Source organism: Ambystoma mexicanum, chromosome 8, assembly GCF_040938575.1.
Source record: "Ambystoma mexicanum isolate Mex_15411 chromosome 8, UKY_AmexF1_1, whole genome shotgun sequence".
NCBI lineage: Eukaryota > Metazoa > Chordata > Amphibia > Caudata > Ambystomatidae > Ambystoma > Ambystoma mexicanum.
This window is the reverse complement of record NC_090929.1, coordinates 801,026,006-801,164,456: the sequence shown is the minus strand read 5'-3', so window position 1 is coordinate 801,164,456 and position 138,451 is coordinate 801,026,006.

The window sequence follows — 138,451 nt, the reverse complement described above, 5'->3', positions numbered from 1 at the left end:
GGACATGAGTGGGGGCCTGGTGGAGGGTGCCCCTGGTGGCTGGGGGTTGGGGGTGGTGGTACACATGAGTGGGGGCCTGGTGGATGCTGCCCCTGCACTGCTGGGGGGTGGGGGTGGTGGTAGACATGAGTGGGGGCCTGGTGGAGGCTGCCCCTGGTGGCTGGGGGGTGGGGGTGATAGGGGACACGAGTGGGGGCCTGGTGGAGGCTGCCCCTGCACTGCTGGGGGTGGGGGTGGTGGTAGACATGAGTGGGGGCCTGGTGGAGGCTGCCCTGCACTGCTGGGGCGTGGGGGTGGTGGTAGACATGAGTGGGGGCCTGGTGGAGGCTGGGGTTGATAGGGGACATGAGTGGGGGCCTGGTTGAGGCTGCCCCTGGTGGTTGGGGGGTGGGGGTGCAGGGGGACATGAGTGGGGGCCTGGTGGAGGTTGCCCCTGGTGGCTGGGGGGTGGGGGTGGTGGTAGACATGAGTGGGGGCCTGGTGGAGGCTGCCCCTGGTGGCTTGGGGTGGGGGTGCAGGGAGACATGCGTGGGGGCCTGGTGGAGGGTGCCCCTGGTGGCTGGGGGGTGGGGGTGGTGGGAGACATGAGTGGGGGCCTGGTGGAGGCTGCCCCTGCACTGCTGGGGGTGGGGTGGTGGTAGACATGGGTGGGGGCATGGTGGAGGCTGCCCCTGGTGGCTGGGGGGTGGGGGTGCAGTGAGACATGAGTGGGGGCCTGGTGGAGGCTGCCCCTGCAATGCTGGGGGGTGGGGGTGGTGGTAGACATGAGTGGGGGCCTGGTGGAGGCTGCCCCTGCACTGCTGCGGGGTGGGGGTGGTGGTAGACATGAGTGGGGGCCTGGTGTAGGCTGCCCCTGCATTGCTGGGGGGTGGGGGTGATAGGGGACATGAGTGGGGGCCTGGTGGAGGCTGCCCCTGGTGGCTGGGGGGTGGGGGTGCAGGGGGATATGAGTGGGGGCCTGGTGGAGGGTGCCCCTGGTGGCTGGGGGGTGGGGGTGGTGGTAGACATGAGTGGGGGACTGGTGGAGGCTGCCCCTGGTGGCTTGGGGGTGGGGGTGCAGGGAGACATGAATGGGGGCCTGGTGGAGGCTGCCCCTGGTGGCTGGGGGGTGGGGGTGGTGGGAGACATGAGTGGGGACCTGGTGGAGGCTGCCCCTGCACTGCTGGGGGGTGGGGGTGGTGGTAGACATGGGTGGGGGCCTGGTGGAGGCTGCCCCTGGTGGCTGGGGGGTGGGGGTGCAGGGAGACATGTGTGGGGGCCTGGTGGAGGCTGCCCCTGGTGGCTGGGGGGTGGGGGTGGTGGGAGACATGAGTGGGGGCCTGGTGGAGGCTGCCCCTGGTGGCTGGGGGTGCAGGGGGACATGGAGAGGGGGCCTGGTGGAGGGTGCCCCTGGTGGCTGGGGGGTGGGGGTGGTGGTAGACATGAGTGGGGGCCTGGTGGAGGCTGCCCCTGCACTGCTGGGGGGTGGGGGTGGTGGTAGACATGAGTGGGGGCCTGGTGGAGGCTGCACCTGCACTGCTGGGGGGTGGGGGTGATAGGGGACATGAGTGGGGGCCTGGTGGAGGCTGCCCCTGCACTGCTGGGGGGTGGGGGTGGGGGTGGTGGTAGACATGAGTGGGGGCCTGGTGGAGGCTGCCCCTGGTGGCTGGGGGGTAGGGGTGATAGGGGACATGAGTGGGGGCCTGGTGGAGGCTGCCCCTGCACTGCTGGGGTGTTGGGGTGGTGGTAGACATGAGTGGGGGCCTGGTGGAGGCTGCCCCTGGACTGGGGGGTGGGGGTGATAGGGGGCATGAGTGAGGGCCTGGTGGAGGCTGCCCCTGCACTGCTGGGGGATGGGGCTGATAGGGGACATGGGTGGGGGCCTGGTGGAGGCTGACCCTGCACTGCTGGGGGGTGGGGGTGGTGGTAGACATGGGTGGGGGCCTGGTGGAGGCTGCCCCTGGTGGCTGGGGTGTGGGGGTGGTGGGAGACATGAGTGGGGGCCTGGTGGAGGCTGCCCCTGGTGGCTGGGGGGTGGGGGTGCAGGGAGCGATGAGTTGGACATGAGTGGGGGCCTGGTGGAGGCTGCCCCTGCACTGCTGGGGGGTGGTGGTAGACATGAGTGGGGGCCTGGTGGAGGCTGCCCCTGCACTACTGGGGGGTGGGGGTGACAGGGGATATGAGTGGGGGCCTGGTGGAGGCTGCCCCTGGTGGCTGGGGAGTGGGGGTGCAGGGGGACATGAGTGGGGGCCTGGTGGAGGGTGCCCCTGGTGGCTGGGAGGTGGGGGTGGTGGTAGACATAAGTGGGGGCCTGGTGGAGGCTGCCCCTGCACTGCTGGGGGGTGGGGGTGATGAGAGACATGAGTGGGGGCCTGGTGGAGGCTGCCCCTGGTGGCTGTGGGGTGGGGGTGATGAGAGACATGAGTGGGGGCCTGGTGGAGGCCGGCCCCTGGTGGCTGGGGGTGGGGGTGCAGGGAGACATGAGTTGGACATGAGTGGGGGCCTGGTGGAGGCTGCCCCTGCACTGCTGGGGGGTGGTGGTAGACATGAGTGGGGGCCTGGTGGAGGCTGCCCCTGCACTACTGGGGGTGGGGGTGATAGGGGACATGAGTGGGGGCCTGGTGGAGGCTGCCCCTGGTTGCTGGGGGGTGGGGGTGGTGGTAGACATGAGTGGGGGCCTGGTGGAGACTGCCCCTGGTGGCTGGGGGGTGGGGGTGGTGGGAGACATGAGTGGGGGCCTGGTGGAGGCTGCCCCTGGTGGCTGGGGGTGGGGGTGCAGGGGGACATGAGTGGGGGCCTGGTGGAGGCTGCCCCTGCACTGCTGGGGGGTGGGGGTGGTGGTAGACATGAGTGGGGGCCTGGTGGAGGCTGCCCCTGCACTGCTGGGGGGGTGGTAGACATGAGTGGGGGCCTGGTGGAGGCTGCCCCTGCACTGCTGGGGGGTGGGGGTGGTGGTAGAAATGAGTGGGGGCCTGGTGGAGGCTGCCCCTGCACTGCTGGGGGGTGGGGTGATAGGGGACATGAGTGGGGGCCTGGTGGAGGCTGCCCCTGCACTGCTGGGGGGTGGGGGTGGTGGTAGACATGAGTGGGGGCCTGGTGGAGGCTGCCCCTGGTGGCTGGGGGGTGGGGGTGATAGGGGACATGAGTGGGGGCCTGGTGGAGGCTGCCCCTGCACTGCTGGGGGGTGGGGGTGGTTGTAGACATGAGTGGGGGCCTGGTGGAGGCTGCCCCTGCACTTCTGGGGGGTGGGGGTGGTGGTAGACATGAGTGGGGGCCTGGTGGAGGCTGCCCCTGCACTGCTGGGGGGTGGGGCTGGTCGTAGACATGAGTGGGGGCCTGGTGGAGGCTGCCACTGCACTGCTAGGGGGTGGGGGTGGTGGTATACATGAGTGGGGGCCTGGTGGAGGCTGTCCCTGCACTGCTGGGGGGTGGGGGTGATAGGGGACATGAGTGGGGGCCTGGTGGAGGCTGCCCCTGGTGGCTGGGGGGTGGGGGTGCAGGGGGACATGAGTGGGGGCCTGGTGGAGGGTGCCCCTGGTGGCTGGGTGGTGGGGGTGGTGGTAGACATGAGTGGGGGCCTGGTGGAGGCTGCCCCTAGTGGCTTGGGGGTGGGGGTGCAGGGAAACATGAGTGGGGGCCTGGTGGTGGCTGCCCCTGGTGGCTGGGGGGTGGGGGTGGTGGGAGACATATGTGGGGGCCTGGTGGAGGCAGCCCCTGCCCTGTTCGGGGGTGGGAGGGGTGGTAGACATGGGTGGGGGCCTGATGGAGGCTGCCCCTGGTGGCTAGGGGTGGGGGTGCAGGGAGACATGAGTGGGGGCCTGGTGGAGGCTGCGCCTGCACTGCTGGGGGGTGGGGGTGGTGGGAGACATGAGTGGGGGCCTGGTGGAGGCTGCCCCTGCACTGCTGGGGGGTGGGGTGGTGGTAGACATGAGTGGGGGCCTGGTGGAGGCTCTCCCTGCACTGCTGGGGGGTGGGGGCGATAGGGGACATGAGTGGGGGCCTGGTGGAGGCTGCCCCTGCACTGCTGGGGGGTGGGGGTGGTGGTAGACATGAGTGGGGGCCTGGTGGAGGCTGCCCCTGGTGGCTGGGGGGTGGGGGTGATAGGGGACATGAGTGGGGGTCTGGTGGAGGCTGCCCCTGCACTGCTGGGGGGTGGGGGTGGTGGTAGACATGAGTGGGGGCCTGGTGGAGGCTGCCCCTGCACTGCTGGGGGGTGGGGGTGGTGGTAGACATGAGTGGGGGCCTGGTGGAGGCTGCCCCTGACTGCTGGGCGGTGGTGGTGGTGGTAGACATGAGTGGGGGCCTGGTGGAGGCTGCACCTGCACTGCTGGGGGGTGGGGGTGGTGGTAGACATGAGTGGGGGCCTGGTGGAGGCTGCCCCTGCACTGCTGGGGGGTGGGGGTGATAGGGGACATGAGTGGGGGCCTGGTGGAGGCTGCCCCTGGTGGCTTGGGGGTGGGGGTGCAGGGGGACATGAGTGGGGGCCTGGTGGAGGGTTCCCCTGCACTGCTGGGGGGTGGGGGTGGTGGTAGACATGAGTGGGGGCCTGGTGGAGACTGCACCTGCACTGCTGGGGGGTGGGGGTGATAGGGGACATGAGTGGTGGCCTGGTGGAGGCTGCCACTGCACTGCTGGGGGTGGTGGTAGACATGAATGGGGGCCTAGTGGAGGCTGCCCCTGCACTGCTGGGGGGTGGGGGTGGTGGGAGACATGGGTGGGGGCCTGGTGGAGGCTGCCCCTGGTGGCTGGGGGGTGGGGGTGGTGGGTGACATGAGTGGGGGCCTGGTGGAGGCTGCCCCTGGTGGCTGGGGGTGCAGGGGGACATGAGTGGGGGCCTGGTGGAGGCTGCCCCTGGTGGCTGGGGGTGGGGGTGCAGGGAGCGATGAGTTGGACATGAGTGGGGGCCTGGTAGAGGCTGCCCCTGCACTGCCGGGCGGTGGGGGTGTCTTGGTAGACATGAGTGGGGGCCTGGTGGAGGCTGCCCCTGCACTGCTGGGGGGTGGGGTGATAGGGGACATGAGTGGGGGCCTGGTGGAGGCTGCCCCTGCACTGCTGGGGGGTGGGGGTGGTGGTAGACATGAGTGGGGGCCTGGTGGAGGCTGCACCTGCACTGCTGGGGTGTGGGGGTGATAGGGGACATGAGTGGGGGCCTGGTGGAGGCTGCCCCTGCACTGCTGGGGGGTGGGGGCGGTTGTAGACATGAGTGGGGGCCTGGTGGAGGCTGCCCCTGCACTGCTGGGGGGTGGGGGTGGTGGTAGACATGAGTGGGGGCCTGGTGGAGGCTGCCCCTGCACTGCTGGGGGGTGGGGCTGGTCGTAGACATGAGTGGGGGCCTGGTGGAGGCTGCCACTGCACTGCTGGGGGGTGGGGGTGGTGGTATACATGAGTGGGGGCCTGGTGGAGGCTGTCCCTGCACTGCTGGGGGGTGGGGGTGATAGGGGACATGAGTGGGGGCCTGGTGGAGGCTGCCCCTGGTGGCTGGGGCTGGGGGTGCAGGGGGACATGAGTGGGGGCCTGGTGGAGGGTGCCCCTGGTGGCTGGGTGGTGGGGGTGGTGGTAGACATGAGTGGGGGCCTGGTGGAGGCTGCCCCTAGTGGCATGGGGGTGGGGGTGCAGGGAAACATGAGTGGGGGCCTGGTGGTGGCTGCCCCTGGTGGCTGGGGGGTGGGGGTGGTGGGAGACATATGTGGGGGCCTGGTGGAGGCAGCCCCTGCACTGCTGGGGGGTGGGGGTGGTGGTAGACATGGGTGGGGGCCTGATGGAGGCTGCCCCTGGTGGCTGGGGGTGGGGGTGCAGGGAGACATGAGTGGGGGCCTGGTGGAGGCTGCCCCTGCACTGCTGGGGGGTGGGGGTGGTGGGAGACATGAGTGAGGGCCTGGTGGAGGCTGCCCCTGCACTGCTGGGGGGTGGGGGTGGTGGTAGACATGAGTGGGGGCCTGGTGGAGGCTCTCCCTGCACTGCTGGGGGGTGGGGGCGATAGGGGACATGAGTGGGGGCCTGGTGGAGGCTGCCCCTGCACTGCTGGGGGGTGGGGGTGGGGGTGGTGGTAGACATGAGTGGGGGCCTGGTGGAGGCTGCCCCTGGTGGCTGGGGGGTAGGGGTGATAGGGGACATGAGTGGGGGCCTGGTGGAGGCTGCCCCTGGACTGGGGGGCGGGGGTGATAGGGGGCATGAGTGAGGGCCTGGTGGAGGCTGCCCCTGCACTGCTGGGGGATGGGGCTGATAGGGGACATGGGTGGGGGCCTGGTGGAGGCTGACCCTGCACTGCTGGGGGGTGGGGGTGGTGGTAGACATGGGTGGGGGCCTGGTGGAGGCTGCCCCTGGTGGCTGGGGTGTGGGGGTGGTGGGAGACATGAGTGGGGGCCTGGTGGAGGCTGCACCTGGTGGATGGGGGGTGGGGGTGCAGGGAGCGATGAGTTGGACATGAGTGGGGGCCTGGTGGAGGCTGCCCCTGCACTGCTGGGGGGTGGTGGTAGACATGAGTGGGGGCCTGGTGGAGGCTGCCCCTGCACTACTGGGGGGTGGGGGTGACAGGGGATATGAGTGGGGGCCTGGTGGAGGCTGCCCCTGGTGGCTGGGGAGTGGGGGTGCAGGGGGACATGAGTGGGGGCCTGGTGGAGGGTGCCCCTGGTGGCTGGGAGGTGGGGGTGGTGGTAGACATGAGTGGGGGCCTGGTGGAGGCTGCCCCTGCACTGCTGGGGGGTGGGGGTGATGAGAGACATGAGTGGGGGCCTGGTGGAGGCTGCCCCTGGTGGCTGTGGGGTGGGGGTGATGAGAGACATGAGTGGGGGCCTGGTGGAGGCTGCCCCTGGTGGCTGGGGGGTGGGGGTGCAGGGAGACATGAGTTGGACATGAGTGGGGGCCTGGTGGAGGCTGCCCCTGCACTGCTGGGGGGTGGTGGTAGACATGAGTGGGGGCCTGGTGGAGGCTGCCCCTGCACTACTGGGGGTGGGGGTGATAGGGGACATGAGTGGGGGCCTGGTGGAGGCTGCCCCTGGTTGCTGGGGGGTGGGGGTGGTGGTAGACATGAGTGGGGGCCTGGTGGAGACTGCCCCTGGTGGCTGGGGGGTGGGGGTGGTGGGAGACATGAGTGGGGGCCTGGTGGAGGCTGCCCCTGGTGGCTGGGGGTGGGGGTGCAGGGGGACATGAGTGGGGGCCTGGTGGAGGCTGCCCCTGCACTGCTGGGGGGTGGGGGTGGTGGTAGACATGAGTGGGGGCCTGGTGGAGGCTGCCCCTGCACTGCTGGGGGGGTGGTAGACATGAGTGGGGGCCTGGTGGAGGCTGCCCCTGCACTGCTGGGGGGTGGGGGTGGTGGTAGAAATGAGTGGGGGCCTGGTGGAGGCTGCCCCTGCACTGCTGGGGGGTGGGGTGATAGGGGACATGAGTGGGGGCCTGGTGGAGGCTGCCCCTGCACTGCTGGGGGGTGGGGGTGGTGGTAGACATGAGTGGGGGCCTGGTGGAGGCTGCCCCTGGTGGCTGGGGGGTGGGGGTGATAGGGGACATGAGTGGGGGCCTGGTGGAGGCTGCCCCTGCACTGCTGGGGGGTGGGGTGGTTGTAGACATGAGTGGGGGCCTGGTGGAGGCTGCCCCTGCACTGCTGGGGGGTGGGGGTGGTGGTAGACATGAGTGGGGGCCTGGTGGAGGCTGCCCCTGCACTGCTGGGGGGTGGGGCTGGTCGTAGACATGAGTGGGGGCCTGGTGGAGGCTGCCACTGCACTGCTAGGGGGTGGGGGTGGTGGTATACATGAGTGGGGGCCTGGTGGAGGCTGTCCCTGCACTGCTGGGGGGTGGGGGTGATAGGGGACATGAGTGGGGGCCTGGTGGAGGCTGCCCCTGGTGGCTGGGGGGTGGGGGTGCAGGGGGACATGAGTGGGGGCCTGGTGGAGGGTGCCCCTGGTGGCTGGGTGGTGGGGGTGGTGGTAGTCATGAGTGGGGGCCTGGTGGAGGCTGCCCCTAGTGGCTTGGGGGTGGGGGTGCAGGGAAACATGAGTGGGGGCCTGGTGGTGGCTGCCCCTGGTGGCTGGGGGGTGGGGGTGGTGGGAGACATATGTGGGGGCCTGGTGGAGGCAGCCCCTGCACTGCTGGGGGGTGGGGGTGGTGGTAGACATGGGTGGGGGCCTGATGGAGGCTGCCCCTGGTGGCTAGGGGTGGGGGTGCAGGGAGACATGAGTGGGGGCCTGGTGGAGGCTGCGCCTGCACTGCTGGGGGGTGGGGGTGGTGGGAGACATGAGTGGGGGCCTGGTGGAGGCTGCCCCTGCACTGCTGGGGGGTGGGGTGGTGGTAGACATGAGTGGGGGCCTGGTGGAGGCTCTCCCTGCACTGCTGGGGGGTGGGGGCGATAGGGGACATGAGTGGGGGCCTGGTGGAGGCTGCCCCTGCACTGCTGGGGGGTGGGGGTGGTGGTAGACATGAGTGGGGGCCTGGTGGAGGCTGCCCCTGGTGGCTGGGGGGTGGGGGGTGATAGGGGACATGAGTGGGGGTCTGGTGGAGGCTGCCCCTGCACTGCTGGGGGGTGGGGGTGGTGGTAGACATGAGTGGGGGCCTGGTGGAGGCTGCCCCTGCACTGCTGGGGGGTGGGGGTGGTGGTAGACATGAGTGGGGGCCTGGTGGAGGCTGCCCCTGACTGCTGGGCGGTGGTGGTGGTGGTAGACATGAGTGGGGGCCTGGTGGAGGCTGCACCTGCACTGCTGGGGGGTGGGGGTGGTGGTAGACATGAGTGGGGGCCTGGTGGAGGCTGCCCCTGCACTGCTGGGGGGTGGGGGTGATAGGGGACATGAGTGGGGGCCTGGTGGAGGCTGCCCCTGGTGGCTTGGGGGTGGGGGTGCAGGGGGACATGAGTGGGGGCCTGGTGGAGGGTTCCCCTGCACTGCTGGGGGGTGGGGGTGGTGGTAGACATGAGTGGGGGCCTGGTGGAGACTGCACCTGCACTGCTGGGGGGTGGGGGTGATAGGGGACATGAGTGGTGGCCTGGTGGAGGCTGCCACTGCACTGCTGGGGGTGGTGGTAGACATGAGTGGGGGCCTAGTGGAGGCTGCCCCTGCACTGCTGGGGGGTGGGGGTGGTGGGAGACATGGGTGGGGGCCTGGTGGAGGCTGCCCCTGGTGGCTGGGGGGTGGGGGTGGTGGGTGACATGAGTGGGGGCCTGGTGGAGGCTGCCCCTGGTGGCTGGGGGTGCAGGGGGACATGAGTGGGGGCCTGGTGGAGGCTGCCCCTGGTGGCTGGGGGGTGGGGGTGCAGGGAGCGATGAGTTGGACATGAGTGGGGGCCTGGTAGAGGCTGCCCCTGCACTGCCGGGGGGTGGGGGTGTCTTGGTAGACATGAGTGGGGGCCTGGTGGAGGCTGCCCCTGCACTGCTGGGGGGTGGGGTGATAGGGGACATGAGTGGGGGCCTGGTGGAGGCTGCCCCTGCACTGCTGGGGGGTGGGGGTGGTGGTAGACATGAGTGGGGGCCTGGTGGAGGCTGCCCCTGGTGGCTGGGGGGTGGGGGTGATAGGGGACATGAGTGGGGGCCTGGTGGAGGCTGCCCCTGCACTGCTGGGGGGTGGGGGCGGTTGTAGACATGAGTGGGGGCCTGGTGGAGGCTGCCCCTGCACTGCTGGGGGGTGGGGGTGGTGGTAGACATGAGTGGGGGCCTGGTGGAGGCTGCCCCTGCACTGCTGGGGGGTGGGGCTGGTCGTAGACATGAGTGGGGGCCTGGTGGAGGCTGCCACTGCACTGCTGGGGGGTGGGGGTGGTGGTATACATGAGTGGGGGCCTGGTGGAGGCTGTCCCTGCACTGCTGGGGGGTGGGGGTGATAGGGGACATGAGTGGAGGCCTGGTGGAGGCTGCCCCTGGTGGCTGGGGGCTGGGGGTGCAGGGGGACATGAGTGGGGGCCTGGTGGAGGGTGCCCCTGGTGGCTGGGTGGTGGGGGTGGTGGTAGACATGAGTGGGGGCCTGGTGGAGGCTGCCCCTAGTGGCATGGGGGTGGGGGTGCAGGGAAACATGAGTGGGGGCCTGGTGGTGGCTGCCCCTGGTGGCTGGGGGGTGGGGGTGGTGGGAGACATATGTGGGGGCCTGGTGGAGGCAGCCCCTGCACTGCTGGGGGGTGGGGGTGGTGGTAGACATGGGTGGGGGCCTGATGGAGGCTGCCCCTGGTGGCTGGGGGTGGGGGTGCAGGGAGACATGAGTGGGGGCCTGGTGGAGGCTGCCCCTGCACTGCTGGGGGGTGGGGGTGGTGGGAGACATGAGTGAGGGCCTGGTGGAGGCTGCCCCTGCACTGCTGGGGGGTGGGGGTGGTGCTGCCCCTGCACTGCTGGGGGTGGGGGTGGTGGTAGACATGAGTGGGGCCTGGTGGAGGCTCTCCCTGCACTGCTGGGGGTGGGGGCGATAGGGGACATGAGTGGGGGCCTGGTGGAGGCTGCCCCTGCACTGCTGGGGGGTGGGGGTGGGGGTGGTGGTAGACATGAGTGGGGGCTGGTGGAGGCTGCCCCCTGGTGGCTGGGGGGTAGGGGTGATAGGGACATGAGTGGGGGCCTGGTGGAGGCTGCCCCTGCACTGCTGGGGTGTTGGGGGTGGTGGTAGACATGAGTGGGGGCCTGGTGGAGGCTGCCCTGGGCCTGGGGGGTGGGGGTGATAGGGGGCATGAGTGAGGGCCTGGTGGAGGCTGCCCCTGCACTGCTGGGGGATGGGGCTGATAGGGGACATGGGTGGGGCCTGGTGGGAGGCTGACCCTGCACTGCTGGGGGGTGGGGGTGGTGGTAGACATGGGTGGGGGCCTGGTGGAGGCTGCCCTGGTGGCTGGGGTGTGGGGGTGGTGGGAGACATGAGTGGGGGCTGGTGGAGGCTGCCCCTGGTGGCTGGGGGGTGGGGTGCAGGGAGCGATGAGTTGGACATGAGTGGGGGCCTGGTGGAGGCTGCCCCTGCACTGCTGGGGGGTGGTGGTAGACATGAGTGGGGGCCTGGTGGAGGCTGCCCCTGCACTACTGGGGGGTGGGGGTGACAGGGGACATGAGTGGGGGCCTGGTGGAGGCTGCCCCTGGTGGCTGGGGGAGTGGGGGTGCAGGGGGACATGAGTGGGGGCCTGGTGGAGGGTGCCCCTGGTGGCTGGGAGGTGGGGGTGGTGGTAGACATGAGTGGGGGCCCTGGTGGAGGCTCTCCCTGCACTGCTGGAGGGTGGGGGCGATAGGGACATGAGTGGGGGCCTGGTGGAGGCTGCCCTGCACTGCTGGGGGGTGGGGGTGGTGGTACACATGAGTGGGGGCCTGGTGGAGGCTGCCCCTGGTGGCTGGGGGGTGGGGGTGATAGGGGACATGAGTGGGGGTCTGGTGGAGGCCTGCCCCTGCACTGCTGGGGGTGGGGGTGGTGGTGAGCATGAGTGGGGGCCTGGTGGAGGCTGCCCCTGCACTGCTGGGGGGTGGGGGTGGTGGGAAACATGAGTGGGGGCCTGGTGGAGGCTGCCCCTGACTGCTGGGCAGTGGGGGTGGTGGTTGACATGAGTGGGGGCCTGGTGGAGGCTGCCCCTGCACTGCTGGGGGGTGGGGTGGTGGTAGACATGAGTGGGGGCCTGGTGGAGGCTGCCCCAGCACTGCTGGGGGATGGGGGGTGATAGGGGACATGAGTGGGGGCCTGGTGGAGGCTGCCCCTGGTGGCTTTGGGGTGGGGGTGCAGGGAGACATGAGTGGGGGCCTGGTGGAGGCTGCCCCTGGTGGCTGGGGGGTGGGGGGTGGTGGGAGACATGAGTGGGGGCCTGGCGAGGCTGCCCCTGGTGGCTGGGGGTGGGGGTGCAGGGGGACATGAGTGGGGGCCTGGTGGAGGGTGCCCCTGGTGGCTGGGGGGTGGGGGTGGTGGTAGACATGAGTGGGGGCCTGGTGGAGGCTGCCCCTGCACTGCTGGGGGGTGGGGTGGTGGTAGACATGAGTGGGGGCCTGGTGGAGGCTGCACCTGCACTGCTGGGGGTGGGGGTGGTGGTAGACATGAGTGGGGGCCTGGTGGAGGCTGCACTGCACTGCTGGGGGGTGGGGGTGATAGGGACATGAGTGGTGGCCTGGTGGAGGCTGCCACTGCACTTGCTGGGGGTGGTGGTAGACATGACGTGGGGGCTAGTGGAGGCTGCCCCTGCACTGCTGGGGGGTGGGGGTGGTGGGAGACATGGGTGGGGGCCTGGTGGAGGCTGCCCCTGGTGGCTGGCGGTGGGGGTGGTGTGAGACATGAGTGGGGGCCTGGTGGAGGCTGCCCCTGGTGGCTGGGGGTGCAGGGGAACATGAGTGGGGGCCTGGTGGAGGGTGCCCCTGGTGGCTGGGGGGGTGGGGTTGATGGTAGACATGAGTGGGGGGCTGGTAGAGGCTGCCCCTGTACTGCTGGGGGTGGGGGTGGTGGTAGACATGAGTGGGGGCCTGGTGGAGGCTGCACCTGCACGGCTGGGGTGTGGGGGTGATAGGGACATGAGTGGGGCCTGGTGGAGGCTGCACCTGCACTGCTGGGGTGTGGGGGTGATAGGGGACATGAGTGGGGGCCTGGTTGAGGCTGCCCCTGCACTGTGGGGGGTGGGGGTGGTGGTAGACATGAGTGGGGGCCTGGTGGAGGCTGCCCCTGGTGGCTGGGGGGTGGGGGTGATAGGGGGACATGAGTGGGGGCCTGGTGGCGGCTGCCCCTGCACTGCTGGGGTAGGGGTGATAGGGGACATGAGTGGGGCCTGGTGGAGGCTGCCCCTGCACTGCTGGGGGTGGGGTGGTGGTAGACATGGGTGTGGGCCTGGTGGAGGCTGCCCCTGGTGGCAGGGGGGTGGGGTGGTGGGAGACATGAGTGGGGGCCCTGGTGGAGGCTGCCCCTGGTGGCTGGGGGTGGGGATGCAGGGAGACATGAGTTGGACATGAGTGGGGGCCTGGTGGAGGCTGCCCCTGCACTGCTGGGGATGGGGGTGGTGGTAGACATGAGTGGGGGCCTGGTGGAGGCTGCCCCTGCACTGCTGGGGGGTGGGGGTGATGGGGGACATGAGTGGGGGCCTGGGGAGGCTGCCCCTGGTGGATGGGGGGTGGGGGTGCAGGCGGACATGAGTGGGGGCCTGGTGGAGGGTGCCCCTGGGGCTGGGGTTGGGGTGTGTACACATGAGTGGGGGCCTGGTGGATGCTGCCCCTGCACTGCTGGGGGGTGGGGGTGGTGGTAGACATGAGTGGGGGCCTGGTGGAGGCTGCCCCTGGTGGCTGGGGGTGGGGTGATAGGGACACGAGTGGGGGCCTGGTGGAGGCTGCCCCTGCACTGCTGGGGGTGGGGGTGGTGGTAGACATGAGTGGGGGCCTGGTGGAGGCTGCCCCTGCACTGCTGGGGCGTGGGGGTGGTGGTAGACATGAGTGGGGGCCTGGTGGAGGCTGGGGTTGATAGGGGCATGAGTGGGGCCTGGTTGAGGCTGCCCTGGTGGCTGGGGGGTGGGGGTGCAGGGGGACATGAGTGGGGGCCTGGTGGAGGCTGCCCCTGGTGGCTGGGCGGTGGGGTGGTGGGAGACATGAGTGGGGGCCTGGTGGAGGCTGCCCCTGGTGGCTGGGGGTGCAGGGGAACATGAGTGGGGGCCTGGTGGAGGGTGCCCCTGGTGGCTGGGGGGGTGGGGTTGGTGGTAGACATGAGTGGGGGCTGGTAGAGGCTGCCCCTGTACTGCTGGGGGTGGGGGTGGTGGTAGACATGAGTGGGGCCTGGTGGAGGCTGCACCTGCACTGCTGGGGTGTGGGGGTGATAGGGGACATGAGTGGGGCCTGGTGGAGGCTGCACCTGCACTGCTGGGGTGTGGGGGTGATAGGGGACATGAGTGGGGGCCTGGTGGAGGCTGCCCCTGCACTGCTGGGGGGTGGGGGTGGTGGTAGACATGAGTGGGGGCCTGGTGGAGGCTGCCCCTGGTGGCTGGGGGGTGGGGGTGATAGGGGACATGAGTCGGGGCCTGGTGGCGGCTGCCCCTGCACTGCTGGGGGGTGGGGGTGATAGGGGACATGAGTGGGGGCCTGGTGGAGGCTGCCCTGCACTGCTGGGGGGTGGGGTGGTGGTAGACATGGGTGTGGGCCTGGTGGAGGCTGCCCCTGGTGGCAGGGGGGTGGGGGTGGTGGGAGACATGAGTGGGGGCCTGGTGGAGGCTGCCCCTGGTGGCTGGGGGGTGGGGGTGCAGGGAGACATGAGTTGGACATGAGTGGGGGCCTGGTGGAGGCTGCCCCTGCACTGCTGGGGTGGGGGTGGTGGTAGACATGAGTGGGGGCCTGGTGGAGGCTGCCCCTGCACTGCTGGGGGGTGGGGTGATGGGGGACATGAGTGGGGGCCTGGTGGAGTCTGCCCTGGTGGATGGGGGGTGGGGGTGCAGGCGGACATGAGTGGGGGCCTGGTGGAGGGTGCCCCTGGTGGCTGGGGGTTGGGGGTGGTGGTACACATGAGTGGGGCCTGGTGGATGCTGCCCCTGCACTGCTGGGGGTGGTGGTAGACATGAGTGGGGGCCTGGTGGAGGCTGCCCTGGTGGCTCGGGGGTGGGGGTGATAGGGGACACGAGTGGGGGCCTGGTGGAGGCTGCCCCTGCACTGCTGGGGGTGGGGGTGGTGGTAGACATGAGTGGGGGCCTGGTGGAGGCTTCCCCTGCACTGCTGGGGCGTGGGGGTGGTGGTAGACATGAGTGGGGGCCTGGTGGAGGCTGGGGTTGATAGGGGACATGAGTGGGGGCCTGGTTGAGGCTGCCCCTGGTGGTTGGGGGGTGGGGGTGCAGGGGGACATGAGTGGGGGCCTGGTGGAGGTTGCCCCTGGTGGCTGGGGGGTGGGGGTGGTGGTAGACATGAGTGGGGGCCTGGTGGAGGCTGCCCCTGGTGGCTTGGGGGTGGGGGTGCAGGGAGACATGCGTGGGGGCCTGGTGGAGGGTGCCCCTGGTGGCTGGGGGGTGGGGGTGGTGGGAGACATGAGTGGGGGCCTGGTGGAGGCTGCCCCTGCACTGCTGGGGGGTGGGGTGGTGGTAGACATGGGTGGGGGCATGGTGGAGGCTGCCCCTGGTGGCTGGGGGTGGGGGTGCAGTGAGACATGAGTGGGGGCCTGGTGGAGGCTGCCCCTGGTGGCTGGGGGGTGGGGGTGGTGGGAGACATGAGTGGGGGCCTGGTGGAGGCTGCCCCTGCACTGCTGGGGGGTGGGGGTGGTGGTAGACATGAGTGGGGGCCTGGTGGAGGCTGCCCCTGCACTGCTGGGGGGTGGGGGTGGTGGTAGACATGAGTGGGGGCCTGGTGTAGGCTGCCCCTGCATTGCTGGGGGGTGGGGGTGATAGGGGACATGAGTGGGGGCCTGGTGGAGGCTGCCCCTGGTGGCTGGGGGGTGGGGGTGCAGGGGGATATGAGTGGGGGCCTGGTGGAGGGTGCCCCTGGTGGCTGGGGGGTGGGGGTGGTGGTAGACATGAGTGGGGGACTGGTGGAGGCTGCCCCTGGTGGCTTGGGGGTGGGGGTGCAGGGAGACATGAATGGGGGCCTGGTGGAGGCTGCCCCTGGTGGCTGGGGGGTGGGGGTGGTGGGAGACATGAGTGGGGACCTGGTGGAGGCTGCCCCTGCACTGCTGGGGGGTGGGGGTGGTGGTAGACATGGGTGGGGGCCTGGTGGAGGCTGCCCCTGGTGGCTGGGGGGTGGGGGTGCAGGGAGACATGTGTGGGGGCCTGGTGGAGGCTGCCCCTGGTGGCTGGGGGGTGGGGGTGGTGGGAGACATGAGTGGGGGCCTGGTGGAGGCTGCCCCTGGTGGCTGGGGGTGCAGGGGGACATGAGAGGGGGCCTGGTGGAGGCTGCCCCTGCACTGCTGGGGGGTGGGGGGTGGTGGTAGACATGAGTGGGGGCCTGGTGGAGGCTGCACCTGCACTGCTGGGGGGTGGGGGTGATAGGGGACATGAGTGGGGGCCTGGTGGAGGCTGCCCCTGCACTGCTGGGGGGTGGGGGTGGGGGTGGTGGTAGACATGAGTGGGGGCCTGGTGGAGGCTGCCCCTGGTGGCTGGGGGGTAGGGGTGATAGGGGACATGAGTGGGGGCCTGGTGGAGGCTGCCCCTGCACTGCTGGGGTGTTGGGGTGGTGGTAGACATGAGTGGGGGCCTGGTGGAGGCTGCCCCTGGACTGGGGGGTGGGGGTGATAGGGGGCATGAGTGAGGGCCTGGTGGAGGCTGCCCCTGCACTGCTGGGGGTGGGGCTGATAGGGGACATGGGTGGGGGCCTGGTGGAGGCTGACCCTGCACTGCTGGGGGGTGGGGGTGGTGGTAGACATGGGTGGGGGCCTGGTGGAGGCTGCCCCTGGTGGCTGGGGTGTGGGGGTGGTGGGAGACATGAGTGGGGGCCTGGTGGAGGCTGCCCCTGGTGGCTGGGGGGTGGGGGTACAGGGAGCGATGAGTTGGACATGAGTGGGGGCCTGGTGGAGGCTGCCCCTGCACTGCTGGGGGGTGGTGGTAGACATGAGTGGGGGCCTGGTGGAGGCTGCCCCTGCACTACTGGGGGGGTGGGGGTGACAGGGGACATGAGTGGGGGCCTGGTGGAGGCTGCCCCTGGTGGCTGGGAGTGGGGGTGCAGGGGGACATGAGTGGGGGCCTGGTGGAGGGTGCCCCTGGTGGCTGGGAGGTGGGGGTGGTGGTAGACATGAGTGGGGGCCTGGTGGAGGCTGCCCCTGCACTGCTGGGGGGTGGGGTGATGAGAGACATGAGTGGGGGCCTGGTGGAGGCTGCCCCTGGTGGCTGTGGGGTGGGGTGATGAGAGACATGAGTGGGGGCCTGGTGGAGGCTGCCCCTGGTGGCTGGGGGGTGGGGGTGCAGGGAGACATGAGTTGGACATGAGTGGGGGCCTGGTGGAGGCTGCCCCTGCACTGCTGGGGGGTGGTGGTAGACATGAGTGGGGGCCTGGTGGAGGCTGCCCCTGCACTACTGGGGGTGGGGGTGATAGGGGACATGAGTGGGGGCCTGGTGGAGGCTGCCCTGGTGGCTGGGGGGTGGGGGTGCAGGGGGACATGAGTGGGGGCCTGGTGGAGGGTGCCCCTGGTGGCTGGGGGGTGGGGGTGGTGGTAGACATGAGTGGGGGCCTGGTGGAGACTGCCCCTGGTGGCTGGGGGGTGGGGGTGGTGGGAGACATGAGTGGGGGCCTGGTGGAGGCTGCCCCTGGTGGCTGGGGGTGGGGGTGCAGGGGGACATGAGTGGGGGCCTGGTGGAGGCTGCCCCTGCACTGCTGGGGGGTGGGGGTGGTGGTAGACATGAGTGGGGGCCTGGTGGAGGCTGCCCCTGCACTGCTGGGGGGGTGGTAGACATGAGTGGGGGCCTGGTGGAGGCTGCCCCTGCACTGCTGGGGGGTGGGGGTGGTGGTAGACATGAGTGGGGGCCTGGTGGAGGCTGCCCCTGCACTGCTGGGGGGTGGGGTGATAGGGGACATGAGTGGGGGCCTGGTGGAGGCTGCCCCTGCACTGCTGGGGGGTGGGGGTGGTGGTAGACATGAGTGGGGGCCTGGTGGAGGCTGCCCCTGGTGGCTGGGGGGTGGGGGTGATAGGGGACATGAGTGGGGGCCTGGTGGAGGCTGCCCCTGCACTGCTGGGGGGTGGGGGTGGTTGTAGACATGAGTGGGGGCCTGGTGGAGGCTGCCCCTGCACTGCTGGGGGGTGGGGGTGGTGGTAGACATGAGTGGGGGCCTGGTGGAGGCTGCCCCTGCACTGCTGGGGGGTGGGGCTGGTCGTAGACATGAGTGGGGGCCTGGTGGAGGCTGCCACTGCACTGCTGGGGGGTGGGGTGGTGGTATACATGAGTGGGGGCCTGGTGGAGGCTGTCCCTGCACTGCTGGGGGGTGGGGGTGATAGGGGACATGAGTGGGGGCCTGGTGGAGGCTGCCCCTGGTGGCTGGGGGGTGGGGTGCAGGGGGACATGAGTGGGGGCCTGGTGGAGGGTGCCCCTGGTGGCTGGGTGGTGGGGGTGGTGGTAGACATGAGTGGGGGCCTGGTGGAGGCTGCCCCTAGTGGCTTGGGGGTGGGGGTGCAGGGAAACATGAGTGGGGGCCTGGTGGTGGCTGCCCCTGGTGGCTGGGGGGTGGGGGTGGTGGGAGACATATGTGGGGGCCTGGTGGAGGCAGCCCCTGCACTGCTGGGGGGTGGGGGTGGTGGTAGACATGGGTGGGGGCCTGATGGAGGCTGCCCCTGGTGGCTAGGGGTGGGGGTGCAGGGAGACATGAGTGGGGGCCTGGTGGAGGCTGCCCCTGCAGTGCTGGGGGGTGGGGGTGGTGGGAGACATGAGTGGGGGCCTGGTGGAGGCTGCCCCTGCACTGCTGGGGGGTGGGGTGGTGGTAGACATGAGTGGGGGCCTGGTGGAGGCTCTCCCTGCACTGCTGGGGGGTGGGGGCGATAGGGGACATGAGTGGGGGCCTGGTGGAGGCTGCCCCTGCACTGCTGGGGGGTGGGGGTGGTGGTAGACATGAGTGGGGGCCTGGTGGAGGCTGCCCCTGGTGGCTGGAGGGTGGGGGTGATAGGGGACATGAGTGGGGGTCTGGTGGAGGCTGCCCCCGCACTGCTGGGGGGTGGGGGTGGTGGTAGACATGAGTGGGGGCCTGGTGGAGGCTGCCCCTGCACTGCTGGGGGGTGGGGGTGGTGGTAGACATGAGTGGGGGCCTGGTGGAGGCTGCCCCTGACTGCTGGGCGGTGGGGGTGGTGGTAGACATGAGTGGGGGCCTGGTGGAGGCTGCCCCTGCACTGCTGGGGGGTGGGGGTGGTGGTAGACATGAGTGGGGGCCTGGTGGAGGCTGCCCCTGCACTGCTGGGGGTTGGGGGTGATAGGGGACATGAGTGGGGGCCTGGTGGAGGCTGCCCCTGGTGGCTTGGGGGTGGGGGTGCAGGGGGACATGAGTGGGGGCCTGGTGGAGGGTGCCCCTGCACTGCTGGGGGGTGGGGGTGGTGGTAGACATGAGTGGGGGCCTGGTGGAGACTGCACCTGCACTGCTGGGGGGTGGGGGTGATAGGGGACATGAGTGGTGGCCTGGTGGAGGCTGCCACTGCACTGCTGGGGGTGGTGGTAGACATGAGTGGGGGCCTAGTGGAGGCTGCCCCTGCACTGCTGGGGGGTGGGGGTGGTGGGAGACATGGGTGGGGGCCTGGTGGAGGCTGCCCCTGGTGGCTGGGGGGTGGGGGTGGTGGGTGACATGAGTGGGGGCCTGGTGGAGGCTGCCCCTGGTGGCTGGGGGTGCAGGGGGACATGAGTGGGGGCCTGGTGGAGGCTGCCCCTGGTGGCTGGGGGGTGCAGGGAGCGATGAGTTGGACATGAGTGGGGGCCTGGTAGAGGCTGCCCCTGCACTGCCGGGGGGTGGGGGTGTCTTGGTAGACATGAGTGGGGGCCTGGTGGAGGCTGCCCCTGCACTGCTGGGGGGTGGGGTGATAGGGGACATGAGTGGGGGCCTGGTGGAGGCTGCCCCTGCACTGCTGGGGGGTGGGGGTGGTGGTAGACATGAGTGGGGGCCTGGTGGAGGCTGCCCCTCGTGGCTGGGGGGTGGGGGTGATAGGGGACATGAGTGGGGGCCTGGTGGAGGCTGCCCCTGCACTGCTGGGGGGTGGGGGTGGTTGTAGACATGAGTGGGGGCCTGGTGGAGGCTGCCCCTGCACTGCTGGGGGGTGGGGGTGGTGGTAGACATATGTGGGGGCCTGGTGGAGGCTGCCCCTGCACTGCTGGGGGGTGGGGCTGGACGTAGACATGAGTGGGGGCCTGGTGGAGGTTGCCACTGCACTGCTGGGGGGTGGGGGTGGTGGTATACATGAGTGGGGGCCTGGTGGAGGCTGTCCCTGCACTGCTGGGGGGTGGGGGTGATAGGGGACATGAGTGGGGGCTTGGTGGAGGCTGCCCCTGGTGGCTGGGGGGTGGGGGTGCAGGGGGACATGAGTGGGGGCCTGGTGGAGGCTGCCCCTGCACTGCTGGGGGGTGGGGTGGTGGTAGACATGAGTGGGGGCCTGGTGGAGGCTGCCCCTGCACTGCTGGGGGGTAGGGTGATAGGGGACATGAGTGGGGGCCTGGTGGAGGCTGCCCCTGCACTGCTGGGGGGTGGGGGTGGTGGTAGACATGAGTGGGGGCCTGGTGGAGGCTGCCCCTGGTGGCTGGGGGGTGGGGGTGATAGGGGACATGAGTGGGGGCCTGGTGGAGGCTGCCCCTGCACTGCTGGGGGGTGGGGGTGGTTGTAGACATGAGTGGGGGCCTGGTGGAGGCTGCCCCTGCACTGCTGGGGGGTGGGGGTGGTGGTAGACATGAGTGGGGGCCTGGTGGAGGCTGCCCCTGCACTGCTGGGGGGTGGGGCTGGTCGTAGACATGAGTGGGGGCCTGGTGGAGGCTGCCACTGCACTGCTGGGGGGTGGGGGTGGTGGTATACATGAGTGGGGGCCTGGTGGAGGCTGTCCCTGCACTGCTGGGGGGTGGGGGTGATAGGGGACATGAGTGGGGGCCTGGTGGAGGCTGCCCCTGGTGGCTGGGGGGTGGCGGTGCAGGGGGACATGAGTGGGGGCCTGGTGGAGGGTGCCCCTGGTGGCTGGGTGGTGGGGGTGGTGGTAGACATGAGTGGGGGCCTGGTGGAGGCTGCCCCTAGTGGCTTGGGGGTGGGGTGCAGGGAAACATGAGTGGGGGCCTGGTGGTGGCTGCCCCTGGTGGCTGGGGGGTGGGGGTGGTGGGAGACATATGTGGGGGCCTGGTGGAGGCAGCCCCTGCACTGCTGGGGGGTGGGGGTGGTGGTAGACATGGGTGGGGGCCTGATGGAGGCTGCCCCTGGTGGCTAGGGGTGGGGGTGCAGGGAGACATGAGTGGGGGCCTGGTGGAGGCTGCGCCTGCACTGCTGGGGGGTGGGGGTGGTGGGAGACATGAGTGGGGGCCTGGTGGAGGCTGCCCCTGCACTGCTGGGGGGTGGGGTGGTGGTAGACATGAGTGGGGGCCTGGTGGAGGCTCTCCCTGCACTGCTGGGGGGTGGGGGCGATAGGGGACATGAGTGGGGGCCTGGTGGAGGCTGCCCCTGCACTGCTGGGGGGTGGGGGTGGTGGTAGACATGAGTGGGGGCCTGGTGGAGGCTGCCCCTGGTGGCTGGGGGGTGGGGGTGATAGGGGACATGAGTGGGGGTCTGGTGGAGGCTGCCCCTGCACTGCTGGGGGGTGGGGGTGGTGGTAGACATGAGTGGGGGCCTGGTGGAGGCTGCCCCTGCACTGCTGGGGGGTGGGGGTGGTGGTAGACATGAGTGGGGGCCTGGTGGAGGCTGCCCCTGACTGCTGGGCGGTGGGGGTGGTGGTAGACATGAGTGGGGGCCTGGTGGAGGCTGCCCCTGCACTGCTGGGGGGTGGGGGTGATAGGGGACATGAGTGGGGGCCTGGTGGAGGCTGCCCCTGGTGGCTTGGGGGTGGGGGTGCAGGGGGACATGAGTGGGGGCCTGGTGGAGGGTGCCCCTGCACTGCTGGGGGGTGGGGGTGGTGGTAGACATGAGTGGGGGCCTGGTGGAGACTGCACCTGCACTGCTGGGGGGTGAGGGTGATAGGGGACATGAGTGGTGGCCTGGTGGAGGCTGCCACTGCACTGCTGGGGGTGGTGGTAGACATGAGTGGGGGCCTAGTGGAGGCTGCCCCTGCACTGCTGGGGGGTGGGGGTGGTGGGAGACATGGGTGGGGGCCTGGTGGAGGCTGCCCCTGGTGGCTGGGGGGTGGGGGTGGTGGGTGACATGAGTGGGGGCCTGGTGGAGGCTGCCCCTGGTGGCTGGGGGTGCAGGGGGACATAAGTGGGGGCCTGGTGGAGGCTGCCCCTGGTGGCTGGGGGGTGGGGGTGCAGGGAGCGATGAGTTGGACATGAGTGGGGGCCTGGTAGAGGCTGCCCCTGCACTGCCGGGGGGTGGGGGTGTCTTTGTAGACATGAGTGGGGGCCTGGTGGAGGCTGCCCCTGCACTGCTGGGGGGTGGGGTGATAGGGGACATGAGTGCGGGCCTGGTGGAGGCTGCCCCTGCACTGCTGGGGGGTGGGGGTGGTGGTAGACATGAGTGGGGGCCTGGTGGAGGCTGCCCCTGGTGGCTGGGGGGTGGGGGTGATAGGGGACATGAGTGGGGGCCTGGTGGAGGCTGCCCCTGCACTGCTGGGGGGTGGGGGTGGTTGTAGACATGAGTGGGGGCCTGGTGGAGGCTGCCCCTGCACTGCTGGGGGGTGGGGGTGGTGGTAGACATGAGTGGGGGCCTGGTGGAGGCTGCCCCTGCACTGCTGGGGGGTGGGGCTGGTCGTAGACATGAGTGGGGGCCTGGTGGAGGCTGCCACTGCACTGCTGGGGGGTGGGGGTGGTGGTATACATGAGTGGGGGCCTGTTGGAGGCTGTCCCTGCACTGCTGGGGGGTGGGGGTGATAGGGGACATGAGTGGGGGCCTGGTGAAGGCTGCCCCTGGTGGCTGGGGGGTGGGGGTGCAGGGGGACATGAGTGGGGGCCTGGTGGAGGGTGCCCCTGGTGGCTGGGTGGTGGGGGTGGTGGTAGACATGAGTGGGGGCCTGGTGGAGGCTGCCCCTAGTGGCTTGGGGGTGGGGGTGCAGGGAAACATGAGTGGGGGCCTGGTGGTGGCTGCCCCTGGTGGCTGGGGGGTGGGGGTGGTGGGAGACATATGTGGGGGCCTGGTGGAGGCAGCCCCTGCACTGCTGGGGGGTGGGGGTGGTGGTAGACATGGGTGGGGGCCTGATGGAGGCTGCCCTTGGTGGCTGGGGGTGGGGGTGCAGGGAGACATGAGTGGGGGCCTGGTGGAGGCTGCCCCTGCACTGCTGGGGGGTGGGGGTGGTGGGAGAAATGAGTGAGGGCCTGGTGGAGGCTGCCCCTGCACTGCTGGGGGGTGGGGGTGGTGGTAGACATGAGTGGGGGCCTGGTGGAGGCTCTCCCTGCACTGCTGGGGGGTGGGGGCGATAGGGGACATGAGTGGGGGCCTGGTGGAGGCTGCCCCTGCACTGCTGGGGGGTGGGGGTGGGGGTGGTGGTAGACATGAGTGGGGGCCTGGTGGAGGCTGCCCCTGGTGGCTGGGGGGTAGGGGTGATAGGGGACATGAGTGGGGGCCTGGTGGAGGCTGCCCCTGCACTGCTGGGGTGTTGGGGTGGTGGTAGACATGAGTGGGGGCCTGGTGGAGGCTGCCCCTGGACTGGGGGGTGGGGGTGATAGGGGGCATGAGTGAGGGCCTGGTGGAGGCTGCCCCTGGACTGCTGGGGGATGGGGCTGATAGGGGACATGGGTGGGGGCCTGGTGGAGGCTGGCCCTGCACTGCTGGGGGGTGGGGGTGGTGGTAGACATGGGTGGGGGCCTGGTGGAGGCTGCCCCTGGTGGCTGGGGTGTGGGGGTGGTGGGAGACATGAGTGGGGGCCTGGTGGAGGCTGCCCCTGGTGGCTGGGGGGTGGGGGTGCAGGGAGCGATGAGTTGGACATGAGTGGGGGCCTGGTGGAGGCTGCCCCTGCACTGCTGGGGGGAGGTGGTAGACATGAGTGGGGGCCTGGTGGAGGCTACCCCTGCACTACTGGGGGGGTGGGGGTGACAGGGGACATGAGTGGGGGCCTGGTGGAGGCTGCCCCTGGTGGCTGGGGAGTGGGGGTGCAGGGGGACATGAGTGGGGGCCTGGTGGAGGGTGCCCCTGGTGGCTGGGAGGTGGGGGTGGTGGTAGACATGAGTGGGGGCCTGGTGGAGGCTCTCCCTGCACTGCTGGAGGGTGGGGGCGATAGGGGACATGAGTGGGGGCCTGGTGGAGGCTGCCCCTGCACTGCTGGGGGGTGGGGGTGGTGGTACACATGAGTGGGGGCCTGGTGGAGGCTGCCCCTGGTGGCTGGGGGGTGGGGGTGATAGGGGACATGAGTGGGGGTCTGGTGGAGGCTGCCCCTGCACTGCTGGGGGGTGGGGGTGGTGGTAGACATGAGTGGGGGCCTGGTGGAGGCTGCCCCTGCACTGCTGGGGGGTGGGGGTGGTGGGAAACATGAGTGGGGGCCTGGTGGAGGCTGCCCCTGACTGCTGGGCAGTGGGGGTGGTGGTAGACATGAGTGGGGGCCTGGTGGAGGCTGCCCCTGCACTGCTGGGGGGTGGGGGTGGTGGTAGACATGAGTGGGGGCCTGGTGGAGGCTGCCCCAGCACTGCTGGGGGATGGGGGTGATAGGGGACATGAATGGGGGCCTGGTGGAGGCTGCCCCTGGTGGCTTTGGGGTGGGGGTGCAGGGAGACATGAGTGGGGGCCTGGTGGAGGCTGCCCCTGGTGGCTGGGGGGTGGGGGTGGTGGGAGACATGAGTGGGGGCCTGGCGAGGCTGCCCCTGGTGGCTGGGGGTGGGGGTGCAGGGGGACATGAGTGGGGGCCTGGTGGAGGGTGCCCCTGGTGGCTGGGGGGTGGGGGTGGTGGTAGACATGAGTGGGGGCCTGGTGGAGGCTGCCCCTGCACTGCTGGGGGGTGGGGTGGTGGTAGACATGAGTGGGGGCCTGGTGGAGGCTGCACCTGCACTGCTGGGGGGTGGGGGTGATAGGGGACATGAGTGGTGGCCTGGTGGAGGCTGCCACTGCACTGCTGGGGGTGGTGGTAGACATGAGTGGGGGCCTAGTGGAGGCTGCCCCTGCACTGCTGGGGGGTGGGGGTGGTGGGAGACATGGGTGGGGGCCTGGTGGAGGCTGCCCCTGGTGGCTGGGCGGTGGGGGTGGTGGGAGACATGAGTGGGGGCCTGGTGGAGGCTGCCCCTGGTGGCTGGGGGTGCAGGGGAACATGAGTGGGGGCCTGGTGGAGGGTGCCCCTGGTGGCTGGGGGGGTGGGGTTGGTGGTAGACATGAGTGGGGGGCTGGTAGAGGCTGCCCCTGTACTGTTGGGGGGTGGGGGTGGTGGTAGACATGAGTGGGGGCCTGGTGGAGGCTGCACCTGCACGGCTGGGGTGTGGGGGTGATAGGGGACATGAGTGGGGGCCTGGTTGAGGCTGCCCCTGCACTGCTGGGGGGTGGGGGTGGTGGTAGACATGAGTGGGGGCCTGGTGGAGGCTGCCCCTGGTGGCTGGGGGTGATAGGGGACATGAGTGGGGGCTTGGTGGCGGCTGCCCCTGCACTGCTGGGGGGTGGGGGTGATAGGGGACATGAGTGGGGGCCTGGTGGAGGCTGCCCCCGCACTGCTGGGGGGTGGGGTGGTGGTAGACATGGGTGTGGGCCTGGTGGAGGCTGCCCCTGGTGGCAGGGGGGTGGGGGTGGTGGGAGACATGAGTGGGGGCCTGGTGGAGGCTGCCCCTGGTGGCTGGGGGGTGGGGGTGCAGGGAGACATGAGTTGGACATGAGTGGGGGCCTGGTGGAGGCTGCCCCTGCACTGCTGGGGATGGGGGTGGTGGTAGACATGAGTGGGGGCCTGGTGGAGGCTGCCCCTGCACTGCTGGGGGGTGGGGGTGATGGGGGACATGAGTGGGGGCCTGGTGGAGGCTGCCCCTGGTGGATGGGGGGTGGGGGTGCAGGCGGACATGAGTGGGGGCCTGGTGGAGGGTGCCCCTGGTGGCTGGGGGTTGGGGGTGGTGGTACACATGAGTGGGGGCCTGGTGGATGCTGCCCCTGCACTGCTGGGGGGTGGGGGTGGTGGTAGACATGAGTGGGGGCCTGGTGGAGGCTGCCCCTGGTGGCTGGGGGGTGGGGGTGATAGGGGACACGAGTGGGGGCCTGGTGGAGGCTGCCCCTGCACTGCTGGGGGTGGGGGTGGTGGTAGACATGAGTGGGGGCCTGGTGGAGGCTGCCCCTGCACTGCTGGGGCGTGGGGGTGGTGGTAGACATGAGTGGGGGCCTGGTGGAGGCTGGGGTTGATAGGGGACATGAGTGGGGGCCTGGTTGAGGCTGCCCCTGGTGGCTGGGGGGTGGGGGTGCAGGGGGACATGAGTGGGGGCCTGGTGGAGGCTGCCCCTGGTGGCTGGGCGGTGGGGTGGTGGGAGACATGAGTGGGGGCCTGGTGGAGGCTGCCCCTGGTGGCTGGGGGTGCAGGGGAACATGAGTGGGGGCCTGGTGGAGGGTGCCCCTGGTGGCTGGGGGGGTGGGGTTGGTGGTAGACATGAGTGGGGGGCTGGTAGAGGCTGCCCCTGTACTGCTGGGGGGTGGGGGTGGTGGTAGACATGAGTGGGGGCCTGGTGGAGGCTGCACCTGCACTGCTGGGGTGTGGGGGTAATAGGGGACATGAGTGGGGGCCTGGTGGAGGCTGCACCTGCACTGCTGGGGTGTGGGGGTGATAGGGGACATGAGTGGGGGCCTGGTGGAGGCTGCCCCTGCACTGCTGGGGGGTGGGGGTGGTGGTAGACATGAGTGGGGGCCTGGTGGAGGCTGCCCCTGGTGGCTGGGGGGTGGGGGTGATAGGGGACATGAGTGGGGGCCTGGTGGCGGCTGCCCCTGCACTGCTGGGGGGTGGGGGTGATAGGGGACATGAGTGGGGGCCTGGTGGAGGCTGCCCCTGCACTGCTGGGGGGTGGGGTGGTGGTAGACATGGGTGTGGGCCTGGTGGAGGCTGCCCCTGGTGGCAGGGGGGTGGGGGTGGTGGGAGACATGAGTGGGGGCCTGGTGGAGGCTGCCCCTGGTGGCTGGGGGGTGGGGGTGCAGGGAGACATGAGTTGGACATGAGTGGGGGCCTGGTGGAGGCTGCCCCTGCACTGCTGGGGGTGGGGGTGGTGGTAGACATGAGTGGGGGCCTGGTGGAGGCTGCCCCTGCACTGCTGGGGGGTGGGGGTGATGGGGGACATGAGTGGGGGCCTGGTGGAGGCTGCCCCTGGTGGATGGGGGGTGGGGGTGCAGGCGGACATGAGTGGGGGCCTGGTGGAGGGTGCCCCTGGTGGCTGGGGGTTGGGGGTGGTGGTACACATGAGTGGGGGCCTGGTGGATGCTGCCCCTGCACTGCTGGGGGGTGGGGGTGGTGGTAGACATGAGTGGGGGCCTGGTGGAGGCTGCCCCTGGTGGCTCGGGGGTGGGGGTGATAGGGGACACGAGTGGGGGCCTGGTGGAGGCTGCCCCTGCACTGCTGGGGGTGGGGGTGGTGGTAGACATGAGTGGGGGCCTGGTGGAGGCTTCCCCTGCACTGCTGGGGCGTGGGGGTGGTGGTAGACATGAGTGGGGGCCTGGTGGAGGCTGGGGTTGATAGGGGACATGAGTGGGGGCCTGGTTGAGGCTGCCCCTGGTGGTTGGGGGGTGGGGGTGCAGGGGGACATGAGTGGGGGCCTGGTGGAGGTTGCCCCTGGTGGCTGGGGGGTGGGGGTGGTGGTAGACATGAGTGGGGGCCTGGTGGAGGCTGCCCCTGGTGGCTTGGGGGTGGGGGTGCAGGGAGACATGCGTGGGGGCCTGGTGGAGGGTGCCCCTGGTGGCTGGGGGGTGGGGGTGGTGGGAGACATGAGTGGGGGCCTGGTGGAGGCTGCCCCTGCACTGCTGGGGGGTGGGGTGGTGGTAGACATGGGTGGGGGCATGGTGGAGGCTGCCCCTGGTGGCTGGGGGGTGGGGGTGCAGTGAGACATGAGTGGGGGCCTGGTGGAGGCTGCCCCTGGTGGCTGGGGGGTGGGGGTGGTGGGAGACATGAGTGGGGGCCTGGTGGAGGCTGCCCCTGCACTGCTGGGGGGTGGGGGTGGTGGTAGACATGAGTGGGGGCCTGGTGGAGGCTGCCCCTGCACTGCTGGGGGGTGGTGGTAGACATGAGTGGGGGCCTGGTGTAGGCTGCCCCTGCATTGCTGGGGGGTGGGGGTGATAGGGGACATGAGTGGGGGCCTGGTGGAGGCTGCCTCTGGTGGCTGGGGGGTGGGGGTGCAGGGGGATATGAGTGGGGGCCTGGTGGAGGGTGCCCCTGGTGGCTGGGGGGTGGGGGTGGTGGTAGACATGAGTGGGGGACTGGTGGAGGCTGCCCCTGGTGGCTTGGGGGTGGGGGTGCAGGGAGACATGAATGGGGGACTGGTGGAGGCTGCCCCTGGTGGCTGGGGGGTGGGGGTGGTGGGAGACATGAGTGGGGACCTGGTGGAGGCTGCCCCTGCACTGCTGGGGGGTGGGGGTGGTGGTAGACATGGGTGGGGGCCTGGTGGAGGCTGCCCCTGGTGGCTGGGGGGTGGGGGTGCAGGGAGACATGTGTGGGGGCCTGGTGGAGGCTGCCCCTGGTGGCTGGGGGGTGGGGGTGGTGGGAGACATGAGTGGGGGCCTGGTGGAGGCTGCCCCTGGTGGCTGGGGGTGCAGGGGGACATGAGAGGGGGCCTGGTGGAGGCTGCCCCTGCACTGCTGGGGGGTGGGGGTGGTGGTAGACATGAGTGGGGGCCTGGTGGAGGCTGCACCTGCACTGCTGGGGTGTGGGGGTGATAGGGGACATGAGTGGGGGCCTGGTGGAGGCTGCCCCTGCACTGCTGGGGGGTGGGGGTGGTGGTAGACATGAGTGGGGGCCTGGTGGAGGCTGCCCCTGGTGGCTGGGGGGTAGGGGTGATAGGGGACATGAGTGGGGGCCTGGTGGAGGCTGCCCCTGCACTGCTGGGGTGTTGGGGTGGTGGTAGACATGAGTGGGGGCCTGGTGGAGGCTGCCCCTGGACTGGGGGGTGGGGGTGATAGGGGGCATGAGTGAGGGCCTGGTGGAGGCTGCCCCTGCACTGCTGGGGGGTGGGGCTGATAGGGGTCATGGGTGGGGGCCTGGTGGAGGCTGACCCTGCACTGCTGGGGGGTGGGGGTGGTGGTAGACATGGGTGGGGGCCTGGTGGAGGCTGCCCCTGGTGGCTGGGGTGTGGGGGTGGTGGGAGACATGAGTGGGGGCCTGGTGGAGGCTGCCCCTGGTGGCTGGGGGGTGGGGGTGCAGGGAGCGATGAGTTGGACATGAGTGGGGGCCTGGTGGAGGCTGCCCCTGCACTGCTGGGGGGTGGTGGTAGACATGAGTGGGGGCCTGGTGGAGGCTGCCCCTGCACTACTGGGGGGGTGGGGGTGACAGGGGACATGAGTGGGGGCCTGGTGGAGGCTGCCCCTGGTGGCTGGGGAGTGGGGGTGCAGGGGGACATGAGTGGGGGCCTGGTGGAGGGTGCCCCTGGTGGCTGGGAGGTGGGGGTGGTGGTAGACATGAGTGGGGGCCTGGTGGAGGCTGCCCCTGCACTGCTGGGGGGTGGGGGTGATGAGAGACATGAGTGGGGGCCTGGTGGAGGCTGCCCCTGGTGGCTGTGGGGTGGGGGTGATGAGAGACATGAGTGGGGGCCTGGTGGAGGCTGCCCCTGGTGGCTGGGGGGTGGGGGTGCAGGGAGACATGAGTTGGACATGAGTGGGGGCCTGGTGGAGGCTGCCCCTGCACTGCTGGGGGGTGGTGGTAGACATGAGTGGGGGCCTGGTGGAGGCTGCCCCTGCACTACTGGGGGTGGGGGTGATAGGGGACATGAGTGGGGGCCTGGTGGAGGCTGCCCCTGGTGGCTGGGGGGTGGGGGTGCAGGGGGACATGAGTGGGGGCCTGGTGGAGGGTGCCCCTGGTGGCTGGGGGGTGGGGGTGGTGGTAGACATGAGTGGGGGCCTGGTGGAGACTGCCCCTGGTGGCTGGGGGGTGGGGGTGGTGGGAGACATGAGTGGGGGCCTGGTGGAGGCTGCCCCTGGTGGCTGGGGGTGGGGGTGCAGGGGGACATGAGTGGGGGCCTGGTGGAGGCTGCCCCTGCACTGCTGGGGGGTGGGGGTGGTGGTAGACATGAGTGGGGGCCTGGTGGAGGCTGCCCCTGCACTGCTGGGGGGGTGGTAGACATGAGTGGGGGCCTGGTGGAGGCTGCCCCTGCACTGCTGGGGGGTGGGGGTGGTGGTAGACATGAGTGGGGGCCTGGTGGAGGCTGCCCCTGCACTGCTGGGGGGTGGGGTGATAGGGGACATGAGTGGGGGCCTGGTGGAGGCTGCCCCTGCACTGCTGGGGGGTGGGGGTGGTGGTAGACATGAGTGGGGGCCTGGTGGAGGCTGCCCCTGGTGGCTGGGGGGTGGGGGTGATAGGGGACATGAGTGGGGGCCTGGTGGAGGCTGCCCCTGCACTGCTGGGGGGTGGGGGTGGTTGTAGACATGAGTGGGGGCCTGGTGGAGGCTGCCCCTGCACTGCTGGGGGGTGGGGGTGGTGGTAGACATGAGTGGGGGCCTGGTGGAGGCTGCCCCTGCACTGCTGGGGGGTGGGGCTGGTCGTAGACATGAGTGGGGGCCTGGTGGAGGCTGCCACTGCACTGCTGGGGGGTGGGGGTGGTGGTATACATGAGTGGGGGCCTGGTGGAGGCTGTCCCTGCACTGCTGGGGGGTGGGGGTGATAGGGGACATGAGTGGGGGCCTGGTGGAGGCTGCCCCTGGTGGCTGGGGGGTGGGGTGCAGGGGGACATGAGTGGGGGCCTGGTGGAGGGTGCCCCTGGTGGCTGGGTGGTGGGGGTGGTGGTAGACATGAGTGGGGGCCTGGTGGAGGCTGCCCCTAGTGGCTTGGGGGTGGGGGTGCAGGGAAACATGAGTGGGGGCCTGGTGGTGGCTGCCCCTGGTGGCTGGGGGGTGGGGGTGGTGGGAGACATATGTGGGGGCCTGGTGGAGGCTGCCCCTGCACTGCTGGGGGGTGGGGGTGGTGGTAGACATGGGTGGGGGCCTGATGGAGGCTGCCCCTGGTGGCTAGGGGTGGGGTGCAGGGAGACATGAGTGGGGGCCTGGTGGAGGCTGCCCCTGCAGTGCTGGGGGGTGGGGGTGGTGGGAGACATGAGTGGGGGCCTGGTGGAGGCTGCCCCTGCACTGCTGGGGGGTGGGGTGGTGGTAGACATGAGTGGGGGCCTGGTGGAGGCTCTCCCTGCACTGCTGGGGGGTGGGGGCGATAGGGGACATGAGTGGGGGCCTGGTGGAGGCTGCCCCTGCACTGCTGGGGGGTGGGGTGGTGGTGGACATGAGTGGGGGCCTGGTGGAGGCTGCCCCTGGTGGCTGGGGGGTGGGGGTGATAGGGGACATGAGTGGGGGTCTGGTGGAGGCTGCCCCTGCACTGCTGGGGGGTGGGGGTGGTGGTAGACATGAGTGGGGGCCTGGTGGAGGCTGCCCCTGCACTGCTGGGGGGTGGGGGTGGTGGTAGACATGAGTGGGGGCCTGGTGGAGGCTGCCCCTGACTGCTGGGCGGTGGGGGTGGTGGTAGACATGAGTGGGGGCCTGGTGGAGGCTGCCCCTGCACTGCTGGGGGGTGGGGGTGGTGGTAGACATGAGTGGGGGCCTGGTGGAGGCTGCCCCTGCACTGCTGGGGGGTGGGGGTGATAGGGGACATGAGTGGGGGCCTGGTGGAGGCTGCCCCTGGTGGCTTGGGGGTGGGGGTGCAGGGGGACATGAGTGGGGGCCTGGTGGAGGGTGCCCCTGCACTGCTGGGGGGTGGGGGTGGTGGTAGACATGAGTGGGGGCCTGGTGGAGACTGCACCTGCACTGCTGGGGGGTGGGGGTGATAGGGGACATGAGTGGTGGCCTGGTGGAGGCTGCCACTGCACTGCTGGGGGTGGTGGTAGACATGAGTGGGGGCCTAGTGGAGGCTGCCCCTGCACTGCTGGGGGGTGGGGGTGGTGGGAGACATGGGTGGGGGCCTGGTGGAGGCTGCCCCTGGTGGCTGGGGGGTGGGGGTGGTGGGTGACATGAGTGGGGGCCTGGTGGAGGCTGCCCCTGGTGGCTGGGGGTGCAGGGGGACATGAGTGGGGGCCTGGTGGAGGCTGCCCCTGGTGGCTGGGGGGTGCAGGGAGCGATGAGTTGGACATGAGTGGGGGCCTGGTAGAGGCTGCCCCTGCACTGCCGGGGGGTGGGGGTGTCTTGGTAGACATGAGTGGGGGCCTGATGGAGGCTGCCCCTGCACTGCTGGGGGGTGGGGTGATAGGGGACATGAGTGGGGGCCTGGTGGAGGCTGCCTCTGCACTGCTGGGGGGTGGGGGTGGTGGTAGACATGAGTGGGGGCCTGGTGGAGGCTGCCCCTCGTGGCTGGGGGGTAGGGGTGATAGGGGACATGAGTGGGGGCCTGGTGGAGGCTGCCCCTGCACTGCTGGGGGGTGGGGGTGGTTGTAGACATGAGTGGGGGCCTGGTGGAGGCTGCCCCTGCACTGCTGTGGGGTGGGGGTGGTGGTAGACATGAGTGGGGGCCTGGTGGAGGCTGCCCCTGCACTGCTGGGGGGTGGGGCTGGTCGTAGACATGAGTGGGGGCCTGGTGGAGGCTGCCACTGCACTGCTGGGGGGTGGGGGTGGTGGTATACATGAGTGGGGGCCTGGTGGAGGCTGCCCCTGCACTGCTGGGGGGTGGGGGTGATAGGGGACATGAGTGGGGGCTTGGTGGAGGCTGCCCCTGGTGGCTGGGGGGTGGGGGTGCAGGGGGACATGAGTGGGGGCCTGGTGGAGGGTGCCCCTGGTGGCTGGGTGGTGGGGGTGGTGGTAGACATGAGTGGGGGCCTGGTGGAGGCTGCCCCTAGTGGCTTGGGGGTGGGGGTGCAGGGAAACATGAGTGGGGGCCTGGTGGTGGCTGCCCCTGGTGGCTGGGGGGTGGGGGTGGTGGGAGACATATGTGGGGGCCTGGTGGAGGCAGCCCCTGCACTGCTGGGGGGTGGGGGTGGTGGTAGACATGGGTGGGGGCCTGATGGAGGCTGCCCCTGGTGGCTGGGGGTGGGGGTGCAGGGAGACATGAGTGGGGGCCTGGTGGAGGCTGCCCCTGCACTGCTGGGGGGTGGGGGTGGTGGGAGACATGAGTGAGGGCCTGGTGGAGGCTGCCCCTGCACTGCTGGGGGGTGGGGGTGGTGGTAGACATGAGTGGGGGCCTGGTGGAGGCTCTCCCTGCACTGCTGGGGGGTGGGGGCGATAGGGGACATGAGTGGGGGCCTGGTGGAGGCAGCCCCTGCACTGCTGGGGGGTGGGGGTGGTGGTAGACATGAGTGGGGGCCTGGTGGAGGCTGCCCCTGGTGGCTGGGTGGTGGGGGTGATAGGGGACATGAGTGGGGGTCTGGTGGAGGCTGCCCCTGCACTGCTGGGGGGTGGGGGTGGTGGTAGACATGAGTGGGGGCCTGGTGGAGGCTGCCCCTACACTGCTGGGGGTGGGGGTGGTGGTAGACATGAGTGGGGGCCTGGTGGAGGCTGCCCCTGACTGCTGGGCGGTGGGGGTGGTGGTAGACGTGAGTGGGGGCCTGGTGGAGGCTGCCCCTGCACTGCTGGGGGGTGGGGGTGGTGGTAGACATGAGTGGGGGCCTGGTGGAGGCTGCACCTGCACTGCTGGGGGGTGGGGGTGATAGGGGACATGAGTGGTGGCCTGGTGGAGGCTGCCACTGCACTGCTGGGGGTGGTGGTAGACATGAGTGGGGGCCTAGTGGAGGCTGCCCCTGCACTGCTGGGGGGTGGGGGTGGTGGGAGACATGGGTGGGGGCCTGGTGGAGGCTGCCCCTGGTGGCTGGGGGGTGGGGGTGGTGGGTGACATGAGTGGGGGCCTGGTGGAGGCTGCCCCTGGTGGATGGGGGTGCAGGGGGACATGAGTGGGGGCCTCGTGGAGGCTGCCCCTGGTGGCTGGGGGGTGGGGGTGCAGGGAGCGATGAGTTGGACATGAGTGGGGGCCTGGTGGAGGCTGCCCCTGCACTGCTGGGGGGTGGTGGTAGACATGAGTGGGGGCCTGGTGGAGGCTGCCCCTGCACTGCTGGGGGGTGGGGGGTGGTGGTAGACATGAGTGGGGGCCTGGTGGAGGCTGCACCTGCACTGCTGGGTGGTGGGGTTGGTGGTAGTCATGAGTGGGGGCCTGGTGGAGGCTGCCCCTGCACTGCTGGGGGGTGGGGGTGGTGGTAGACATGAGTGGGGGCCTGGTGGAGGCTGCCCCTGGTTGCTGGGGGGTGGGGGTGGTGGGAGACATGAGTGGGGGCCTGGTGGAGGCTGCCCCTGGTGGCTGGGGGTGCAGGGGGACATGAGTGGGGGCCTGGTGGAGGGTGCCCCTGGTGGCTGGGGGGGTGGGGTTGGTGGTAGACATGAGTGGGGTCCTGGTGGAGGCTGCCCCTGCACTGCTGGGGGGTGGGGGTGGTGGTAGACATGAGTGGGGGCCTGGTGGAGGCTGCACCTGCACTGCTGGGGTGTGGGGGTGATAGGAGACATGAGTGGGGGCCTGGTGGAGGCTGCCCCTGCACTGCTGGGGGGTGGGGGTGGTGGTAGACATAAGTGGGGGCCTATGGAGGCTGCCCCTGGTGGCTGGGGGGGTGGGGGTGATAGGGGACATGAGTGGGGGCCTGGTGGCGGCTGCCCCTGCACTGCTGGGGGGTGGGGGTGATAGGGGACATGAGTGGGGGACTGGTGGAGGCTGCCCCTGCACTGCTGGGGGGTGGGGTGGTGGTAGACATGGGTGTGGGCCTGGTGGAGGCTGCCCCTGGTGGCAGGGGGGTGGGGGTGGTGGGAGACATGAGTGGGGGCCTGGTGGAGGCTGCCCCTGGTGGCTGGGGGGTGGGGGTGCAGGGAGACATGAGTTGTACATGAGTGGGGGGCTGGTGGAGGCTGCCCCTGCACTGCTGGGGGGTGGGGGTGATGGGGGACATGAGTGGGGGCCTGGTGGAGGCTGCCCCTGGTGGATGGGGGTGGGGGTGCAGGCGGACATGAGTGGGGGCCTGGTGGTGGCTGCCCCTGGTGGCTGGGGGTGGGGGTGGTGGGAGACATATGTGGGGGCCTGGTGGAGGCTGCCCCTGCACTGCTGGGGGGTGGGGGTGGTGGTAGACATGGGTGGGGGCCTGATGGAGGCTGCCCCTGGTGGCTAGGGGTGGGGTGCAGGGAGACATGAGTGGGGGCCTGGTGGAGGCTGCCCCTGCAGTGCTGGGGGGTGGGGGTGGTGGGAGACATGAGTGGGGGCCTGGTGGAGGCTGCCCCTGCACTGCTGGGGGGTGGGGTGGTGGTAGACATGAGTGGGGGCCTGGTGGAGGCTCTCCCTGCACTGCTGGGGGGTGGGGGCGATAGGGGACATGAGTGGGGGCCTGGTGGAGGCTGCCCCTGCACTGCTGGGGGGTGGGGTGGTGGTGGACATGAGTGGGGGCCTGGTGGAGGCTGCCCCTGGTGGCTGGGGGGTGGGGGTGATAGGGGACATGAGTGGGGGTCTGGTGGAGGCTGCCCCTGCACTGCTGGGGGGTGGGGGTGGTGGTAGACATGAGTGGGGGCCTGGTGGAGGCTGCCCCTGCACTGCTGGGGGGTGGGGGTGGTGGTAGACATGAGTGGGGGCCTGGTGGAGGCTGCCCCTGACTGCTGGGCGGTGGGGGTGGTGGTAGACATGAGTGGGGGCCTGGTGGAGGCTGCCCCTGCACTGCTGGGGGTGGGGGTGGTGGTAGACATGAGTGGGGGCCTGGTGGAGGCTGCCCCTGCACTGCTGGGGGGTGGGGGTGATAGGGGACATGAGTGGGGGCCTGGTGGAGGCTGCCCCTGGTGGCTTGGGGGTGGGGGTGCAGGGGGACATGAGTGGGGGCCTGGTGGAGGGTGCCCCTGCACTGCTGGGGGGTGGGGGTGGTGGTAGACATGAGTGGGGGCCTGGTGGAGACTGCACCTGCACTGCTGGGGGGTGGGGGTGATAGGGGGACATGAGTGGTGGCCTGGTGGAGGCTGCCACTGCACTGCTGGGGGTGGTGGTAGACATGAGTGGGGGCCTAGTGGAGGCTGCCCCTGCACTGCTGGGGGGTGGGGGTGGTGGGAGACATGGGTGGGGGCCTGGTGGAGGCTGCCCCTGGTGGCTGGGGGGTGGGGGTGGTGGGTGACATGAGTGGGGGCCTGGTGGAGGCTGCCCCTGGTGGCTGGGGGTGCAGGGGGACATGAGTGGGGGCCTGGTGGAGGCTGCCCCTGGTGGCTGGGGGGTGCAGGGAGCGATGAGTTGGACATGAGTGGGGGCCTGGTAGAGGCTGCCCCTGCACTGCCGGGGGGTGGGGGTGTCTTGGTAGACATGAGTGGGGGCCTGATGGAGGCTGCCCCTGCACTGCTGGGGGGTGGGGTGATAGGGGACATGAGTGGGGGCCTGGTGGAGGCTGCCTCTGCACTGCTGGGGGGTGGGGGTGGTGGTAGACATGAGTGGGGGCCTGGTGGAGGCTGCCCCTCGTGGCTGGGGGGTAGGGGTGATAGGGGACATGAGTGGGGGCCTGGTGGAGGCTGCCCCTGCACTGCTGGGGGGTGGGGGTGGTTGTAGACATGAGTGGGGGCCTGGTGGAGGCTGCCCCTGCACTGCTGTGGGGTGGGGGTGGTGGTAGACATGAGTGGGGGCCTGGTGGAGGCTGCCCCTGCACTGCTGGGGGGTGGGGCTGGTCGTAGACATGAGTGGGGGCCTGGTGGAGGCTGCCACTGCACTGCTGGGGGGTGGGGGTGGTGGTATACATGAGTGGGGGCCTGGTGGAGGCTGCCCCTGCACTGCTGGGGGGTGGGGGTGATAGGGGACATGAGTGGGGGCTTGGTGGAGGCTGCCCTGGTGGCTGGGGGGTGGGGGTGCAGGGGGACATGAGTGGGGGCCTGGTGGAGGGTGCCCCTGGTGGCTGGGTGGTGGGGGTGGTGGTAGACATGAGTGGGGGCCTGGTGGAGGCTGCCCCTAGTGGCTTGGGGGTGGGGGTGCAGGGAAACATGAGTGGGGGCCTGGTGGTGGCTGCCCCTGGTGGCTGGGGGGTGGGGGTGGTGGGAGACATATGTGGGGGCCTGGTGGAGGCAGCCCCTGCACTGCTGGGGGGTGGGGGTGGTGGTAGACATGGGTGGGGGCCTGATGGAGGCTGCCCCTGGTGGCTGGGGGTGGGGGTGCAGGGAGACATGAGTGGGGGCCTGGTGGAGGCTGCCCCTGCACTGCTGGGGGGTGGGGGTGGTGGGAGACATGAGTGAGGGCCTGGTGGAGGCTGCCCCTGCACTGCTGGGGGGTGGGGGTGGTGGTAGACATGAGTGGGGGCCTGGTGGAGGCTCTCCCTGCACTGCTGGGGGGTGGGGGCGATAGGGGACATGAGTGGGGGCCTGGTGGAGGCAGCCCCTGCACTGCTGGGGGGTGGGGGTGGTGGTAGACATGAGTGGGGGCCTGGTGGAGGCTGCCCCTGGTGGCTGGGTGGTGGGGGTGATAGGGGACATGAGTGGGGGTCTGGTGGAGGCTGCCCCTGCACTGCTGGGGGGTGGGGGTGGTGGTAGACATGAGTGGGGGCCTGGTGGAGGCTGCCCCTACACTGCTGGGGGTGGGGGTGGTGGTAGACATGAGTGGGGGCCTGGTGGAGGCTGCCCCTGACTGCTGGGCGGTGGGGGTGGTGGTAGACATGAGTGGGGGCCTGGTGGAGGCTGCCCCTGCACTGCTGGGGGGTGGGGTGGTGGTAGACATGAGTGGGGGCCTGGTGGAGGCTGCACCTGCACTGCTGGGGGGTGGGGGTGATAGGGGACATGAGTGGTGGCCTGGTGGAGGCTGCCACTGCACTGCTGGGGGTGGTGGTAGACATGAGTGGGGGCCTAGTGGAGGCTGCCCCTGCACTGCTGGGGGGTGGGGGTGGTGGGAGACATGGGTGGGGGCCTGGTGGAGGCTGCCCCTGGTGGCTGGGGGGTGGGGGTGGTGGGTGACATGAGTGGGGGCCTGGTGGAGGCTGCCCCTGGTGGATGGGGGTGCAGGGGGACATGAGTGGGGGCCTCGTGGAGGCTGCCCCTGGTGGCTGTGGGGTGGGGGTGCAGGGAGCGATGAGTTGGACATGAGTGGGGACCTGGTGGAGGCTGCCCCTGCACTGCTGGGGGGTGGTGGTAGACATGAGTGGGGGCCTGGTGGAGGCTGCCCCTGCACTGCTGGGGGGTGGGGGGTGGTGGTAGACATGAGTGGGGGCCTGGTGGAGGCTGCACCTGCACTGCTGGGTGGTGGGGTTGGTGGTAGTCATGAGTGGGGGCCTGGTGGAGGCTGCCCCTGCACTGCTGGGGGGTGGGGGTGGTGGTAGACATGAGTGGGGGCCTGGTGGAGGCTGCCCCTGGTTGCTGGGGGGTGGGGGTGGTGGGAGACATGAGTGGGGGCCTGGTGGAGGCTGCCCCTGGTGGCTGGGGGTGCAGGGGGACATGAGTGGGGGCCTGGTGGAGGGTGCCCCTGGTGGCTGGGGGGGTGGGGTTGGTGGTAGACATGAGTGGGGTCCTGGTGGAGGCTGCCCCTGCACTGCTGGGGGGTGGGGGTGGTGGTAGACATGAGTGGGGGCCTGGTGGAGGCTGCACCTGCACTGCTGGGGTGTGGGGGTGATAGGAGACATGAGTGGGGGCCTGGTGGAGGCTGCCCCTGCACTGCTGGGGGGTGGGGGTGGTGGTAGACATAAGTGGGGGCCTATGGAGGCTGCCCCTGGTGGCTGGGGGGGTGGGGGTGATAGGGGACATGAGTGGGGGCCTGGTGGCGGCTGCCCCTGCACTGCTGGGGGGTGGGGGTGATAGGGGACATGAGTGGGGGACTGGTGGAGGCTGCCCCTGCACTGCTGGGGGGTGGGGTGGTGGTAGACATGGGTGTGGGCCTGGTGGAGGCTGCCCCTGGTGGCAGGGGGGTGGGGGTGGTGGGAGACATGAGTGGGGGCCTGGTGGAGGCTGCCCCTGGTGGCTGGGGGGTGGGGGTGCAGGGAGACATGAGTTGTACATGAGTGGGGGGCTGGTGGAGGCTGCCCCTGCACTGCTGGGGGGTGGGGGTGATGGGGGACATGAGTGGGGGCCTGGTGGAGGCTGCCCCTGGTGGATGGGGGTGGGGGTGCAGGCGGACATGAGTGGGGGCCTGGTGGAGGGTGCCCCTGGTGGCTGGGGGTTGGGGGTGGTGGTACACATGAGTGGGGGCCTGGTGGATGCTGCCCCTGCACTGCTAGGGGGTGGGGGTGGTGGTAGACATGAGTGGGGGGCTGGTGGAGACTGCCCCTGGTGGCTGGGGGGTGGGGGTGATAGGGGACACGAGTGGGGGCCTGGTGGAGGCTGCCCCTGCACTGCTGGGGGTGGGGGTGGTGGTAGACATGAGTGAGGGCCTGGTGGAGGCTGCCCCTGCACTGCTGGGGGGTGGGGGTGGTGGTAGACATGAGTGGGGGCCTGGTGGAGGCTGCCCCTGCACTGCTGGGGGGTGGGGGTGGTGGTAGACATGAGTGGGGGCCTGGTGGAGGCTCTCCCTGCACTGCTGGGGGGTGGGGGCGATAGGGGACATGAGTGGGGGCCTGGTGGAGGCTGCCCCTGCACTGCTGGGGGGTGGGGGTGGTGGTAGACATGAGTGGGGGCCTGGTGGAGGCTGCCCTGGTGGCTGGGGGGTGGGGGTGATAGGGGACATGAGTGGGGGTCTGGTGGAGGCTGCCCCTGCACTGCTGGGGGGTGGGGGTGGTGGTAGACATGAGTGGGGGCCTGGTGGAGGCTGCCCCTGCACTGCTGGGGGGTGGGGGTGGTGGTAGACATGAGTGGGGGCCTGGTGGAGGCTGCCCCTGACTGCTGGGCGGTGGGGGTGGTGGTAGACATGAGTGGGGGCCTGGTGGAGGCTGCCCCTGCACTGCTGGGGGGTGGGGGTGGTGGTAGACATGAGTGGGGGCCTGGTGGAGGCTGCCCCAGCACTGCTGGGGGGTGGGGGTGATAGGGGACATGAGTGGGGGCCTGGTGGAGGCTGCCCCTGGTGGCTTGGGGTGGGGGTGCAGGGAGACATGAGTGAGGGCCTGGTGGAGGCTGCCCCTGGTGGCTGGGGGGTGGGGGTGGTGGGAGACATGAGTGGGGGCCTGGCGAGGCTGCCCCTGGTGGCTGGGGGGTGGGGATGCAGGGGGGCATGAGTGGGGGCCTGGTGGAGGGTGCCCCTGGTGGCTGGGGGGTGGGGGTGGTGGTAGACATGAGTGGGGGCCTGGTGGAGGCTGCCCCTGCACTGCTGGGGGGTGGGGGTGGTGGTAGACATGAGTGGGGGCCTGGTGGAGGCTGCACCTGCACTGCTGGGGGGTGGGGTGATAGGGGACATGAGTGGTGGCCTGGTGGAGGCTGCCACTGCACTGCTGGGGGTGGTGGTAGACATGAGTGGGGGCCTAGTGGAGACTGCCCCTGCACTGCTGGGGGGTGGGGGTGGTGGGAGACATGGGTGGGGGCCTGGTGGAGGCTGCCCCTGGTGGCTGGGGGGTGGGGGTGGTGGGAGACATGAGTGGGGGCCTGGTGGAGGCTGCCCTGGTGGCTGGGGGTGCAGGGGAACATGAGTGGGGGCCTGGTGGAGGGTGCCCCTGGTGGCTGGGGGGGTGGGGTTGGTGGTAGACATGAGTGGGGGGCTGGTAGAGGCTGCCCCTGTACTGCTGGGGGGTGGGGGTGGTGGTAGACATGAGTGGGGGCCTGGTGGAGGCTGCACCTGCACTGCTGGGGTGTGGGGGTGATAGGGGACATGAGTGGGGGCCGGGTGGAGGCTGTACCTGCACTGCTGGGGTGTGGGGGTGATAGGGGACATGAGTGGGGGCCTGGTGGAGGCTGCCCCTGCACTGCTGGGGGGTGGGGGTGATGGTAGACATGAGTGGGGGCCTGGTGGAGGCTGCCCCTGGTGGCTGGGGGGTGGGGGTGATAGGGGACATGAGTGGGGGCCTGGTGGCGGCTGCCCCTGCACTGCTGGGGGGTGGGGGTGATAGGGGACATGAGTGGGGGCCTGGTGGAGGCTGCCCCTGCACTGCTGGGGGGTGGGGTGGTGATAGACATGGGTGTGGGCCTGGTGGAGGCTTCCCCTGGTGGCAGGGGGTGGGGGTGGTGGGAGACATGAGTGGGGGCCTGGTGGAGGCTGCCCCTGGTGGCTGGGGGGTGGGGGTGCAGGGAGACATGAGTTGGACATGAGTGGGGGCCTGGTGGAGGCTGCCCCTGCACTGCTGGGGGTGGGGTGGTGGTAGACATGAGTGGGGGCCTGGTGGAGGCTGCCCCTGCACTGCTGGGGGTGGGGGTGATGGGGGACATGAGTGGGGGCCTGGTGGAGGCTGCCCCTGGTGGATGGGGGGTGGGGGTGCAGGCGGACATGAGTGGGGGCCTGGTGGAGGGTGCCCCTGGTGGCTGGGGGTTGGGGGTGGTGGTACACATGAGTGGGGGCCTGGTGGATGCTGCCCCTGCACTGCTGGGGGGTGGGGGTGGTGGGAGACATGGGTGGGGGCCTGGTGGAGGCTGCCCCTGGTGGCTGGGGGGTGGGGGTGGTGGGAGACATGAGTGGGGGCCTGGTGGAGGCTGCCCCTGGTGGCTGGGGGTGCAGGGGAACATGAGTGGGGCCTGGTGGAGGGTGCCCCTGGTGGCTGGGGGGGTGGGGTTGGTGGTAGACATGAGTGGGGGGCTGGTAGAGGCTGCCCCTGTACTGCTGGGGGGTGGGGGTGGTGGTAGACATGAGTGGGGGCCTGGTGGAGGCTGCCCCTGCACTGCTGGGGGGTGGGGTGGTGATAGACATGGGTGTGGGCCTGGTGGAGGCTTCCCCTGGTGGCAGGGGGTGGGGGTGGTGGGAGACATGAGTGGGGGCCTGGTGGAGGCTGCCCCTGGTGGCTGGGGGGTGGGGGTGCAGGGAGACATGAGTTGGACATGAGTGGGGGCCTGGTGGAGGCTGCCCCTGCACTGCTGGGGGTGGGGTGGTGGTAGACATGAGTGGGGGCCTGGTGGAGGCTGCCCCTGCACTGCTGGGGGGTGGGGGTGATGGGGGACATGAGTGGGGGCCTGGTGGAGGCTGCCCCTGGTGGATGGGGGGTGGGGGTGCAGGCGGACATGAGTGGGGGCCTGGTGGAGGGTGCCCCTGGTGGCTGGGGGTTGGGGGTGGTGGTACACATGAGTGGGGGCCTGGTGGATGCTGCCCCTGCACTGCTGGGGGGTGGGGGTGGTGGGAGACATGGGTGGGGGCCTGGTGGAGGCTGCCCCTGGTGGCTGGGGGGTGGGGGTGGTGGGAGACATGAGTGGGGGCCTGGTGGAGGCTGCCCCTGGTGGCTGGGGGTGCAGGGGAACATGAGTGGGGGCCTGGTGGAGGGTGCCCCTGGTGGCTGGGGGGGTGGGGTTGGTGGTAGACATGAGTGGGGGGCTGGTAGAGGCTGCCCCTGTACTGCTGGGGGGTGGGGGTGGTGGTAGACATGAGTGGGGGCCTGGTGGAGGCTGCACCTGCACTGCTGGGGTGTGGGGGTGATAGGGGACATGAGTGGGGGCCGGGTGGAGGCTGCACCTGCACTGCTGGGGTGTGGGGGTGATAGGGGACATGAGTGGGGGCCTGGTGGAGGCTGCCCCTGCACTGCTGGGGGGTGGGGGTGATGGTAGACATGAGTGGGGGCCTGGTGGCGGCTGCCCCTGCACTGCTGGGGGGTGGGGGTGATAGGGGACATGAGTGGGGGCCTGGTGGAGGCTGCCCCTGCACTGCTGGGGGGTGGGGTGGTGGTAGACATGGGTGTGGGCCTGGTGGAGGCTGCCCCTGGTGGCAGGGGGTGGGGGTGGTGGAAGACATGAGTGGGGGCCTAGTGGAGACTGCCCCTGCACTGCTGGGGGGTGGGGGTGATGGGGGACATGAGTGGGGGCCTGGTGGAGGCTGCCCCTGGTGGATGGGGGGTGGGGGTGCAGGCGGACATGAGTGGGGGCCTGGTGGAGGGTGCCCCTGGTGGCTGGGGGTTGGGGGTGGTGGTACACATGAGTGGGGGCCTGGTGGATGCTGCCCCTGCACTGCTGGGGGCTGGGGGTCGTGGTAGACATGAGTGGGGGCCTGGTGGAGGCTGCCCCTGGTGGCTGGGGGGTGGGGGTGATAGGGGACACGAGTGGGGGCCTGGTGGAGGCTGCCCCTGCACTGCTGGGGGTGGGGGTGGTGGTAGACATGAGTGGGGGCCTGGTGGAGGCTGCCCCTGCACTGCTGGGGCGTGGGGGTGGTGGTAGACATGAGTGGGGGCCTGGTGGAGGCTGGGGTTGATAGGGGACATGAGTGGGGGCCTGGTGGAGGCTGCCCCTGGTGGCTGGGGGGTGGGGGTGCAGGGGGACATGAGTGGGGGCCTGGTGGAGGGCGCCCCTGGTGGCTGGGGGGTGGGGGTGGTGGTAGACATGAGTGGGGGCCTGGTGGAGGCTGCCCCTGGTGGCTTGGGGGTGGGGGTGCAGGGAGACATGCGTGGGGGCCTGGTGGAGGGTGCCCCTGGTGGCTGGGGGGTGGGGGTGGTGGGAGACATGAGTGGGGGCCTGCTGGAGGCTGCCCCTGCACTGCTGGGGGGTGGGGTGGTGGTAGACATGGGTGGGGGCATGGTGGAGGCTGCCCCTGGTGGCTGGGGGGTGGGGGTGCAGTGAGACATGAGTGGGGGCCTGGTGGAGGCTGCCCCTGGTGGCTGGGGGGTGGGGGTGGTGGGAGACATGAGTGGGGGCCTGGTGGAGGCTGCCCCTGCACTGCTGGGGGGTGGGGGTGGTGGGAGACATGAGTGGGGACCTGGTGGAGGCTGCCCCTGCACTGCTGGGGGGTGGGGGTGGTGGTAGACATGGGTGGGGGCCTGGTGGAGGCTGCCCCTGGTGGCTGGGGGGTGGGGGTGCAGGGAGACATGTGTGGGGGCCTGGTGGAGGCTGCCCCTGGTGGCTGGGGGGTGGGGGTGGTGGGAGACATGAGTGGGGGCCTGGTGGAGGCTGCCCCTGGTGGCGGGGGGTGCAGGGGGACATGAGAGGGGGCCTGGTGGAGGGTGCCCCTGGTGGCTGGGGGGTGGGGGTGGTGGTAGACATGAGTGGGGGCCTGGTGGAGGCTGCCCCTGCACTGCTGGGGGTGGGGGTGGTGGTAGACATGAGTGGGGGCCTGGTGGAGGCTGCACCTGCACTGCTGGGGGGTGGGGGTGATAGGGGGCATGAGTGGGGGCCTGGTGGAGGCTGCCCCTGCACTGCTGGGGGGTGGGGGTGGTGGTAGACATGAGTGGGGGCCTGGTGGAGGCTGCCCCTGGTGGCTGGGGGGTAGGGGTGATAGGGGACATGAGTGGGGGCCTGGTGGAGGCTGCCCCTGCACTGCTGGGGTGTTGGGGTGGTGGTAGACATGAGTGGGGGCCTGGTGGAGGCTGCCCCTGGACTGGGGGGTGGGGGTGATAGGGGACATGAGTGAGGGCCTGGTGGAGGCTGCCCCTGCACTGCTGGGGGATGGGGCTGATAGGGGACATGGGTGGGGGCCTGGTGGAGGCTGCCCCTGGTGGCTGGGGGGTGGGGGTGCAGGGAGCGATGAGTTGGACATGAGTGGGGGCCTGGTGGAGGCTGCCCCTGCACTGCTGGGGGGTGGTGGTAGACATGAGTGGGGGCCTGGTGGAGGCTGCCCCTGCACTACTGGGGGGTGGGGGTGACAGGGGACATGAGTGGGGGCCTGGTGGAGGCTGCCCCTGGTGGCTGGGGAGTGGGGGTGCAGGGGGACATGAGGTGGGGCCTGGTGGAGGGTGCCCCTGGTGGCTGGGAGGTGGGGGTGGTGGTAGACATGAGTGGGGGCCTGGTGGAGGCTGCCCCTGCACTGCTGGGGGGTGGGGGTGATGAGAGACATGAGTGGGGGCCTGGTGGAGGCTGCCCCTGGTGGCTGGGGGGTGGGGGTGATGAGAGACATGAGTGGGGGCCTGGTGGAGGCTGCCCCTGGTGGCTGGGGGGTGGGGGGGCAGGGAGACATGAGTTGGACATGAGTGTGGGCCTGGTGGAGGCTGCCCCTGCACTGCTGGGGGGTGGTGGTAGACATGAGTGGGGGCCTGGTGGAGGCTGCCCCTGCACTACTGGGGGTGGGGGTGATAGGGGACATGAGTGGGGGCCTGGTGGAGGCTGCCCCTGGTGGCTGGGGGGTGGGGGTGCAGGGGGACATGAGTGGGGGCCTGGTGGAGGGTGCCCCTGGTGGCTGGGGGGTGGGGGTGGTGGTAGACATGAGTGGGGGCCTGGTGGAGGCTGCCCCTGGACTGGGGGGTGGGGGTGATAGGGGACATGAGTGAGGGCCTGGTGGAGGCTGCCCCTGCACTGCTGGGGGATGGGGCTGATAGGGGACATGGGTGGGGGCCTGGTGGAGGCTGCCCCTGGTGGCTGGGGGGTGGGGGTGCAGGGAGCGATGAGTTGGACATGAGTGGGGGCCTGGTGGAGGCTGCCCCTGCACTGCTGGGGGGTGGTGGTAGACATGAGTGGGGGCCTGGTGGAGGCTGCCCCTGCACTACTGGGGGTGGGGGTGATAGGGGACATGAGTGGGGGCCTGGTGGAGGCTGCCCCTGGTGGCTGGGGGGTGGGGGTGCAGGGGGACATGAGTGGGGGCCTGGTGGAGGGTGCCCCTGGTGGCTGGGGGGTGGGGGTGGTGGTAGACATGAGTGGGGGCCTGGTGGAGGCTGCCCCTGGTGGCTGGGGGGTGGGGGTGGTGGGAGACATGAGTGGGGGCCTGGTGGAGGCTGCCCCTGCACTGCTGGGGGGTGGTAGACATGAGTGGGGGCCTGGTGGAGGCTGCCCCTGCACTGCTGGGGGGTGGGGGTGGTGGTAGACATGAGTGGGGGCCTGGTGGAGGCTGCCCCTGCACTGCTGGGGGGTGGGGTGATAGGGGACATGAGTGGGGGCCTGGTGGAGGCTGCCCCTGCACTGCTGGGGGGTGGGGGTGGTGGTAGACATGAGTGGGGGCCTGGTGGAGGCTGCCCCTGGTGGCTGGGGGGTGGGGGTGATAGGGGACATGAGTGGGGGCCTGGTGGAGGCTGCCCCTGCACTGCTGGGGGGTGGGGGTGGTTGTAGACATGAGTGGGGGCCTGGTGGAGGCTGCCCCTGCACTGCTGGGGGGTGGGGGTGGTGGTAGACATGAGTGGGGGCCTGGTGGAGGCCCCCTGCACTGCTGGGGGGTGGGGCTGGTCGTAGACATGAGTGGGGGCCTGGTGGAGGCTGCCACTGCACTGCTGGGGGGTGGGGGTGGTGGTATACATGAGTGGGGGCCTGGTGGAGGCTGTCCCTGCACTGCTGGGGGGTGGGGGTGATAGGGGACATGAGTGGGGGCCTGGTGGAGGCTGCCCCTGGTGGCTGGGGGGTGGGGGTGCAGGGGGACATGAGTGGGGGCCTGGTGGAGGGTGCCCCTGGTGGCTGGGTGGTGGGGGTGGTGGTAGACATGAGTGGGGGCCTAGTGGAGGCTGCCCCTAGTGGCTTGGGGGTGGGGGTGCAGGGAAACATGAGTGGGGGCCTGGTGGTGGCTGCCCCTGGTGGCTGGGGGGTGGGGGTGGTGGGAGACATATGTGGGGGCCTGGTGGAGGCAGCCCCTGCACTGCTGGGGGGTGGGGGTGGTGGTAGACATGGGTGGGGGCCTGATGGAGGCTGCCCCTGGTGGCTGGGGGTGGGGGTGCAGGGAGACATGAGTGGGGGCCTGGTGGAGGCTGCCCCTGCACTGCTGGGGGGTGGGGGTGGTGGGAGACATGAGTGGGGGCCTGGTGGAGGCTGCCCCTGCACTGCTGGGGGGTGGGGTGGTGGTAGACATGAGTGGGGGCCTGGTGGAGGCTGCCCCTGCACTGCTGGGGGGTGGGGGTGGTGGTAGACATGAGTGGGGGCCTGGTGGAGGCTGCCCCTGGTGGCTGGGGGGTGGGGGTGATAGGGGACACGAGTGGGGGCCTGGTGGAGGCTGCCCCTGCACTGCTGGGGGTGGTGGTAGACATGAGTGGGGGCCTGGTGGAGGCTGCCCCTGGTGGCTGGGGGTGCAGGGGGACATGAGTGGGGGCCTGGTGGAGGGTGCCCCTGGTGGCTGGGGGGGTGGTGTTGGTGGTAGACATGAGTGGGGGCCTGGTGGAGGCTGCCCCTGCACTGCTGGGGGTGGGGGTGGTGGTAGACATGAGTGGGGGCCTGGTGGAGGCTGCCCCTGGTGGATGGGGGGTGGGGGTGCAGGCGGACATGAGTGGGGGCCTGGTGGAGGGTGCCCCTGGTGGCTGGGGGTTGGGGGTGGTGGTACACATGAGTGGGGGCCTGGTGGATGCTGCCCCTGCACTGCTGGGGGGTGGGGGTGGTGGTAGACATGAGTGGGGGCCTGGTGGAGGCTGCCCCTGGTGGCTGGGGGGTGGGGGTGATAGGGGACACGAGTGGGGGCCTGGTGGAGGCTGCCCCTGCACTGCTGGGGGTGGGGGTGGTGGTAGACATGAGTGGGGGCCTGGTGGAGGCTGCCCCTGCACTGCTGGGGGTGGGGGTGGTGGTAGACATGAGTGGGGGCCTGGGGGAGGCTGGGGTTGATAGGGGACATGAGTGGGGGCCTGGTGGAGGCTGCCCCTGGTGGCTGGGGGGTGGGGGTGCAGGGGGACATGAGTGGGGGCCTGGTGGAGGGTGCCCCTGGTGGCTGGGGGGTGGGGGTGGTAGTAGACATGAGTGGGGGCCTGGTGGAGGCTGCCCCTGGTGGCTTGGGGGTGGGGGTGCAGGGAGACATGCGTGGGGGCCTGGTGGAGGGTGCCCCTGGTGGCTGGGGGGTGGGGGTGGTGGGAGACATGAGTGGGGGCCTGGTGGAGGCTGCCCCTGCACTGCTGGGGGGTGGGGTGGTGGTAGACATGGGTGGGGGCATGGTGGAGGCTGCCCCTGGTGGCTGGGGGGTGGGGGTGCAGTGAGACATGAGTGGGGGCCTGGTGGAGGCTGCCCCTGGTGGCTGGGGGTGGGGGTGGTGGGAGACATGAGTGGGGGCCTGGTGGAGGCTGCCCCTGCACTGCTGGGGGGTGGGGGTGGTGGTAGACATGAGTGGGGGCCTGGTGGAGGCTGCCCCTGCACTGCTGGGGGGTGGGGGTGGTGGTAGACATGAGTGGGGGCCTGGTGTAGGCTGCCCCTGCATTGCTGGGGGGTGGGGGTGATAGGGGACATGAGTGGGGGCCTGGTGGAGGCTGCCCCTGGTGGCTGGGGGGTGGGGGTGCAGGGGGACATGAGTGGGGGCCTGGTGGAGGGTGCCCCTGGTGGCTGGGCGGTGGGGGTGGTGGTAGACATGAGTGGGGGCCTGGTGGAGGCTGCCCCTGGTGGCTTGGGGGTGGGGGTGCAGGGAGACATGAATGGGGGCCTGGTGGAGGCTGCCCCTGGTGGCTGGGGGGTGGGGGTGGTGGGAGACATGAGTGGGGGCCTGGTGGAGGCTGCCCCTGCACTGCTGGGGGTTGGGGGTGGTGGTAGACATGGGTGGGGGCCTGGTGGAGGCTGCCCCTGGTGGCTGGGGGGTGGGGGTGCAGGGAGACATGTGTTGGGGCCTGGTGGAGGCTGCCCCTGGTGGCTGGGGGGTGGGGGTGGTGGGAGACATGAGTGGGGGCCTGGTGGAGGCTGCCCCTGGTGGCTGGGGGTGCAGGGGGACATGAGAGGGGGCCTGGTGGAGTGTGCCCCTGGTGGCTGGGGGTTGGGGGTGGTGGTAGACATGAGTGGGGGCCTGGTGGAGGCTGCCCCTGCACTGCTGGGGGGTGGGGGTGGTGGTAGACATGAGTGGGGGCCTGGTGGAGGCTGCACCTGCACTGCTGGGGGGTGGGGGTGGTGGTAGACATGAGTGGGGGCCTGGTGGAGGCTGCCCCTGGTGGCTGGGGGGTAGGGGTGATAGGGGACATGAGTGGGGGCCTGGTGGAGGCTGCCCCTGCACTGCTGGGGTGTGGGGGTGGTGGTAGACATGAGTGGGGGCCTGGTGGAGGCTGCCCCTGGACTGGGGGGTGGGGGTGATAGGGGACATGAGTGAGGGCCTGGTGGAGGCTGCCCCTGCACTGCTGGGGGATGGGGCTGATAGGGGACATGGGTGGGGGCCTGGTGGAGGCTGACCCTGGTGGCTGGGGTGTGGGGGTTGTGGGAGACATGAGTGGGGGCCTGGTGGAGGCTGCCCCTGGTGGCTGGGGGGTGGGGGTGCAGGGAGCGATGAGTTGGACATGAGTGGGGGCCTGGTGGAGGCTGCCCCTGCACTGCTGGGGGGTGGTGGTAGACATGAGTGGGGGCCTGGTGGAGGCTGCCCCTGCACTACTGGGGGGTGGGGGTGATAGGGGACATGAGGGGGGGCCTGGTGGAGGCTGCCCCTGGTGGCTGGGGAGTGGGGGTGCAGGGGGACATGAGTGGGGGCCTGGTGGAGGGTGCCCCTGGTGGCTGGGAGGTGGGGGTGGTGGTAGACATGAGTGGGGGTCTGGTGGAGGCTGCCCCTGGTGGCTGGGGGGTGGGGGTGGTGGGAGACATGAGTGGGGGCCTGGTGGAGGCTGCCCCTGGTGGCTGGGGGGTGGGGGTGCAGGGGGACATGAGTGGGGGCTTGGTGGAGGCTGCCCCTGCACTGCTGGGGGGTGGGGGTAGTGGTAGACATCAGTGGGGGCCTGGTGGAGGCTGCCCCTGCACTGCTGGGGGGTGGGGGTGGTGGTAGACATGAGTGGGGGCCTGGTGGAGGCTGCCCCTGCACTGCTGGGGGGTGGGGGTGGTGGTAGACATGAGTGGGGGCCTGGTGGAGGCTGCCCCTGCACTGCTGGGGGGTGGGGGTGGTGGTAGACATGAGTGGGGGCCTGGTGGAGGCTGCCCCTGCACTGCTGGGGGGTGGGGGTGATAGGGGACATGAGTGGGGGCCTGGTGGAGGCTGCCCCTGCACTGCTGGGGGGTGGGGGTGGTGGTAGACATGAGTGGGGGCCTGGTGGAGGCTGTCCCTGGTGGCTGGGGGGTGGGGGTGATAGGGGACATGAGTGGGGGCCTGGTGGAGGCTGCCCCTGCACTGCTGGGGGGTGGGGGTGGTGGTAGACATGAGTGGGGGCCTGGTGGAGGCTGCCCCTGCACTGCTGGGGGGTGGGGGTGGTGGTAGACATGAGTGGGGGCCTTGTGGAGGCTCTCCCTGCACTGCTGGGGGGTGGGGGCGATAGGGGACATGAGTGGGGGCCTGGTGGAGGCTGCCCCTGCACTGCTGGGGGGTGGGGGTGGTGGTAGACATGAGTGGGGGCCTGGTGGAGGCTGCCCCTGGTGGCTGGGGGGTGGGGGTGATAGGGGACATGAGTGGGGGTCTGGTGGAGGCTGCCCCTGCACTGCTGGGGGGGTGGGGGTGGTGGTAGACATGAGTGGGGGCCTGGTGGAGGCTGCCCCTGCACTGTTGGGGGGTGGGGGTGGTGGTAGATATGAGTGGGGGCCTGGTGGAGGCTGCCCCTGACTGCTGGGCGGTGGGGGTGGTGGTAGACATGAGTGGGGGCCTGGTGGAGGCTGCCCCTGCACTGCTGGGGGGTGGGGGTGTTGGTAGACATGAGTGGGGGCCTGGTGGAGGCTGCCCCTGCACTGCTGGGGGGTGGGGGTGATAGGGGACATGAGTGGGGGCCTGGTGGAGGCTGCCCCTGGTGGCTTGGGGGTGGGGGTGCAGGGAGACATGAGTGGGGGCCTGGTGGAGGCTGCCCCTGGTGGCTGGGGGGTGGGGGTGGTGGTAGACATGAGTGGGGGCCTGGTGGAGGCTGCCCCTGCACTGCTGGGGGGTGGGGGTGGTGGTAGACATGAGTGGGGGCCTGGTGGAGGCTGCACCTGCACTGCTGGGGGGTGGGGGTGATAGGGGACCTGAGTGGTGGCCTGGTGGAGGCTGCCACTGCACTGCTGGGGGTGGTGGTAGACATGAGTGGGGGCCTAGTGGAGGCTGCTCCTGCACTGTAGGGGGGTAGGGGGTGGTGGGAGACATGGGTGGGGGCCTGGTGGAGGCTGCCCCTGGTGGCTGGGGGGTGGGGGTGGTGGGAGACTGAGTGGGGGCCTGGTGGAGGCTGCCCCTGGTGGCTGGGGGTGCAGGGGGACATGAGTGGGGGCCTGGTGGGGGGTGCCCCTGGTGGCTGGGGGGGTGGGGTTGGTGGTAGACATGAGTGGGTGCCTGGTGGAGGCTGCCCCTGCACTGCTGGGGGGTGGGGGGGGTGGTAGACATGAGTGGGGGCCTGGTGGAGGCTGCACCTGCACTGCTGGGGTGTGGGGGTGATAGGGGACATGAGTGGGGGCCTGGTGGAGGCTGCACCTGCACTGCTGGGGTGTGGGGGTGATAGGGGACATGAATGGGGGCCTGGTGGAGGCTGCCCCTGGTGGCTGGGGGGTGGGGGTGGTGGGAGACTGAGTGGGGGCCTGGTGGAGGCTGCCCCTGGTGGCTGGGGGTGCAGGGGGACATGAGTGGGGGCCTGGTGGAGGGTGCCCCTGGTGGCTGGGGGGGGTGGGGTTGGTGGTAGACATGAGTGGGGGCCTGGTGGAGGCTGCCCCTGCACTGCTGGGGGGTGGGGGGGTGGTAGACATGAGTGGGGGCCTGGTGGAGGCTGCACCTGCACTGCTGGGGTGTGGGGGTGATAGGGGACATGAGTGGGGGCCTGGTGGAGGCTGCACCTGCACTGCTGGGGTGTGGGGGTGATAGGGGACATGAATGGGGGCCTGGTGGAGGCTGCCCCTGCACTGCTGGGGGGTGGGGGTGGTGGTAGACATGAGTGGGGGCCTGGTGGAGGCTGCCCCTGGTGGCTGGGGGGTGGGGCTGATATGGGACATGAGTGGGGGCCTGGTGGCGGCTGCCCCTGCACTGCTGGGGTGTGGGGGTGATAGGGGACATGAGTGGGGGACTGGTGGAGGCTGCCCCTGCACTGCTGGGGGGTGGGGTGGTGGTAGACATGAGTGGGGGCCTGGTGGAGGCTGCCCCTGGACTGGGGGGTGGGGGTGATAGGGGACATGAGTGAGGGCCTGGTGGAGGCTGCCCCTGCACTGCTGGGGGATGGGGCTGATAGGGGACATGGGTGGGGGCCTGGTGGAGGCTGACCCTGGTGGCTGGGGTGTGGGGGTTGTGGGAGACATGAGTGGGGGCCTGGTGGAGGCTGCCCCTGGTGGCTGGGGGTGGGGGTGCAGGGAGCGATGAGTTGGACATGAGTGGGGGCCTGGTGGAGGCTGTGCCTGCACTGCTGGGGGGTGGTGGTAGACATGAGTGGGGGCCTGGTGGAGGCTGCACCTGCACTGCTGGGGTGTGGGGGTGATAGGGGACATGAGTGGGGGCCTGGTGGAGGCTGCACCTGCACTGCTGGGGTGTGGGGGTGATAGGGGACATGAATGGGGGCCTGGTGGAGGCTGCCCCTGCACTGCTGGGGGGTGGGGGTGGTGGTAGACATGAGTGGGGGCCTGGTGGAGGCTGCCCCTGGTGGCTGGGGGGTGGGGCTGATATGGGACATGAGTGGGGGCCTGGTGGCGGCTGCCCCTGCACTGCTGGGGTGTGGGGGTGATAGGGGACATGAGTGGGGGACTGGTGGAGGCTGCCCCTGCACTGCTGGGGGGTGGGGTGGTGGTAGACATGGGTGTGGGCCTGGTGGAGGCTGCCCCTGGTGGCAGGGGGGTGGGGGTGGTGGGAGACATGAGTGGGGGCCTGGTGGAGGCTGCCCCTGGTGGCTGGGGGGTGGGGGTGCAGGGAGACATGAGTTGGACATGAGTGGGGGCCTGGTGGAGGCTGCCCCTGCACTGCTGGGGGTGGGGGTGGTGGTAGACATGAGTGGGGGCCTGGTGGAGGCTGCCCCTGCACTGCTGGGGGGTGGGGGTGATGGGGGACATGAGTGGGGGCCTGGTGGAGGCTGCCCCTGGTGGATGGGGGGTGGGGGTGCAGGCGGACATGAGTGGGGGCCTGGTGGAGGGTGCCCCTGGTGGCTGGGGGTTGGGGGTGGTGGTACACATGAGTGGGGGCCTGGTGGATGCTGCCCCTGCACTGCTGGGGGGTGGGGGTGGTGGTAGACATGAGTGGGGGCCTGGTGGAGGCTGCTCCTGGGGGGTGGGGGTGATAGGGGACACGAGTGGGGGCCTGGTGGAGGCTGCCCCTGCACTGCTGAGGGTGGGGGTGGTGGTAGACATGAGTGAGGGCCTGGTGGAGGCTGCCCCTGCACTGCTGGGGGTGGGGGTGGTGGTAGACATGAGTGGGGGCCTGGTGGAGGCTGCCCCTGCACTGCTGGGGGGTGGGGGTGGTGGTAGACATGAGTGGGGGCCTGGTGGAGGCTCTCCCTGCACTGCTGGGGGGTGGGGGCGATAGGGGACATGAGTGGGGGCCTGGTGGAGGCTGCCCCTGCACTGCTGGGGTGTGGGGGTGGTGGTACACATGAGTGGGGGCCTGGTGGAGGCTGCCCCTGGTGGCTGGGGGGTGGGGGTGATAGGGGACATGAGTGGGGGTCTGGTGGAGGCTGCCCCTGCACTGCTGGGGGGTGGGGGTGGTGGTAGACATGAGTGGGGGCCTGGTGGAGGCTGCCCCTGCACTGCTGGGGGGTGGGGGTGGTGGTAGACATGGGTGGGGGCCTGGTGGAGGCTGCCCCTGGTGGCTGGGGTGTGGGGGTGGTGGGAGACATGAGTGGGGGCCTGGTGGAGGCTGCCCCTGGTGGCTGGGGGGTGGGGGTGCAGGGAGCGATGAGTTGGACATGAGTGGGGGCCTGGTGGAGGCTGCCCCTGCACTGCTGGGGGTGGGGGTGGTGGTAGACATGAGTGGGGGCCTGGTGGAGGCTGCCCCTGCACTGCTGGGGGGTGGGGGTGATGGGGGACATGAGTGGGGGCCTGGTGGAGGCTGCCCCTGGTGGATGGGGGGTGGGGGTGCAGGCGGACATGAGTGGGGGCCTGGTGGAGGGTGCCCCTGGTGGCTGGGGGTTGGGGGTGGTGGTACACATGAGTGGGGGCCTGGTGGATGCTGCCCCTGCACTGCTGGGGGGTGGGGGTGGTGGTAGACATGAGTGGGGGCCTGGTGGAGGCTGCACCTGCACTGCTGGGGTGTGGGGGTGATAGGGGACATGAGTGGGGGCCGGGTGGAGGCTGCACCTGCACTGCTGGGGTGTGGGGGTGATAGGGGACATGAGTGGGGGCCTGGTGGAGGCTGCCCCTGCACTGCTGGGGGGTGGGGGTGATGGTAGACATGAGTGGGGGCCTGGTGGAGGCTGCCCCTGGTGGCTGGGGGGTGGGGGTGATAGGGGACATGAGTGGGGGCCTGGTGGCGGCTGCCCCTGCACTGCTGGGGGGTGGGGGTGATAGGGGACATGAGTGGGGGCCTGGTGGAGGCTGCCCCTGCACTGCTGGGGGGTGGGGTGGTGATAGACATGGGTGTGGGCCTGGTGGAGGCTGCCCCTGGTGGCAGGGGGTGGGGGTGGTGGGAGACATGAGTGGGGGCCTGGTGGAGGCTGCCCCTGGTGGCTGGGGGGTGGGGGTGCAGGGAGACATGAGTTGGACATGAGTGGGGGCCTGGTGGAGGCTGCCCCTGCACTGCTGGGGGTGGGGTGGTGGTAGACATGAGTGGGGGCCTGGTGGAGGCTGCCCCTGCACTGCTGGGGGGTGGGGGTGATGGGGGACATGAGTGGGGGCCTGGTGGAGGCTGCCCCTGGTGGATGGGGGGTGGGGGTGCAGGCGGACATGAGTGGGGGCCTGGTGGAGGGTGCCCCTGGTGGCTGGGGGTTGGGGGTGGTGGTACACATGAGTGGGGGCCTGGTGGATGCTGCCCCTGCACTGCTGGGGGGTGGGGGTGGTGGGAGACATGGGTGGGGGCCTTGTGGAGGCTGCCCCTGGTGGCTGGGGGGTGGGGGTGGTGGGAGACATGAGTGGGGGCCTGGTGGAGGCTGCCCCTGGTGGCTGGGGGTGCAGGGGAACATGAGTGGGGGCCTGGTGGAGGGTGCCCCTGGTGGCTGGGGGGGTGGGGTTGGTGGTAGACATGAGTGGGGGGCTGGTAGAGGCTGCCCCTGTACTGCTGGGGGGTGGGGGTGGTGGTAGACATGAGTGGGGGCCTGGTGGAGGCTGCACCTGCACTGCTGGGGTGTGGGGGTGATAGGGGACATGAGTGGGGGCCGGGTGGAGGCTGCACCTGCACTGCTGGGGTGTGGGGGTGATAGGGGACATGAGTGGGGGCCTGGTGGAGGCTGCCCCTGCACTGCTGGGGGGTGGGGGTGATGGTAGACATGAGTGGGGGCCTGGTGGAGGCTGCCCCTGGTGGCTGGGGGTGATAGGGGACATGAGTGGGGGCCTGGTGGCGGCTGCCCCTGCACTGCTGGGGGGTGGGGGTGATAGGGGACATGAGTGGGGGCCTGGTGGAGGCTGCCCCTGCACTGCTGGGGGGTGGGGTGGTGGTAGACATGGGTGTGGGCCTGGTGGAGGCTGCCCCTGGTGGCAGGGGGTGGGGGTGGTGGAAGACATGAGTGGGGGCCTAGTGGAGACTGCCCCTGCACTGCTGGGGGGTGGGGGTGATGGGGGACATGAGTGGGGGCCTGGTGGAGGCTGCCCCTGGTGGATGGGGGGTGGGGGTGCAGGCGGACATGAGTGGGGGCCTGGTGGAGGGTGCCCCTGGTGGCTGGGGGTTGGGGGTGGTGGTACACATGAGTGGGGGCCTGGTGGATGCTGCCCCTGCACTGCTGGGGGCTGGGGGTCGTGGTAGACATGAGTGGGGGCCTGGTGGAGGCTGCCCCTGGTGGCTGGGGGGTGGGGGTGATAGGGGACACGAGTGGGGGCCTGGTGGAGGCTGCCCCTGCACTGCTGGGGGTGGGGGTGGTGGTAGACATGAGTGGGGGCCTGGTGGAGGCTGCCCCTGCACTGCTGGGGCATGGGGGTGGTGGTAGACATGAGTGGGGGCCTGGTGGAGGCTGGGGTTGATAGGGGACATGAGTGGGGGCCTGGTGGAGGCTGCCCCTGGTGGCTGGGGGGTGGGGGTGCAGGGGGACATGAGTGGGGGCCTGGTGGAGGGCGCCCCTGGTGGCTGGGGGGTGGGGGTGGTGGTAGACATGAGTGGGGGCCTGGTGGAGGCTGCCCCTGGTGGCTTGGGGGTGGGGGTGCAGGGAGACATGCGTGGGGGCCTGGTGGAGGGTGCCCCTGGTGGCTGGGGGGTGGGGGTGGTGGGAGACATGAGTGGGGGCCTGCTGGAGGCTGCCCCTGCACTGCTGGGGGGTGGGGTGGTGGTAGACATGGGTGGGGGCATGGTGGAGGCTGCCCCTGGTGGCTGGGGGGTGGGGGTGCAGTGAGACATGAGTGGGGGCCTGGTGGAGGCTGCCCCTGGTGGCTGGGGGGTGGGGGTGGTGGGAGACATGAGTGGGGGCCTGGTGGAGGCTGCCCCTGCACTGCTGGGGGGTGGGGGTGGTGGGAGACATGAGTGGGGACCTGGTGGAGGCTGCCCCTGCACTGCTGGGGGGTGGGGGTGGTGGTAGACATGGGTGGGGGCCTGGTGGAGGCTGCCCCTGGTGGCTGGGGGGTGGGGGTGCAGGGAGACATGTGTGGGGGCCTGGTGGAGGCTGCCCCTGGTGGCTGGGGGGTGGGGGTGGTGGGAGACATGAGTGGGGGCCTGGTGGAGGCTGCCCCTGGTGGCGGGGGGTGCAGGGGGACATGAGAGGGGGCCTGGTGGAGGGTGCCCCTGGTGGCTGGGGGGTGGGGGTGGTGGTAGACATGAGTGGGGGCCTGGTGGAGGCTGCCCCTGCACTGCTGGGGGGTGGGGGTGGTGGTAGACATGAGTGGGGGCCTGGTGGAGGCTGCACCTGCACTGCTGGGGGGTGGGGGTGATAGGGGGCATGAGTGGGGGCCTGGTGGAGGCTGCCCCTGCACTGCTGGGGGGTGGGGGTGGTGGTAGACATGAGTGGGGGCCTGGTGGAGGCTGCCCCTGGTGGCTGGGGAGTAGGGGTGATAGGGGACATGAGTGGGGGCCTGGTGGAGGCTGCCCCTGCACTGCTGGGGTGTTGGGGTGGTGGTAGACATGAGTGGGGGCCTGGTGGAGGCTGCCCCTGGACTGGGGGGTGGGGGTGATAGGGGACATGAGTGAGGGCCTGGTGGAGGCTGCCCCTGCACTGCTGGGGGATGGGGCTGATAGGGGACATGGGTGGGGGCCTGGTGGAGGCTGCCCCTGGTGGCTGGGGGGTGGGGGTGCAGGGAGCGATGAGTTGGACATGAGTGGGGGCCTGGTGGAGGCTGCCCCTGCACTGCTGGGGGGTGGTGGTAGACATGAGTGGGGGCCTGGTGGAGGCTGCCCCTGCACTACTGGGGGGTGGGGGTGACAGGGGACATGAGTGGGGGCCTGGTGGAGGCTGCCCCTGGTGGCTGGGGAGTGGGGGTGCAGGGGGACATGAGGTGGGGCCTGGTGGAGGGTGCCCCTGGTGGCTGGGAGGTGGGGGTGGTGGTAGACATGAGTGGGGGCCTGGTGGAGGCTGCCCCTGCACTGCTGGGGGGTGGGGGTGATGAGAGACATGAGTGGGGGCCTGGTGGAGGCTGCCCCTGGTGGCTGGGGGGTGGGGGTGATGAGAGACATGAGTGGGGGCCTGGTGGAGGCTGCCCCTGGTGGCTGGGGGGTGGGGGGGCAGGGAGACATGAGTTGGACATGAGTGGGGGCCTGGTGGAGGCTGCCCCTGCACTGCTGGGGGGTGGTGGTAGACATGAGTGGGGGCCTGGTGGAGGCTGCCCCTGCACTACTGGGGGTGGGGGTGATAGGGGACATGAGTGGGGGCCTGGTGGAGGCTGCCCCTGGTGGCTGGGGGGTGGGGGTGCAGGGGGACATGAGTGGGGGCCTGGTGGAGGGTGCCCCTGGTGGCTGGGGGGTGGGGGTGGTGGTAGACATGAGTGGGGGCCTGGTGGAGGCTGCCCCTGGACTGGGGGGTGGGGGTGATAGGGGACATGAGTGAGGGCCTGGTGGAGGCTGCCCCTGCACTGCTGGGGGATGGGGCTGATAGGGGACATGGGTGGGGGCCTGGTGGAGGCTGCCCCTGGTGGCTGGGGGGTGGGGGTGCAGGGAGCGATGAGTTGGACATGAGTGGGGGCCTGGTGGAGGCTGCCCCTGCACTGCTGGGGGGTGGTGGTAGACATGAGTGGGGGCCTGGTGGAGGCTGCCCCTGCACTACTGGGGGTGGGGGTGATAGGGGACATGAGTGGGGGCCTGGTGGAGGCTGCCCCTGGTGGCTGGGGGGTGGGGGTGCAGGGGGACATGAGTGGGGGCCTGGTGGAGGGTGCCCCTGGTGGCTGGGGGGTGGGGGTGGTGGTAGACATGAGTGGGGGCCTGGTGGAGGCTGCCCCTGGTGACTGGGGGGTGGGGGTGGTGGGAGACATGAGTGGGGGCCTGGTGGAGGCTGCCCCTGCACTGCTGGGGGGGTGGTAGACATGAGTGGGGGCCTGGTGGAGGCTGCCCCTGCACTGCTGGGGGGTGGGGGTGGTGGTAGACATGAGTGGGGGCCTGGTGGAGGCTGCCCCTGCACTGCTGGGGGGTGGGGTGATAGGGGACATGAGTGGGGGCCTGGTGGAGGCTGCCCCTGCACTGCTGGGGGGTGGGGGTGGTGGTAGACATGAGTGGGGGCCTGGTGGAGGCTGCCCCTGGTGGCTGGGGGGTGGGGGTGATAGGGGACATGAGTGGGGGCCTGGTGGAGGCTGCCCCTGCACTGCTGGGGGGTGGGGGTGGTTGTAGACATGAGTGGGGGCCTGGTGGAGGCTGCCCCTGCACTGCTGGGGGGTGGGGGTGGTGGTAGACATGAGTGGGGGCCTGGTGGAGGCCCCCTGCACTGCTGGGGGGTGGGGCTGGTCGTAGACATGAGTGGGGGCCTGGTGGAGGCTGCCACTGCACTGCTGGGGGGTGGGGGTGGTGGTATACATGAGTGGGGGCCTGGTGGAGGCTGTCCCTGCACTGCTGGGGGGTGGGGGTGATAGGGGACATGAGTGGGGGCCTGGTGGAGGCTGCCCCTGGTGGCTGGGGGGTGGGGGTGCAGGGGGACATGAGTGGGGGCCTGGTGGAGGGTGCCCCTGGTGGCTGGGTGGTGGGGGCGGTGGTAGACATGAGTGGGGGCCTAGTGGAGGCTGCCCCTAGTGGCTTGGGGGTGGGGGTGCAGGGAAACATGAGTGGGGGCCTGGTGGTGGCTGCCCCTGGTGGCTGGGGGGTGGGGGTGGTGGGAGACATATGTGGGGGCCTGGTGGAGGCAGCCCCTGCACTGCTGGGGGGTGGGGGTGGTGGTAGACATGGGTGGGGGCCTGATGGAGGCTGCCCCTGGTGGCTGGGGGTGGGGGTGCAGGGAGACATGAGTGGGGGCCTGGTGGAGGCTGCCCCTGCACTGCTGGGGGGTGGGGGTGGTGGGAGACATGAGTGGGGGCCTGGTGGAGGCTGCCCCTGCACTGCTGGGGGGTGGGGTGGTGGTAGACATGAGTGGGGGCCTGGTGGAGGCTGCCCCTGCACTGCTGGGGGGTGGGGGTGGTGGTAGACATGAGTGGGGGCCTGGTGGAGGCTGCCCCTGGTGGCTGGGGGGTGGGGGTGATAGGGGACACGAGTGGGGGCCTGGTGGAGGCTGCCCCTGCACTGCTGGGGGTGGTGGTAGACATGAGTGGGGGCCTGGTGGAGGCTGCCCCTGGTGGCTGGGGGTGCAGGGGGACATGAGTGGGGGCCTGGTGGAGGGTGCCCCTGGTGGCTGGGGGGGTGGTGTTGGTGGTAGACATGAGTGGGGGCCTGGTGGAGGCTGCCCCTGCACTGCTGGGGGTGGGGGTGGTGGTAGACATGAGTGGGGGCCTGGTGGAGGCTGCCCCTGCACTGCTGGGGGGTGGGGGTGATGGGGGACATGAGTGGGGGCCTGGTGGAGGCTGCCCCTGGTGGATGGGGGGTGGGGGTGCAGGCGGACATGAGTGGGGGCCTGGTGGAGGGTGCCCCTGGTGGCTGGGGGTTGGGGGTGGTGGTACACATGAGTGGGGGCCTGGTGGATGCTGCCCCTGCACTGCTGGGGGGTGGGGGTGGTGGTAGACATGAGTGGGGGCCTGGTGGAGGCTGCCCCTGGTGGCTGGGGGGTGGGGGTGATAGGGGACACGAGTGGGGGCCTGGTGGAGGCTGCCCCTGCACTGCTGGGGGTGGGGGTGGTGGTAGACATGAGTGGGGGCCTGGTGGAGGCTGCCCCTGCACTGCTGGGGCGTGGGGGTGGTGGTAGACATGAGTGGGGGCCTGGGGGAGGCTGGGGTTGATAGGGGACATGAGTGGGGGCCTGGTGGAGGCTGCCCCTGGTGGCTGGGGGGTGGGGGTGCAGGGGGACATGAGTGGGGGCCTGGTGGAGGGTGCCCCTGGTGGCTGGGGGGTGGGGGTGGTAGTAGACATGAGTGGGGGCCTGGTGGAGGCTGCCCCTGGTGGCTTGGGGGTGGGGGTGCAGGGAGACATGCGTGGGGGCCTGGTGGAGGGTGCCCCTGGTGGCTGGGGGGTGGGGGTGGTGGGAGACATGAGTGGGGGCCTGGTGGAGGCTGCCCCTGCACTGCTGGGGGGTGGGGTGGTGGTAGACATGGGTGGGGGCATGGTGGAGGCTGCCCCTGGTGGCTGGGGGGTGGGGGTGCAGTGAGACATGAGTGGGGGCCTGGTGGAGGCTGCCCCTGGTGGCTGGGGGTGGGGGTGGTGGGAGACATGAGTGGGGGCCTGGTGGAGGCTGCCCCTGCACTGCTGGGGGGTGGGGGTGGTGGTAGACATGAGTGGGGGCCTGGTGGAGGCTGCCCCTGCACTGCTGGGGGGTGGGGGTGGTGGTAGACATGAGTGGGGGCCTGGTGTAGGCTGCCCCTGCATTGCTGGGGGGTGGGGGTGATAGGGGACATGAGTGGGGGCCTGGTGGAGGCTGCCCCTGGTGGCTGGGGGGTGGGGGTGCAGGGGGACATGAGTGGGGGCCTGGTGGAGGGTGCCCCTGGTGGCTGGGGGGTGGGGGTGGTGGTAGACATGAGTGGGGGCCTGGTGGAGGCTGCCCCTGGTGGCTTGGGGGTGGGGGTGCAGGGAGACATGAATGGGGGCCTGGTGGAGGCTGCCCCTGGTGGCTGGGGGGTGGGGGTGGTGGGAGACATGAGTGGGGGCCTGGTGGAGGCTGCCCCTGCACTGCTGGGGGTTGGGGGTGGTGGTAGACATGGGTGGGGGCCTGGTGGAGGCTGCCCCTGGTGGCTGGGGGGTGGGGGTGCAGGGAGACATGTGTTGGGGCCTGGTGGAGGCTGCCCCTGGTGGCTGGGGGGTGGGGGTGGTGGGAGACATGAGTGGGGGCCTGGTGGAGGCTGCCCCTGGTGGCTGGGGGTGCAGGGGGACATGAGAGGGGGCCTGGTGGAGTGTGCCCCTGGTGGCTGGGGGTTGGGGGTGGTGGTAGACATGAGTGGGGGCCTGGTGGAGGCTGCCCCTGCACTGCTGGGGGGTGGGGGTGGTGGTAGACATGAGTGGGGGCCTGGTGGAGGCTGCACCTGCACTGCTGGGGGGTGGGGTGGTGGTAGACATGAGTGGGGGCCTGGTGGAGGCTGCCCCTGGTGGCTGGGGGGTAGGGGTGATAGGGGACATGAGTGGGGGCCTGGTGGAGGCTGCCCCTGCACTGCTGGGGTGTGGGGGTGGTGGTAGACATGAGTGGGGGCCTGGTGGAGGCTGCCCCTGGACTGGGGGGTGGGGGTGATAGGGGACATGAGTGAGGGCCTGGTGGAGGCTGCCCCTGCACTGCTGGGGGATGGGGCTGATAGGGGACATGGGTGGGGGCCTGGTGGAGGCTGACCCTGGTGGCTGGGGTGTGGGGGTTGTGGGAGACATGAGTGGGGGCCTGGTGGAGGCTGCCCCTGGTGGCTGGGGGGTGGGGGTGCAGGGAGCGATGAGTTGGACATGAGTGGGGGCCTGGTGGAGGCTGCCCCTGCACTGCTGGGGGGTGGTGGTAGACATGAGTGGGGGCCTGGTGGAGGCTGCCCCTGCACTACTGGGGGGTGGGGGTGATAGGGGACATGAGGGGGGGCCTGGTGGAGGCTGCCCCTGGTGGCTGGGGAGTGGGGGTGCAGGGGGACATGAGTGGGGGCCTGGTGGAGGGTGCCCCTGGTGGCTGGGAGGTGGGGGTGGTGGTAGACATGAGTGGGGGTCTGGTGGAGGCTGCCCCTGGTGGCTGGGGGGTGGGGGTGGTGGGAGACATGAGTGGGGGCCTGGTGGAGGCTGCCCCTGGTGGCTGGGGGGTGGGGGTGCAGGGGGACATGAGTGGGGGCTTGGTGGAGGCTGCCCCTGCACTGCTGGGGGGTGGGGGTAGTGGTAGACATGAGTGGGGGCCTGGTGGAGGCTGCCCCTGCACTGCTGGGGGGTGGGGGTGGTGGTAGACATGAGTGGGGGCCTGGTGGAGGCTGCCCCTGCACTGCTGGGGGGTGGGGGTGGTGGTAGACATGAGTGGGGGCCTGGTGGAGGCTGCCCCTGCACTGCTGGGGGGTGGGGGTGGTGGTAGACATGAGTGGGGGCCTGGTGGAGGCTGCCCCTGCACTGCTGGGGGGTGGGGGTGATAGGGGACATGAGTGGGGGCCTGGTGGAGGCTGCCCCTGCACTGCTGGGGGGTGGGGGTGGTGGTAGACATGAGTGGGGGCCTGGTGGAGGCTGTCCCTGGTGGCTGGGGGGTGGGGGTGATAGGGGACATGAGTGGGGGCCTGGTGGAGGCTGCCCCTGCACTGCTGGGGGGTGGGAGTGGTGGTAGACATGAGTGGGGGCCTGGTGGAGGCTGCCCCTGCACTGCTGGGGGGTGGGGGTGGTGGTAGACATGAGTGGGGGCCTTGTGGAGGCTCTCCCTGCACTGCTGGGGGGTGGGGGCGATAGGGGACATGAGTGGGGGCCTGGTGGAGGCTGCCCCTGCACTGCTGGGGGGTGGGGGTGGTGGTAGACATGAGTGGGGGACTGGTGGAGGCTGCCCCTGGTGGCTGGGGGGTGGGGGTGATAGGGGACATGAGTGGGGGTCTGGTGGAGGCTGCCCCTGCACTGCTGGGGGGGTGGGGGTGGTGGTAGACATGAGTGGGGGCCTGGTGGAGGCTGCCCCTGCACTGCTGGGGGGTGGGGGTGGTGGTAGATATGAGTGGGGGCCTGGTGGAGGCTGCCCCTGACTGCTGGGCGGTGGGGGTGGTGGTAGACATGAGTGGGGGCCTGGTGGAGGCTGCCCCTGCACTGCTGGGGGGTGGGGGTGTTGGTAGACATGAGTGGGGGCCTGGTGGAGGCTGCCCCTGCACTGCTGGGGGGTGGGGGTGATAGGGGACATGAGTGGGGGCCTGGTGGAGGCTGCCCCTGGTGGCTTGGGGGTGGGGGTGCAGGGAGACATGAGTGGGGGCCTGGTGGAGGCTGCCCCTGGTGGCTGGGGGGTGGGGGTGGTGGTAGACATGAGTGGGGGCCTGGTGGAGGCTGCCCCTGCACTGCTGGGGGGTGGGGGTGGTGGTAGACATGAGTGGGGGCCTGGTGGAGGCTGCACCTGCACTGCTGGGGGGTGGGGGTGATAGGGGACCTGAGTGGTGGCCTGGTGGAGGCTGCCACTGCACTGCTGGGGGTGGTGGTAGACATGAGTGGGGGCCTAGTGGAGGCTGCTCCTGCACTGTAGGGGGGTAGGGGGTGGTGGGAGACATGGGTGGGGGCCTGGTGGAGGCTGCCCCTGGTGGCTGGGGGGTGGGGGTGGTGGGAGACTGAGTGGGGGCCTGGTGGAGGCTGCCCCTGGTGGCTGGGGGTGCAGGGGGACATGAGTGGGGGCCTGGTGGAGGGTGCCCCTGGTGGCTGGGGGGGTGGGGTTGGTGGTAGACATGAGTGGGGGCCTGGTGGAGGCTGCCCCTGCACTGCTGGGGGGTGGGGGGGGGTGGTAGACAGGAGTGGGGGCCTGGTGGAGGCTGCACCTGCACTGCTGGGGTGTGGGGGTGATAGGGGACATGAGTGGGGGCCTGGTGGAGGTTGCTCCTGCACTGCTGGGGTGTGGGGGTGATAGGGGACATGAATGGGGGCCTGGTGGAGGCTGCCCCTGGTGGCTGGGGGGTGGGGGTGGTGGGAGACTGAGTGGGGGCCTGGTGGAGGCTGCCCCTGGTGGCTGGGGGTGCAGGGGGACATGAGTGGGGGCCTGGTGGAGGGTGCCCCTGGTGGCTGGGGGGGGTGGGGTTGGTGGTAGACATGAGTGGGGGCCTGGTGGAGGCTGCCCCTGCACTGCTGGGGGGTGGGGGGGTGGTAGACATGAGTGGGGGCCTGGTGGAGGCTGCACCTGCACAGCTGGGGTGTGGGGGTGATAGGGGACATGAGTGGGGGCCTGGTGGAGGCTGCACCTGCACTGCTGGGGTGTGGGGGTGATAGGGGACATGAATGGGGGCCTGGTGGAGGCTGCCCCTGCACTGCTGGGGGGTGGGGGTGGTGGTAGACATGAGTGGGGGCCTGGTGGAGGCTGCCCCTGGTGGCTGGGGGGTGGGGCTGATATGGGACATGAGTGGGGGCCTGGTGGCGGCTGCCCCTGCACTGCTGGGGTGTGGGGGTGATAGGGGACATGAGTGGGGGACTGGTGGAGGCTGCCCCTGCACTGCTGGGGGGTGGGGTGGTGGTAGACATGAGTGGGGGCCTGGTGGAGGCTGCCCCTGGACTGGGGGGTGGGGGTGATAGGGGACATGAGTGAGGGCCTGGTGGAGGCTGCCCCTGCACTGCTGGGGGATGGGGCTGATAGGGGACATGGGTGGGGGCCTGGTGGAGGCTGACCCTGGTGGCTGGGGTGTGGGGGTTGTGGGAGACATGAGTGGGGGCCTGGTGGAGGCTGCCCCTGGTGGCTGGGGGTGGGGGTGCAGGGAGCGATGAGTTGGACATGAGTGGGGGCCTGGTGGAGGCTGTGCCTGCACTGCTGGGGGGTGGTGGTAGACATGAGTGGGGGCCTGGTGGAGGCTGCACCTGCACTGCTGGGGTGTGGGGGTGATAGGGGACATGAGTGGGGGCCTGGTGGAGGCTGCACCTGCACTGCTGGGGTGTGGGGGTGATAGGGGACATGAATGGGGGCCTGGTGGAGGCTGCCCCTGCACTGCTGGGGGGTGGGGGTGGTGGTAGACATGAGTGGGGGCCTGGTGGAGGCTGCTCCTGGGGGGTGGGGGTGATAGGGGACACGAGTGGGGGCCTGGTGGAGGCTGCCCCTGCACTGCTGAGGGTGGGGGTGGTGGTAGACATGAGTGAGGGCCTGGTGGAGGCTGCCCCTGCACTGCTGGGGGTGGGGGTGGTGGTAGACATGAGTGGGGGCCTGGTGGAGGCTGCCCCTGCACTGCTGGGGGGTGGGGGTGGTGGTAGACATGAGTGGGGGCCTTGTGGAGGCTCTCCCTGCACTGCTGGGGGGTGGGGGCGATAGGGGACATGAGTGGGGGCCTGGTGGAGGCTGCCCCTGCACTGCTGGGGGGTGGGGGTGGTGGTAGACATGAGTGGGGGACTGGTGGAGGCTGCCCCTGGTGGCTGGGGGGTGGGGGTGATAGGGGACATGAGTGGGGGTCTGGTGGAGGCTGCCCCTGCACTGCTGGGGGGGTGGGGGTGGTGGTAGACATGAGTGGGGGCCTGGTGGAGGCTGCCCCTGCACTGCTGGGGGGTGGGGGTGGTGGTAGATATGAGTGGGGGCCTGGTGGAGGCTGCCCCTGACTGCTGGGCGGTGGGGGTGGTGGTAGACATGAGTGGGGGCCTGGTGGAGGCTGCCCCTGCACTGCTGGGGGGTGGGGGTGTTGGTAGACATGAGTGGGGGCCTGGTGGAGGCTGCCCCTGCACTGCTGGGGGGTGGGGGTGATAGGGGACATGAGTGGGGGCCTGGTGGAGGCTGCCCCTGGTGGCTTGGGGGTGGGGGTGCAGGGAGACATGAGTGGGGGCCTGGTGGAGGCTGCCCCTGGTGGCTGGGGGGTGGGGGTGGTGGTAGACATGAGTGGGGGCCTGGTGGAGGCTGCCCCTGCACTGCTGGGGGGTGGGGGTGGTGGTAGACATGAGTGGGGGCCTGGTGGAGGCTGCACCTGCACTGCTGGGGGGTGGGGGTGATAGGGGACCTGAGTGGTGGCCTGGTGGAGGCTGCCACTGCACTGCTGGGGGTGGTGGTAGACATGAGTGGGGGCCTAGTGGAGGCTGCTCCTGCACTGTAGGGGGGTAGGGGGTGGTGGGAGACATGGGTGGGGGCCTGGTGGAGGCTGCCCCTGGTGGCTGGGGGGTGGGGGTGGTGGGAGACTGAGTGGGGGCCTGGTGGAGGCTGCCCCTGGTGGCTGGGGGTGCAGGGGGACATGAGTGGGGGCCTGGTGGAGGGTGCCCCTGGTGGCTGGGGGGGTGGGGTTGGTGGTAGACATGAGTGGGGGCCTGGTGGAGGCTGCCCCTGCACTGCTGGGGGGTGGGGGGGGTGGTAGACAGGAGTGGGGGCCTGGTGGAGGCTGCACCTGCACTGCTGGGGTGTGGGGGTGATAGGGGACATGAGTGGGGGCCTGGTGGAGGTTGCTCCTGCACTGCTGGGGTGTGGGGGTGATAGGGGACATGAATGGGGGCCTGGTGGAGGCTGCCCCTGGTGGCTGGGGGGTGGGGGTGGTGGGAGACTGAGTGGGGGCCTGGTGGAGGCTGCCCCTGGTGGCTGGGGGTGCAGGGGGACATGAGTGGGGGCCTGGTGGAGGGTGCCCCTGGTGGCTGGGGGGGGTGGGGTTGGTGGTAGACATGAGTGGGGGCCTGGTGGAGGCTGCCCCTGCACTGCTGGGGGGTGGGGGGGTGGTAGACATGAGTGGGGGCCTGGTGGAGGCTGCACCTGCACAGCTGGGGTGTGGGGGTGATAGGGGACATGAGTGGGGGCCTGGTGGAGGCTGCACCTGCACTGCTGGGGTGTGGGGGTGATAGGGGACATGAATGGGGGCCTGGTGGAGGCTGCCCCTGCACTGCTGGGGGGTGGGGGTGGTGGTAGACATGAGTGGGGGCCTGGTGGAGGCTGCCCCTGGTGGCTGGGGGGTGGGGCTGATATGGGACATGAGTGGGGGCCTGGTGGCGGCTGCCCCTGCACTGCTGGGGTGTGGGGGTGATAGGGGACATGAGTGGGGGACTGGTGGAGGCTGCCCCTGCACTGCTGGGGGGTGGGGTGGTGGTAGACATGAGTGGGGGCCTGGTGGAGGCTGCCCCTGGACTGGGGGGTGGGGGTGATAGGGGACATGAGTGAGGGCCTGGTGGAGGCTGCCCCTGCACTGCTGGGGGATGGGGCTGATAGGGGACATGGGTGGGGGCCTGGTGGAGGCTGACCCTGGTGGCTGGGGTGTGGGGGTTGTGGGAGACATGAGTGGGGGCCTGGTGGAGGCTGCCCCTGGTGGCTGGGGGTGGGGGTGCAGGGAGCGATGAGTTGGACATGAGTGGGGGCCTGGTGGAGGCTGTGCCTGCACTGCTGGGGGGTGGTGGTAGACATGAGTGGGGGCCTGGTGGAGGCTGCACCTGCACTGCTGGGGTGTGGGGGTGATAGGGGACATGAGTGGGGGCCTGGTGGAGGCTGCACCTGCACTGCTGGGGTGTGGGGGTGATAGGGGACATGAATGGGGGCCTGGTGGAGGCTGCCCCTGCACTGCTGGGGGGTGGGGGTGGTGGTAGACATGAGTGGGGGCCTGGTGGAGGCTGCCCCTGGTGGCTGGGGGGTGGGGCTGATATGGGACATGAGTGGGGGCCTGGTGGCGGCTGCCCCTGCACTGCTGGGGTGTGGGGGTGATAGGGGACATGAGTGGGGGACTGGTGGAGGCTGCCCCTGCACTGCTGGGGGGTGGGGTGGTGGTAGACATGGGTGTGGGCCTGGTGGAGGCTGCCCCTGGTGGCAGGGGGGTGGGGGTGGTGGGAGACATGAGTGGGGGCCTGGTGGAGGCTGCCCCTGGTGGCTGGGGGGTGGGGGTGCAGGGAGACATGAGTTGGACATGAGTGGGGGCCTGGTGGAGGCTGCCCCTGCACTGCTGGGGGTGGGGGTGGTGGTAGACATGAGTGGGGGCCTGGTGGAGGCTGCCCCTGCACTGCTGGGGGGTGGGGGTGATGGGGGACATGAGTGGGGGCCTGGTGGAGGCTGCCCCTGGTGGATGGGGGGTGGGGGTGCAGGCGGACATGAGTGGGGGCCTGGTGGAGGGTGCCCCTGGTGGCTGGGGGTTGGGGGTGGTGGTACACATGAGTGGGGGCCTGGTGGATGCTGCCCCTGCACTGCTGGGGGGTGGGGGTGGTGGTAGACATGAGTGGGGGCCTGGTGGAGGCTGCTCCTGGGGGGTGGGGGTGATAGGGGACACGAGTGGGGGCCTGGTGGAGGCTGCCCCTGCACTGCTGAGGGTGGGGGTGGTGGTAGACATGAGTGAGGGCCTGGTGGAGGCTGCCCCTGCACTGCTGGGGGTGGGGGTGGTGGTAGACATGAGTGGGGGCCTGGTGGAGGCTGCCCCTGCACTGCTGGGGGGTGGGGGTGGTGGTAGACATGAGTGGGGGCCTGGTGGAGGCTCTCCCTGCACTGCTGGGGGGTGGGGGCGATAGGGGACATGAGTGGGGGCCTGGTGGAGGCTGCCCCTGCACTGCTGGGGTGTGGGGGTGGTGGTACACATGAGTGGGGGCCTGGTGGAGGCTGCCCCTGGTGGCTGGGGGGTGGGGGTGATAGGGGACATGAGTGGGGGTCTGGTGGAGGCTGCCCCTGCACTGCTGGGGGGTGGGGGTGGTGGTAGACATGAGTGGGGGCCTGGTGGAGGCTGCCCCTGCACTGCTGGGGGGTGGGGGTGGTGGTAGACATGGGTGGGGGCCTGGTGGAGGCTGCCCCTGGTGGCTGGGGTGTGGGGGTGGTGGGAGACATGAGTGGGGGCCTGGTGGAGGCTGCCCCTGGGGGGTGGGGGTGCAGGGAGCGATGAGTTGGACATGAGTGGGGACCTGGTGGAGGCTGCCCCTGCACTGCTGGGGGTGGGGGTGGTGGTAGACATGAGTGGGGGCCTGGTGGAGGCTGCCCCTGCACTGCTGGGGGGTGGGGGTGATGGGGGACATGAGTGGGGGCCTGGTGGAGGCTGCCCCTGGTGGATGGGGGGTGGGGGTGCAGGCGGACATGAGTGGGGGCCTGGTGGAGGGTGCCCCTGGTGGCTGGGGGTTGGGGGTGGTGGTACACATGAGTGGGGGCCTGGTGGATGCTGCCCCTGCACTGCTGGGGGGTGGGGGTGGTGGTAGACATGAGTGGGGGCCTGGTGGAGGCTGCTCCTGGGGGGTGGGGGTGATAGGGGACACGAATGGGGGCCTGGTGGAGGCTGCCCCTGCACTGCTGAGGGTGGGGGTGGTGGTAGACATGAGTGAGGGCCTGGTGGAGGCTGCCCCTGCACTGCTGGGGGTGGGGGTGGTGGTAGACATGAGTGGGGGCCTGGTGGAGGCTGCCCCTGCACTGCTGGGGGGTGGGGGTGGTGGTAGACATGAGTGGGGGCCTGGTGGAGGCTCTCCCTGCACTGCTGGGGGGTGGGGGCGATAGGGGACATGAGTGGGGGCCTGGTGGAGGCTGCCCCTGCACTGCTGGGGTGTGGGGGTGGTGGTACACATGAGTGGGGGCCTGGTGGAGGCTGCCCCTGGTGGCTGGGGGTGGGGGTGATAGGGGACATGAGTGGGGGTCTGGTGGAGGCTGCCCCTGCACTGCTGGGGGGTGGGGGTGGTGGTAGACATGAGTGGGGGCCTGGTGGAGGCTGCCCCTGCACTGCTGGGGGGTGGGGGTGGTGGTAGACATGAGTGGGGGCCTGGTGGAGGCTGCCCCTGACTGCTGGGCGGTGGGGGTGGTGGTAGGCATGAGTGGGGGCCTGGTGGAGGCTGCCCCTGCACTGCTGGGGGGTGGGGGTGGTGGTAGACATGAGTGGGGGCCTGGTGGAGGCTGCCCCAGCACTGTTGGGGGGTGGGGGTGATAGGGGACATGAGTGGGGGCCTGGTGGAGGCTGCCCCTGGTGGCTTGGGGGTGGGGGTGCAGGGAGACATGAGTGGGGGCCTGGTGGAGGCTGCCCCTGGTGGCTGGGGGGTGGGGGTGGTGGGAGACATGAGTGGGGGCCTGGCGAGGCTGCCCCTGGTGGCTGGGGGGTGGGGGTGCAGGGGGACATGAGTGGGGGCCTGGTGGAGGGTGCCCCTGGTGGCTGGGGGGTGGGGGTGGTGGTAGACATGAGTGGGGGCCTGGTGGAGGCTGCCCCTGCACTGCTGGGGGGTGGGGGTGGTGGTAGACATGAGTGGGGGCCTGGTGGAGGCTGCACCTGCACTGCTGGGGGGTGGGGGTGATAGGGGACATGAGTGGTGGCCTGGTGGAGGCTGCCACTGCACTGCTGGGGGTGGTGGTAGACATGAGTGGGGGCCTAGTGGAGGCTGCCCCTGCACTGCTGGGGGGTGGGGGTGGTGGGAGACATGGGTGGGGGCCTGGTGGAGGCTGCCCCTGGTGGCTGAGGGGTGGGGGTGGTGGGAGACATGAGTGGGGGCCTGGTGGAGGCTGCCCCTGGTGGCAGGGGGTGCAGGGGAACATGAGTGGGGTCCTGGTGGAGGGTGCCCCTGGTGGCTGGGGGGGTGGGGTTGGTGGTAGACATGAGTGGGGGCCTGGTGGAGGCTTCCCCTGCACTGCTGGGGGGTGGGGGTGGTGGTAGACATGAGTGGGGGCCTGGTGGAGGCTGCACCTGCACTGCTGGGGTGTGGGGGTGATAGGGGACATGAGTGGGGGCCTGGTGGAGGCTGCACCTGCACTGCTGGGGTGTGGGGGTGATAGGGGACATGAGTGGGGGCCTGGTGGAGGCTGCCCCTGCACTGCTGGGGGGTGGGGGTGGTGGTAGACATGAGTGGGGGCCTGGTGGAGGCTGCCCCTGGTGGCTGGGGGGTGGGGGTGATAGGGGACATGGGTGGGGGCCTGGTGGCGGCTGCCCCTGCACTGCTGGGGGGTGGGGGTGATAGGGGACATGAGTGGGGGCCTGGTGGAGGCTGCCCCTGCACTGCTGGGGGGTGGGGTGGTGGTAGACATGGGTGTGGGCCTGGTGGAGGCTGCCCCTGGTGGCAGGGGGGTGGGGGTGGTGGGAGACATGAGTGGGGGCCTGGTGGAGGCTGCCCCTGGTGGCTGGGGGGTGGGGGTGCAGGGAGACATGAGTTGGACATGAGTGGGGGCCTGGTGGAGGTTGCCCCTGCACTGCTGGGGGTGGGGGTGGTGGTAGACATGAGTGGGGGCCTGGTGGAGGCTGCCCCTGCACTGCTGGGGGGTGGGGGTGATGGGGGACATGAGTGGGGGCCTGGTGGAGGCTGCCCCTGGTGGATGGGGGGTGGGGGTGCAGGCGGACATGAGTGGGGGCCTGGTGGAGGGTGCCCCTGGTGGCTGGGGGTTGGGGGTGGTGGTACACATGAGTGGGGGCCTGGTGGATGCTGCCCCTGCACTGCTGGGGGGTGGGGGTGGTGGTAGACATGAGTGGGGGCCTGGTGGAGGCTGCCCCTGGTGGCTGGGGGGTGGGGGTGATAGGGGACACGAGTGGGGGCCTGGTGGAGGCTGCCCCTGCACTGCTGGGGGTGGGGGTGGTGGTAGACATGAGTGGGGGCCTGGTGGAGGCTGCCCCTGCACTGCTGGGGCGTGGGGGTGGTGGTAGACATGAGTGGGGGCCTGGTGGAGGCTGGGGTTGATAGGGGACATGAGTGGGGGCCTGGTGGAGGCTTGCCCTGGTGGCTGGGGGGTGGGGGTGCAGGGGGACATGAGTGGGGGCCTGGTGGAGGGTGCCCCTGGTGGCTGGGGGGTGGGGGTGGTGGTAGACATGAGTGGGGGCCTGGTGGAGGCTGCCCCTGGTGGCTTGGGGGTGGGGGTGCAGGGAGACATGCGTGGGGGCCTGGTGGAGGGTGCCCCTGGTGGCTGGGGGGTGGGGGTGGTGGGAGACATGAGTGGGGGCCTGGTGGAGGCTGCCCCTGCACTGCTGGGGGGTGGGGTGGTGGTAGACATGGGTGGGGGCATGGTGGAGGCTGCCCCTGGTGGCTGGGGGGTGGGGGTGCAGTGAGACATGAGTGGGGGCCTGGTGGAGGCTGCCCCTGGTGGCTGGGGGGTGGGGGTGGTGGGAGACATGAGTGGGGGCCTGGTGGAGGCTGCCCCTGCACTGCTGGGGGGTGGGGGTGGTGGTAGACATGAGTGGGGGCCTGGTGGAGGCTGCCTCTGGTGGCTTGGGGGTGGGGGTGCAGGGAGACATGAATGGGGGCCTGGTGGAGGCTGCCCCTGGTGGCTGGGGGGTGGGGGTGGTGGGAGACATGAGTGGGGACCTGGTGGAGGCTGCCCCTGCACTGCTGGGGGGTGGGGGTGGTGGTAGACATGGGTGGGGGCCTGGTGGAGGCTGCCCCTGGTGGCTGGGGGGTGGGGGTGCAGGGAGACATGTGTGGGGGCCTGGTGGAGGCTGCCCCTGGTGGCTGGGGGGTGGGGGTGGTGGGAGACATGAGTGGGGGCTTGGTGGAGGCTGCCCCTGGTGGCTGGGGGTGCAGGGGGACATGAGAGGGGGCCTGGTGGAGAGTGCCCCTGGTGGCTGGGGGGTGGGGGTGGTGGTAGACATGAGTGGGGGCCTGGTGGAGGCTGCCCCTGCACTGCTGGGGGGTGGGGGTGGTGGTAGACATGAGTGGGGGCCTGGTGGAGGCTGCCCCTGCACTGCTGGGGGGTGGGGGTGGTGGTAGACATGAGTGGGGGCCTGGTGGAGGCTGCACCTGCACTGCTGGGGGGTGGGGGTGGTGGTAGACATGAGTGGGGGCCTGGTGGAGGCTGCCCCTGGTGGCTGGGGGGTAGGGGTGATAGGGGACATGAGTGGGGGCCTGGTGGAGGCTGCCCCTGCACTGCTGGGGTGTGGGGGTGGTGGTAGACATGAGTGGGGGCCTGGTGGAGGCTGCCCCTGGACTGGGGGGTGGGGGTGATAGGGGACATGAGTGAGGGCCTGGTGGAGGCTGCCCCTGCACTGCTGGGGGATGGGGCTGATAGGGGACATGGGTGGGGTCCTGGTGGAGGCTGACCCTGCACTGCTGGGGGGTGTGGGTGGTGGTAGACATGGGTGGGGGCCTGGTGGAGGCTGCCCCTGGTGGCTGGGGTGTGGGGGTGGTGGGAGACATGAGTGGGGGCCTGGTGGAGGCTGCCCCTGGTGGCTGGGGGGTGGGGGTGCAGGGAGCGATGAGTTGGACATGAGTGGGGGCCTGGTGGAGGCTGCCCCTGCACTGCTGGGGGGTGGTGGTAGACATGAGTGGGGGCCTGGTGGAGGCTGCCCCTGTACTACTGGGGGGTGGGGGTGACAGGGGACATGAGTGGGGGCCTGGTGGAGGCTGCCCCTGGTGGCTGGGGAGTGGGGGTGCAGGGGGACATGAGTGGGGGCCTGGTGGAGGGTGCCCCTGGTGGCTGGGAGGTGGGGGTGGTGGTAGACATGAGTGGGGGCCTGGTGGAGGCTGCCCCTGCACTGCTGGGGGGTGGGGGTGGTGGTAGACATGAGTGGGGGCCTGGTGGAGGCTGCACCTGCACTGCTGGGGGGTGGGGGTGATAGGGGACATGAGTGGTGGCCTGGTGGAGGCTGCCACTGCACTGCTGGGGGTGGTGGTAGACATGAGTGGGGGCCTAGTGGAGGCTGCCCCTGCACTGCTGGGGGGTGGGGGTGGTGGGAGACATGGGTGGGGGCCTGGTGGAGGCTGCCCCTGGTGGCTGGGGGGTGGGGGTGGTGGGAGACATGAGTGGGGGCCTGGTGGAGGCTGCCCCTGGTGGCTGGGGGTGCAGGGGGACATGAGTGGGGGCCTGGTGGAGGGTGCCCCTGGTGGCTGGGGGGGTGGGGTTGGTGGTAGACATGAGTGGGGGCCTGGTGGAGGCTGCCCCTGCACTGCTGGGGGGTGGGGGTGGTGGTAGACATGAGTGGGGGCCTGGTGGAGGCTGCACCTGCACTGCTGGGGTGTGGGGGTGATAGGGGACATGAGTGGGGGCCTGGTGGAGGCTGCACCTGCACTGCTGGGGTGTGGGGGTGATAGGGGACATGAGTGGGGGCCTGGTGGAGGCTGCCCCTGGTGGCTGGGGGGTGGGGGTGATAGGGGACATGAGTGGGGGCCTGGTGGCGGCTACCCCTGCACTGCTGGGGGGTGGGGGTGTTAGGGGACATGAGTGGGGGCCTGGTGGAGGCTGCCCCTGCACTGCTGGGGGGTGGGGTGGTGGTAGACATGGGTGTGGGCCTGGTGGAGGCTGCCCCTGGTGGCAGGGGGGTGGGGGTGGTGGGAGACATGAGTGGGGGCCTGGTGGAGGCTGCCCCTGGTGGCTGGGGGGTGGGGGTGCAGGGAGACATGAGTTGGACATGAGTGGGGGCCTGGTGGAGGCTGCCCCTGCACTGCTGGGGGTGGGGGTGGTGGTAGACATGAGTGGGGGCCTGGTGGAGGCTGCCCCTGCACTGCTGGGTGGTGGGGGTGATGGGGGACATGAGTGGGGGCCTGGTGGAGGCTGCCCCTGGTGGCTGGGGGTTGGGGGTGGTGGTACACATGAGTGGGGGCCTGGTGGATGCTGCCCCTGCACTGCTGGGGGGTGGGGGTGGTGGTAGACATGAGTGGGGGCCTGGTGGAGGCTGCCCCTGGTGGCTGGGGGGTGGGGGTGATAGGGGACACGAGTGGGGGCCTGGTGGAGGCTGCCCCTGGTGGCTGGGGGGTGGGGGTGCAGGGAGCGATGAGTTGGACATGAGTGGGGGCCTGGTGGAGGCTGCCCCTGCACTGCTGGGGGGTGGTGGTAGACATGAGTGGGGGCCTGGTGGAGGCTGCCCCTGCACTACTGGGGGTGGGGGTGATAGGGGACATGAGTGGGGGCCTGGTGGAGGCTGCCCCTGGTGGCTGGGGGGTGGGGGTGCAGGGGGACATGAGTGGGGGCCTGGTGGAGGGTGCCCCTGGTGGCTGGGGGGTGGGGGTGGTGGTAGACATGAGTGGGGGCCTGGTGGAGGCTGCCCCTGGTGGCTGGGGGGTGGGGGTGGTGGGAGACATGAGTGGGGGCCTGGTGGAGGCTGCCCCTGCACTGCTGGGGGGGTGGTAGACATGAGTGGGGGCCTGGTGGAGGCTGCCCCTGCACTGCTGGGGGGTGGGGGTGGTGGTAGACATGAGTGGGGGCCTGGTGGAGGCTGCCCCTGCACTGCTGGGGGGTGGGGTGATAGGGGACATGAGTGGGGGCCTGGTGGAGGCTGCCCCTGCACTGCTGGGGGGTGGGGGTGGTGGTAGACATGAGTGGGGGCCTGGTGGAGGCTGCCCCTGGTGGCTGGGGGGTGGGGGTGATAGGGGACATGAGTGGGGGCCTGGTGGAGGCTGCCCCTGCACTGCTGGGGGGTGGGGGTGGTTGTAGACATGAGTGGGGGCCTGGTGGAGGCTGCCCCTGCACTGCTGGGGGGTGGGGGTGGTGGTAGACATGAGTGGGGGCCTGGTGGAGGCCCCCTGCACTGCTGGGGGGTGGGGCTGGTCGTAGACATGAGTGGGGGCCTGGTGGAGGCTGCCACTGCACTGCTGGGGGGTGGGGGTGGTGGTATACATGAGTGGGGGCCTGGTGGAGGCTGTCCCTGCACTGCTGGGGGGTGGGGGTGATAGGGGACATGAGTGGGGGCCTGGTGGAGGCTGCCCCTGGTGGCTGGGGGGTGGGGGTGCAGGGGGACATGAGTGGGGGCCTGGTGGAGGGTGCCCCTGGTGGCTGGGTGGTGGGGGCGGTGGTAGACATGAGTGGGGGCCTAGTGGAGGCTGCCCCTAGTGGCTTGGGGGTGGGGGTGCAGGGAAACATGAGTGGGGGCCTGGTGGTGGCTGCCCCTGGTGGCTGGGGGGTGGGGGTGGTGGGAGACATATGTGGGGGCCTGGTGGAGGCAGCCCCTGCACTGCTGGGGGGTGGGGGTGGTGGTAGACATGGGTGGGGGCCTGATGGAGGCTGCCCCTGGTGGCTGGGGGTGGGGGTGCAGGGAGACATGAGTGGGGGCCTGGTGGAGGCTGCCCCTGCACTGCTGGGGGGTGGGGGTGGTGGGAGACATGAGTGGGGGCCTGGTGGAGGCTGCCCCTGCACTGCTGGGGGGTGGGGTGGTGGTAGACATGAGTGGGGGCCTGGTGGAGGCTGCCCCTGCACTGCTGGGGGGTGGGGGTGGTGGTAGACATGAGTGGGGGCCTGGCGGAGGCTGCCCCTGGTGGCTGGGGGGTGGGGGTGATAGGGGACACGAGTGGGGGCCTGGTGGAGGCTGCCCCTGCACTGCTGGGGGTGGTGGTAGACATGAGTGGGGGCCTGGTGGAGGCTGCCCCTGGTGGCTGGGGGTGCAGGGGGACATGAGTGGGGGCCTGGTGGAGGGTGCCCCTGGTGGCTGGGGGGGTGGTGTTGGTGGTAGACATGAGTGGGGGCCTGGTGGAGGCTGCCCCTGCACTGCTGGGGGTGGGGGTGGTGGTAGACATGAGTGGGGGCCTGGTGGAGGCTGCCCCTGCACTGCTGGGGGGTGGGGGTGATGGGGGACATGAGTGGGGGCCTGGTGGAGGCTGCCCCTGGTGGATGGGGGGTGGGGGTGCAGGCGGACATGAGTGGGGGCCTGGTGGAGGGTGCCCCTGGTGGCTGGGGGTTGGGGGTGGTGGTACACATGAGTGGGGGCCTGGTGGATGCTGCCCCTGCACTGCTGGTGGGTGGGGGTGGTGGTAGACATGAGTGGGGGCCTGGTGGAGGCTGCCCCTGGTGGCTGGGGGGTGGGGGTGATAGGGGACACGAGTGGGGGCCTGGTGGAGGCTGCCCCTGCACTGCTGGGGGTGGGGGTGGTGGTAGACATGAGTGGGGGCCTGGTGGAGGCTGCCCCTGCACTGCTGGGGCGTGGGGGTGGTGGTAGACATGAGTGGGGGCCTGGGGGAGGCTGGGGTTGATAGGGGACATGAGTGGGGGCCTGGTGGAGGCTGCCCCTGGTGGCTGGGGGGTGGGGGTGCAGGGGGACATGAGTGGGGGCCTGGTGGAGGGTGCCCCTGGTGGCTGGGGGGTGGGGGTGGTAGTAGACATGAGTGGGGGCCTGGTGGAGGCTGCCCCTGGTGGCTTGGGGGTGGGGGTGCAGGGAGACATGCGTGGGGGCCTGGTGGAGGGTGCCCCTGGTGGCTGGGGGGTGGGGGTGGTGGGAGACATGAGTGGGGGCCTGGTGGAGGCTGCCCCTGCACTGCTGGGGGGTGGGGTGGTGGTAGACATGGGTGGGGGCATGGTGGAGGCTGCCCCTGGTGGCTGGGGGGTGGGGGTGCAGTGAGACATGAGTGGGGGCCTGGTGGAGGCTGCCCCTGGTGGCTGGGGGTGGGGGTGGTGGGAGACATGAGTGGGGGCCTGGTGGAGGCTGCCCCTGCACTGCTGGGGGGTGGGGGTGGTGGTAGACATGAGTGGGGGCCTGGTGGAGGCTGCCCCTGCACTGCTGGGGGGTGGGGGTGGTGGTAGACATGAGTGGGGGCCTGGTGTAGGCTGCCCCTGCATTGCTGGGGGGTGGGGGTGATAGGGGACATGAGTGGGGGCCTGGTGGAGGCTGCCCCTGGTGGCTGGGGGGTGGGGGTGCAGGGGGACATGAGTGGGGGCCTGGTGGAGGGTGCCCCTGGTGGCTGGGGGGTGGGGGTGGTGGTAGACATGAGTGGGGGCCTGGTGGAGGCTGCCCCTGGTGGCTTGGGGGTGGGGGTGCAGGGAGACATGAATGGGGGCCTGGTGGAGGCTGCCCCTGGTGGCTGGGGGGTGGGGGTGGTGGGAGACATGAGTGGGGGCCTGGTGGAGGCTGCCCCTGCACTGCTGGGGGTTGGGGGTGGTGGTAGACATGGGTGGGGGCCTGGTGGAGGCTGCCCCTGGTGGCTGGGGGGTGGGGGTGCAGGGAGACATGTGTTGGGGCCTGGTGGAGGCTGCCCCTGGTGGCTGGGGGGTGGGGGTGGTGGGAGACATGAGTGGGGGCCTGGTGGAGGCTGCCCCTGGTGGCTGGGGGTGCAGGGGGACATGAGAGGGGGCCTGGTGGAGTGTGCCCCTGGTGGCTGGGGGTTGGGGGTGGTGGTAGACATGAGTGGGGGCCTGGTGGAGGCTGCCCCTGCACTGCTGGGGGGTGGGGGTGGTGGTAGACATGAGTGGGGGCCTGGTGGAGGCTGCACCTGCACTGCTGGGGGGTGGGGGTGGTGGTAGACATGAGTGGGGGCCTGGTGGAGGCTGCCCCTGGTGGCTGGGGGGTAGGGGTGATAGGGGACATGAGTGGGGGCCTGGTGGAGGCTGCCCCTGCACTGCTGGGGTGTGGGGGTGGTGGTAGACATGAGTGGGGGCCTGGTGGAGGCTGCCCCTGGACTGGGGGGTGGGGGTGATAGGGGACATGAGTGAGGGCCTGGTGGAGGCTGCCCCTGCACTGCTGGGGGATGGGGCTGATAGGGGACATGGGTGGGGGCCTGGTGGAGGCTGACCCTGGTGGCTGGGGTGTGGGGGTTGTGGGAGACATGAGTGGGGGCCTGGTGGAGGCTGCCCCTGGTGGCTGGGGGGTGGGGGTGCAGGGAGCGATGAGTTGGACATGAGTGGGGGCCTGGTGGAGGCTGCCCCTGCACTGCTGGGGGGTGGTGGTAGACATGAGTGGGGGCCTGGTGGAGGCTGCCCCTGCACTACTGGGGGGTGGGGGTGATAGGGGACATGAGGGGGGGCCTGGTGGAGGCTGCCCCTGGTGGCTGGGGAGTGGGGGTGCAGGGGGACATGAGTGGGGGCCTGGTGGAGGGTGCCCCTGGTGGCTGGGAGGTGGGGGTGGTGGTAGACATGAGTGGGGGTCTGGTGGAGGCTGCCCCTGGTGGCTGGGGGGTGGGGGTGGTGGGAGACATGAGTGGGGGCCTGGTGGAGGCTGCCCCTGGTGGCTGGGGGGTGGGGGTGCAGGGGGACATGAGTGGGGGCTTGGTGGAGGCTGCCCCTGCACTGCTGGGGGGTGGGGGTAGTGGTAGACATGAGTGGGGGCCTGGTGGAGGCTGCCCCTGGTGGCTGGGGGGTGGGGGTGCAGGGGGACATGAGTGGGGGCTTGGTGGAGGCTGCCCCTGCACTGCTGGGGGGTGGGGGTAGTGGTAGACATGAGTGGGGGCCTGGTGGAGGCTGCCCCTGGTGGCTGGGGGTGCAGGGGGACATGAGAGGGGGCCTGGTGGAGTGTGCCCTTGGTGGCTGGGGGTTGGGGGTGGTGGTAGACATGAGTGGGGGCCTGGTGGAGGCTGCCCCTGCACTGCTGGGGGGTGGGGGTGGTGGTAGACATGAGTGGGGGCCTGGTGGAGGCTGCACCTGCACTGCTGGGGGGTGGGGGTGGTGGTAGACATGAGTGGGGGCCTGGTGGAGGCTGCCCCTGGTGGCTGGGGGGTAGGGGTGATAGGGGACATGAGTGGGGGCCTGGTGGAGGCTGCCCCTGCACTGCTGGGGTGTGGGGGTGGTGGTAGACATGAGTGGGGGCCTGGTGGAGGCTGCCCCTGGACTGGGGGGTGGGGGTGATAGGGGACATGAGTGAGGGCCTGGTGGAGGCTGCCCCTGCACTGCTGGGGGATGGGGCTGATAGGGGACATGGGTGGGGGCCTGGTGGAGGCTGACCCTGGTGGCTGGGGTGTGGGGGTTGTGGGAGACATGAGTGGGGGCCTGGTGGAGGCTGCCCCTGGTGGCTGGGGGGTGGGGGTGCAGGGAGCGATGAGTTGGACATGAGTGGGGGCCTGGTGGAGGCTGCCCCTGCACTGCTGGGGGGTGGTGGTAGACATGAGTGGGGGCCTGGTGGAGGCTGCCCCTGCACTACTGGGGGGTGGGGGTGATAGGGGACATGAGGGGGGGCCTGGTGGAGGCTGCCCCTGGTGGCTGGGGAGTGGGGGTGCAGGGGGACATGAGTGGGGGCCTGGTGGAGGGTGCCCCTGGTGGCTGGGAGGTGGGGGTGGTGGTAGACATGAGTGGGGGTCTGGTGGAGGCTGCCCCTGGTGGCTGGGGGGTGGGGGTGGTGGGAGACATGAGTGGGGGCCTGGTGGAGGCTGCCCCTGGTGGCTGGGGGGTGGGGGTGCAGGGGGACATGAGTGGGGGCTTGGTGGAGGCTGCCCCTGCACTGCTGGGGGGTGGGGGTAGTGGTAGACATGAGTGGGGGCCTGGTGGAGGCTGCCCCTGCACTGCTGGGGGGTGGGGGTGGTGGTAGACATGAGTGGGGGCCTGGTGGAGGCTGCCCCTGCACTGCTGGGGGGTGGGGGTGGTGGTAGACATGAGTGGGGGCCTGGTGGAGGCTGCCCCTGCACTGCTGGGGGGTGGGGGTGGTGGTAGACATGAGTGGGGGCCTGGTGGAGGCTGCCCCTGCACTGCTGGGGGGTGGGGGTGATAGGGGACATGAGTGGGGGCCTGGTGGAGGCTGCCCCTGCACTGCTGGGGGGTGGGGGTGGTGGTAGACATGAGTGGGGGCCTGGTGGAGGCTGTCCCTGGTGGCTGGGGGGTGGGGGTGATAGGGGACATGAGTGGGGGCCTGGTGGAGGCTGCCCCTGCACTGCTGGGGGGTGGGGGTGGTGGTAGACATGAGTGGGGGCCTGGTGGAGGCTGCCCCTGCACTGCTGGGGGGTGGGGGTGGTGGTAGACATGAGTGGGGGCCTTGTGGAGGCTCTCCCTGCACTGCTGGGGGGTGGGGGCGATAGGGGACATGAGTGGGGGCCTGGTGGAGGCTGCCCCTGCACTGCTGGGGGGTGGGGGTGGTGGTAGACATGAGTGGGGGCCTGGTGGAGGCTGCCCCTGGTGGCTGGGGGGTGGGGGTGATAGGGGACATGAGTGGGGGTCTGGTGGAGGCTGCCCCTGCACTGCTGGGGGGGTGGGGGTGGTGGTAGACATGAGTGGGGGCCTGGTGGAGGCTGCCCCTGCACTGCTGGGGGGTGGGGGTGGTGGTAGATATGAGTGGGGGCCTGGTGGAGGCTGCCCCTGACTGCTGGGCGGTGGGGGTGGTGGTAGACATGAGTGGGGGCCTGGTGGAGGCTGCCCCTGCACTGCTGGGGGGTGGGGGTGTTGGTAGACATGAGTGGGGGCCTGGTGGAGGCTGCCCCTGCACTGCTGGGGGGTGGGGGTGATAGGGGACATGAGTGGGGGCCTGGTGGAGGCTGCCCCTGGTGGCTTGGGGGTGGGGGTGCAGGGAGACATGAGTGGGGGCCTGGTGGAGGCTGCCCCTGGTGGCTGGGGGGTGGGGGTGGTGGTAGACATGAGTGGGGGCCTGGTGGAGGCTGCCCCTGCACTGCTGGGGGGTGGGGGTGGTGGTAGACATGAGTGGGGGCCTGGTGGAGGCTGCACCTGCACTGCTGGGGGGTGGGGGTGATAGGGGACCTGAGTGGTGGCCTGGTGGAGGCTGCCACTGCACTGCTGGGGGTGGTGGTAGACATGAGTGGGGGCCTAGTGGAGGCTGCTCCTGCACTGTAGGGGGGTAGGGGGTGGTGGGAGACATGGGTGGGGGCCTGGTGGAGGCTGCCCCTGGTGGCTGGGGGGTGGGGGTGGTGGGAGACTGAGTGGGGGCCTGGTGGAGGCTGCCCCTGGTGGCTGGGGGTGCAGGGGGACATGAGTGGGGGCCTGGTGGAGGGTGCCCCTGGTGGCTGGGGGGGTGGGGTTGGTGGTAGACATGAGTGGGGGCCTGGTGGAGGCTGCCCCTGCACTGCTGGGGGGTGGGGGGGGGTGGTAGACATGATTGGGGGCCTGGTGGAGGCTGCACCTGCACTGCTGGGGTGTGGGGGTGATAGGGGACATGAATGGGGGCCTGGTGGAGGCTGCACCTGCACTGCTGGGGTGTGGGGGTGATAGGGGACATGAATGGGGGCCTGGTGGAGGCTGCCCCTGGTGGCTGGGGGGTGGGGGTGGTGGGAGACTGAGTGGGGGCCTGGTGGAGGCTGCCCCTGGTGGCTGGGGGTGCAGGGGGACATGAGTGGGGGCCTGGTGGAGGGTGCCCCTGGTGGCTGGGGGGGGTGGGGTTGGTGGTAGACATGAGTGGGGGCCTGGTGGAGGCTGCCCCTGCACTGCTGGGGGGTGGGGGGGTGGTAGACATGAGTGGGGGCCTGGTGGAGGCTGCACCTGCACTGCTGGGGTGTGGGGGTGATAGGGGACATGAGTGGGGGCCTGGTGGAGGCTGCACCTGCACTGCTGGGGTGTGGGGGTGATAGGGGACATTAATGGGGGCCTGGTGGAGGCTGCCCCTGCACTGCTGGGGGGTGGGGGTGGTGGTAGACATGAGTGGGGGCCTGGTGGAGGCTGCCCCTGGTGGCTGGGGGGTGGGGCTGATATGGGACATGAGTGGGGGCCTGGTGGCGGCTGCCCCTGCACTGCTGGGGTGTGGGGGTGATAGGGGACATGAGTGGGGGACTGGTGGAGGCTGCCCCTGCACTGCTGGGGGGTGGGGTGGTGGTAGACATGAGTGGGGGCCTGGTGGAGGCTGCCCCTGGACTGGGGGGTGGGGGTGATAGGGGACATGAGTGAGGGCCTGGTGGAGGCTGCCCCTGCACTGCTGGGGGATGGGGCTGATAGGGGACATGGGTGGGGGCCTGGTGGAGGCTGACCCTGGTGGCTGGGGTGTGGGGGTTGTGGGAGACATGAGTGGGGGCCTGGTGGAGGCTGCCCCTGGTGGCTGGGGGTGGGGGTGCAGGGAGCGATGAGTTGGACATGAGTGGGGGCCTGGTGGAGGCTGTGCCTGCACTGCTGGGGGGTGGTGGTAGACATGAGTGGGGGCCTGGTGGAGGCTGCACCTGCACTGCTGGGGTGTGGGGGTGATAGGGGACATGAGTGGGGGCCTGGTGGAGGCTGCACCTGCACTGCTGGGGTGTGGGGGTGATAGGGGACATGAATGGGGGCCTGGTGGAGGCTGCCCCTGCACTGCTGGGGGGTGGGGGTGGTGGTAGACATGAGTGGGGGCCTGGTGGAGGCTGCCCCTGGTGGCTGGGGGGTGGGGCTGATATGGGACATGAGTGGGGGCCTGGTGGCGGCTGCCCCTGCACTGCTGGGGTGTGGGGGTGATAGGGGACATGAGTGGGGGACTGGTGGAGGCTGCCCCTGCACTGCTGGGGGGTGGGGTGGTGGTAGACATGGGTGTGGGCCTGGTGGAGGCTGCCCCTGGTGGCAGGGGGGTGGGGGTGGTGGGAGACATGAGTGGGGGCCTGGTGGAGGCTGCCCCTGGTGGCTGGGGGGTGGGGGTGCAGGGAGACATGAGTTGGACATGAGTGGGGGCCTGGTGGAGGCTGCCCCTGCACTGCTGGGGGTGGGGGTGGTGGTAGACATGAGTGGGGGCCTGGTGGAGGCTGCCCCTGCACTGCTGGGGGGTGGGGGTGATGGGGGACATGAGTGGGGGCCTGGTGGAGGCTGCCCCTGGTGGATGGGGGGTGGGGGTGCAGGCGGACATGAGTGGGGGCCTGGTGGAGGGTGCCCCTGGTGGCTGGGGGTTGGGGGTGGTGGTACACATGAGTGGGGGCCTGGTGGATGCTGCCCCTGCACTGCTGGGGGGTGGGGGTGGTGGTAGACATGAGTGGGGGCCTGGTGGAGGCTGCTCCTGGGGGGTGGGGGTGATAGGGGACACGAGTGGGGGCCTGGTGGAGGCTGCCCCTGCACTGCTGAGGGTGGGGGTGGTGGTAGACATGAGTGAGGGCCTGGTGGAGGCTGCCCCTGCACTGCTGGGGGTGGGGGTGGTGGTAGACATGAGTGGGGGCCTGGTGGAGGCTGCCCCTGCACTGCTGGGGGGTGGGGGTGGTGGTAGACATGAGTGGGGGCCTGGTGGAGGCTCTCCCTGCACTGCTGGGGGGTGGGGGTGATAGGGGACATGAGTGGGGGCCTGGTGGAGGCTGCCCCTGCACTGCTGGGGTGTGGGGGTGGTGGTACACATGAGTGGGGGCCTGGTGGAGGCTGCCCCTGGTGGCTGGGGGGTGGGGGTGATAGGGGACATGAGTGGGGGTCTGGTGGAGGCTGCCCCTGCACTGCTGGGGGGTGGGGGTGGTGGTAGACATGAGTGGGGGCCTGGTGGAGGCTGCCCCTGCACTGCTGGGGGGTGGGGGTGGTGGTAGACATGGGTGGGGGCCTGGTGGAGGCTGCCCCTGGTGGCTGGGGTGTGGGGGTGGTGGGAGACATGAGTGGGGGCCTGGTGGAGGCTGCCCCTGGTGGCTGGGGGGTGGGGGTGCAGGGAGCGATGAGTTGGACATGAGTGGGGGCCTGGTGGAGGCTGCCCCTGCACTGCTGGGGGTGGGGGTGGTGGTAGACATGAGTGGGGGCCTGGTGGAGGCTGCCCCTGCACTGCTGGGGGGTGGGGGTGATGGGGGACATGAGTGGGGGCCTGGTGGAGGCTGCCCCTGGTGGATGGGGGGTGGGGGTGCAGGCGGACATGAGTGGGGGCCTGGTGGAGGGTGCCCCTGGTGGCTGGGGGTTGGGGGTGGTGGTACACATGAGTGGGGGCCTGGTGGATGCTGCCCCTGCACTGCTGGGGGGTGGGGGTGGTGGTAGACATGAGTGGGGGCCTGGTGGAGGCTGCTCCTGGGGGGTGGGGGTGATAGGGGACACGAATGGGGGCCTGGTGGAGGCTGCCCCTGCACTGCTGAGGGTGGGGGTGGTGGTAGACATGAGTGAGGGCCTGGTGGAGGCTGCCCCTGCACTGCTGGGGGTGGGGGTGGTGGTAGACATGAGTGGGGGCCTGGTGGAGGCTGCCCCTGCACTGCTGGGGGGTGGGGGTGGTGGTAGACATGAGTGGGGGCCTGGTGGAGGCTCTCCCTGCACTGCTGGGGGGTGGGGGCGATAGGGGACATGAGTGGGGGCCTGGTGGAGGCTGCCCCTGCACAGCTGGGGTGTGGGGGTGGTGGTACACATGAGTGGGGGCCTGGTGGAGGCTGCCCCTGGTGGCTGGGGGGTGGGGGTGATAGGGGACATGAGTGGGGGTCTGGTGGAGGCTGCCCCTGCACTGCTGGGGGGTGGGGGTGGTGGTAGACATGAGTGGGGGCCTGGTGGAGGCTGCCCCTGCACTGCTGGGGGGTGGGGGTGGTGGTAGACATGAGTGGGGGCCTGGTGGAGGCTGCCCCTGACTGCTGGGCGGTGGGGGTGGTGGTAGGCATGAGTGGGGGCCTGGTGGAGGCTGCCCCTGCACTGCTGGGGGGTGGGGGTGGTGGTAGACATGAGTGGGGGCCTGGTGGAGGCTGCCCCAGCACTGTTGGGGGGTGGGGGTGATAGGGGACATGAGTGGAGGCCTGGTGGAGGCTGCCCCTGGTGGCTTGGGGGTGGGGGTGCAGGGAGACATGAGTGGGGGCCTGGTGGAGGCTGCCCCTGGTGGCTGGGGGGTGGGGGTGGTGGGAGACATGAGTGGGGGCCTGGCGAGGCTGCCCCTGGTGGCTGGGGGGTGGGGGTGCAGGGGGACATGAGTGGGGGCCTGGTGGAGGGTGCCCCTGGTGGCTGGGGGGTGGGGGTGGTGGTAGACATGAGTGGGGGCCTGGTGGAGGCTGCCCCTGCACTGCTGGGGGGTGGGGGTGGTGGTAGACATGAGTGGGGGCCTGGTGGAGGCTGCACCTGCACTGCTGGGGGGTGGGGGTGATAGGGGACATGAGTGGTGGCCTGGTGGAGGCTGCCACTGCACTGCTGGGGGTGGTGGTAGACATGAGTGGGGGCCTAGTGGAGGCTGCCCCTGCACTGCTGGGGGGTGGGGGTGGTGGTAGACATGAGTGGGGGCCTGGTGGAGGCTTCCCCTGCACTGCTGGGGGGTGGGGGTGGTGGTAGACATGAGTGGGGGCCTGGTGGAGGCTGCACCTGCACTGCTGGGGTGTGGGGGTGATAGGGGACATGAGTGGGGGCCTGGTGGAGGCTGCACCTGCACTGCTGGGGTGTGGGGGTGATAGGGGACATGAGTGGGGGCCTGGTGGAGGCTGCCCCTGCACTGCTGGGGGGTGGGGGTGGTGGTAGACATGAGTGGGGGCCTGGTGGAGGCTGCCCCTGGTGGCTGGGGGGTGGGGGTGATAGGGGACATGAGTGGGGGCCTGGTGGCGGCTGCCCCTGCACTGCTGGGGGGTGGGGGTGATAGGGGACATGAGTGGGGGCCTGGTGGAGGCTGCCCCTGCACTGCTGGGGGGTGGGGTGGTGGTAGACATGGGTGTGGGCCTGGTGGAGGCTGCCCCTGGTGGCAGGGGGGTGGGGGTGGTGGGAGACATGAGTGGGGGCCTGGTGGAGGCTGCCCCTGGTGGCTGGGGGGTGGGGGTGCAGGGAGACATGAGTTGGACATGAGTGGGGGCCTGGTGGAGGTTGCCCCTGCACTGCTGGGGGTGGGGGTGGTGGTAGACATGAGTGGGGGCCTGGTGGAGGCTGCCCCTGCACTGCTGGGGGGTGGGGGTGATGGGGGACATGAGTGGGGGCCTGGTGGAGGCTGCCCCTGGTGGATGGGGGGTGGGGGTGCAGGCGGACATGAGTGGGGGCCTGGTGGAGGGTGCCCCTGGTGGCTGGGGGTTGGGGGTGGTGGTACACATGAGTGGGGGCCTGGTGGATGCTGCCCCTGCACTGCTGGGGGGTGGGGGTGGTGGTAGACATGAGTGGGGGCCTGGTGGAGGCTGCCCCTGGTGGCTGGGGGGTGGGGGTGATAGGGGACACGAGTGGGGGCCTGGTGGAGGCTGCCCCTGCACTGCTGGGGGTGGGGGTGGTGGTAGACATGAGTGGGGGCCTGGTGGAGGCTGCCCCTGCACTGCTGGGGCGTGGGGGTGGTGGTAGACATGAGTGGGGGCCTGGTGGAGGCTGGGGTTGATAGGGGACATGAGTGGGGGCCTGGTGGAGGCTTGCCCTGGTGGCTGGGGGGTGGGGGTGCAGGGGGACATGAGTGGGGGCCTGGTGGAGGGTGCCCCTGGTGGCTGGGGGGTGGGGGTGGTGGTAGACATGAGTGGGGGCCTGGTGGAGGCTGCCCCTGGTGGCTTGGGGGTGGGGGTGCAGGGAGACATGCGTGGGGGCCTGGTGGAGGGTGCCCCTGGTGGCTGGGGGGTGGGGGTGGTGGGAGACATGAGTGGGGGCCTGGTGGAGGCTGCCCCTGCACTGCTGGGGGGTGGGGTGGTGGTAGACATGGGTGGGGGCATGGTGGAGGCTGCCCCTGGTGGCTGGGGGGTGGGGGTGCAGTGAGACATGAGTGGGGGCCTGGTGGAGGCTGCCCCTGGTGGCTGGGGGGTGGGGGTGGTGGGAGACATGAGTGGGGGCCTGGTGGAGGCTGCCCCTGCACTGCTGGGGGGTGGGGGTGGTGGTAGACATGAGTGGGGGCCTGGTGGAGGCTGCCTCTGGTGGCTTGGGGGTGGGGGTGCAGGGAGACATGAATGGGGGCCTGGTGGAGGCTGCCCCTGGTGGCTGGGGGGTAGGGGTGGTGGGAGACATGAGTGGGGACCTGGTGGAGGCTGCCCCTGCACTGCTGGGGGGTGGGGGTGGTGGTAGACATGGGTGGGGGCCTGGTGGAGGCTGCCCCTGGTGGCTGGGGGGTGGGGGTGCAGGGAGACATGTGTGGGGGCCTGGTGGAGGCTGCCCCTGGTGGCTGGGGGGTGGGGGTGGTGGGAGACATGAGTGGGGGCTTGGTGGAGGCTGCCCCTGGTGGCTGGGGGTGCAGGGGGACATGAGAGGGGGCCTGGTGGAGAGTGCCCCTGGTGGCTGGGGGGTGGGGGTGGTGGTAGACATGAGTGGGGGCCTGGTGGAGGCTGCCCCTGCACTGCTGGGGGGTGGGGGTGGTGGTAGACATGAGTGGGGGCCTGGTGGAGGCTGCCCCTGCACTGCTGGGGGGTGGGGGTGGTGGTAGACATGAGTGGGGGCCTGGTGGAGGCTGCACCTGCACTGCTGGGGGGTGGGGGTGGTGGTAGACATGAGTGGGGGCCTGGTGGAGGCTGCACCTGGTGGCTGGGGGGTAGGGGTGATAGGGGACATGAGTGGGGGCCTGGTGGAGGCTGCCCCTGCACTGCTGGGGTGTGGGGGTGGTGGTAGACATGAGTGGGGGCCTGGTGGAGGCTGCCCCTGGACTGGGGGGTGGGGGTGATAGGGGACATGAGTGAGGGCCTGGTGGAGGCTGCCCCTGCACTGCTGGGGGATGGGGCTGATAGGGGACATGGGTGGGGTCCTGGTGGAGGCTGACCCTGCACTGCTGGGGGGTGTGGGTGGTGGTAGACATGGGTGGGGGCCTGGTGGAGGCTGCCCCTGGTGGCTGGGGTGTGGGGGTGGTGGGAGACATGAGTGGGGGCCTGGTGGAGGCTGCCCCTGGTGGCTGGGGGGTGGGGGTGCAGGGAGCGATGAGTTGGACATGAGTGGGGGCCTGGTGGAGGCTGCCCCTGCACTGCTGGGGGGTGGTGGTAGACATGAGTGGGGGCCTGGTGGAGGCTGCCCCTGCACTACTGGGGGGTGGGGGTGACAGGGGACATGAGTGGGGGCCTGGTGGAGGCTGCCCCTGGTGGCTGGGGAGTGGGGGTGCAGGGGGACATGAGTGGGGGCCTGGTGGAGGGTGCCCCTGGTGGCTGGGAGGTGGGGGTGGTGGTAGACATGAGTGGGGGCCTGGTGGAGGCTGCCCCTGCACTGCTGGGGGGTGGGGGTGGTGGTAGACATGAGTGGGGGCCTGGTGGAGGCTGCACCTGCACTGCTGGGGGGTGGGGGTGATAGGGGACATGAGTGGTGGCCTGGTGGAGGCTGCCACTGCACTGCTGGGGGTGGTGGTAGACATGAGTGGGGGCCTAGTGGAGGCTGCCCCTGCACTGCTGGGGGGTGGGGGTGGTGGGAGACATGGGTGGGGGCCTGGTGGAGGCTGCCCCTGGTGGCTGGGGGGTGGGGGTGGTGGGAGACATGAGTGGGGGCCTGGTGGAGGCTGCCCCTGGTGGCTGGGGGTGCAGGGGGACATGAGTGGGGGCCTGGTGGAGGGTGCCCCTGGTGGCTGGGGGGGTGGGGTTGGTGGTAGACATGAGTGGGGGCCTGGTGGAGGCTGCCCCTGCACTGCTGGGGGGTGGGGGTGGTGGTAGACATGAGTGGGGGCCTGGTGGAGGCTGCACCTGCACTGCTGGGGTGTGGGGGTGATAGGGGACATGAGTGGCGGCCTGGTGGAGGCTGCACCTGCACTGCTGGGGTGTGGGGGTGATAGGGGACATGAGTGGGGGCCTGGTGGAGGCTGCCCCTGGTGGCTGGGGGGTGGGGGTGATAGGGGACATGAGTGGGGGCCTGGTGGCGGCTACCCCTGCACTGCTGGGGGGTGGGGGTGTTAGGGGACATGAGTGGGGGCCTGGTGGAGGCTGCCCCTGCACTGCTGGGGGGTGGGGTGGTGGTAGACATGGGTGTGGGCCTGGTGGAGGCTGCCCCTGGTGGCAGGGGGGTGGGGGTGGTGGGAGACATGAGTGGGGGCCTGGTGGAGGCTGCCCCTGGTGGCTGGGGGGTGGGGGTGCAGGGAGACATGAGTTGGACATGAGTGGGGGCCTGGTGGAGGCTGCCCCTGCACTGCTGGGGGTGGGGGTGGTGGTAGACATGAGTGGGGGCCTGGTGGAGGCTGCCCCTGCACTGCTGGGTGGTGGGGGTGATGGGGGACATGAGTGGGGGCCTGGTGGAGGCTGCCCCTGGTGGCTGGGGGTTGGGGGTGGTGGTACACATGAGTGGGGGCCTGGTGGATGCTGCCCCTGCACTGCTGGGGGGTGGGGGTGGTGGTAGACATGAGTGGGGGCCTGGTGGAGGCTGCCCCTGGTGGCTGGGGGGTGGGGGTGATAGGGGACACGAGTGGGGGCCTGGTGGAGGCTGCCCCTGCACTGCTGGGGGTGGGGGTGGTGGTAGACATGAGTGGGGGCCTGGTGGAGGCTGCCCCTGCACTGCTGGGGCGTGGGGGTGGTGGTAGACATGAGTGGGGGCCTGATGGAGGCTGGGGTTGATAGGGGACATGAGTGGGGGCCTGGTGGAGGGTGCCCCTGGTGGCTGGGGGGTGGGGGTGCAGGGGGACATGAGTGGGGGCCTGGTGGAGGGTGCCCCTGGTGGCTGGGGGGTGGGGGTGGTGGTAGACATGAGTGGGGGCCTGGTGGAGGCTGCCCCTGGTGGCTTGGGGGTGGGGGTGCAGGGAGACATGCGTGGGGGCCTGGTGGAGGGTGCCCCTGGTGGCTGGGGGGTGGGGGTGGTGGGAGACATGAGTGGGGGCCTGGTGGAGGCTGCCCCTGCACTGCTGGGGGGTGGGGTGGTGGTAGACATGGGTGGGGGCATGGTGGAGGCTGCCCCTGGTGGCTGGGGGGTGGGGGTGGTGGTAGACATGAGTGGGGGCCTGGTGGAGGCTGCCCCTGCACTGCTGGGGGGTGGGGGTGGTGGTAGACATGAGTGGGGGCCTGGTGTAGGCTGCCCCTGCATTGCTGGGGGGTGGGGGTGATAGGGGACATGAGTGGGGGCCTGGTGGAGGCTGCCCCTGGTGGCTGGGGGGTGGGGGTGCAGGGGGACATGAGTGGGGGCCTGGTGGAGGGTGCCCCTGGTGGCTGGGGGGTGGGGGTGGTGGTAGACATGAGTGGGGGCCTGGTGGAGGCTGCCCCTGGTGGCTTGGGGATGGGGGTGCAGGGAGACATGAATGGGGGCCTGGTGGAGGCTGCCCCTGGTGGCTGGGGGGTGAGGGTGGTGGGAGACATGAGTGGGGGCCTGGTGGAGGCTGCCCCTGCACTGCTGGGGGGTGGGGGTGGTGGTAGACATGGGTGGGGGCCTGGTGGAGGCTGCCCCTGGTGGCTGGGGGGTGGGGATGCAGGGAGACATGTGTGGGGGCCTGGTGGAGGCTGCCCCTGGTGGCTGGGGGGTGGGGGTGGTGGTAGACATGAGTGGGGGCCTGGTGGAGGCTGCCCCTGCACTACTGGGGGGTGGGGGTGATAGGGGACATGAGAGGGGGCCTGGTGGAGGGTGCCCCTGGTGGCTGGGGGGTGGGGGTGGTGGTAGACATGAATGGGGGCCTGGTGGAGGCTGCCCCTGCACTGCTGGGGGGTGGGGGTGGTGGTAGACATGAGTGGGGCCTGGTGGAGGCTGCACCTGCACTGCTGGGGGATGGGGGTGATAGGGGACATGAGTGGGGGCCTGGTGGAGGCTGCCCCTGCACTGCTGGGGGGTGGGGGAGGTGGTAGACATGAGTGGGGGCCTGGTGGAGGCTGCCCCTGGTGGCTGGGGGGTAGGGGTGATAGGGGACAGGAGTGGGGGCCTGGTGGAGGCTGCCCCTGCACTGCTGGGGTGTGGGGGTGGTGGTAGACATGAGTGGGGGCCTGGTGGAGGCTGCCCCTGGACTGGGGGGTGGGGGTGATAGGGGACATGAGTGAGGGCCTGGTGGAGGCTGCCCCTGCACTGCTGGGGGATGGGGCTGATAGGGGACATGGGTGGGGGCCTGGTGGAGGCTGACCTGCACTGCTGGGGGGTGGGGGTGGTGGTAGACATGGGCGGGGGCCTGGTGGAGGCTGCCCCTGGTGGCTGGGGTGTGGGGGTGGTGGGAGACATGAGTGGGGGCCTGGTGGAGGCTGCCCCTGGTGGCTGGGGGGTGGGGGTGCAGGGAGCGATGAGTTGGACATGAGTGGGGGCCTGGTGGAGGCTGCCCCTGCACTGCTGGGGGGTGGTGGTAGACATGAGTGGGGGCCTGGTGGAGGCTGCCCCTGCACTACTGGTGGGTGGGGGTGATAGGGGACATGAGTGGGGGCCTGGTGGAGGCTGCCCCTGGTGGCTGGGGAGTGGGGGTGCAGGGGGACATGAGTGGGGGCCTGGTGGAGGGTGCCCCTCGTGGCTGGGAGGTGGGGGTGGTGGTAGACATGAGTGGGGGTCTGGTGGAGGCTGCCCCTGGTGGCTGGGGGGTGGGGGTGGTGGGAGACATGAGTGGGGGCCTGGTGGAGGCTGCCCCTGGTGGCTGGGGGGTGGGGGTGCAGGGGGACATGAGTGGGGGCCTGGTGGAGGCTGCCCCTGCACTGCTGGGGGGTGGGGGTAGTGGTAGACATGAGTGGGGGCCTGGTGGTGGCTGCCCCTGCACTGCTGGGGGGTGGGGGTGGTGGTAGACATGAGTGGGGGCCTGGTGGAGGCTGCCCCTGCACTGCTGGGGGGTGGGGGTGGTGTTAGACATGAGTGGGGGCCTGGTGGAGGCTGCCCCTGCACTGCTGGGGGGTGGGGGTGGTGGTAGACATGAGTGGGGGCCTGGTGGAGGCTGCCCCTGCACTGCTGGGGGGTGCGGGTGATAGGGGACATGAGTGGGGGCCTGGTGGAGGCTGCCCCTGCACTGCTGGGGGGTGGGGGTGGTGGTAGACATGAGTGGGGGCCTGTTGGAGGCTGCCCCTGGTGGCTGGGGGGTGGGGGTGATAGGGGACATGAGTGGGGGCCTGGTGGAGGCTGCCCCTGCACTGCTGGGGGGTGAAGGTGGTGGTAGACATGAGTGGGGGCCTGGTGGAGGCTGCCCCTGCACTGCTGGGGGGTGGGGGTGGTCGTAGACATGAGTGGAGGCCTGGTGGAGGCTGCCCCTGCACTGCTGGGGGGTGGGGGTGGTGGTAGACATGAGTGGGGGCCTGGTGGAGGCTGCCCCTACACTGCTGGGGGTGGGGGTGTTAGGGGAAATGAGTGGGGGCCTGGTGGAGGCTGCCCCTGGTGGCTGGGGGGTGGGGGTGCAGGGGGACATGAGTGGGGGCCTGGTGGAAGGTGCCCCTGGTGGCTGGGGGGTGGGGGTGGTGGTAGACATGAGTGGGGGCCTGGTGGAGGCTACCCCTGGTGGCTTGGGGGTGGGGGTGCAGGGAGACATGAGTGGGGGCCTGGTGGAGGCTGCCCCTGGTGGCTGGGGGGTGGGGGTGGTGGGAGACATGAGTGGGGGCCCGGTGGAGGCTGCCCCTGCACTGCTGGGGGGTGGGGGTGGTGGTAGACATGGGTGGGGGCCTGGTGGAGGCTGCCCCTGGTGGCTGGGGGTGGGGGTGCAGGGAGACATGAGTGGGGGCCTGGTGGAGGCTGCCCCTGCACTGCTGGGGGGTGGGGGTGGTGGGAGACATGAGTGGGGGCCTGGTGGAGGCTGCCCCTGCACTGCTGGGGGGTGGGGGTGGTGGTAGACATGAGTGGGGGCCTGGTGGAGGCTGCCCCTGCACTGCTGGGGGGTGGGGGTGGTCGTAGACATGAGTGGGGGCCTGGTGGAGGCTGCCCCTGCACTGCTGGGGGGTGGGGGTGGTGGTAGACATGAGTGGGGGCCTGGTGGAGGCTGCCCCTGCACTGCTGGGGGGTGGGGGTGGGGGTGGTGGTAGACATGAGTGGGGGCCTGGTGGAGGCTGCCCTGCACTGCTGGGGCGTGGGGGTGAAAGGGGACATGAGTGGGGGCCTGGTGGAGGCTGCCCCTGGTGGCTGGGGGGTGGGGGTGCAGGGGGACATGAGTGGGGGCCTGGTGGAGGGTGCCCCTGGTGGCTGGGGGGTGGGGGTGGTGGTAGACATGAGTGGGGGCCTGGTGGAGGCTGCCCCTAGTGGCTGGGGGGTGGGGGTGCAGGGGGACATGAGTGGGGGCCTGGTGGAGGGTGCCCCTGGTTGCTGGGGGGTGGGGGTGGTGGTAGACATCAGTGGGGGCCTGGTGGAGGCTGCCCCTGGTGGCTTGGGGTGGGGGTGCAGGGAGACATGAATGGGGGCCTGGTGGAGGCTGCCCCTGGTGGCTGGGGGGTGGGGTGGTGGGAGACATGAGTGGGGGCCTGGTGGAGGCTGCCCCTGCACTGCTGGGGGGTGGGGGTGGTGGTAGACATGGGTGGGGGCCTGGTGGAGGCTGCCCCTGGTGGCAGGGGGGTGGGGGTGCAGGGAGACATGTGTGGGGGCCTGGTGGAGGCTGCCCCTGGTGGCTGGGGGGTGGGGGTGTTGGGAGACATGAGTGGGGGCCTGGTGGAGGCTGCCCCTGGTGGCTTGGGGGTGGGGGTGCAGGGGGACATGAGAGGGGGCCTGATGGAGGGTGCCCCTGGTGGCTGGGGGGTGGGGGTGGTGGTAGACATGAGTGGGGGCCTGGTGGAGGCTGCACCTGCACTGCTGGGGGGTGGGGGTGGTGGTAGACATGAGTGGGGGCCTGGTGGAGGCTGCACCTGCACTGCTGGGGGGTGGGGGTGATAGGGGACATGAGTGGGGGCCTGGTGGAGGCTGCCCCTGCACTGCTGGGGGGTGGGGGTGGTGGTAGACATGAGTGGGGGCCTGGTGGAGGCTGCCCCTGGTGGCTGGGGGGTAGGGGTGATAGGGGACATGAGTGGGGGCCTGGTGGAGGCTGCCCCTGCACTGCTGGGGTGTGGGGGTGGTGGTAGACATGAGTGGGGGTCTGGTGGAGGCTGCCCCTGGACTGGGAGGTGGGGGTGATAGGGGACATGAGTGAGGGCCTGGTGGAGGCTGCCCCTGCACTGCTGGGGGATGGGGCTGATAGGGGATATGGGTGGGGGCCTGGTGGAGGCTGACCCTGCACTGCTGGGGGGTGGGGGTGGTGGTAGACATGGGTGGGGGCCTGGTGGAGGCTGCCCCTGGTGGCTGGGGTGTGGGGGTGGTGGGAGACATGAGTGGGGGCCTGGTGGAGGCTGCCCCTGGTGGCTGGGGGGTGGGGGTGCAGGGAGCGATGAGTTGGACATGAGTGGGGGCCTGGTGGAGGCTGCCCCTGCACTGCTGGGGGGTGGTGGTAGACATGAGTGGGGGCCTGTTTGAGGCTGCCCCTGCACTACTGGGGGGTGGGGGTGATAGGGGACATGAGTGGGGGCCTGGTGGAGGCTGCCCCTGGTGGCTGGGGAGTGGGGGTGCAGGGGGACATGAGTGGGGGCCTGGTGGAGGGTGCCCCTGGTGGCTGGGGGGTGGGGGTGGTGGTAGACATGAGTGGGGGTCTGGTGGAGGCTGCCCCTGGTGGCTGGGGGGTGGGGGTGGTGGGAGACATGAGTGGGGGCCTGGTGGAGGCTGCCCCTGGTGGCTTGGGGGTGGGGGTGCAGGGGGACATGAGTGGGGGCCTGGTGGAGGCTGCCCCTGCACTGCTGGGGGGTGGGGGTGATAGGGGACATGAGTGAGGGCCTGGTGGAGGCTGCCCCTGCACTGCTGGGGGATGGAGCTGATAGGGGACATGGGTGGGGGCCTGGTGGAGGCTGAGCCTGCACTGCTGGGGGGTGGGGGTGGTGGTAGACATGGGTGGGGGCCTGGTGGAGGCTGCCCCTGGTGGCTGGGGTGTGGGGGTGGTGGGAGACATGAGTGGGGGCCTGGAGGAGGCTGCCCCTGGTGGCTGGGGGGTGGGGGTGCAGGGAGCGATGAGTTGGACATGAGTGGGGGCCTGGTGGAGGCTGCCCCTGCACTGCTGGGGGGTGGTGGTAGACATGAGTGGGGGCCTGGTGGAGGCTGCCCCTGCACTACTGGGGGGTGGGGGTGATAGGGGACATGAGTGGGGGCCTGGTGGAGGCTGCCCCTGGTGGCTGGGGAGTGGGGGTGCAGGGGGACATGAGTGGGGGCCTGGTGGAGGGTGCCCCTGGTGGCTGGGAGGTGGGGGTGGTGGTAGACATGAGTGGGGGTCTGGTGGAGACTGCCCCTGGTGGCTGGTGGGTGGGGGTGGTGGGAGACATGAGTGGGGGCCTGGTGGAGGCTGCCCCTGGTGGCTGGGGGGTGGGGTGCAGGGGGACATGAGTAGGGGCCTGGTGGAGGCTGCCCCTGCACTGCTGGGGGGTGGGGGTAGTGGTAGACATGAGTGGGGGCCTGGTAGAGGCTGCCCCTGCACTGCTGAGGGGTGGGGGTGGTGGTAGACATGAGTGGGGGCCTGGTGGAGGCTGCCACTGCACTGCTGGGGGGTGGGGGTGGTGGTAGACATGAGTGGGGGCCTGGTGGAGGCTGCCCCTGCACTGCTGGGGGGTGGGGGTGGTGGTAGACATGAGTGGGGGCCTGGTGGAGGCTGCCCCTGCACTGCTGGGGGGGGGTGATAGGGGACATGAGTGGGGGCCTGGTGGAGGCTGCCCCTGCACTGCTGGGGGGTGGGGGTGGTGGTAGACATGAGTGGGGGCCTGGTGGAGGCTGCCCCTGGTGGCTGGGGGGTGGGGGTGATAGGGGACATGAGTGGGGGCCTGGTGGAGGCTGCCCCTGCACTGCTGGGGGGTGGGGGTGGTGGTAGACATGAGTGGGGGCCTGGTGGAGGCTGCCCCTGCACTGCTGGGGGGTAGGGGTGGTCGTAGACATGAGTGGAGGCCTGGTGGAGGCTGCCCCTGCACTGCTGGGGGGTGGGGGTAGACATGAGTGGGGGCCTGGTGGAGGCTGCCCCTACACTGCTGGGGGGTGGGGGTGTTAGGGGACATGAGTGGGGGCCTGGTGGAGGCTGACCCTGGTGGCTGGGGGGTGGGGGTGCAGGGGGACATGAGTGGGGGCCTGGTGGAGGGTGCCCCTGGTGGCTGGGGGGTGGGGGTGGTGGTAGACATGAGTGGGGGCCTGGTGGAGGCTACCCCTGGTGGCTTGGGGGTGGGGGTGCAGGGAGACATGAGTGGGGGCCTGGTGGAGGCTGCCCCTGGTGGCTGGCGGGTGGGGGTGGTGGGAGACATGAGTGGGGGCCTGGTGGAGGCTGCCCCTGTACTGCTGGGGGGTGGGGGTGGTGGTAGACATGGGTGGGGGCCTGGTGGAGGCTGCCCCTGGTGGCTGGGGGCGGGGGTGCAGGGAGACATGAGTGGGGGCCTGGTGGAGGCTGCCCGTGCACTGCTGGGGGGTGGGGGTGGTGGGAGACATGAGTGGGGGCCTGGTGGAGGGTGCCCCTGCACTGCTGGGGGGTGGGGGTGGTGGTAGACATGAGTGGGGGCCTGGTGGAGGCTGCCCCTGCACTGCTGGGGGGTGGGGGTGGTCGTAGACATGAGTGGGGGCCTGGTGGAGGCTGCCCCTGCACTGCTGGGGGGTGGGGGTGGTGGTAGACATGAGTGGGGGCCTGGTGGAGGCTGCCCCTGCACTGCTGGGGGGTGGGGGTGGTTGTAGACATGAGTGGGGGCCTGGTGGAGGCTGCCCCTGCACTGCTGGGGCGTGGGGGTGAAAGGGGACATGAGTGGGGGCTTGGTGGAGGCTGCCCCTGGTGGCTGGGGGGTGGGGGTGCAGGGGGACATGAGTGGGGGCCTGGTGGAGGGTGCCCCTGGTGGCTGGGGGGTGGGGTGGTCGTAGACATGAGTGGGGGCCTGGTGGAGGCTGCCCCTGGTGGCTGGGGGGTGGGGGTGCAGGGGGACATGAGTGGGGGCCTGGTGGAGGGTGCCCCTGGTGGCTGGGGGGTGGGGGTGGTGGTAGACATGAGTGGGGGCCTGGTGGAGGCTGCCCCTGGTGGCTTGGGGGTGGGGGTGCAGGGAGACATGAATGGGGGCCTGGTGGAGGCTGCCCCTGGTGGCTGGGGGGTGGGGGTGGTGGGAGACATGAGTGGGGGCCTGGTGGAGGCTGCCCCTGCACTGCTGGGGGGTGGGGGTGGTGGTAGACATGGGTGGGGGCCTGGTGGAGGCTGCCCCTGGTGGCTGGGGGGTGGGGGTGCAGGGAGACATGTGTGGGGGCCTGGTGGAGGCTGCCCCTGGTGGCTGGGGGGTGGGGGTGGTGGGAGACATGAGTGGGGGCCTGGTGGAGGCTGCCCCTGGTGGCTGGGGGGTGGGGGTGCAGGGGGACATGAGAGGGGGCCTGGTGGAGGGTGCCCCTGGTGGCTGGGGGGTGGGGGTGGTGGTAGACATGAGTGGGGGCCTGGTGGAGGCTGCACCTGCACTGCTGGGGTATGGGGGTGGTGGTAGACATGAGTGGGGGCCTGGTGGAGGCTGCACCTACACTGCTGGGGGGTGGGGGTGATAGGGGACATGAGTGGGGGCCTGGTGGAGGCTGCCCATGCACTGCTGGGGGGTGGGGGTGGTGGTAGACATGAGTGGGGGCCTGGTGGAGGCTGCCCCTGGTGGCTGGGGGGTAGGGGTGATAGGGGACATGAGTGGGGGCCTGGTGGAGGCTGCCCCTGCACTGCTGGGGTGTGGGGGTGGTGGTAGACATGAGTGGGGGCCTGGTGGAGGCTGCCCCTGGACTGGGGGGTGGGGGTGATAGGGGACATGAGTGAGGGCCTGGTGGAGGCTGCCCCTGCACTGCTGGGGGATGGGGCTGATAGGGGATATGGGTGGGGGCCTGGTGGAGGCTGACCCTGCACTGCTGGGGGGTGGGGGTGGTGGTAGACATGGGTGGGGGCCTGGTGGAGGCTGCCCCTGGTGGCTGGGGTGTGGGGTGGTGGGAGACATGAGTGGGGGCCTGGTGGAGGCTGCCCCTGGTGGCTGGGGGGTGGGGGTGCAGGGAGCGATGAGTTGGAAATGAGTGGGGGCCTGGTGGAGGCTGCCCCTGCACTGCTGGGGGGTGGTGGTAGACATGAGTGGGGGCCTGGTGGAGGCTGCCCCTGCACTACTGGGGGGTGGGGGTGATAGGGGACATGAGTGGGGGCCTGGTGGAGGCTGCCCCTGGTGGCCGGGGAGTGGGGGTGCAGGGGGACATGAGTGGGGGCCTGGTGGAGGGTGCCCCTGGTGGCTGGGGGGTGGGGGTGGTGGTAGACATGAGTGGGGGTCTGGTGGAGGCTGCCCCTGGTGGCTGGGGGGTGGGGGTGGTGGGAGACATGAGTGGGGGCCTGGTGGAGGCTGCCCCTGGTGGCTGGGGGGTGGGGGTGCAGGGGGACATGAGTGGGGGCCTGGTGGAGGCTGCCCCTGCACTGCTGGGGGGTGGGGGTGGTGGTAGACATGAGTGGGGGCCTGGTGGAGGCTGCCCCTGCACTGCTGGGGGGTGGGGGTGGTGGTAGACATGAGTGGGGGCCTGGTGGAGGCTGCCCCTGCACTGCTGGGGGGTGGGGGTGGTGGTAGACATGAGTGGGGGCCTGGTGGAGGCTGCCCCTGCACTGCTGGGGGGTGGGGGTGATAGGGGACATGAGTGGGGGCCTGGTGGAGGCTGCCCCTGCACTGCTGGGGGGTGGGGGTGGTGGTAGACATGAGTGGGGGCCTGGTGGAGGCTGCCCCTGGTGGCTGGGGGGTGGGGGTGATAGGGGACATGAGTGGGGGCCTGGTGGAGGCTGCCCCTGCACTGCTGGGGGTGGGGGTGGTGGTAGACATGAGTGGGGGCCTGGTGGAGGCTGCCCCTGCACTGCTGGGGGGTGGGGGTGGTCGTAGACATGAGTGGAGGCCTGGTGGAGGCTGCCCCTGCACTGCTGGGGGGTGGGGGTGGTGGTAGACATGAGTGATGGCCTGGTGGAGGCTGCCCCTACACTGCTGGGGGGTGGGGGTGATAAGGGACATGAGTGGGGGCCTGGTGGAGGGTGCCCCTGGTGGCTGGGGGGTGGGGGTGGTGGTAGACATGAGTGGGGGCCTGGTGGAGGCTGCCCCTGGTGGCTGGGGGGTGGGGGTGCAGGGGGACATGAGTGGGGGCCTGGTGGAGGGTGCCCCTGGTGGCTGGGGGGTGGGGGTGGTGGTAGACATGAGTGGGGGCCTGGTGGAGGCTGCCCCTGGTGGCTTGGGGGTGGGGGTGCAGGGAGACATGAATGGGGGCCTGGTGGAGGCTGCCCCTGGTGGCTGGGCGGTGGGGGTGGTGGGAGACATGAGTGGGGGCCTGGTGGAGGCTGCCCCTGCACTGCTGGGGGGTGGGGGTGGTGGTAGACATGGGTGGGGGCCTGGTGGAGGCTGCCCCTGGTGGCTGGGGGGTGGGGGTGCAGGGAGACATGTGTGGGGGCCTGGTGGAGGCTGCCCCTGGTGGCTGGGGGGTGGGGGTGGTGGGAGACATGAGTGGGGGCCTGGTGGAGGCTGCCCCTGGTGGCTGGGGGGTGGGGGTGCAGGGGGACATGAGAGGGGGCCTGGTGGAGGGTGTCCCTGGTGGCTGGGGGGTGGGGGTGGTGGTAGACATGAGTGGGGGCCTGGTGGAGGCTGCCCCTGGTGGCTTGGGGGTGGGGGTGCAGGGAGACATGAATGGGGGCCTGGTGGAGGCTGCCCCTGGTGGCTGGGGGGTGGGGGTGGTGGGAGACATGAGTGGGGGCCTGGTGGAGGCTGCCCCTGCACTGCTGGGGGGTGGGGGTGGTGGTAGACATGGGTGGGGGCCTGGTGGAGGCTGCCCCTGGTGGCTGGGGGGTGGGGGTGCAGGGAGACATGTGTGGGGGCCTGGTGGAGGCTGCCCCTGGTGGCTGGGGGGTGGGGGTGGTGGGAGACATGAGTGGGGGCCTGGTGGAGGCTGCCCCTGGTGGCTGGGGGGTGGGGGTGCAGGGGGACATGAGAGGGGGCCTGGTGGAGGGTGCCCCTGGTGGCTGGGGGGTGGGGGTGGTGGTAGACATGAGTGGGGGCCTGGTGGAGGCTGCACCTGCACTGCTGGGGTATGGGGGTGGTGGTAGACATGAGTGGGGGCCTGGTGGAGGCTGCACCTGCACTGCTGGGGGGTGGGGGTGATAGGGGACATGAGTGGGGGCCTGGTGGAGGCTGCCCATGCACTGCTGGGGGGTGGGGGTGGTGGTAGACATGAGTGGGGGCCTGGTGGAGGCTGCCCCTGGTGGCTGGGGGGTAGGGGTGATAGGGGACATGAGTGGGGGCCTGGTGGAGGCTGCCCCTGCACTGCTGGGGTGTGGGGGTGGTGGTAGACATGAGTGGGGGCCTGGTGGAGGCTGCCCCTGGACTGGGGGGTGGGGGTGATAGGGGACATGAGTGAGGGCCTGGTGGAGGCTGCCCCTGCACTGCTGGGGGATGGGGCTGATAGGGGATATGGGTGGGGGCCTGGTGGAGGCTGACCCTGCACTGCTGGGGGGTGGGGGTGGTGGTAGACATGGGTGGGGGCCTGGTGGAGGCTGCCCCTGGTGGCTGGGGTGTGGGGGTGGTGGGAGACATGAGTGGGGGCCTGGTGGAGGCTGCCCCTGGTGGCTGGGGGGTGGGGGTGCAGGGAGCGATGAGTTGGAAATGAGTGGGGGCCTGGTGGAGGCTGCCCCTGCACTGCTGGGGGGTGGTGGTAGACATGAGTGGGGGCCTGGTGGAGGCTGCCCCTGCACTACTGGGGGGTGGGGGTGATAGGGGACATGAGTGGGGGCCTGGTGGAGGCTGCCCCTGGTGGCCGGGGAGTGGGGGTGCAGGGGGACATGAGTGGGGGCCTGGTGGAGGGTGCCCCTGGTGGCTGGGGGGTGGGGGTGGTGGTAGACATGAGTGGGGGTCTGGTGGAGGCTGCCCCTGGTGGCTGGGGGGTGGGGGTGGTGGGAGACATGAGTGGGGGCCTGGTGGAGGCTGCCCCTGGTGGCTGGGGGGTGGGGGTGCAGGGGGACATGAGTGGGGGCCTGGTGGAGGCTGCCCCTGCACTGCTGGGGGGTGGGGGTGGTGGTAGACATGAGTGGGGGCCTGGTGGAGGCTGCCCCTGCACTGCTGGGGGGTGGGGGTGGTGGTAGACATGAGTGGGGGCCTGGTGGAGGCTGCCCCTGCACTGCTGGGGGGTGGGGGTGGTGGTAGACATGAGTGGGGGCCTGGTGGAGGCTGCCCCTGCACTGCTGGGGGGTGGGGGTGATAGGGGACATGAGTGGGGGCCTGGTGGAGGCTGCCCCTGCACTGCTGGGGGGTGGGGGTGGTGGTAGACATGAGTGGGGGCCTGGTGGAGGCTGCCCCTGGTGGCTGGGGGGTGGGGGTGATAGGGGACATGAGTGGGGGCCTGGTGGAGGCTGCCCCTGCACTGCTGGGGGTGGGGGTGGTGGTAGACATGAGTGGGGGCCTGGTGGAGGCTTCCCCTGCACTGCTGGGGGGTGGGGGTGGTCGTAGACATGAGTGGAGGCCTGGTGGAGGCTGCCCCTGCACTGCTGGGGGGTGGGGGTGGTGGTAGACATGAGTGATGGCCTGGTGGAGGCTGCCCCTACACTGCTGGGGGGTGGGGGTGATAAGGGACATGAGTGGGGGCCTGGTGGAGGGTGCCCCTGGTGGCTGGGGGGTGGGGGTGGTGGTAGACATGAGTGGGGGCCTGGTGGAGGCTGCCCCTGGTGGCTGGGGGGTGGGGGTGCAGGGGGACATGAGTGGGGGCCTGGTGGAGGGTGCCCCTGGTGGCTGGGGGGTGGGGGTGGTGGTAGACATGAGTGGGGGCCTGGTGGAGGCTGCCCCTGGTGGCTTGGGGGTGGGGGTGCAGGGAGACATGAATGGGGGCCTGGTGGAGGCTGCCCCTGGTGGCTGGGCGGTGGGGGTGGTGGGAGACATGAGTGGGGGCCTGGTGGAGGCTGCCCCTGCACTGCTGGGGGGTGGGGGTGGTGGTAGACATGGGTGGGGGCCTGGTGGAGGCTGCCCCTGGTGGCTGGGGGGTGGGGGTGCAGGGAGACATGTGTGGGGGCCTGGTGGAGGCTGCCCCTGGTGGCTGGGGGGTGGGGGTGGTGGGAGACATGAGTGGGGGCCTGGTGGAGGCTGCCCCTGGTGGCTGGGGGTGGGGGTGCAGGGGGACATGAGAGGGGGCCTGGTGGAGGGTGTCCCTGGTGGCTGGGGGGTGGGGGTGGTGGTAGACATGAGCGGGGGCCTGGTGGAGGCTGCCCCTGCACTGCTGGGGGGTGGGGGTGGTGGTAGACATGAGTGGGGGCCTGGTGGAGGCTGCACCTGCACTGCTGGGGGGTGGGGGTGATAGGGGACATGAGTGGGGGCCTGGTGGAGGCTGCCCCTGCACTGCTGGGGGGTGGGGGGGTGGTAGACATGAGTGGGGGCCTGGTGGAGGCTGCCCCTGCACTGCTGGGGGGTGGGGGTGATAGTAGACATGAGTGGAGGCCTGGTGGAGGCTGCCCCTGCACTGCTGGGGGGTGGGGGTGGTGGTAGACATGAGTGATGGCCTGGTGGAGGCTGCCCCTACACTGCTGGGGGGTGGGGGTGATAAGGGACATGAGTGGGGGCCTGGTGGAGGGTGCCCCTGGTGGCTGGGGGGTGGGGGTGGTGGTAGACATGAGTGGGGGCCTGGTGGAGGCTGCCCCTGGTGGCTGGGGGGTGGGGGTGCAGGGGGACATGAGTGGGGGCCTGGTGGAGGGTGCCCCTGGTGGCTGGGGGGTGGGGGTGGTGGTAGACATGAGTGGGGGCCTGGTGGAGGCTGCCCCTGGTGGCTTGGGGGTGGGGGTGCATGGAGACATGAATGGGGGCCTGGTGGAGGCTGCCCCTGGTGGCTGGGCGGTGGGGGTGGTGGTAGACATGAGTGGGGGCCTGGTGGAGGCTGCCCCTGCACTGCTGGGGGGTGGGGGTGGTGGTAGACATGGGTGGGGGCCTGGTGGAGGCTGCCCCTGGTGGCTGGGGGGTGGGGGTGCAGGGAGACATGTGTGGGGGCCTGGTGGAGGCTGCCCCTGGTGGCTGGGGGGTGGGGGTGGTGGGAGACATGAGTGGGGGCCTGGTGGAGGCTGCCCCTGGTGGCTGGGGGGTGGGGGTGCAGGGGGACATGAGAGGGGGCCTGGTGGAGGGTGTCCCTGGTGGCTGGGGGGTGGGGGTGGTGGTAGACATGAGTGGGGGCCTGGTGGAGGCTGCCCCTGCACTGCTGGGGGGTGGGGGTGGTGGTAGACATGAGTGGGGGCCTGGTGGAGGCTGCACTTGCACTGCTGGGGGGTGGGGGTGATAGGGGACATGAGTGGGGGCCTGGTGGAGGCTGCCCCTGCACTGCTGGGGGGTGGGGGGGTGGTAGACATGAGTGGGGGCCTGGTGGAGGCTGCCCCTGGTGGCTAGGGGGTAGGGGTGATAGGGGACATGAGTGGGGGCCTGGTGGAGGCTGCCCCTGCACTGCTGGGGTGTGGGGGTGGTGGTAGACATGAGTGGGGGCCTGGTGGAGGCTGCCCCTGGTGGCTGGGGGGTGGGGGTGATAGGGGACATGAGTGAGGGCCTGGTGGAGGCTGCCCCTGCACTGCTGGGGGGTGGGGGTGATAGGGGACATGGGTGGGGGCCTGGTGGAGGCTGCCCCTGCACTGCTGGGGGGTGGGGGTGGTGGTAGACATGAGTGGGGGTCTGGTGGAGGCTGCCCCTGGTGGCTGGGGGGTGGGGGTGGTGGGAGACATGAGTGGGGGCCTGGTGGAGGCTGCCCCTGGTGGCTGGGGGGTGGGGGTGCAGGGGGACATGAGTGGGGGCCTGGTGGAGGCTGCCCCTGCACTGCTGGGGGGTGGGGGTGGTGGTAGACATGAGTGGGGGCCTGGTGGAGGCTGCCCCTGCACTGCTGGGGGGTGGGGGTGATGGTAGACATGAGTGGGGGCCTGGTGGAGGCTGCCCCTGCACTGCTGGGGGGTGGGGGGGGTGGTAGACATGAGTGGGGGCCTGGTGGAGGCTGCCCCTGCACTGCTGGGGGTCGGGGGTGGTGGTAGACATGAGTGGGGGCCTGGTGGAGGCTGCCCCTGCACTGCTGGGGGGTGGGGGTGATAGGGGACATGAGTGGGGGCCTGGTGGAGGCTGCCCCTGCACTGCTGGGGGGTGGGGGTGGTGGTATACATGAGTGGGGGCCTGGTGGAGGCTGCCCCTGGTGGCTGGGGGGTGGGGGTGATAGGGGACATGAGTGGGGGCCTGGTGGAGGCTGCCCCTGCACTGCTGGGGGGTGGGGGTGGTGGTAGACATGAGTGGGGGCCTGATGGAGGCTGCCCCTGCACTGCTGGGGGGTGGGGGTGGTGGTAGACATGAGTGGGGGCCTGGTGGAGGCTGCCCCTGCACTGCTGGGGGGTGGGGGTGGTCGTAGACATGAGTGGGGGCCTGGTGGAGGCTGCCCCTGCACTGCTGGGGGGTGGGGGTGGTGGTAGACATGAGTGGGGGCCTGGTGGAGGCTGCCCCTGCACTGCTGGGCGGTGGGGGTGATAGGGGACATGAGTGGGGGCCTGGTGGAGGCTGCCCCTGGTGGCTGGGGGGTGGGGGTGCAGGGGGACATGAGTGGGGGCCTGGTGGAGGGTGCCCCTGGTGGCTGGGGGGTGGTGGTAGAAATGAGTGGGGGCCTGGTGGAGGCTGCCCCTGGTGGCTTGGGGGTGGGGGTGCAGGGAGACATGAGTGGGGGCCTGGTGGAGGCTGCCCCTGGTGGCTGGGGGGTGGGGGTGGTGGGAGACATGAGTGGGGGCCTGATGGAGGCTGCCCCTGCACTGCTGGGGGGTGGGGGTGGTGGTAGACATGGGTGGGGGCCTGGTGGAGGCTGCCCCTGGTGGCTGGGGGTGGGGGTGCAGGGAGACATGAGTGGGGGCCTGGTGGAGGCTGCCCCTGCACTGCTGGGGGGTGGGGGTGGTGGGAGACATGAGTGGGGGCCTGGTGGAGGCTGCCCCTGCACTGCTGGGGGGTGGGGGTGGTGGTAGACATGAGTGGGGGCCTGGTGGAGTCTGCCCCTGCACTGCTGGGGGGTGGGGGTGGTCGTAGACATGAGTGGGGGCCTGGTGGAGGCTGCTCCTGCACTGCTGGGGGGTGGGGGTGGTGTTAGACATGAGTGGGGGCCTGATGGAGGCTGCCCCTGCACTGCTGGGGGGTGGGGGTGATAGGGGACATGAGTGGGGGCCTGGTGGAGGCTGCCCCTGGTGGCTGGGGGGTGGGGGTGCAGGGGGACATGAGTGGGGGCCTGGTGGAGGGTGCCCCTGGTGGCTGGGGGGTGGGTGTGGTGGTAGACATGAGTGGGGGCCTGGTGGAGGCTGCCCCTGGTGGCTTGGGGGTAGGGGTGCAGGGAGACATGAGTGGGGGCCTGGTGGAGGCTGCCCTTGGTGGCTGGGGGGTGGGGGTGGTGCGAGACATGAGTGGGGGCCTGGTGGAGGCTGCCCCTGCACTGCTGGGGGGTGGGGGTGGTGGTAGACATGGGTGGGGGCCTGGTGGAGGCTGCCCCTGGTGGCTGGGGGTGGGGGTGCAGGGAGACATGAGTGGGGGCCTGGTGGAGGCTGCCCCTTCACTGCTGGGGGGTGGGGGTGGTGGGAGACATGAGTGGGGGCCTGGTGGAGGCTGCCCCTGCACTGCTGGGGGCTGGGGGTGGTGGTAGACATGGGTGGGGGCCTGGTGGAGGTTGCCCCTGGTGGCTGGGGGGTGGGGGTGGTGGGAGACATGAGTGGGGGCCTGGTGGAGGCTGCCCCTGCACTGCTGGGGGGTGGGGGTGGTGGTAGACATGGGTGGGGGCCTGGTGGAGGCTGCCCCTGGTGGCTGGGGGGTGGGGGTGATAGGGAACATGAGTGGGGGCCTGGTGGAGGCTGCCCCTGCACTGCTGGGGGGTGGGGTGGTGGTAGACATGAGTGGGGGCCTGGTGGAGGCTGCCCCTGCACTGCTGGGGGGTGGGGGTGGTGGGAGACATGGGTGGGGGCCTGGTGGAGGCTGCCCCTGCACTGCTGGGAGGTGGGGGTGGTGGTAGACATGGGTGGGGGCCTGGTGGAGGCTGCCCCTGGTGGCTGGGGGGTAGGGGTGATAGGGGACATGAGTGGGGGCCTGGTGGAGGCTGCCCCTGGTGGCTGGGGGGTGGGGGTGATAGGGGACATGAGTGGGGGCCTGGTGGAGGCTGCCCCTGCACTGCTGGGGGGTGGGGGTGGTGGTAGACATTGGTGGGGGCCTGATGGAGGCTGCCCCTGGTGGCTGGGGGGTGGGGGTGGTGGGAGACATGAGTGGGGGCCTGGTGGAGGCTGCCCCTGCACTGCTGGGGGGTGGGGGTGGTGGTAGACATGGGTGGGGGCCTGGTGGAGGCTGCCCCTGGTGGCTGGGGGGTGGGGGTGATGGGAGACATGAGTGAGGGCATGGTGGAGGCTGCCCCTTGTGGCTGGCGGGTGGGGGTGATGGGAGACATGGGTGGGGGCCTGGTGGAGGCTGCCCCTGGTGGCTGGGGGTGCAGGGGGACATGCGTTGGTGGGCAGTAGTGCAAGGTGACATGTGGGTTGGCTGGGGGGCATGGCCATGGTGGATGGGATGCCTGCAGGACATGTGCAGGGTAGGCCCCTGTGGTGTGGGCCACCTGCAGGGGCCGTGGAGGGTGTAGAGGGAACACCTGGGAGGACCCATACGTGCAATTCACGTGTGGTGCTCCCCGCGCACCCCTGTAATACACGTACCCTGATGGAATCGCGTGTGATACTTCCCGCGCACCCCTGAAATACACGTACCCTGCTGATTTTGCATGTGATACTTCCCGCGCACCCCTGAAATACACGTACCCTGCTGCTTTTGCGTATGATACTTCCCGTGCACCCCTGGAATACACGTACCCTGCTGTTTTTGCGTGTGATACTTCCCGCGCACCCCTGGAATACACGTACCCTGATGGAATCGCGTGTGATACTTCCCGCGCATCCCTGAAATACACATACCCTGCTGCTTTTGCGTGTGTTACTTCCCACGCACCCCTGATTCACACGTACACAGGACAATCGCGTGTGGAACTTCCCGCGAACCACTGAAATACACGTTCCCCGCTTGGCGTTTGCTGTTTGCCAGCCCTGTGAACTGGTCCAGGGTAGCACAGCCCTTTGCGATTATTTGGGGATTTTGAAGGCTTTTCCTTGCGCGAGGGCGTTCTTGGGAGCGTAACTGGCGCTGCTGCAGGGTTGCTGCGCCACGGCTGGTTTTGGATGCGGAAATCCATGAATACGCTGTGCGCAGAAATCGATTTTAGCGCACGCGGCTGGCGCAGACATTCGCACGGGCACGCTGTGCGCCAGCCGCGTGCGCCACTTTTGTGCGAATTTCTATGAATTACCCTGATAATGTGTTTATGTGCTGCTTTTTGAACTTGTGCAGTGATTATATGGCATGATAGAACAATACAAGATACCCCCTGAGTTTTTGGGTAGTGTTGATGATGTCCGCGTCCTATCGCGGACATACGCACAGTCCGCGGAAATCAAAATGATTAGCAGAAGGTTCAGTATGTTCTATGTTACATGTATATAAAGTAAGGGAATCCTAGTAAACATATATCAAACTCACACTGTGAAAATGTATATTCAGTAAAAAAACTTTGATAAAGGGAAGTTATGGTTAAGTTGCGCTACTAAAAACCTATGAAATTCAGTAAAAAAAACTTTGTTAAAGGGACGTTATGGTTAAGTTGCGCTACTAAAAACCTAGGAAATTCAGTAAAAAAACTTTGTTAAAGGGACGTTATGGTTCCAAGTAACACTGAAAAACCCCTGAAATTCTCCAGTTATGGTAAGCTAAGCAACCATAACTCGCGCCACCACCGTGCACTGCTAAGACTAACACCCAGGACATCAAAGATGACATCACAAATGTCATTGATGACATCACTGATGACATCATATGTGTATTTACTTTTCATAAAAAGTCTGTACAAGGGATTCTTATTATAACGTTGACAAAAAAGTGTCAAGGATCATTGGAATAAATATCATGAGCTAATTAGTGCATTAAGCAATGCATTGATATAAATAGCATTCTATTATGAAGTTCTATCCAGTATACTAAGCTACTCATGCAGAAACATAGGCATTGGGCGCAGCATACATGATGAAGGTGCAATATTCATAATCTTGACATGTTGAATAATGAAATGATAACTGCTTTCTTATTAGAGTTTTGCGTACTGTGAAACATGTAATAAGTAGCTAATAAAACCTAGTTACTACATAATTGCATTATTACAGACAAAACACAAAGAGACAACAACACATACAAATATGGGTATATACAGGGAAAGTGAAGTAAGCAAAAAAGCAGAAGAAGTAGCAGAAACAGTTCATAACCTAACTGATTATCTGTATACAGAGAAATTATTGCTCTGTTTCAAAGCTGCTACTTACCCTATGTATGTGTATCACATGATGTGACTAGACCCTAAGGAAAGTAGTGTGAGTACAATGCATACAAATATGAGCATATACAGGGAAAGTATAGTAATAAAAAGAAAACGATCAGAAAGTGCTGATAACCCTACTGATTATCTTCATGCAGAGAAAGGATTGCTGTCGTTTAAGCCTGTGTCTTCCCCTATGTATATGTTTCATATGATGTGACTTGACCCTAAGGGAATTACTGTAAGAACATACTTGAAGGATACGTCTACAAATATAGTACCTTTTATAATTTTTAGTTCCTGACTGTTACTGAACAAAACCATGTGGCATAGATATGTCAGTAAAGGAAAAAAGTGGGGGCCAGAAATGTGATGTCATCAGTGATGTCATCAATGACATTTGTGATGTCATCTTTGATGTCCTGGGTGTTAGTCTTAGCAGTGCACGGTGGTGGCGCGAGTTATGGTTGCTTAGCTTACCATAACTGGCGAATTTCAGGGGGTTTTCGGTTTTACTTGGAACCATTAACGTCCCTTTAACAAAGTTTCTTTACTGAATTGCATAGGTTTTTAGTAGCGCAACTTAACCATAACGTCCCTTTAACAAAGTTTTTTTACTGAATATATATATGAATAACACCCCTATTAACGCATTCATTATTTTATTACATCTATGTCGCCCCCAAACGCACCAATTTATGCGCCATAACTATTACCCATGTCTGATATATGTCTACCATTCTCTGGCATCTCTCAATAAACAGCATTATTCAGGACACTTGAACAGCGTACAGGTAAGGGCAACTTTCATGGCTGCGATTCTTATGTAAGGGTCACATGTATGGCCATGTGTTTCCACAACCCCACATTCAATGGTCTTCACATTTCAGCTTTACCCCATGTGGTAAACATAATGTCTCTGTTATATTGTGGCGCAGCATGTTCCTAAAGACACTATGAAGCAGCCTTGACTATTTTTATTCTACATTTAGCATTTTACAATTCATGCAGAGCACAAATTGTAAGTGATAAAACTGGCTCATGCTTTGATTTCATGCACATAAGTGTAAAAACAGTTGATAGATCCTGTCTTTGAATGTTTAGAAACTCCCAGTCAAAATATTTGGCATTGATCAGCACCCTCAAATTAAGAAATCAGCAAAGTGTTGTAATTATCAGACGTATAGCACCGTAAGCCAATGGGTTAATGAGCAATATATCCTCTGTATTAATTGTGAGAAGATTGAGTTTTGGTAAAGATAAAATCCATATTATTAAAAGGAAACTATTGAGTCAATGGGCCTCATTACAACCCTGGCGTTGGACCATGGTGCTATTAGCACCATGGTCCATGCCGGATTCCGCCATGGTGGATGGCGGATTTAGTGCCCCATTCCAAGGTTGGCAGGGCGGTAAATCCCCATTCACCATGGCCCCTTCCCCATTCCCATTTTTGGCCCATAGGGCTCAATGGGAATGGGGAAGGCGCTAATTACGGCACCGTAAATTACGGTGCCGTAATTAGCACCAAGGTCCCTTAGCGGGTTGGACTTTAACGCCTGCAAAAAACAGGCGTTAAAGTGTGAATCGGGCGTTAAGGGTTTAACGGCGCCGCAGCCTTTTACGGCGCTGTTAACCCCTTAACGCCAGGGTTGTAATGAGGCCCAATACCTGTTACAAAGTGGATACCTTTCAGTAGCAGTTTCTTCAGAGTTATCTCTGAAAATAAAGAAACTTTCACACCTTTCAGCAGGCTTACGTCATGATTTGTACATGTTTTTTTCAAATGCTGTTTTAAAAGCCATCTAATGTGGGCTCTCTGATCAAACTTTATTTTCAATGTACTTTACTATATCCTTTCTTAACATCTAAATAGCCAAACAAATAAGTTAAACATATCTATTTAAGGTTTAAAGTGCCGACGTGCTATCCATAATTAACATCCAATCAAATCTAGTACTAGTCATTAAAGCTATAGTCCGTAATTTTTCATATTTTTTATCACGCTATATAACTTAAATGTTTTTATTTATTCATATAGCTCTGCTTTGTCATCCTATATTTTAACTTGTTTCATGGCACTCCGTATCTGGACATGCCTGGGCATGTCCGCCCCGGCTCAACCCATTGTAAAAACATTTTTGTATTCCCATTTATTCAGCTTTTATTCGGTTTAAAATGCCAAAACTCTTGCAGACCTATTTATAGCTCAAGCCTCTCCTTTACATTTTAAAAATATGATGGTGTGCCTTAAAAAACACAACCTCCTTTTTATGTTAAATCTATATAAAATGATGACGTCAGCCACTCTACCTAGCTTTATATTACATATACTGTTATCAACATACGCCCACTTTATATACAAATAATATAAATATATAAAGTTTATTTACAATTATTAACATTCTTATCAAATGTGCGCAAGATTTATATATAAAAAATATAAAATATATATAACATTTACATACAAATTAAGGATCTTATCAAATGTACTCCAACTTTATATAAATCTGTAATAAAATGATGACGTCAGGCCTTAAAAGGCCAAACCCATCTATTAAAGCTGTTATTAACATACACCCAGCTTTATATTCCATCTCTAATAAATCTATAGAAAATCATAATGTCAGGCCTTAAAGGCCAAACCCACTCCTGTCTCATCATCCTGTCACCACCACCTAACACTTGCAGTCTATGTCCACACAACTCACTTCAACCTCAACTAGACAACAGTGCACACACGCGCTCTGCCAGCCACATTTTTTATACATTTTATGTTAAAATCATTTTAATATAAAGTTTAGATTCACTTAATAGCCTTTCTCATTTCAAAGTACAAAAACACTTTGGGCCTCATTACGACCCAGGCGGTAAGTTACCGCCTGGGTCGTACCTTTACCACCATGGCGTAAACTACGTTTACGCCATGGTGGTTGGTGGATTTACCGCCCCATTCCGAGGTGAGTGGGGCGGTAAGTCCCCATTAACCCATTTACCCTTCCCCATTCTCATTTTTGCCCCATAGGGCATAATGGGAGTGGGGAAGGCGTTAATTACGCCACCGTAAATTACGGTGGCGTAATTAACAACAAGGTCCCTTAGCGCCATGGATTTTAACACCTGCTAAAAGCAGGTGTTAAGTCCTCCATGGCGCTAAGGGACCTCGGAATCAGGCGGTAAGGGTCGGCGCTGTTTACGCCGCCGTAAACCCCTTACCGCCTGGGTCCTAATGAGGCCCTTTATATTTAAAAATATATTTTCGATATAATATTGATATCAACTTTGATATCATTTTTATAATAAATGTATATCAAATCCAAATTGAACCACATCAAAATACCGGAAGCAGGGGGCGTTCCCACCTGTCAAAATGTCATTGCTTTAAAAAGGGGGCCCCATGTACTACTTTACTTTATTGTTAATGATTGCGATCTCAAGTTGGTGGCATAGGGGCTGATTATGGTATACATTATGGACCAGTATTCCTCTGGTTTCTCTCAAAGGTGTCACTATTGTGTACGATCAGCATTTTCCCAAGCTTTTCCTACATTGGGTCAGAGCATCTGCTGTTCTCCCTTTCTAGTGGTGTCTGTTTGTATTTTGGGGATTTTGGTCACTATGTGCAGTGAGTGGCCGTTTGTGGCAGGTTTGTATGTTACAACTTGATATTTTGTTTCCCCTGAATATGTGGGTTGTGCATTTACACACTTCCTTACAGTTCGGTTGAGCCCGATTTGAACATTACTTTATATATGAGTACTGTCTGTCTGAGTTTATTGTTGGCACCCTGCAATGGAACAATGGTGTGGACTGTGTTTAGAGCTATGTTTTTGAATTTGTGGCTGCTTTATTTCCACGCCTGGGATTTGAGCTTTTCGGGATGTTATATCACAGAGTGATCAGTTGGTTCCCATATTCTACCTTTCTTATGATTATTGGCAAAACAGCCATATCTATTTGGTTTTCGTATAGGGTCTCTATCCTTCTCCTCCGATCTGGTCTTGGTCTGTATAGATATGGCACGGTTGTTGCACTGTGATTTTGTAGACCTCATTTTGCAGAATGATGGCATGATTGCCCGTTTTCCCCTCATATGATGCTCTGTGCTCTAAAGTTTCGGTTTGTTGAATGCATTTTTGGGGCCCTGGGTATGGACATCTTTGGGGCCCCCTCCACCAAACCAAAGGAATTAAGTGATCAAGAGTATCTGGTGGCACCTCCCAACCACCACCGTGATCATAACGTATAGGTTGATTTGCTGCCTCGCAATATTCAAAATAAGAATGTTTACTCCCTTTAAGATCCCTTACCCTCTCCATACTTGCTCTAATCAGAATGATAAACAAGGAGCATTTGAAGGCCAACATTGGCAATCTCCGAAGAGGTTACTTCTCTTCTAGAATAGAAACAGGATACTTTTTATCAATAGCATCCAGGAAGGTATGCAGCCTCTGGTATTAATGTGGGACTGTATGTAAAAGGTACATGTAACCCATAATAGGCAGAGAACTCACATCAGCTGCCTCAGAGAATGCAAAAGTGCTCAAGCATGGATAGAGTAGACCAATTGTAAGGAAGGAGAAATCTACACATAGCATAGCATGGATAGTGAGTGCAGATTAGAAGCTACCAGGAAGGTGTCTCTATCCAGACAGACCGAGATTAGAAGTGGGACGTGGTTTTCAAATAGTGTTTCCATTAGAGATCAAGGGAACAAGTGCTTGTGGTGTGCAGTATATCAATGCTCACTATTATAGTGCAAGCAACCTTACAGCCAGTGAAACCATGAGTGAGGCTTTTATGAAGATCATAACCTGAGAAGGAAATCACTCTAAAGGGCTGACAATTTTGAAAGGTTTAGGGACTGGCAATTCTGAGAGGTTAGGCAATAAAAGATTAAATGAGATGCCGAGGATCACACATTGCTTAAGGGGTGAAGCTGGGATGTGTGCTAACTATCTCATTTCATAAAACTGACTTGCAAAGTAAACAAATCACATTTCCAAATCTGACCATTTTTAAAACTAAAATATTACAGAAGGGTGTTACGCAAAATGGGAATGATTCTAGCTTCATTCGCTCCATCATCAAGGGAAGTATATAAGTACCAGCATACCAATCGATGTGATTTAACAGATTTAATCTAGATATGTCTTTTTTACTTTTAAGCTTTAAATACTTCCAAAACAATGGCTTGTGAAATTGTCATTCATAAACGTGCAGAAAAACTTTTGACTTTTATACAAAAAGCAAAACAGTTTTTGTGTCAATTTAGCAGAACTTAAAATATGCTTGCATAAGTCCTACAACATTTGGTCTGCTCTCTCCCGTCTACCACCCCTTCCACTCAAATGGCCTACATAAGAAGAAATATAAAGTAATGAGCTAAACAATGCCACCAGTATGCCAGACGACAGCACAGTAATGCAAGAGAGATTATATGAATTGACCAGGATCACTGTATCGTCGGCTGGCAAAGCCAGGATACAAGCATGAACACTTTGGTTCCATAGTCTTGAATTTGGATACTTATTCACTTCTTGGACTAATAGTTAATGCTCATCTTTGGTGGGGATTGCCTAGGTTTTAGAACGCCCCATCTGAACAAACCAATTTGTAGATCTTCACCATATGAATGACATGTTAGTTTTTATAGCAACCCCTATCTGGTGCAGGAACATTGCTGATAATAGCACCTCTTATGCTGCAAAACCAAGTACGTATGCAGGCAGGTTTATAAACTTCAGACATAGGAAAGGTTCAGCCAGCCTTGCTGGAATGTGCTCTTCTAATCTTTCATATTAACACATATCTCTGCAATGATTGCTTAACACACTGAGCTAACTTCTGAACCATTGTGGCACTCAATTTATCAATATGGATTTCAACTTTGGCTATTGCACATGATCAACATAAGTCACACAGGAAGGAAACAATGCTACAGAAGTTGAGCAGTACGGAACACACAAACTATGTATTCCACAGTGAACACATCACGGCAGAATGAACAGAGGTTTAGCGCCTCAGCAAAATGTCATGAAATCTCATGGTGTGTGCTATTTAAGTCTGGTGAACAATGGAATCTTACGTTAGATCAAGCAGCCTTGAGGGGGCACCCTCCAAGGTGGGGCCCTGGGAAAGTGCCCCTTTTGCCCTCCCATAAAGACGTCTCTGGTTGAATGCCCTTATTTACTGCACAACATACTGTCTAAGCAGATAGTTGGACATTTGAGCCAGTCAGTCTCTTGGCTTGCTTACATTCCAGCTGTTGGCATAGTTGCAATAGTCTGTGTCCTGCAGGCTAACTACCGCTGATTATAGTTAGCGTTGGCCATAGTGTGATGTTGAGGTGCAGTAAGGCGTTACTCCGCCTTGGCTGGAGTAATAGTTCTCTTCCCGATGGCCCTTAGCGGTTGTGATGCCCAATGTCATTGTCTGTTTTTTTTATATCTGCCTGGTACACTGTCTTTCCGGACTATGGCCATCCTGGTCGACTCATGGTCGGCTTGTTACAGTGCCTTTGAATCCTCTACGAAAAATAGTGGGCAATTGTTTTTCTTTTTGTGATACTGAAGGGTATCCCTTGGTGGTCAGCTGTAGGGCAGACATGGAGGCTTATCCAACTAGGTGAACTTGTTGCAGGTTTGTCATTCAGTAGCTGGCTAGGAGTTCTCTTTTTTGTGGTTAGCGGCTCTTGGGAGTAGCAGGGGTTTAATTTGCTATAGCTAGGGCTGGAGTAGTTGTGTGTGGCATCAATCAAGTGACTGTTCTCTTAATTCATGTGAAGCTTGCCACATCCTCATTATGTATAGACTGGGACAAGAAAGATGGGATGAGGAGGTAATGCCCTGAATACTTACCAGTAATCTTCATAACTCCAAGTCCACATCTTCCCCATTCTCCCTCCCTACCCGGATCCTTGTGCCTTAAACTATTATCAGGCTTGACACATGGAGGATAAGGAGGGAGGCGGGTTGGTATACATAACCCCTCTTCAGGTGAGGGCGGAGCTACATAGTAGAAAAGAAAAACAGTTTGTTTTATTAAGTTGTTAAACTAGGGACTGTCTAGAGCAGATACCCTCATACTTATAGAGTGACCCTCATACTTATAGAGTGGGACGAGGAAGTTTAGGATTTGGAGTAAAGAAGATTACCGATAAGTAATCAGGGCATTATCCCCCTTGTATGCAAGACCATTTGGCCAACTGGCCATGATTTTCTTTGTCCATTTATTCAGTCACCTCACTCAGTGTTTTATGACAAATGCAAATATGACCTATTCTTTTCAGCTCCCTCATCACTGATAATTCAGAAATCCACTGCCTGCGTGTGCTTTGTGTGTTTTGTGTGCTTTTGCCGCCCTTGCCGGGCGGGCCTCTTCCGTGCAACTTTACCATCTGCAAATGGCTGCCCTCATCCTTGGCATGGGGTTTCCTAAAGATAGCTCCTGATTGGGCCTTCAGCCCCATATCCTGGTCTATCGGGAGCTGGCAGGCTGAAAAGCCGGGCCAACACGAAGTCCCAGCACAAAGGCCCTCAGTCTGGCACAGGTAGGCGCAGCCCACGCTGCCGCTACAATCTGTCTCCCATGACCCGAACTTCCCTCTGTGCCCTGCACCCTGGAGCTGGATCCACACACCGCCAACATGCGCCGGTAAGCAATTCGGTTTCACCGGCACTTTCTGCCTGTCTGCTGTCTACTCTTCACTGCTTTGACCTGCTGCCTCACCCTAAAGGTACTTTTGACAGTGTGCTCTACCATCTGTGCATTCCTCCAATTGTACTGATTTTGAGTGCTTCTGGCAAATTCGATTCTATTTGTGCGTTCTCCATCTTGCATTCCCCCAATTGTACTGATTTTGAGTGCTTCTGTCAAATTCGAATCTAGGTGTGTGTTCTTCATCTTGCAGTCCCCCAATTATGCTGATTTTGAGTGCTTCTGTCAAATTCAAATCTAGGCGTGCGTTCTCCATCTTGCATTACCCCAATTGTACTGATTTTGAGTGCTTCTGGTCTAGGTGTGTCGTACAGCACTGCATGTTCTGGTGAACCTGATATGTAGACTTCTCATCATCCTGTACACATTTTGCCTTCTCTGCCTGTCCCTCCTCTCCAGATCATCATTTTGTCTGGCCCTTCCCTTCGCTCCTCCCCTCCCTCTTTCCACTTTCATGTCATATGTCTTACACTCTTTGAAATGCCATAAGGCCTAGTGCGACAATTCTGTTCTATGTTCTTGTGTCTACTTACTTTCTGCCCCCTGTATTGTTCTATTTTGTACCTTACTTGAAGCGCTTTGAAACACTGTTTTTCTGTGTATAAGTGCTTTATAAATGACCAATAAAATAAAATAAAATATATTTCTCCGAAAACTTTTGAGAGCATTTTCTTTTTCATAATACCTATTTCATAACACTGTTCTTTCTATTGTACGGATTCTAATCTATTATACTAATTCTAAGATGCCCAGCTCTCCCAACATTTTCCTCACGGACTTTATTTTTGCTGATTGTCTTGCTTAGTCACTTACAATACAGATGCTTTATGGACTGAATTTAGTTCAGCTCCATTATGCAGAAAAAATAGGCACCTTGTTAAAGGAATACATGATAACAGAGTAGTGCATTGTTTAGAATTGTTCTAACCTTTGACTTAGCCTTCCGAACTCGACGAGAGATGGTGGGTGAGCCAGGCGAGCCGGGTGAGTCAGAAATCGATGTATGCCTTTTGCGTTTCTTGAGTACCTCGGATATCATTTTAAAACTATGTTTACTTGACACTGTAATAAAGGAAAGGACACGGATGAACTATGCATATGAAAAGTTCTAACTTTTCATCTCTGATGTAAGCTTTTGTTTTCTTGTTTGTAATACATATTCGAAAAAAACCTATTATGACATTTTTGTATTATACATGCAAGGTATTTCGGCCTTTTGTGTTTTCAGGATGACGCTATGTCTGACCTGCTAAAATATCAGGAGTTCAACAGCAACCTGTAGGTAAGCATGAGTAGGACACACCTTACCGTAAACATGCACTTTTCAGAGTTCCCGGGAGGTCATGCCCACTGTTCCCAATTGTTCTAAGTGTAGTGCCTCCACCGGGAGTGAATGAGGGGCATACTCTAGGTGTTCCACTTCGATCCTGTAATAAAGAACAACCCCTGCACAAATTCCCACCAGGATGGGTTAGTCAGACTGAACAAATGAAGAAGAAAAATATGCTCTTGGGACACTGATCATTGTGCAAACCCCTTTAGTGCAACCATTATGGGTTTTAGATTAATAGTGTGTAGATGAATGCTGTGGAGTCCATTATGTAATAAAAGGTATTTCATTTATACCTCAAAACGCAGTTCTACTGCGCGTTAAATAAATAATACATTATTAACATATCAAACACAGAATTATTTGCGTCAGCCCCCACCCGACCCGCAGTATTATCGTTGGATCACGGGTTGGGCACTAAACATTACTCCCCATTCCCCATATGTCCATTGGACCCAATGGGGAATTTTCTGCCCAATTACCGCACTGTAATAAAGCCACCAGTAATTGCACCGGAACTGGGTATTTTCCCGGCGTGTTTACCCCCAGCTTTGAGCTGGGGCTAAACAGGCTGGACTCGAGATTGGGAGGAGCGGTAAATGCGGCGGTAACCCTGTTACCGCCGCATTTAAAGGCTACCGCCCAACTTGTAATGAGCCGTAGTGCCTCAATTCATTAACTAACCGTTCATTCATCTGCATAAAGTGCACTTCTAATTAGCATAATCTACAAATAACTCCCACCCCCCAAACACAGGGTCTCAACAAATTACCTAACAGTTCATTTATGAGCACCCGGAGAAACAAAACATGTATACCACTTAATCCAACTTAGAGTACATCTGCGTTGCTTCACTATTCATAGTTCATGAGTACCCTTTCTATGCCCTTCTTTACCAAATCCATGGCTGAGTGTGCGCAGAACAGTGTGCCCTATGCTTAATGAAAGATAACACCCTATCACACACATAGGGCCTCATTACGAGTTTGGAGGTAGCCATGGAGCTATTATCTCCATGGCTGCCTCCCAACCGGGCTCCTTTACTGGGTTCCTGCAATGGGGACTTACCGGGTCATTCCGACATAGGAGGACCCGGTAAATCCTCCTTTCAGGAACCATTCCCCATTCCCATCTGAGCCCCCATAGGGCTCAATGGGAACGGGGATGGAGGTAACAACAGGCACATTACAAGTGTCCCGTTGTTACCTCCCTCTTCCCCTCACGGGACCCGGGAAAAGACATCTGGTTTTACCAGACAACTGATCCGGGTCCCGCAAAGAGAACCTCGTAATACGTGCTCCCGCAATGAAGGGGGCCGGTCCCGTACCGGCCCCCTTCATTCCGGGAGCGCAAGGGTCCTAATGAGGCCCATACAGTCTCCTGGGGTAAGATCTCTTTGAAAATAAAGTGTTCCACCAGGGTTGTCAACTTTTGTAAACCTTAGATTAGTCCTCCTGTTAATGACTTGTGCATTTCTCCACTTTTAGAGGGTCAGGTAGCTGAAGTCTACCGAAAAAATATGTAACTTGAAAAGAAACCATCTGTTAAGACGGATTTCTGAACTCTGTCCTGGTGGCGCAGAAGTTCAGAGGGCCAACCTAATTACTTGGAACAGGGTAACCTCTGGACGAGCCAGACCAATCAAGGTAGCGATCGCGGCTGTCAAGACTAGGTCTCAGGAGGGGTGAGGGTGACTGAAAGCCCGCAATGAGCACACAAAACAAGATCACTTACAAACTACTCCAAACAGGTGTTATATAAAAATATATACACATTTATTTTAAGGCCTTTAAAACAATGACCGCAGCGAGAAAATCACAATATCACAATATTAAACCAACACATACCATATCCACACAATATATATACAAATACGACAGTCGCAAGCGTTATATGCACGAAATGTGTAATCCACCTGAAAGGGAAGGAAAACAGGCAGTGCGATACAATGCTTTAGACTCAGTTCGCCTTCAGCGGCACCTAACTAGATGGAAGTCCGAGCCCTGCGAAGAGTGGAGCCTTGTGCTCAAAGTACCTGCACGCGCTGGTGCCAACGGGCAAAAGGAGAAGCTCTTCGAAGGAAGTCAGGCAGTTCAGATTAGTGCACTAAAGAAGAAGAACAGGTTCCGCGACTCAAGCGCAGCCTCCACAGTGGGCAGAAGCAGAGCGCGAGTACGGACAAAAGGGTGTTGTTTTACACAGCGGGGAAAAGCAATGGGCTCCTGCAGGAGGGCGACCAGATCCTAGCTATGCTACTCACCGGTCCACGATGCAAGCAGGCCCAGGCTTCTCCGCGTCAGTTTCAGCAGCTGGCAGGTTCAGAAGAGCAGGGAACGCCTCGTCGTCGTGTTGAGTAAAAAGACATCCCAATCGAAGAAACCCGCTCAGTTTGTTACTCCAGCAGAGCAACTGAGCGGCCGTGTGTATCTGAGCCCAATGTACACTACTCACTTCAGACCTGGGAACGCCAAGTGTACGAAGCGTGTGAGAGTGACAAAGACTCGAGAAACTACACAACCTGGCGGCGGTTACAGAGCAAGACTCCCGTGTAAGCTGGTCAGTCAACTGGATGGCCCAGAGACGCTTCCGAAGGCTTACTGGCAGGAGATGGTGAAGATGCCGAGAATAGCTGTTCCCGCTATTCCAAGGGGTCGAAGTACCAGTACAGGCCTTCTGGTTCGATCAAAGGTGAAAAGGGTTTCACAAGGCGACAGCGGTGCAGAGGAGGAGTCCTTCAGCGGGTCACCAGCGATTCCTCAGTCCAGCCTCTTGGTTGCAGGATACTTGGCTCCTGTATTCCTTCGTTCGTGAGAACTCAGGAGATCGACATGGTAGTGGTGTTTCCAGCCCCCTCTTATCCACGGTTCCCTTCGCGCCAAAACGGAGGGGACCCAATGGGAGATCCGCTCATCAACACTCACACCATTCGTGGACCAATCACGGACCACGGTGGTCCCAGGCATTCACACCACCCTAGACTCTCTGGCACCCAGGATGTGTATTGGGACCAGACATCCCAGCCCACACCCTGGAGGCACACATACGACATGTAGAAGCCCGCGAAAGCATCCGTGTTTCGCGGGAAAGTACATGCCCAAATAAGGAAGGCCCCGGGTCGGCTCGACCTGGGGAAGGTGAAGGGAGCAAGACGGTCAGTAGACAGGACAAAGGAGCCTCGTGGTCTGGCCATTTTGGGAGCCAGGCCACCATTTTGGGTTCAGCGCGAAAAACGCGCTTAGAACGCCAAAAGGAGCTCAAAATACACAAAACGATCGCTGCCACCATTCCAGTCCCTGAATGACTTGCACCGATCAAATACAATCCTAAACGAGTATCTAGGGCCTGTAGAAGGCTAGAGACCCAAGAGAGCTGTAACTTAGCTTACAGTGCCCTCTTGTGTCATGTTGCACTAAAGCCGCAACATGGTAAAAGAAACTACGGGAAACAGCGTTCCCCGGTACTGACTGTCTTAAGGGCATGTCAGTTTCCCCGTAAGAAAGGAGCGAAAGCCCAGAGGAGTGCGGCAGAAGGCTGCACTTCTCTGGCAAAGTCAAGAACAAGGTGAAAAACAACAGCAAAAAGTTTAGGGGTTGCCACATGGAAGGAAAATTACCTACAATTACGAAATCTTTCCTAACACCATCTCACTCTCTCTCCCTCCAAATTGAGGAACAAAACTTTACTGGGACAAATCACACCTTAAACCGACGTCTTGCTAAGCTTTTGTCTCATCCCTGGGCAGTGCAGGAACCTCCCGACGTCCTCCTTCTTGTCCCCACGACTGAAGCCCAGGAACTGCAAGATCTGCTCGAACTGCCAGGAACAACTGCCTCAGCTTCAACCTTTCTTCACGAAAAAGGTACTGTGCAAACGCGGTCCGGAAATCTTTTCGGCCACAGAGAAAGCTTGTGAAAGTTTCCAGACTTCGAAGGCTTGTCCTTCCCTAAACATTCGTCTAACTTTCGCCTAGCCAAATTCTTCGAAAAACCGTGGCAAAGACTTAACCGTTTACTACCAGTACTGTGATATCCGATACTAACACTCTGAACCATTGACTTTGTCCCAGGTCTATGAGATGAATTGCTGGTTTTAGTTTACTGAAACCTTTTGCCCTGCCTATGAATGCATTTGTGCTATTAATTCCTATAACCTTGGGCCTCATTCCAAGTTGAGCGGTAAGGGATACCGGGCACCAGTAAGGAGACCGGTGCCGGTAAACCCTTACCGCCCAATACCGAGGTACCTTAGCGTGAACCGTAAAGGACGTGTGGTGTGACCACACGTCCTTTACGGGTCCCGCTAAAGGACTAGGGCGTTAATAACGGGCCTGCTATTCTCCTATGGGGGCTCAAATGGGAATGGGGAATGGTTGGTGGAATGGGGACTTACCGGGTCCTCCAGGGTCGGAATGACCCAGTAAGTCCCCATTCAACCAGACCGGAACCAGACCCGGTTTGGGAGGCAGCCATCTGCCCAACTCGGAATGAGGTCCCTTGTCTTTTTACCCCTATTTTAAGTATCTGAAGTGCCATTTTGCTCCCACTTCAGTGGAGCTAAACTTGTTCATTTACTTACCGGTTGTGTATTTGTGGTTTATTAGTGTGTGATATTGAGCTGCTCTTGCTAGTGTAATGTTTTCAAACTGACTGTGTAAATACATGTATATTCTTTTACCAAGAAGCCTTGAGTAAGTGTTTGTTTGAACCACTGTATTAGTTGGTCCTTTGTGTAACTTGTTCTATTGCTCACTCAACTCTTGAGACAAGCCTGGCTGCTCAGCCATCGCTACCACTTTACTGTGTAGAACAGGCGTGTACCAAAGGTGAAATTGTACTTACACCTGTAGTCTTAATTGCATGTAGTGTTCCCAAAGGGTACTGCATGTGATTCTGCCTAACACTGGTGTACAGTGGTGAGGATAAAGTATACATGTTACATTTAGAGTGCTACTTTTACCTTTGTTCAAATAATCCTCACAAGACTATGCAACACCAGAGAAGCAATTGTTTTATCATGACTGATATTGAAAGCTACAGACAGGAGACCCTAGTCACTTTAACAGTTGATCAATGGAGAGATATGTTTAAAGCTAGGAATCTCACTGTAAAAGGCAAAAAGGTTGAACTGATAGAAACGTTGTTAGAATACCAAAGTTGGAGGAGTGGGTTTGAAACCCCCACCCCTGCAGCAAATGTGGAAAATGTTGATGGGGATGATGATGTTTCTGAGCCCAGCTCAAATGTTATGGATGAGTTAGATGAGGCAGTAGAGTCTCACAATGAAAGCCCTGTTTTACCTCTACCTGCTCATAGGCCTCAACCGTTGACCACAAGGACCACATCAGGTCCCACACTAAGTCCTGAATTTGTCTCTTTGGAAAGAATGAGACTTGAGTTAGAATTTAAAAGAATCCAAGCTCAATCTGAAAGTAAACACCAAGAACTTAAACTCAGAGAAATGGAGTTGAATCATGCACTTGAAATGAAAAAGTTATCTCTTGAAACTGGTTCTCTCCCAGAGTCTTCTAGGTCTTCCAGTCCTAAGAGGCCTTGCATGCCCAAAGATGCAGTAAGTATGTATGAGGTTACGCTTGATATTTTGGATTGGTTAGCTGCTTTTGAATATAACCATGGGATTCATGACATTACAGGGAATCAGCTGATTCATTGTCTTTTTTCTAGACTACCCCCTGTTGCAACTGATGTGGTAATGGAGTTGGGGGATATATAGGAGTATCAAACTGTGAAGCTAGGTTTGATAGCTAGATTTGGGAAGACCCCTTCTCAGTATCTTAAGAGGTTGAGGACCCTCAAAAAGCATGATGGTACCCCTTGGGCTACCTGGGTGACTGAATGTTTGAAAAACTTAAAAGGATGGGTTAAGGGTTACAGAGTGAACACTTATGAAGGTATGAGAAATCTGTGTATGTTGAAATCTATTTATGATGCCTGCTCTCTTGAGCTTAGACAGCACTTGGCTGCCTCTAAGGAAAATCATCCAAAGAAGTTAGCAAGCGCTGCTAACTTGTGGGTTGGCAACAGGGGTTCTCACAAGGATTCTGGGGTAACTCAGAAGAAGGATGAGGGAAAGCAGTACAAGAAAGATACCAAAGAGAATTAGAATACCTCCACTCCATAAAAGGGGCACAAACATAACAAGGGTAAGCACCCTGGGAAACCGAATCAGGCTAGTGTACCTCCTGGTGCCAAACCAGAAGGAGGTCAGAACAAACCCCCATTCATAAAGACATTTGGAAAATGTTATTCTTGTGGCTCAACTGACCATGTGAAACGGGATTCCAGATGTAAGGGTAAGCCTTCAGTGATCCACACTGTCTCCTTAGCTTTCTCCCCATAGGATGAAGTACCAATGGCAAGTGGAAACTTTCACTTACTGGCTGAGGAACCCATGAAAGGCTCAGCCAGTGTTTATTTAGTATCCATGGGTCTGTGGGAACAACAGAACTTAGATGTCTATAATTCTATTCCAGACAATACTAAAGAGTATTACAAAGACAGTGTTCTTGTGAATGGTCAGGAGACCCCTGCCATCAGAGACACTGCGGCCGGCATAACTGTAGTTGATGAATCATTTTTCAAGGTAGAGGATGTTGCTAAGGCACTTTAATACCTAACTAAGCTTGCTAGAGGCCCTGTCCAAATGTGTCCACAATTACCAGCTATCATTCAGTGCAATGACATGACTGTCAAGATACCTGTAAGTGTGCAGAGTGAAGTACCTGGGAGAGTCCTTTTGGGGAATGACTTAAAAACTCTTGGAGTTGTATTAATGTTAAGAACTGAAACACAATGGATACAGGAGAATGATTCAAAGGTTCTCGTAAAAGGATACAGGCTGGTAGCAACAAAGGATACACTTGAAGTCTTCTTCCAACGGAAGATGTCAGAGGTAAGGCGTAGTGTATCAAAAGAGAACCTTCTAACTAATGTCACTCTCTGACTAGTAAAACCCACAGTCAGATAGAGCTATTAGTGGGAAGGGCGTGAGTGGACCAAGATTCACCAGGCTGTTGATAAAGAGGGAACTGATTTAGAATGATGATTGATATGAAGGACAATAAGAACCTATGTTGAACACACTAACCTGGATGTGTAGCCAAGGAAGTCTCAAGAAGTCCGAAGAATCCAAGGAAACAACAGCAAGGAAAGGGTAGTGAGGGATCTAACCCGAGCGGAACGAGGGCCGCACTAGAGACGGGTTGGTGCACACACAGGAAAGCGTCCAGAGTCCAGTGCACGTGTAGAAGGAGAGTAGGAGAATCTTGATCCAGGAAGTACAAGTCCTTAAAGCAGTAGAAGATCGATGAGTGCAGGATCTTGGTAGATGGAGGCAGAGCAGGACTCTGCAGGGTGTTGGTGCTGCCTGCTAGACAGCCGGAGGCAGAGCGGGACTCTGCACGGTGCTGGTGCTGCCTGGTAGACAGCCGGAGGCAGAGCGGGACTCTGCAGGGTGTTGGTGCTGCCTGGTTGACAGCCGAAGTCTCTATACATCAATAGGAAGCTGCGGTGTGGAGCAGCAATGCAGCAAGCTTCCAATATAAATAACAGGAAATGCCGCGTGTAAATGGTGGGACTCCGTTTGAACGAGGAGTGAAGAACCGCGTACGAGCGCAGAAAAAACAGGCAGCTCAGGGAAAGCTGGAAGTTGCCGGGAGCTGCGTCGGAACGCGGGAAGGCAACCGTACCTTAGGAAGTAGGAAACGTCTGCGAAAGGCAGAAGTAAGCTCCGGAACGCGAAGTGAGTAACAACGATCAGAAGCGCAGTTGCAAGGCTTCCGCTTTGTTAAATGGAGTCAGCTGACGTGCGTAGGACAAACGTGAACGTAAACTTCATCGCGTTTGTCATGTGATCCATGCATTTGGATTAGCGCCTCCCGGATAACTTCCATTGAGTGTAGAACGGTCTAGCCGTTCTCAAGGCTGAGGAAGCCGGAAAACAGGGACGTTTGGGTTTCACAACGGAGCTGGGTGGAGAGGGCGGAGAGGTAGGCATGACAATTAAGCACACCCAGGCCTCCCAGCAAAAGGAAACAGGAGCAGACTAGGAGCCAGGGAAGCATAGGTTGTACTGGGAAGAGAGCCTCTTCTACAGTGAACCGACTGAGTCTATCCCAGGGGACTACAGAAGACTTGTAGGGCCTCTTAAAGCAGACTCCAGTTCTTACAGTTAGCCCATGAGATACCTTTGGCTGGTCACTTAAGTTTTAAGAAAACCAAGGAAAGGCTCTCTTTATATTTCTACTGGCCTAAGTTGGGGTCTGATGTAGATACATTCTGTGGCAGCTGTCACACTTGCCAAACTGTGGCAAGAGTGGAGCCAAGAATGTGGCACCCTTGGTGCATCTCCCAGTGGTGGGAGTCCCTTTTGAGGGGGTAGGAATCAACATTGTTGGTCCCTTAGACCCTCCCACATCTTCAGGCAACAGGATTATCCTGGTTGTAGTAGACCATGCTACTAGGTATCCTGAAGCAATACCTATGAGGACTGTTACAGCTCAGGCTGTTGCTACGGCCCTACTTGGTATTTATACCAGGGTAGGTTTTCCTAAGGTAGTTATCTCTGACAGGGGATCCAATTATATGGTCCACTACATGCAGGCCATGTGGAAAAACTGTGGAGTAATTTACAGGTTCTCAACTGCCTACCATCCTCAGACAAATGGATTGGTAGAGAGGTTCAACTGTACAATGAAGAGCATGATAGGTACTTTAGAGAAACCTCTTAGAAGAAAGTGGGAACTTCTACTGCCATGCCTTCTATTTGCCTATAGAGAAGTTCCTCAGGAGGGAGTTAGATTTAGCCCCTTTGAACTTCTCTATGGCCATCCAGTTAGAGGCCCCTTGGCACTAACTAAGGAGGGGTTGGACAGTGCTCCTTCCCCCAAGCCAGTGAGAGTCACTGACTATGTGATAGGTCTCCGGAGGAGAATGTCACACATGATGGCAGAGCATCAGATAACTTGAAAGCAGGTCAGGCTCTGGTGAAGCATTGGCATGACCAGAAGGCCAACATGGTTGAGTTTATTCAAGACCAGCTAGGTCTAGTTATGGTACTGTTAGGGAGAATTCTCTGTTTAGGCTGAATTTCCTAACCTAGTGAGTCCCCCAGCAGCTTTGCTGGATTTCTGGAGTTTGTTTTTTCCATCCTGCCAAGAGTGAGACTCTTTTCCTCCCACTCTTGGGCATGAATGTGTGTAATTTCTTTGAATGTCAATGTTTAGTTTAGTTTATTTATTTGTACCGCGCACCGAACCCTGGGGTAGCTGGGCGCCGGAGACTTAAAAACAGTTACAGCATGGCAAAAATATACAGTACAGATTGTGAAAAAACAACAACGGCTTAGTAGACCGGGTGTTTTATGGGCTATGGGGTCTATGGGGTCTTTTACTCCATAGGGTCTCATATGTTTTTCTATGTGTGTTACACCGCACCCTACGTGCCGTAACACTGGGGCATCCTAGCGGACCTCCACCATAGACTCCATACCCGGGGACTGACTACTGTCTCCCCGGGCATGTAAAGTCACCATTGGCTTTACTAGACCTAAATTTACTAACAGAACTAGTACCAACCATCTTATTGTGGATGTGCTAGTAGGGGTAATTCGATTACTCCTGGGTCTGTTACTCGAGGGGGCACTGTCCCGACCCCCCTCGTTGAGTTTTGGCTGGTGGCAGTGGAAACTACTTGTTATGTTCGACCCCGGACATAACCCTATGGGATTCGTCCCATTGTTGGAGATTGATACTTTTCCTCGTTAATCTCTAACGTACCACCGGTCTACTTATCTTAAATAAGTTTATCGGATGGTATTTTCTGCCAGAACTCGGTTTTTAAAATGGCGTCTGTGTTCGTCTCTGTGACTCCTAAACCAAAGGTTGAGCCCTTTGTTCCACTTTTGGCGGGCCTCTGTACAGAGACCCTCCAAAGTGGTGCCATTCTGTCTGGGTTACCACAAGGGTGTGGGAGGGGGTTTAGGCACCCTGGACCGAGTTGCCTTGCCAACTCCAGTCTCACTCTGGAGTGATTGGCCCAAGTGGTGAGCCTCCCCGCTCACCACTTAGCGAGTATTGATTGACAGCTAGGCTGAATGAATGGGGGTTTTCTGCATAAAAGCAGGGCTTTTGGGACTGGATCTTCAGAAGTCGCCACAGGACCTAAGAATCCGACGAGGGTAACGCTGAGCCGACCTGCAATGACGACACCTCCGGTGGAGCCCTGCTGAACCGACTCACCACTTCCCGACGACAGAGGAGATCTCCCTGCCGGAGAGTCTCTTCCCCTGACTGGTGGGAACAACCAGTCCCCTTTGCCTTTTCTTCGCCTCAGGACGCGGTGGTCGAATTGCCCGTGCAGAGCACCCCGGCAACCGGATAGCCACTACCCCTGTACCGCGACCAAAAGGTGGTGCCTTGTGACGGAGCACTCCGCGGCTGGTCTCTTCCCTGGTGGTGCACCGGACTTCACTTTTCTTCGACGACGAGATCATCTCTACTCTTGGCAAAGACCTGACGTGCATCCACCACCAGGAACAACTGCCCCCGCCGGAGCTGTCTCTCCACAACAAGGTACCGTGTCCGCCTGGCTTCCCTTTCGATCGGTTCGAGTGAGGTGTCTTAATCCTCGCCTTTCCGTTGGGTCGCCTCCAAGCTTTTTCTAGCGTGTTGTTCTGAACTGGTTCAATCTGCCGATAACAATTTGCTACAAAGACTCGAACGCATTTCCACTAGAGACTTTTTGGGACATATCGCCTTGCCTCTCTCCGAGTGGGCCTGGCCTCTGAACTTTATGATCTATTGTGGTTCTTGCCTTCTTGCCTTGCATTTTACCCGTGAAGTATTGAACTGTGTTGATTTCGTAACCTGCCTATTTTTCTCTCCCGTCCTAACTAATATTAGAGTGCCATCTAGGTTGAGGCATACACCTCTGTCTGTAAATAAGTGATGCCGGTAGAACCTAGACTTGTCGAAATATTGTTAGGGGGTTTGATCGTTTCTTCTTCGTAGAGTAATTGTAATTGAAGTGTTTGCCGTGATAGTGCCATAGTGTTTTCTATAGATGTTCCGTTATAAATAAATACCTTAATATATTTACACTGAAGCCTTGTTGCGTGTTTGCTTGTCTTACTGTGAAGAATTGTCCTATATTGTATACTCCACATACTGCTTAACTCTTCTTGAGAGAAGTCTGACTGCTCAGCCACAGCTACCAAGTGAATCTGTGTGGTACAGACTGCTACCAAGTGGGTTTACTGCCAAACACATGTAGTCCTAAATCTTTTGCAGTGGTCCCAGAGGGAACTGCACAGGTTTCCGCCTAACACTGGTGTACAGCGGTGGGATTTGTATCGAGTATACAGTTTAGAGTGCTTTTCGACACTTTAGGATAACTAACCACAAAGCTTAGCACTAAAAAGCAACTTTCATAAACATGTCTACGATGGAAACTTACAGTCAAGAATCCTTGTCAGGTGAAAATACTGAGAGTTTGCGAGCTCTCTGTAGGCAAGAGAATCTTTCTGTAAGAGGCAAGAAGTTAGAACTAATAGAGAGATTGCTGGCGAACCAAAGTCTGGGTACTGGTTCAGAGGAACCAATTTTTCCAGCAAATGTAGATAACAGTGATGGTGTTGATCTAAATCGTAATTCTGATGATAGCGATGAAGAGGCTGACGAGGACGGAGAGGCTAACAAAACTGTCTCCCCTGCTCCTCTACCTGCCTTACCAGCTGTACCTACGGGGCCCATACCAGGTCCCACAAGTAACCCTGCTTATTTTGAACTTGAAAAAATGAAGCTCGAATTAGAATACAAACGGTTCTTGGCTCAATCCGAACAAAACCAAGAGCTCGAGTTCAGACGGATGAATGCCCAGGCTGAGCAGAAGCAAGCTGAGTGAAGACTCAGGGAAATAGAACTTAATCACAAGTTAGAAATGAAAAAGTTGTCTATGGAAAATGCTTCTCTCTCCTCTGGTTCCTCTAGGAGCTCCAGTCCCAAAAGACCCCGGATGTCGAAGGAATTAGTGGGTATGTATGAACCGAGATTGGATGTGTTGGATTGGTTAAAACTGTTTGAGTACAATCATGGGCTCGAGGACATCACCGGGAATGATTTACTTCCCTGGTTGTTCTCTAGGCTCCCTCCTGTTGCGGCTGATGTGGTAATGGAGTTGGGGGAGGCGGATAAGAGGGATTACGAAAGTATGAAACTAGCGTTGATAGCTAGATTTGGGAAGACCCCTTCCCAGTATCTTAAGAGGTTTAGAACCCTCAAAAAGCATGATGGTACCCCTTGGGCTACCTGGGTGAATGAAGGGTTGAAAAACTTAGAGGGATGGATTAAGGGTTACAAAGTGAACACTTATGAGGGTATGAAGAATCTTTTTATGTTGGAGTCGATTTATGATGCCTGTTCTCCTGAGCTCAGACAGCACTTGGCTGATTCGAAGGAATTGGATTCCCGGACGCTAGCTAAGGCCGCTGACTTGTGGGTTGCCAACAGGGCTACTCATAAGGATTCTGGGGCTACTCAGAAAAAGGATGAGGGAAAACAGCCTAAAAAAGACTCAAAAGAGAATTCGAATAACTCAAATTCCAAAGAGGGCCCCAAACAAAACCAGAAGGGTAAGCCACCGGGAAAACCACAGCAGAATAGTGTGTCTTCTGGTGCCAAACCGGAAGGAGGTCAGAACAAGCCACCATTCCAAAAAGCGTTCGGTAAATGCTTTGTTTGTGGCTCGGCTGACCACGTGAAAGGAGATCCCAGATGTAAGGGTAAACCTTTAGGGGTCCCGCTTGTCTCCTTATCCTTCGCTCCAGAGGAGGAAGTCCAAATGGCAAGTGGAAACTTTCTACTTCTAGCTGACGAACCCATTGGAGTCTCAGCCAGCGTTTCTTTAGTATCCCTGGGGTTGTGGGAACAACAGAATTTAGATGTCTATAATTCTATCCCCGATAATACTAAAGAGTATTATAAGGACAGTGTCCAGGTGAATGGCCAGGAGACTCCTGCCATTAAGGACACTGGGGCCAGCATAACTGTGGTGGATAAATCGTTTTTTCAGGCTGAGGATGTTGCTAAGGCACCCAAACGCCTCACCAAGTTAGCTGGAGGGCCTGTGCAGATGCTTCCACAATTACCAGTTCTCATCCAGTGTAACGACATGACTGTAAAGATACCTGTCAGCATACAGAGTGAGGTACCAGGACGCGTACTGTTGGGTAACGATTTGAAAACTCTCGGAGTTGTATCGCATACTCCCAGTCCTCCTAGTAAACGGTTACAGGAGCTAACCAGACCCGCAAGAGAGAGGACCATGCGCGGTACTCTCCAGGAGATGATGAAGACAGAAATCACTCCTGCTCCACTAGAATTGTCGGCAGCTGTCTCCAAGAAATCAGAAGCGAAAGGGAAACCTAAGACTTCTATAACGAAACCAGCAGCCAGCATTTCAGTACAGCCAACAAGGACTTCCCCGCGGTTGTCCAAAGTTACACCCGTAACTCCACCTCCAGCTGCGGCTGAGAGGGAGGTACAACCCTGTGTGGTAGAATTAGACTCTGAAGAGGAGCTAATGGAAGGCCAGGAACTCATTGGAGATCTGGATCCTGTTGACCATCCTGAGCTGCAGTCTTTACTGGCAGAAGGTGGACCCAGCAGGGCAGACTTTAGTAAGGGACAGAGAGAATGTCCAACTCTGGAAGGTCTTCGCCGCCAGGCAGAAACTCAGGCTGAAGGGCAAGAGCCTGGGAAATACAGGTTGCACTGGGAAGATGGCCTCTTCTACAGTGAACCGACCGAGTCTGCACCTGGAGACTACAAACGACTTGTAGTACCCCAAGAGAACAGACCACAGTTCTTGCAGTTAGCCCACGAGATTCCTTTGGCTGGTCACTTGAGTTTCAAGAAGACTAAGGAAAGGCTCTCTCTCTACTTCTATTGGCCAAAGATGGGGGCCGAAGTAGAAAAACACTGCAGGAGCTGCCACACCTGCCAGACCTCTGGTAAGGTTGGCTCCAAGAATGTGGCACCTTTAGTGCCTCTCCCAGTTGTGGGAGTCCCATTTGAGAGAGTAGGGATTGACATTGTTGGTCCCCTTGATCCTCCAACCTCCTCAGGCAACAGGTTTATACAACAGGCGTTGTAGTAGACCATGCTACTAGGTATCCTGAGGCAATTCCTATGAGGACTGTTACAGCTCCGGCTGTGGCTAAGGCCCTCCTTGGTATTTTTACTAGGGTCGGGTTTCCTAAGGAAGTAATCTCTGACAGGCGGTCAAACTTTATGTCCCACTACATGAAAGCCATGTGGAAAACCTGTGGAGTTACTTACAAGTTCTCAACAGCTTACCACCCCCAAACCAATGGGTTGGTAGAACGGTTCAACTGAACCATGAAGAGCATGATAGGTGCTTTAGAAGAACCCCTTAAGCGTAAGTGGGACCTTCTACTGCCATGCCTTCTCTTTGCTTATAGAGAAGTCCCTCAGGAGGGAGTAGGTTACTCTCCCTTCGAACTTCTCTATGGTCATCCCGTCAGAGGTCCATTGGCCCTGATTAAGGAGGGGTTGGAGAGTGATCCTTCCCCCAAGCCAGTCAGAGTGACTGACTACGTGATAGGTCTCCGGAGGAGAATGTCGCACATGATGACGGAAACAAGCGATAACTTGAAAGCTGGACAAGCATTGGTCAAGCACTGGCACGATCAAAAGGCTAACATGGTTGAGTTCGCTCAAGACCAGCTCGTTCTCGTTATGATCCCAACAAGGCAGAGGGCCTTGCAAGATAAATGGATGGGACCCTTCAGAGTTGTGGGTAAACTCAGAGAGGTTAACTATCTGGTGGACTTGGGCAATCCCAAGGAGGCTCCGACCGTCTTCCACACCAACCGCCTCAAAGCGTATGTCTCACGACCTGATGTAGGAGCGTTGCTTCTAGCATCATCCGAGGAAGAAGAAGAGAGTGAAGCTCTTCCGGATCTCCTCAGAGGCTTACCTTTAGACGAACAAATTGAAGGAGTAAATCTCTCCTCCAATCTGACACCTGAGCAACAAGAAGAGTGCAAATCCATGTTGAATCAGTTTGCCTCCCTGTTCTCACTTTCACCAGGCTTGACCCCTTGGGGCCAGCATGACATACTCACTGGTGACTGTCTGCAGTCAAAAGCAGAGGATACAAAATGTCAGGAAACGTACGAACCCACATCAAAGGTGAGGTCAGCAAGATGCTTGATCTCGGGGTAATAGAGCCCTCTACTAGTCCATGGTCTAGCCCAGTTGTGTTAGTACCAAAGGCCGGATCTAAAGAGCTTAGATTCTCCGTGGATTATAGAGCTCTTAATGCAGTCACCAAGAATGATGCCCACCCTTTGCCAAGAACAGATGAGTTGGTGGATAAACTTGGCGCCGCCAAGTTCCTCAGCACATTTGACTTCACGTCAGGCTATTGGCAAATAGCCCTGACAGACCATGCCAAGGAGAAAACTGCATTTTCTACCCCCGTTGGCTTATACCAGTTTAAGGTAATGCCTTTCGGATTGAAGAATGCACCTGCTACGTTTCAACGGATGGTAAACCAGGTTCTGAATGGGATGGAGGACTTCTGCATGGCATACTTGGATGACATCGCAGTGTTCAGCAATTCCTGGGAAGAACATGTAACCCACCTAAGAGATGTTTTGCAGGCTCTTGGACGAGCCAATCTGACCATAAAGGCGAGTAAATGCCAAATTGGACAGAGTAAGGTAGTCTATCTTGGACATGAGGTAGGAGGTGGAGAAATAAGGCCTTTGCTCAGTAAGATTGAAGCTGTGCAACATTGGACAACACCTACTACTCAAACCCAAGTGAGAGCCTTCCTAGGCCTCACTGGGTACTACAGGAATTTCATAGAGAACTATGGGACCATAGCTTCTCCACTGAATGTCATCTCCTCGCCCAAATTTCCTAAAAAGGTTAAATGGAACAAGGAGTGCAATCAGGCTTTTGAAAACCTGAAAAAGGCTCTTTGCCAAGCCCCAGTACTCAGAGCTCCTGATTACCGCCAACACTTCATTGTGCAGACAGATGCTTCCAATGTAGGGATAGGTGCCGTACTCAGTCAACTGGATGGGAAGGGTAGGGAGCACCCCGTTTGCTTCATCAGCCGCAAGCTGAAGGATCCTGAAACAAGGTGGGCAACAATCGAAAGAGGGTGCTTTGCTATCGTGTGGGATCTGAAGAAGTTTAGGCCGTACTTGTATGGTTCTACTTTTGTCATTCAGACTGACCACCAACCCTTGAGATGGTTAATGCAAATGAAAGGGGAAAACCCAAAACTATTGAGATGGTCGATCTGCCTGCAAGGGTTTGATTTCACCATTGAGCACAGGTCAGGATGTCACCACCAAAATGCTGATGGTCTCTATAGGATGTATGTCATCAACTAGAGGTATGAGATTCATCCAGGAGTGGATTAAATCCTCCTGTCCCTTAGTCTGGGGGGGGGCGAGTGTTAGGGAGAATTCTCTGTTTAGGCTGAATTGCCTAACCTAGTGAGTCCCCCAGCAGCTTTGCTGGATTTCTGGAGTTTGTTTTTTCCATCCTGCCAAGAGTAAGACTCTTTTCCTCCCACTCTTGGACATGAATGTGTGTAATTCCTTTGAATGTCAATGTGTTCTATGGGCTATGGCGTCTTTTACTCCATAGGGTCTCATATGTTTTTCTATGTGTGTTACACCGCACCCTACGTGCCGTAACACTGGGGCGTCCTAGCAGACCTCCACCATAGACTCCATACCCGGGGACTGACTACTGTCTTCCCGGGCATGTAAAGTCCCCATTGGCTTTACTAGACCTAAATTTACTAACAGAACTAGTACCAACCATCTTATTGTGGACGTGCTAGTAGGGGTAATTCGATTACTCCTGGGTCTGTTACTCAAGGGGGCACTGTCCCGTCCCCCCTCGTCGAGTTTTGGCTGGTGGCAGTGGAAACTACTTGTTATGTTCGACCCCGGACATAACCCTATGGGATTCGTCCCATTGTTGGAGATTGATACTTTTCCTCGTTAATCTCTAACGTACCACCGGTCTACTTATCTTAAATAAGTTTATCGGATGGTATTTTCTGCCAGAACTCGGTTTTTAAAATGGCGTCTGTGTTCGTCTCTGTGACTCCTAAACCAAAGGTTGAGCTCTTTGTTCCACTTTTGGCGGGCCTCTGTACAGAGACCCTCCAAAGTGGTGCCATTCTGTCTGGGTTACCACAGGGGTGTGGGAGGGGGTTTAGGCACCCTGGACCGAGTTGCCTTGCCAACTCTGGTCGCACTCTGGAGTGATTGGCCCAAGTGGTGAGCCTCCCCGCTCACCACTTAGCGAGTATTGATTGACAGCTAGGCTGAATGAATGGGGGTTTTCTGCATAAAAGCAGGGCTTTTGGGACTGGATCTTCAGAAGTCGCCACAGGACATAAGAATCCGACGAGGGTAACGCTGAGCCGACCTGCAACGACGACACCTCCGGTGGAGCCCTGCTGAACCGACTCACCACTTCCCGACGACAGAGGAGATCTCCCTGCCGGAGAGTCTCTTCCCCTGACTGGTGGGAACAACCAGTCCCCTTTGCTTTTTCTTCGCCTCAGGACGCGGTGGTCGAATTGCCCGTGCAGAGCACCCCGGCAACCGGAAAGCCACTACCCCTGTACCGCGACCAAAAGGTGGTGCCTTGTGACGGAGCACTCCGCGGCTGGTCTCTTCCCTGGTGGTGCACCGGACTTCACTTTTCTTCGACGACGAGATCATCTCTACTCTTGGCAAAGACCCGACGTGCATCCACCACCAGGAACAACTGCCCCCGCCGGAGCTGTCTCTCCACAACAAGGTACCGTGTCCGCCTGGCTTCCCTTTCGATCGGTTCGAGTGAGGTGTCTTAATCCTCGCCTTTCCGTTGGGTCGCCTCCAAGCTTTTTCTAGCGTGTTGTTCTGAACTGGTTCAATCTGCCGATAACAATTTGCTACAAAGACTCGAACGCATTTCCACTAGAGACTTTTTGGGACATATAGCCTTGCCTCTCTCCGAGTGGGCCTGGCCTCTGAACTTTATGATCTATTGTGGTTCTTGCCTTCTTGCCTTGCATTTTACCCGTGAAGTATTGAACTGTGTTGATTTCGTAACCTGCCTATTTTTCTCTCCCGTCCTAACTAATATTAGAGTGCCATCTAGGTTGAGGCATACACCTCTGTCTGTAAATAAGTGATGCCGGTAGAACCTAGACTTGTCGAAATATTGTTAGGGGGTTTGATCGTTTCTTCTTCGTAGAGTAATTGTAATTGAAGTGTTTGCCGTGATAGTGCAATAGTGTTTTCTATAGATGTTCCGTTATAAATAAATACCTTAATATCTTTACACTGAAGCCTTGTTGCGTGTTTGCTTGTCTTACTGTGAAGAATTGTCCTATATTGTATACTCCACATACTGCTTAACTCTTCTTGAGAGAAGTCTGACTGCTCAGCCACAGCTACCAAGTGAATCTGTGTGGTACAGACTGCTACCAAGTGGGTTTACTGCCAAACACCTGTAGTCCTAAATCTTTTGCAGTGGTCCCAGAGGGAACTGCACAGGTTTCCGCCTAACAGGTACCTACAAGGCAGAGGGCCTTACAGGACAAATGGATAGAACCCTTCAAGGTTGTGGGAGAACTTGGAGAGGTCAACTATCTGGTGGACTTAGGCAATCCTAAGGAGGCTCCGGGAGTCTTTCACACCAACTGTCTAAAAGATTATGTCTCAAGACCAGAAGTGGGAGCTTTGCTTCTAGCTTCAGCCCAAGAGGAGGAGGAGAGTGAACATCTACCTGACCTACTCAGAGGCCAGCCTTTAGATGAGAAAATAGAAGGAGTTAATCCCTCTTCTCATTTGACACCTGAACAACAGGAGGAGTGCATGTTTCTGTTAAATCAGTTTGCCTCCCTGTTTTCACTATCACCAGGCTTGAACCCTTGGGGCCAGATTGATATTCTCATTGGCGACTGTTTACCTGTTAAAAGCAGAGGTTACAGGATGTCAGATCATGTAAGAACCCACATAAAGGAGGAGGTCAACAAGATGCTTGATCTTGGGGTAATAGAGCCCTCTACCAGTCCATGGTCTAGTCCAGTTGTTTTAGTATCAAAGGCAGGATCCAAGGAGTTGAGATTCTGTGTGGAGTATAGAGCTCTTAATGCAGTCACCAAGACTGATGCCCACCCTTTACCAAGGACAGATGAAATGGTGGATAAACTTGGTTCAGCCAAGTACCTCAGTACATTTGATCTCACTTCAGGCTATTGTCAAATAGCCCTGACAGACCATGCTAAGGAGAAAACTGCATTTTCGACCACAGCAGGCCCCTACCAGTTTAAGGTAATGCCTTTTGGACTAAAGAAAGCACCTGCTGCATTCCAAAGGATGGTTAATCAAGATCTGAATGGGATTGAGGACTTCTGCATGGCATACTTAGATGACATTGCAGTGTTAAGCCCTACTTAGAAAGAACATGTTGACCACTTAGGATATGTATTGCAGGCTCTTGAGTAGGCCCATCTGACCATAAAGGCAAGTAAGTGTCAAATTGGTCAGAGCAAAGTGGTCCACCTTGTACATGAGGCAGGAGGAGGTGAAATCAGGCCACTGTCTAGCAAAGTTCAAGCTGTACAAAACTGTGCCACTCCTGCCACTCAAACCTAGGTGAGAGCCTCCCTGGGTACTATAGGAACTTCATAGAGAACTATGGGACAATAGCTTCTCCCTTGAATGTGGTCTCCTCTCCCTACTTCCCTAAAACGTTCAGGTGGAATGAGGAGTGCACTGAAGCATTTGAAGGCCTAAAGAAAGCCCTTTGTCAAGCTCCAGTCCTAAGAGCTCCTGACTATAACCAAACCTTAATTGTGCAAACAGATGCTTCAAATAGAGGTATAGGTGCAGTCCTTAGTCAACTGAATGAGAAAGGTAGGGAGCACCCCATTTGCTTCATCAGCAGGAAGCTGAAGGAACCAAAAACAAGGTGGGCAACCATTGAGCGTGAGTGCTTTGCTATTGTGGGGTCACTGAAGAAGTTTAGACCATACTTGTATAGATCTACTTTTGTGATTCAAACGGCCCACCAACCCGTGAGATGGTTGATGTAAATGAAAGGGGAAAACCCAAAACTGCTGAGATGGTCAATCAGCGTGCAAGGGTTTGATTTTACCATTGAACACAGGTCTGGTTGTCACCACCAAAATGCTGATGGTCTCTCCAGGATGTTTGACCAACTGGAGTAAGGAGATTCATCCAGGAGTGGATTAAATCCTCCTGTCCCTAAGTTTGGGGGGGACGAGTATTAGGGAGAATTCTCGAAATGTGCAAATTTCCCTTAACTTTTGAGACCCCCAGCAGCTTTGCTGGATTTCTAGGATTTGATTTTTACCTGGGAAGAGTGTGAGCCTTTTTTCCCACTCTTCCATGTACTTTGTGTGTGTTTTACTTTTATGTTCTTTGGTTATAGAGTTTTAAAACAACTCCATAGGCATCATCTTTTTCTGTGTGTCACACAGCACTTTCAGTGCAGTGGCACAGGGGTGTCTTTCAGACTCCCCAAGGTTTAAACACCTTTTCTGGAACTGACTACCGTCTCCCAGAGCCTATAAAGTTAAATTGGCTTTAAAAGTCTCTAAATTTACAGACCCAGCACACACTATCTAACTATAGAGTGGTGGAGGGGCTGCCTAGCTTCCCCTGAGTCTAAACACTCATGTAACAGTCAAATGTTAACCTTTCCTACTTTAAATGGCTGGTGGCAGTGGTTTAGATCAAACTCCAGTGTTTTTTACCGACCGCTAACAACGGTAGCTAAAAATCGGGTCAGCCATGTTTTTCAATATGGCGCCCCAGACCTATCTGTAAAAACAGACTCTGGTCATCTTTTTTCACTATTTCTTCTAGGAAAGGTCCTTCTTGTGTTTGTCTCTGCGCGCCAAACCAGGTTCGGTCCCTTTGTTCATTGGCCTTTGGCAGGCTTCAGTGCTGAAGCCCTCCTCTGGCGCCTGAGTGTCTGGGGTGGACAGGATGTGAGGGAGGTGCCCGAAACTCCCTGTGCTTAGTCTCCTAGGAGACCTGAATGCACTATGGCATGAATGGCCAGTCACGCTGCTGTGTGAGTGACAGCCAGGCTGGAATGAATGGGGGAAAACTGTTTAAAAGCAGGTCTCTGGGACTTGAAAAGCAGAGTTGACCACTGGAACGAAAGAACCGAAGACGAGCTGAAGGAAGAGGACTGCTGCAACTCCTGGACGACCGGTGAAGCCCTGCTGCAGGTCCGAATTGCCTGAAACTCCAATCGACAGAGAAGCCCTTCAAGGTTAACTTCTTCCCTTGAGTTTGGTGGGAACAACCAACTCGAAAGCCACCTGGACACTGTCTCCATCTGGTCGAATTTTCATCAGAGTGCTGTTGGAAACCGGATAGCTAGAGGGAAGGCAACCAGCTTGTGGACTTTAAGGCACTCACACCTTAAACCAACATTTTGCTAAGCTTTTGGTCTCATCCCTGGGAAGTGCAGGAACCTCCTGACGTCCTCCTTCTTTTCCCCACGACTGAAGCCCAGGAACAGCG